At 38.0% G+C, this 144,179-nt stretch overlaps 1 protein-coding gene across 1 annotated transcript; it reads right to left on the bottom strand.

The window, feature by feature from the left end:
- Nucleotides 1-24,813: 24,813 nt before the first annotated feature.
- Nucleotides 24,814-111,822, bottom strand: SPINK5 (serine peptidase inhibitor Kazal type 5). Its single transcript, XM_049868745.1, has 33 exons — nucleotides 111,768-111,822; nucleotides 110,525-110,550; nucleotides 107,113-107,240; nucleotides 105,281-105,353; nucleotides 90,161-90,288; nucleotides 88,882-88,945; nucleotides 87,864-87,991; nucleotides 86,089-86,155; nucleotides 82,782-82,909; nucleotides 79,635-79,716; nucleotides 77,724-77,851; nucleotides 76,814-76,895; nucleotides 74,768-74,895; nucleotides 73,753-73,831; nucleotides 73,069-73,196; nucleotides 67,991-68,039; nucleotides 66,536-66,663; nucleotides 64,757-64,844; nucleotides 59,988-60,115; nucleotides 59,006-59,069; nucleotides 55,938-56,065; nucleotides 54,348-54,450; nucleotides 52,165-52,292; nucleotides 47,069-47,138; nucleotides 45,611-45,738; nucleotides 44,663-44,741; nucleotides 42,417-42,544; nucleotides 41,180-41,252; nucleotides 40,295-40,422; nucleotides 39,402-39,498; nucleotides 34,606-34,736; nucleotides 32,089-32,182; nucleotides 24,814-25,107 (listed from the first exon to the last, which is right to left on the bottom strand). Exons 1-33 carry the CDS (start codon nucleotides 111,820-111,822, stop codon nucleotides 24,814-24,816), a joined length of 3,462 nt encoding a protein of 1,153 aa, XP_049724702.1.
- Between the last annotated feature and the right edge of the window lie 32,357 nt (nucleotides 111,823-144,179).

The following is a 144,179-nucleotide window of genomic DNA, read 5'->3' as shown; positions in this document are numbered from 1 at the left end:
ATGAAAAAAAAGAAAGGATAAAATTCTGAAAACCTAACTCATTATGTAATAAACATCTCATTTCTTCCTTTCCGCTTTTACTAAACCTTCAACACCCATTGCCGTCCAGTCGCCTCATATGACCCTATAGGACAGAGTAGAACTGCTCTGTAGGGTTTCCAAAGCTGAAAGCCTTTACGGAAGCAGACTGCCGCATCTTTCTCTTGCAGAGCAGCTGGTTGATTGCAACTGCCGACCTTCTGGTTAGTGGCTGAGTGTTTTACCACGGTGCCGCCGGAGCTCCTTGAACTTTTAATAGTTCTGAATTATTCAACTCTTTAAAAGCCTTCCTCTCTGACTTGTCTGCAATTTTCTTCATGGCATGGACTCATTTTTCTTTTTCTTTTTTCTTTTCTGCCTCCTTTTATCACCTTTTTCCACATCTTACAGTGCCTGACACCTAGTGACAATTCTATATGTATTTCTAGGAAAAAACACACAAATCCTTTCTACAGCATTAGCTGGCAAGCAGTCAACCAACTTGTGTTAAACAATCCTTGTGCTCTGAACAGATGAACTTATAGAGCATAATTTTTCTCCTGTTTGCAGACTGTTAAGAAATAGTTTTCTTACTAAGGTAAAAATATCTATCTCTGCAGGGTATATTAATGATCATTTTCCTTCCTGTGGAGTCACAGACCTGAGAAAATTCTAGTTTCTCTATTGCATAACAGTCCTGCATATACCCCCATCTTTTCCAGCTCCCTTGTGTTTTACTCAGTCTTTCTTAGTACCTTCGACATTAACCAGATCATATTTATTTTTAAATCTGTTCCCCTACCTTGATGCCTTCTTTTACATGTGTCCATATAAATATGACTGATTCCACTTTAAATGCTGATACCTAAATTATATATGTTACTCTTGGTCTATTCTGATTAGTCATAGTATTGTGGATTCTCACTTTATCTTACTCCAAATTTTAATTTTCCACTTTTCATCTATGTAGCTAAAGGTAATGTGAGACAAGTGGTCAGATCCACTCCTTGAGCCATGGCTCCTTGAAAAGGTTGAGTCGTTTTTTTTTTTTTTGACGGTATGCTTGTTAATAGATTCTCCTCCCACCAGTGTGTGCACAATCACCAGCTCCCAAACTGAATAGAGAAAGATAAAATATTTCCATGTGACTACAGAAGGTCACCATGAGTCAGAATCGGCTTGAACGCAATGGGTTTGGCTTTTTTTTTTTTTTTCATCGTTTGAGAAGATGAACGTAGTTTCCTTTAGAAGAAGAATTGCATCTCCAGAGACAAGTCTGACAGTCTGTTTCTTTCTGAGAATCTTTTATTGAAGAATCAGACTCATATGTTTGTACTAAACCACCCCTTGCTTCCACAGGCGTCCTACAGAAATCAGTTCTCTAAGGTGGAATTTGTCGGAGGAGGCTTGGTCCTTGAGCATCTGGGAGACTCAGCACAACCCGTATTTTACCAAAGAGAGTTTGCCACTGCTCGTCCTACAAGAAGAAACATTTTTTTTTACAAATGAAAGCTTTGAAGATTTTAAGTGAAAAGCTTCATATTCTTAGGTCAAGAAACCAGATAAGTAAACTGGGATGAGGAGTGAGTAATCAATCACTTAGTTTTAACATGGTGGAAAAACCCCTGTTAGGAGCTAAAGAATCTGAAAATTTCCCTTTGATCTGCCACTTAGTGTTGTTATAATATTAATCAAGTTTCTCATCTTCCCAGCTTCAGTTTGCTTCTTTCTTTCTATTTCTTTCTCTCTTCTTTCCTTTTTCTGTCTTTCTGTAAAACAGTCTGATTATCAGGGGTGATCTCATGCTTCCGCTTCACGGTACCATCTAGCTTGTTAGTTAGCTAAGATGGTTTCTGGCTTTGCAGGAGAGGACATTTCTGCAGATAAGGTATTAAACTTAGTACTTACACTGGGCAGACGGGGCAAGGGAGGAACCTGGACGGAGTGCCCAGATTGGAGGGTGGGCTGCTTTGGGTCTGTCTGGGGTGTCTGTGGGACAGCCAAAGGCATGTACCCAGGGTCACGGGAGCTCAGGGAAGAAGTCAGAACTGGTGGTGGTATTTGGGGAATCACCAGCGAATCAGTGGTAGCTGGCCCCAGGAAGGGAGACACAGGGTAGGTCCTTGGGAACAGGCTACCATGCTTAAAGGGTGATGTGAGATGACCCCGTGAGGTCAGTCTGGCCACCTCCATTTCTCAGATGAGGACACTGAAACTCAGACAGATTCAGTTGCTTAGCCAACGTCACAAAGCTACTGAGGCTTTGAGCTTAACCACTGAGCTCTGTGGCTCTCCCACACCAGGGCTCACAGAGGTACCCACTCAGCCAGTCAGGGGTAGGGGGCCACATGAGCTCTCACAGCTGCACACACCTGGGGTAGGGGACTTCTGTGCCAGCTGTGGGCAGCAGGAGGAGCACTGGACATGGGGTCACCTGAGCTTTGCTACTTACTAGCTGTGTGACCTTGGGCAAGTTACTTAACTTCTCTGTGCCTTGGTAGCCTCCTCTGCAGAATGGGGTAACATTAGTGCCAATCTCATAGGGTCACTTCCAGGAGTGAGCTGTAAATGTGAAGAGCTGAAGGCCGGTCCTGTGAGGTGTACATGCCCTGTAGACACACGTGTGCATCGCAGGGCCGTGGGCCCAGGTGGATACAGATGCTGCCCAAGCACAGAGTCAGGGACATGTGCCTCCCAGGCCCTCACATCACTTCTCAGTGTCTAGTTTCTTCTTATTCATTCATCCCTTTAACAAATATCTGTTGAGTGCCGACTATGTGCCAGGCTCTGTTGTAGGCACTGGGGGTGTAGCAGTGAACAAGACAAGGGTTCCCACATTCAGGGGGCAACATTCTGGTTGCAGGAGACAGGCAAGATAAACATAATACAGCAGGAGGAAATGGGACAGGGCAGGAGAAGCGGCAGGCCCTCCCCACCACCCTGGCCCCGCACAGGGCTGCAGGTCATATGGGCAACTTCTTGTAAAAGACCCAGGTTGATCCTTGACTTGCTGTGTGGCCCTGGGCAAGTCCTTTCCCCCTCTGTGGGTCTGTTTCCTCTGTGTAGGATGAGGACAGTCATTTTTTACACAACAGCGTTGCAAAGTGAACATTTGTTGCCATACAGTTTTCCATCAGATCCACAGAAAGGTGTGAACTCCATAGTACATATTTTAGAATATCCAGTGCATTGAACCTACTCCCCACTGAAAAAAAAAAAAAAGCAAAAACGTCTTAACCACTGTGCCACCAGGACCCCTTACCTACAGTAGTAATAGATAATTTCCAAAAATATATCTTTTTAAACAGTTATTCTCTATGAAAGTGAGGGATTACTGTGACATTTTAAACTAAGAATAAAGAGAATTTCTGCCTCTACTTACACATTCATTATCATGAAGTTTTCTGAGTTGATTTCCTTTTTCTCTGGAAGACAAGATTTTATTAAATGTGTAATGAAGTTATTTGAGATTTCTTAATCTACAGAGTAAAATACAGATATGCATCACTCTCTGTTTTCTGACTGGGGCTAATATTGGCCACAAATATCTTTGATAGATGATGGCTTTTCAAGATTTTAAGAAAATAAGATCAACATTAAGAGAAGATTGGGCATTTAAAAAAATAGTCCACCAATATTTAGATGAAAATGAAAGCCATAATATAGTCAGAAAAGAATTTTGTGTTTAAAAAAATAATATGTCCAAATCCATTTTGGGTAGTCATTCTCTGCATGATTTCCTTATAGCTACTTCTTATTCCTGAATATTATACTCTTGCCTTCTAAAAAGAGGATGTTGTCGCTGTTGCTAGCTGCCATTGAGTCAGTCCTTAAGTCATGGCAACCCCATGCACAACAGGATCAGACTGTTGTGATCAATAGGGTTTTCACCGACTGATTTTCCAAAGCAAGTTACTGGACCTTTCTTCAAAAAGAAGACAGGAGATAATATTATCAACAAGAGCTCATCAATCTTTAATCTTTTACATTTTTATTAGTTTGTGAGCATGTATGGTCTGAGAGAACTCATTCTGAACAATGTTTGCTATCGTTGTTGTTGTTAGGTGCTGTCGAGTTGGTTCCGACATTATGCACAACAGAACACTATCATACTTGACTGTAAATACTCAGAAAAGCTGGAAAATATTAGAAAACGAAGAAAGGGATAAGAATAAAGAAGGGCTTATTTTTATGCATATTCACTCTGCTCAGATGCTTCACTAACATATTACATGTGTTCTCACAGGTAATGTTAAATGCTAGTATAATTTATTTATTTGTTTATTTTTATTAACTTTTATTGAGCTTCAAGTGAACGTTTACAAATCCAATCAGTCTGTCACATATAAGTTTACATACATCTTACTCCGTACTCCCACTTGCTCTCCCCCTAATGAGTCAGCCCTTTCAGTCTCTCCTTTTGAGACAATTTTGTCAGCTTCCCTCTCTCTCTATCCTCCCATCCCCCCTCCAGACAAGAGTTGCCAACACAATCTCAAGTGTCCACCTGATATAATTAGCTCACTCTTCATCAGCATCTCTCTACCCCCCCGCTGACCAGTCCCTTTCATGTCTGATGAGTTGTCTTCGGGGATGGTTCCTGTCCTGTGCCAACAGAAGGTCTGGGGACCATGGCCGCCGGGATTCCTCTAGTCTCAGTCACACCATTAAGTATGGTCTTTTTATGAGAATTTGGGGTCTGCATCCCACTGATCTGCTCCCTCAGGAGTTCTCTGTTGTGCTCCCTGTCAGGGCAGTCATCGATTGTGGCCGGGCACCAACTAGTTCTTCTGGTCTCAGGATGATGTAGGTCTCTGGTTCACGTGGCCCTTTCTGTCTCTTGGGCTCTAAGTTGTCATGTGACCTTGGTGTTCTGGGTTGAGACCAATTGATGCATCTTAGATGGCCGCTTGCTAGCATTTAAGACCCCAGATGCCACATTTCAAAGTGGGATGCAGAATGTTTTCATAATAGAATTATTTTGCCAATTGACTTAGAAGTCCCTTCAAACCATGGTCCCCAGACCCCCGCCCTTTCTCCGCTGACCTTTGAAGCACTCATTTTATCCTGGAAACTTCTTTGCTTTTGGTCCAGTCCAATTGAGCTGACCTTCCATGTATTGAGTGTTCTCCTTCCCTTCACCTAAAGCAGTTCTTATCTACTAATTAATCAATAAAAAACCCTCTCCCTCCCTCCCTCCCCCCTCGTAACCACAAAAGTATGTGTTCTTCTCAGTTTTTACTATTTCTCAAGATCTTATAATAGTGGTCTTATATAATATTTGTCCTTTTGCCTCTGACTAATTTCGCTCAGCATAATGCCTTCCAGGTTCCTCCATGCTATGAAATGTTTCACAGATTCCTCACTGTTCTTTATTGATGCGTAGTATTCCATTGTGTGAATATACCACAATTTATTTACCCATTCATCCGTTGATGGACACCTTGGTTGCTTCCAGCTTTTTGCCATTATAAACAGAGCTGCAATAAACATGGATGTGCATATATCTGTTTGTGTGAAGGCTCTTGTTTCTCTAGGGTACATTCCGAGGAGTGGGATTTCTGGGTTGTATGGTAGTTCTATTTCTAACTGTTTAAGATAACGCCAGATGGATTTCCAAAGTGGTTGTACCATTTCACATTCCCACCAGCAGTGTTTAAGAGTTCCAGTCTCTCCGCAGCCTCTCCAACATTTATTATTTTGTGTTTTTTGGATTAATGCCAGCCTTGTTGGTGTGAGATGGAATCTCATCATAGTTTTAATTTGCATTTCTCTAATGGCTAATGATCGAGAGCATTTTCTCATGTATCTGTTAGCTGCCTGAATATCTTCTTTAGTGAAATGTGTGTTCATATCCTTTGCCCACTTCTTGATTGGGTTGTTTGTCTTTTTGTGGTTGAGTTTTGACAGAATCATGTAGATTTTAGAGATCAGGCGCTGGTCGGAGATGTCATAGCTGAAAATTCTTTCCCAGTCTGTAGGTGGTCTTTTTACTCTTTTGGTGAAGTCTTTAGATGAGCATAGGTGTTTGATTTTTAGGAGCTCCCAGTTATCGGGTTTCTCTTCATCATTTTTGGTAATGTTTTGTATTCTGTTTATGCCTTGTATTAGGGCTCCTAGGGTTGTCCCTATTTTTTCTTCCATGATCTTTATCGTTTTAGTCTTTATGTTTAGGTCTTTGATCCACTTGGAGTTAGTTTTTGTGCATGGTGTGAGGTATGGGTCCTGTTTCATTTTTTTGCAAATGGATATCCAGTTATGCCAGCACCATTTGTTAAAAAGACTATCTTTTCCCCAATTAACTGACACTGGTCCTTTGTCAAATATCAGCTGCTCATACATGGATGGATTTATATCTGGGTTCTCAATTCTGCTCCACTGGTCTATGTGTCTGTTGTTGTACCAGTACCAGGCTGTTTTGACTACTGTGGCTGTATAATAGGTTCTGAAATCAGGTAAAGTGAGGCCTCCCACTTTCTTCTTCTTTTTCAGTAGTGCATTACTTATCCGGGCTTCTTTCCCTTCCATATGAAATTGGTGATTTGTTTCTCTATCACCTTAAAATATGACATTGGAATTTGGATCGGAAGTGCGTTATATGCATAGATGGCTTTTGGTAGAATAGACATTTTTACTATGTTAAGTCTTCCTATCCATGAGCAAGGTATGTTTTTCCACTTAAGTATGTCTTTTTGAATTTCTTGTAGTAGAGCTTTGTAGTTTTCTTTGTATAGGTCTTTTACATCCTTGGTAAGATTTATTCCTAAGTATTTTATCTTCTTGGGGGCTACTGTGAATGGTATTGATTTGGTTATTTCCTCTTCGATGTTCTTTTTGTTGATGTAGAGGAATCCAAGTGATTTTTGTATGTTTATTTTATAACCTGAGACTCTGCCAAACTCTTCTATTAGTTTCAGTAGTTTTCTGGAGGATTCCTTAGGGTTTTCTGTGTATAAGATCATGTCATCTGCAAATAGAGATAATTCTACTTCGTCCTTGCCAATCCGGATACCCTTTTATTTCTTTGTCTAGCCTAATTGCCCTGGCTAGGACTTCTAGCACGATGTTGAATAAGAGCGGTGATAAAGGGCATCCTTGTCTGGTTCCCGTTCTCAAGGGAAATGCTTTCAGGTTCTCTCCATTTAGAGTGATATTGACTGTTGGCTTTGCATAGATGCCCTTTATTATGTTGAGGAATTTTCCTTCAATTCCTATTTTGGTAAGAGTTTTTATCATAAATGGGTGTTGGACTTTGTCAAATGCCTTTTCTGCATCAATTGATAAGATCATGTGGTTTTTGTCTTTTGTTTTATTTATGTGATGGATTACATTAATGGTTTTTCTGATATTAAACCAGCCTTGCATACCTGGTATAAATCCCACTTGATCCTGGTGAATTATTTTTTTGATGTGTTGTTGGATTCTATTGGCTAGAATTTTGTTGAGGATTTTTGCATCTATGTTCATGAGGGATATAGGTCTGTAATTTTCTTTTTTTGTAATGTCTTTACCCAGTTTTGGTATCAGGGAGATGGTGGCTTCATAGAGTGAGTTGGGTAGTATTCCATCATTTTCTATGCTTTGGAATACCTTCAGTAGTAGTGGTGTTAACTCTTCTCTGAAAGTTTGGTAGAACTCTGCAGTGAAGCCTTCCGGGCCAGGGCTTTTTTTTGTTGGGAGTTTTTTGAATTCCATTTCTGAAATCTCTTTTTTTTTTTTTATGGGTCTATTTAGTTGTTCTACTTCTGAATGTGTTAGTTTAGGTAGGTGGTGTTTTTCCAGGAATTCATCCATTTCTTCTAGGTTTTCAAATTTGTTAGAGTACAATTTTTCATAATGATCTGAAATGATTCTTTTAATTTCATTTGGTTCTGTTGTGATGTGGCCCTTCTCGTTTCTTATTCGGGTTATTTGTTTCCTGTATTTCTTTAGTCAGTCTAGCCAATGGTTTATCAATTTTGTTAATTTTTTCAAAGAACCAGCTTTTGGCTTTGTTAATTCTTTCAATTGTTCTTCCGTTCTCTAATTCATTTAGTTCAGCTCTAATTTTTATTATTTGTTTTCTTCTGGTGCCTGATGGATTCTTTTGTTGCTCAGTTTCTATTTGTTCAAGTTGTCGGGAGAGTTCTCTGCTTTTGGCTCTTTCTTCTTTTTGTATGTGTGCATTTATTGATATAAATTGGCCTTTTAGCACTGCTTTTGCTGTGTCCCAGAGGTTTTGATAGGAAGTATTTTCATTCTCGTTGCATTCTATGAATTTCCTTATTCCCTCCTTGATGTCTTCTATAACCCAGTCTTTTTTCAGGAGGGTATTGTTCAGTTTCAAAGTATTTGATTTCTTTTCCCTAGTTTTTCTGTTATTGAATTCTAGTTTTACTGCCTTGTGGTCTGAGAAGATGCTTTGTAATATTTCGATGTTTTGGATTCTGCAAAGGTTTGTTTTATGACCTAATATGTGGTCTATTCTAGAGAATGTTCCATGTGCGCTAGAAAAAAAAGTATACTTTGCAGCAGTTGGGTGGTGAGTTCTGTATAAGTCAATGAGGTCAAGTTGGTTGATTGTTGTAATTAGGTCTTCCGTGTCTCTATTGAGCTTCTTACTGGATGTTCTGTCCTTTTCCGAAAGTGGTGTGTTGAAGTCTCCTACTATAATTGTGGAGGTGTCTATCTCACTTTTCAATTCTGTTAAAATTTGATTTATGTATCTTGCAGCCCTGTCATTGGGTGCATAAATATTTAATATGGTTATGTCTTCCTGATCAATTGTCCCTTTTATCATTATATAGTGTCCTTCTTTATCCTTTGTGGTGGATTTAAGTCTAAAGTCTATTTTGTCAGAAATTAATATTGCTACTCCTCTTCTTTTTTGCTTATTGTTTGCTTGATATATTTTTTTCCATCCTTTGAGTTTTAGTTTGTTTGTGTCTCTAAGTCTAAGGTGTGTCTCTTGTAGGCAGCATATAGATGGATCGTGTTTCTTTATCCAGTCCGTGACTCTCTGTCTCTTTATTGGTGCATTTAGTCCATTTACATTCAGCGTAATTATAGATAAATAAGTGTTTAGTGCTGTCATTTTGATGCCTTTTTATGTGTGTTGTTGACAATTTCATTTTTCCACATACTTTTTTGTGCTGAGACGTTTTTCTTAGTAAATTGTGAGATCCTCATTTTCGTAATGTTTGACTTCATGTTTGTTGAGTCGTTATGTTTTTCTTGGCTTTTATCTTGAGTTATGGAGTTGTTATACCTTTTTGTGGTTACCTTATTATTTACCCCTATTTTTCTAAGTAAAAACCTAACTTGTATCGTTCTATATCGCCTTGTATCACTCTCCATATGGCAGTTCAATGCCTCCTGTATTTAGTCCCTCTTTTTGATTATTGTGATCTTTTACCTATTGACTTCCATGATTCCCTGTTATGTGTATTTTTTTTTTAATTAATCTTAATTTGTTTTTGTGATTTCCCTATTTGAGTTGATATCAGGACGTTCTGTTTTGTGACCTTGTGTTGTGCTGATATCTGATATTATTGGTTCTCTGACCAAACAATATCCTTTAGTATTTCTTGTAGCTTTGGTTTGGTTTTTGCAAATTCTCTAAACTTGTGTTTGTCTGTAAATATCTTAATTTCGCCTTCATATTTCAGAGAGAGTTTTGCTGGATACATGATCCTTGGCTGGCAGTTTTTCTCCTTCAGTGCTCTGTATATGTCATCCCATTCCCTTCTTGCCTGCATGGTTTCTGCTGAGTAGTCTGAACTTATTCTTATTGATTCTCCCTTGAAGGAAACCTTTCTTTTCTCCCTGGCTGCTTTTAAAATTTTCTCTTTATCTTTGGTTTTGGTGAGTTTGATGATAATATGTCTTGGTGTTTTTCTTTTTGGATCAATCTTAAATGGGGTTCGATGAACATCTTGGATAGATATCCTTTCATCTTTCATGATGTCAGGGAAGTGTTGTGTCAGAAGTTCTTCAACTATTTTCTCTGTGTTTTCTGTCCCCCCTCCCTGTTCTGGGACTCCAATCACCCGCAAGTTATCCTTCTTGATAGAGTCCCACATGATTCTTAGGGTTTCTTCATTTTTTTTAATTCTTTTATCTGATTTTTTTTCAGCTATGTTGGTGTTGATTCCCTGGTCTGCATTCTAATTGCTCGAGTCTGCTCCTCCGACTTCCTATTGCGTTGTCTAATTCTGTAATTTTATTGTTAATCTTTTGGATTTCTACATGCTGTCTCTCTATGGATTCTTGCAACTTATTAATTTTCCACTATGTTCTTGAATAATCTTTTTGAGTTCTTCAACAGTTTTATCTGGGTGTTCCTTGGCTTTTTCTGCAGTTTGCCTTATTTCGTTTCTGATGTCTTGAAGCATTCTGTAAATTAGTTTTTTATATTCTGTATCTGATAATTCCAGGATTGTATCTTCATTTGGGAAAGATTTTGATTCTTTTGTTTGGGGGGGTTGTAGAAGCTGTCATGGTCTGCTTCTTTATGTGGTTTGATATGGATTGCTGTCTCCGAGTCATCACTGGGAAACTAGTTTTTCCAGAAAATCCGCTAAAAAAAATGCAGTCAGATCCCTATCAGAATTGCCTTTGGATTATACTTGCCACCTTGTTCCCTGTAAGGATGAAAGTCTGAGGTTTGGATTGTATATGCATGGCTGTAGCTGGTTCTGTGTTTTTAGTCCAATTAGGGGTGGATTTTTGGTCCCTGGGTTTTTTTTTTTTTTTATTATTGTTGTTGTTGTTCCTTCTCTCAGGCCGAAAGAGTGGATCAGGAAAAGACCAAAAGAAAAAAAAAAAAAAAGGGAGAAAAGCAAAGCCTCGGCGGAGCCAGAGGAGCCGTTCTCCCTCTGGCTCAGGCAATTCGGATGTTAATGAAGCCGCCTGGGGAGGGTGGGGGAGGGATCAGAGAGATAGGAGAGTAGCACCTCAGAATATAGCCAGAGTTGCTTGTCTTGCTTGGAATGACTATTATATCTGAGATTCCCCCGGGCGCGTCGCCTATGTGTGCTGGCTGTGTGGAAATTGCCCCCGGGGGGTCTTGCCCGCTGAAGTCATGGTCAGATCCTCCGCTGCCAGCCCCACGCCCAACGGCAAGGTTCCCCTGCTGGGACGGTGCCCTCTCGACTCCAAAATCAGTCGCTGCCTTCTGGGGACTTCTCGTCCCACCAGCCACGTCTCCGTGCCGCCTCTGCGAACCAGCTGGGCCCCCTCCCGGGGTTAGTTCATGTGAGTGGAGCAGCTCCCCGTGCTTGTTCCGTGACCGCATGTCCTGGCTGGGACGCTGCTCTCCCCACTCCAAGACCAGTCACTGCCTCCCAGGGACTTCTCCTGCCGGCTGCGTCGCCACGCCGCCCGCGCGAACCGGCTGGGCCCCCTCCCAGGGTGAGTTCAGGGGGTAGGGCTGGGCCCCTTGTTAGGGCTGGGCCCCTTGTTTGCGCCGTCTGCTCCCCTGGGCTCTGCCCTAAATCGGGTGCCAAAGGTTACCTGACTGGTACGCTGGCTCCAGGCTCTGAAAACAATCACTGCTTGCCCATATTTGTTCTTTTTCCGTCTCTAAATCTGTGTTTGTTGTTCAGGGTTCGTAGATTGTTATGTACGTGATCGATTCACTTGTTTTTCTGATTCTTTGTTGCAAGGGGGATCCGAGGTAGCGTCTACCTAGTCCGCCATCTTCCCCAGTCTCCTCCATAATTTATTTTTTGCAGATGAAAAAACTTAAGCTTATAGTGGCTTGAGTAATTGCCTAATGGCAGGATCTAATAAATGCTTCCTGGATTCTAATCCAGATATCTGATGTCGAAGCTTCAAAGCCCATGATTTTAACCATTAATCACAAAATCATGTTTTCACCTTGGTAGAATGACTGGTTGTATCTGCTCTTTCATTTTTCCAGAGTCTCAGATCTTGTGAAAAGTGAAGGTTTAATATTAAACGGTGGTGGGGAGATGATGATTCCAACTATCTATTTGTAACATCACTTTCTTCCCTGGACTTTTTCAGGTGACCATGAGAAGCAACATTTATTTTCTCTGCCGTGTGAGGGATAGAGTCTTACAAGAGTGTCTATGGCTAACAACTTAACTGTTAGAGAGCAGAAATCTAATACTTAGAAAAGAAAGAATAGCTGTGTTTTCTGAGTTCCGTTAAGCAAGGAAGAAGAATGTAACACAGGAGATTCTAAGAACCCTGGCCAAGATACGTTTCTTTCCTAAGTCCCAGTTCCCTCCAATGTAATGTGGGCATCCATTTATATATGTTCCAACTAATTCCCCAGGCACAGTGTGTAATATGAATGAGCATTGGATAGATAGCAAACAAATATATATCCTTAGACATAAGACTAAACACTTTTTTCAACAAAGAAATGTTCAAGAGGTCTTGAAGGAGCCTGCCAAAATGGTAACATTTTTCAGAGCATGTTTTAAAAAACCAAGTTGATTTTGACGAAGATGTGTTTTATGATTTATAGGAAGAGCTCCAAATTGATTATTATCCTTACCAGTTTCTCAGGCAGACCATGTATTCATTACTGTAAGTTATCTGATCTGTGCCACATACTGGTTTCCGCAGTTTGGAGCAAGCAATTCCTGTGCTTTTTGGGTAGTATTGGGAACAATTCACCTGCAATTGTAACAAAAAATTGCGTCCTGTGTTCCCTTCCTTCAATTCCACAATCATTCTCATAGCAAGATGTTAGAAGAGGGAGAAGGGTGGAAAGAGTACTGGCCTCTTCAGCTTTTCAGCAAACACGTCCAGAACATCTGCTGTGCACCAAGTGCTGTGCTATGGCAGTGAACCAGACCTAAAGCGTGCCATAAATAAGATGAAAATTTGCTTTTTAAGAAAGGAATAGTAATCTTGTAGTGAAAGTTCGCTGGCACAATGAATGTAAGAAATACTCAGAAAAGTTTTAAATGTTGCTAAAAGTTAAAGGTTTACTTTAGCTGCTGTTTTCCTTTTGCAAGGAGATTCCTTTTAAATTCTTTAAAGAAGGAAACATCACAAGACAATGCAGAGCAGGATATTTTTATCCCTTGAGGGACTATTTTAGTTCCCAGTGAGCTGGTTCAGCTCTATTCACACCTCAGCTCTGATTTAATTTTTAGAAAGACCACACAGAAAAGATTGGACTTACCTCTGTCCCTACAGCTTGATCACCACAGAAGAGTGGGGCGAGACAATTAGAGAGGAGAAATCGAAAAAAAAAGAGAAAATTCCACATTTAGAGGTGCAAAGCTTAATCCGTTGGAACCAAATCCCATGTCCCAATATTCCAAGTCAAGTCCAACCCTAAGAGAAGCCACTTCTTCATTCAGGGACAAACTCAGAATGAAAACAACCTGTATGTGACCCCAGTAAAAATTGGGAGAAAAGCCCCGGCCATATGAGAAATGGTGGTGATCTCATAGGATGTCCACAGGTTCCTGTGAGCATGCACATGGTTAGGGTTGGTTATTGGTTCCAAAGCTGCATGGATTGTCTCTGAAAGGGGAATTCAGAAACCTGAGGGGTCGTGATCAGGAACGGAGAAGAGAACCCACAATCCTTATCATTCTGTCATCCTCTCACCCTCTCCCTGAAGGTCTGACTCACTTCCCCTGGACAATTCAAATACATACCTTCTAAAATTTCTTCAGATTTCAACATTTGAAGGATGAATATATTGCAATCAATATAAAGGCATGGGTATTAAGAAGGATGCTGACTCACCAGGTGGAGAGGTAGCCCATGCAGTGGCTGCCACAGCAAGAATGGCAAAAGCAGTGATGCCCTTCATAGTGATGGTGAATGAGGTTGGCGGAGCTATGCTGCTCTGTGGCAGGAAGTCCCAAGACAGAACAATTTGCCAAATATATAATATACCAAGCCAGGGTCCCGCTCTCATTAGGAGTTAACCTTTTTAGCAATGACTGCTTACTAACCCAAGATAAGGGGATTCCCTCTGTCAAAGAAGGCTTCCTTGTTATGTTGGTGTATAGATTCTTGGAACATGTACACCCTGAAATTGTCTAACAAAAGATGCTTTATGTAATGATCCTCAGGTGTTCTCAGCAAATACAATGGCATTGCTGTATTTGAGAACAAATAAAGTCCTAAGTAAGAGAAATTAAAGACTAAAATAGCGTTTATAAAGAATATTGCATGCAGGTGAGTTGAAATGGAAACTAGAGACAAGGACATTCCTCTAATTTGAATAGTAGTGGATAACATTAACAGCCTTGATAATGCCTAGCTTTATAGAGTATGAAGATACGTTACAATGTTTTATTAAGGCGCATGGTATGCATTTGCTTGTAAATATTTAAAATATGCTTCTAAAATATGTAGATCAGTATTAACGCTGTTTAATAGATGAGGCAACAAACGCAAGATTAAGTGTACTCTAGTCACAAAGTCAACAGTTGGGAAAAAAAGTTCTCCAAAATTCCAGGTTTATATCTTCACTCTAAAATCTTTTTTTTCCCCCTTTACTAAGCTACACCTCTTCAATAACTGAAATTGATATTTCTAACAAAAACTCTGATATTAGAATACTGCCATATTTCTCTTAAGATTATAACCATGATATTCTGTTTAACACTTTCACTTGCACCCATACCTACATATTTCGGTATGGTCACTTAACCACTATTTGCAACTTACTTTAATATTTTTCAGTCATGCAACCCCAATGATTTCCAGTCACATAACACTTCCACCTTATTATCTTACAGAATCTTCACATTAATTCTCCGGAAGATATGTTAGTATCTCTACTCCACAAATGGCAACCTCACAGGTTACAGGAGCTAAACAAAATCCTAAAGGAGGGAGTTACTGGGAGATAGAATCCTGACCAAAAGCAGATCTTCCCATTTTAATTCTCTGACCTCAAAATAACTGATTGATTCTGTTTCTAATTTTCTTGTGATGTGCCTCACTCATTTGCACTTCCTATCCTCCAAAAATACCTCTTTTTCTCAGGTATATACTGTATAAATTCAGGCTATACCATATTGAAATTTGAAAAAATACACTTTACCTGTATTTCAATGATTCATTTACTTTTCAAATATGCATAATAAAGTGAAGTGCTCTCCAGAAACTTTTCTGAATGGAATAAATTTTCTTCCCAATCATAATGAGGCATCTGATTTGACTAAACATGTTCCAAGTAGGTAATAGAAGCCAGAACAGTGACTCACAAGATGTTAGAGCTGGAAAGCTCCAGACACATATCTGGACATGTGTTTTTCAAGCTCTTAATTTTTTCGTTTGTTTGTTTATTTAAGAAAGAAATTTTTTTTCTCCTAAATTTTATTTTATGAGGAAAACATAAATGAAATGGGTTTTTTTTTTTTAAAGGAATTCACTTAAATTGAAGCAAGAGACTTTCAGAGTGCCTGCACTTCAACCACACACCCCAAGGATGGATGGAAGTCAATTTGCAAACTTCTGATTGAGACCACACACAAAAGAAAGTCTCTAAGATAGAAATATCACTAAAAGACACTGAGTTAAATCAGATTCCCTTATTGCTCATACAGGTAGTCCCTGGCATATTTGAGTTACAATGAACTGCATTTATAACTGTCCTTTTTTTTTTTTTTTTTGTACATCTTATCATTAGTAATATGGATTACATACCATGATGCAGCTCATTATTTGCTGATGTTTTCATTCCCAGATGTTCACTCACCAACAAAGATTGGTTTTATAAAGGTATTGATAATAAAAGGCAATAATAATGCAAACTAAAAAAAAAAAGAGGTATTCAACTTACATCAGAGCCGTCATAAGTCAGGGGACTCCCCGTACAGAATTCCTTCTGCTGTGCCACACCTTCTCACACCATCACACAGTTCTCTGATGGCCTGGGACTTCAGCCTCTGCTTACTTTCTGAAAGAGGGTAATGCTCATTGGACATCACCTTCTGGATACAGGTTCTCCCGTCTTGACATGTTCTCAAAACATTTTACTGATAAATCTCATTTTATGTGGCTTCTCTCCAGTTTCAGTTTGTTGATAATCTGTCAGTAAGTAACCCTCCAGGACAACCTAGAAATTGTCTTCATTTCCTCTCTGATTATCACATTCACATCTAACCACTCACCAGCTAGCTTTTGATTTGTGTGTGTGCTTTCCCCTCCAGGAAAAATATGTTTTTATTTCGTATGTTATGTTTATGTTTTAAAACTCTGAATCCAAGAATAATAGCTACTATATTTGTCTACCATGTTCCTCACCCTTCTAGGAATTCTCCTACAATTGACAGAGCAATGAATCCTATCAGCAAACTCTTAACAAGACTGCATTTTTCTCCTTTTCTTCCTGATGCCACTCACCCAGTAAACATTTAAGAATTTAAAATCATTGTAAATATTTTAAACTCAATATTATCACAGTACAGACCCAAATCAAAATTTATTTCAGAGTCCACACCTATCTCAACTTACTAGTTCCCCAGTAGGTATATGGTTTCTGTTTCAAAATGACTTGGCTGTGATTCTCAAACAGCTATTCCTTGATGTAGATATGCACTGAACCAGAATTTCTCCCAATCCCAGGTGTGGTCCCACACATAGTTGGTGTGACTTTTGTCAACAAATTTAGGTATACGAAATTATGTGCAGCCCATGAACCAGCAACCTGCCCTGTGACCTGCAAGTCTTGGGTTCATCAGCCCTTGCAGCTATGTGAGTCAAGAGAAGCCTTCAGCCTGACCCATGGGCTTGGGCCTTTCTAGCCTGTACAACCTCATGAGCCATTGCTTTGATATAACTCACTCTTCTTCTATATACATATATATAAAATATATTTATACATATATATGTATATGTGTATACACACACACACACACACAAACACTTCAGTGGTTCTGTTTCTCTAGAGAACACAGCCTAAGACATTTGGTACCAAGAATGGTTCTAGAGAAATAAAATTGTTAGGATGAGGTTTCTAAATTCATTCTCAAATCTGGTTAGTCTTAAAGATGTTAATGACTCTGCTTCTAGTAATAAAGAAGGTTCTAAAAAAAAAAAAAATTTTTTTTTTTTACTAATCCATGACATGAGGTGGCAGTAGAATATGTAAACTATCACCACCAATAGATCAAGTATTGGTGCAAGGCAAGGCCTTGGTGATTGCATGTTTGATATTTTCTACAACTTGGTCAGTATGAGAAATATAAGGAAGTTTGTTGGTTGGTTGGTCCTAATTTCACTAGACAAAGTGGTGAAAGAAAGAGATGAACTCAGGGCTCCAGAGTCACAGCTCAAGCACCTAATAAATGACCTGAAAATTTCCACTTGTGCCTTGAAAGAAAGCCTTATTTCTTGTAACAAAAGAAAAACTAAACCCAGAGTCTTATTGTAAGAGTGGCTGAATTACAACCCCAATTGAATTCCTAACCTTGAATCGTATCTGAAGTTAAAGTGAGAGCATTGATTGTGAAGAAATGGGATGCTGAAACTTGGGATGGGGACATATGCCCAGGTAATCAGGAAGCTGGGGAAACTGAGCCCCTAAATTCTGCAAAATTGCTCTTGCCAACAAAACCATTAGCCCATCTATCCATATCTGATGAGATAGGCACAGCTGTGTCTGAAGACCCTTTGTTTGAAATATTGCCTGGAGTGGCATCCGAGTCATCGTCTGCGGTGTTGCCTAAGGCAAAGGCCTTACAAGACTTTGCTGAATGTTCTCAAAACACATCCCCACTGCCCATTTTTGCTTATATACCTATCACTAGACTTAAGTTTCATCAAGTCCCAAAAGGTGAAATACAAAGTGTGACCCAGGATGAAGTATACTACACTCCAAAATAACTGCTTGATTTTTCTAAATGTAGAAACAGAAACCTGGGGGATATGTGTGGGCAAGGCTATCAAGGGTGTGTGTGATGATGCAAGTAACATAAAGTTGGATCAGTTTGGGTTTATTGATATGGATCCATTAAGCACAGGTTCTTCATTCAGTGTTATAGCTCAAGAAGTTAGGAAAGGATCTAATAGTTTATTTGGTTGGTTTGCTCAAGCATGGATTATACTGTGGTCTACACTAAATTAAGTTGATGTGTCACATCTGCCTTGGTACACTGTAGATGAAGATATCCAAAGACTTCGGGAAATTGGCATATGAAATTCCCAGAGGACACACCTTTTACCACAATGATGAGGAATAAATTTGTGAAGGGAACCCCAGCATCCTTGAAGACTGAATTGATTGCTATTTTATGTAAGTCAGAGTTGATAAATGGGAGCTGCCCTAACTGAATTAAGACAGCTGACTACAGTGGGGCTGGCTGGACCCAGTGGTGGTAGAAGCCATGTGGCGACACTCAATTGACAAAGACAAGGTGGACATGGTTGCCATATTGGACAGAAGAGTCAAAGCAGTAACCAGAGTAGTCTGACTCATATGGATTTATGACATTGGCTACTTAATCATGGTGTCCCTAGGGGTGAAATAGATGGGAAACCTACTAAATATTTATTTGATCTATACAAGCAGAAGACTCACCAGAAAATACAGTCATGGCCCTTCTATCAATTGCCAGACTTGAGTCAGTTTACAGATTCACAACCCCTTGAATAAAGGGGAATCTGGGTCCGCTTGAGGAAGTGCCTCACTACACTGAAAAAAATTTATACTGTTAATCTTTCTCCAAAGGGATCTACGGCCTTTAATGCGAGTGACTGTTCTTTGGGGAAAAGAAAATAATCAGGCATTTTGGGGATTACTGAATACTGGCTCTGAAATGACACTAATTTCAGGAAACTGAAAACGTCACTGTGGCCCAACACTCAGAGTAGAGTCTTATGGAGGTCAGGTTATTAATGGAGTGTTAGCTCATGTCTGTGTTACAGTGGGTCCGGTGGGTCCCCAAACCCATGATGTAGTTATTTCCCCAGCTCCAGAATGCATAATTGGAATAGACATACTCAGCAGCTGGAAGAAACTACACAGTGGATCCCTGACATGTGGAGTAAGGGCTATTATGGCAGAAAAGGCTAAATGGAAGCCATTAGAACTGCCCCTACCTAGGAAAATAGTAAACCCATAGCAATACTGCATTCCTGGAGGGACTGCAGAGATGACTGTCACCATCAAGGGCTTGAAGGATACAGGGGTGGTGATTCCCATCACATCCCCATCCAACTCATCAATTTGGCTCTTGCCAAAAAAAAAAAAAAAAAAGATGGATCTTGGAGAATTACAATGGATTATCGAAAACTTAACCAGATAGTGACTCCAATTGAAACTGCTGTTCCAGATATGGTTTCATTGTTTGAGCAAATTAATATATCTCCTTGTAAAATCTTTTTTTTTTTTCCACCAGGTATGCAGCTATTGATCTGGTTAGTGACTTTTTCTCCATACCTGTTTCCAAGGACCACCAGTAGAAGTTTGCCTTCTGCCGGCAAGGTGAGGAATACACTTTCACTATCCTACCACAAGGGTAAAATCAACTCTCCTGTCATAATTTAGTCTCAGGGATCTTGATCACCTTTTCCTTCCACAAGGTGTCACTCTAGTCCATTACATTGATGGCATTATGTTGATTGGACCTAGTAAGGAAGAAGTGTTAATGACTCTGGACTTATTGGTAAAACATTTGAGTGCCACCAAAAAAAAAAAAAAAAAAAAAAACCTGTTACCTTTGAGTCAACTTTGATTCAGTGACAGAATGGAACTGCCCCATAGAGTTTCCAAGGAGCACCTGACTGATCTGAACTGCCGACCTTTCGGTTAGCACCTGTAGCTCTCAACCATTATGCCACCAAGGTGCTAGACTATGGGAAATTAATCCAACAAAATTCAGACGCCTTCCACCTCAGTGAAATTTCTAGGGATCCAGTGGTGTGGGGCATGTCCAGCTATTCCCTCTAAAGCGAAGGATAAATTACTGCATCTGGCCCCTCCCATAACTGAAAAGGGGGCACAACACCTGGTAGACCTCTTTGGATTTTGGAGGCTGCATATCCTTCATTTGGGTGTGTTCCTTCTGTCTATTTATCAAGTGATTCATAAAGCACTAGTTTTGAGTGGGGCCCAGAACAAGAGAAGGCTCTGCAACAGATTCAGGCTGCCATGCAAACCGCTCTGCCACTGAGGCCATACGATCTGGCTGACCCAATGGAGCCTGAAGTGTTAGTGGCAGATAGAAATGCTGTTTGGAGCCTTTGGCAGGACCTTATTGCTGAATCTCAGAGCAGACACTTAGGATTTTGGAGCAAAGCGCTGCCATTCTCTGCAGATAACTACTCTCCTTTTGAGAAACACAGCTTTTGGATTGTTACTGGGCCTTTAGAGAGACTGAACTTTTAATCACAGGCCACCAAGTCACCACGTGGCCTGAGCTGTCCATCATGAACTGGGTGTTGTCTGACGCACAGATTCATAAAGTTGAATGTGCGCGGCAGCACTCCATCCTTAAATGGAAGTGGTATATAAGCGATCAGGCCCGAGCAGGACCTGAAGGCACAAGTAAGTTGTAGGAGGAAGTGGCTTAAGTGCCCAGTCCCATCACATTACCTTCCACCTCCTAGTCTGCACCTATGAACTCATGGGGAGTTCCTTATGATCAGTTGAGTGAGTTACAGAAAGCTCATGCCTGGTTTATAGATGGTGCTGCACGGTATGCAGGCACCACTGGAAAGTGAACAGCAGCAGCACTACAGCCTCTTTCTGGGAACTCCCTGAAGGACAGTGGTGAAGGAAAATTCCTCCCAATGGGCAGAACTTTGAGCATTGTACCTATTTGTTCACTTTGCTTGGAAGGAGAAATAGTCAGATATGTGATTGCATAATTACTCATGAGATGTGGCCAATGGTTTGGCTGAATAGCCAGGGACTTGGAAGGAACATGATTAGAAAATTGGAGACAAGGAGGTGTGAAGAGGTACGTGGACAGGCCTTTCTGAACAGGCCAAAAAAAGGAAGATTTTTGTGTCTCATGAAATTGCTTACCAAAAGGTGACCTCAGCAGAAGAGGATATTAACAATCAAGTGGACAGGATGGTGTGTTCTGTGGAAATAAATCATCCTCTTTTCTCAGCCATTCCCATCTTTGCCCAATGGGTTCACAAACAAAGTGGCCGTGGTGGCCGGGATGGAGGTTATGCATGGGTTCAGCAACATAGACTTCCACTCACAAGGCCAACTTGGCTAAAGCCTCTGCTGAGGGCCCAATCTGCCAGCATCAGACACCAACAATGAGTCCCCATTATGGCACCATTCCTTGAGGTGATTGGCCAGCAACCTGGTGGCAGGTTCCTTACATTGGACAGCTTCCATCATGGAAAGGGCAGCGTTTTGTTCTTACTGGAATGGACATTTACTCTAGGTATGGATTTGGCTTCCCTGCACACAATGCTTCTGCCACAACTACCACCCGTGGACTTATAGAATGCCTTATGCACCATCATGGTATCCCACAAAGCGTCACCTCAGATCAAGGAACTCACTTCACAGAAAAAGAAGTGCAGCAATGGCCCCATGTTCATGAATTCACTGGTCTTACCATGTTCCCCATCATCCTGAAGCAGCTGACTTGATAGAATGATGGGATGGCCTTGTAAAGAGATAATTATGGCCCCACCTAGGTAGCAACACCTCGTAGGGTTGGCACAATGTTCTCCAGGAAGCTTATATGCTCTAAACCAGTGTCCAATACATGGTGCTGTTTCTCCCAAAGCCAGGATTCATGGGTCCAGGAATCAAGGGTTGGAAATGAGAGTGGCACCACTCACTATGACCCCTAGTGCCACTTGCAAAATTTTGCTTCCTGTCCACGATGTTATCCTTATGGATCTAGAGGTCTTAGTTCATAGTTTATAAGTCTATATTTCCATGTAACCACTTTTTCTAAAGTATCAAGGCCAAACCCAAAACCAAACCCAGTGCCGTTGAGTCGATTCCGACTCATAGCGACCCTATAGGAAAGAGTAGAACTGCCCTATAGAGTTTCCAAGGAGTGCCTGGCGGATTCGAACTGCTGACCCTTTGGTTAGCAGCCATAACACTTAACCACTACGCCACCAGGGTTGCCAGCAATTATTAATTTGTGTCAGGAAGGGAATGTAGAATCTCCAAGTTCTCTGAAAAGTAATATCCCTGCCTGCCCTTTCAGGCTCTGTGTCAGACCAGCACTGAGAATCCCAGTCATAGTATTACCATTTTCCATTGTCAAGCCCTTGTCTTAAGGGTCTGAGTTTACGCAACATTTTTTAATGAGTAAGTACTCCATACCAAGCACTCTACTAGGGACACAAACATGAACATTAAACTCTTCCTTCTCATAAGGAATAACAGTCTACAGCAAGAGAGACAGACTTGTAAATAAGCAACTACTGAACAGTGACAGGTGGTAACATAAGGACAGCAAGTGTAAGGACAGGGTGCTATGGGAGCATAATAAAAGAGTAATTAATTTACATTTGTAAAGGAAAGAGGTCATGGTAGGCTTCCAGAAAAAAAAAAAAAAAAAAAAACTGCACCTTTATTGAGTAAAGAAATAATTAACCTAGAGTTTGGAAAGTTAGCATTTTAAGAGGGAAGAAAAAAAATGAAAGAAGGATGAGGGATGCTAAATAGAATATTTCAGGTGGAGTGGGTATTTAGGAACAAGTTTAAGAAAGTTACTCAAGTGTAGAAGGGAAGAAGGACAGTGCAAGAATTGAGGCTGAAGAGATGAGCACAGGCTTTGCACATCAGGAGGAGTTTGGAGTTCATTTTTGGGGACTAGGTGCTGCAGTGGTTACTGTAAGCGGCGTGTTGCTAACCAAAAGATAGGAGGTTCGAACCCACCAGCCACTCTGTAAGAGAAATATGTGACAGTCTGTTTCTGTAAAGATTACAGCCTTGGAAACCCTATGGGGTAGTTCTACCCTATCGTAAAGGGTTGCTATGAATCAGAACTGATTCAGTGGCAACAGGTTTTAGATAAGCTATTTAAGGGTTTTAAGCATAATTTCAATCAAATTTGAATGTCAAATTATTACTTGGCCTAAAGTGGAGAATGAATTGGAAGGGACAAGACTGAAGCAGAATAATAAGTTATAAAGCTATTGTAGTCATCCAGAGAAGATTTGGTGGTACAGTGGTTAAGAGCTCAACTGCTAACCGAAAGGTTGGCAGTTCAAATTCACCAGCCACCACCTGGAAACACTAGCTGCTGTGAGTTGACATCAACTCAGCAGCAGTGGGTTTGGATTTTTTTTTTTTTAAGTTATCCAGGAGACGATGATGATGGCTTGAACCAAAGAGTTTATCAGATTTGGTGATTAACTCAAGGAGGGTAAAGGGAAAGATGAAGACAAAAAGAATGCTTAGATTTCAGACTTGCTTAGGTTTGCTTTGTTCTAGTGCAATGTGGCTACTTGGCAAGCATTTTCAAAAATATTAAACTGGGAATTGAACAGCTCTCTGTTTTGTGGAGATAATCCTAGGAGATGGAGAAAGAGCAGTAAAGGATGCAGACAAGTTAGCCTGTTAGAAGATGTCATGGATTGAATTATGTCCCCCAGAAAGGTGTGTGAACTTGGCTAGGCCATGATTCCTAGTATTGTGTGATCGTCCACCATTTTGTCATCTGAGGTGATTTTCCAATGTGTTGTAAATTGTACCTCTATGATGTTAATGAGGTCTGATTAGAGGCAGTTATGTTAATGAGGCAAGACTCAATCTACAAAATTAGATTGTATATCTAGAGTCAATCTCTTTTGAGATATAAAAGAGAGCCAGGAGAATAGCGCTTTCTTTGGACCCAGAGTACCCTTTGCTGAGAAGCTCCTTGACCAGGGAAAATTGATTACAAGGACCTTTCCCAAAAGCCAACACAGAAAAAGCCTTCTGATGGAGCTGGCATCTTGAATTCAGACTTCTAGCCTCTTAGACTGCGAGAGAATAAATTTCTCTTTGTTAAAACCATCTACTTGTGGTATTTCTGTTATAGTAACAGTAGATGACTGAGACAGAAGGCTATCGCAAAATTTCACTAAAGAGAAATGGAGGTTCTGAATTATTAAAAGAATAAAATAAGTTGGAATGCAAGGTGCTTACAGGTTTGAGAAATATTTCCAATTATTATAACAGATTAGAACGAAGTGCATAGAATGTCCTGGAAGAAGACAGCATATCATCCCTGAAAGTAATTCCTAAGGAGCTAGATAGTCAAATAAAAATTACATCAAGAATGAAAAAGATTCTATTTGATTTCTCCCCTCCCCTTGGCTCCTATCTACAATTGATAAAATCTTTCTTTCTGTTCTCTTTTCATGCTTTAAGAATGATTTATAGTCATATATTATGTAGACAGAACTTTAAATTCAATGCCAGGCAGACAAAGGAATCCATGTGCCAGGATAGTGTCAGGGAAAGAACACTTGGTCCTGTTTTGCTTCTCTCTATGACAGGAACGGAGCCCTGGCGGCGAAGTGGGTAAGATCTCAGGCTGCTAACCAAAAGTCTGCAGTTTGAATCCACCAGCTGCTCCTTGGAAACCCTGTAGGCCAGTTCTAGTCTGTCCTGTAGGATTGCTGTGAGTCAGAATCAACTTGATGGCACACAACAACATGACAGAAATATTTTGAGATAGTACCCATTATCGGTAAAGGTCATGGGAATTGTTGTAACCTGACACTTCAAGGTCTGCTCAGCGTGGGTAGGAAGACACACAGAGCAGATGAAAGCCCAAAGAAGAATCTTTATTTAGTTGGACCAGTAAAGGAGTACACCAGGACTGGGGTCACCAAGGTGTCTCTCAGAACAACCGCCTGGGGGGTTTATACGGGTAAAGTAAGTCAGGCCTGGAGTTCCCAGGAACACCCCAGGGTGGGGCCAGCTTGCTGATTGGTTTGACATGAGAGGGAGTCCTCGGCGTGGTATGTCTTCTGCACCTGTTCAGTCTGAAGGGGGGGCACAAAGATGGCATTTTGCCCATGTCCCAGAGGTAGACAGGGGTGTGTTTTTCTGCCTTTGATGTCAATAAGTCGTCTGAGGGGCAAAGTTGTCAGTACTGTGCAGTTCAGGCAGGCCTGAGCTGGTCTGAGACTGGTTTTAGCCAGACTGAAGCCCCAGTCTTTTGTTTTCTTTAACTGAATTGGAATTGGAAGTATACGTAAATAAGGAAATACTAAGCAGTGGTTAGTTCCTGTTTTGCCTAATAAGGGGATAGCTTCCACCCTGGGAGTTAGCTCTGTACGTTATTGAAGATGTCAGGCTCAGCCCCTTGTTTATTCAACGTGGCCAGTCTCATTGTTATTTGAAGAATGATTCCCTTTATTTCCTATAATCTAACTGCATAAAATATAAGACTGATCTTTTCCACGTAGCTTTGACCAAAGTCAACCAAGATGGCCAATAAGAGTAGCAGAAAACATGGGATTGGGGTACACATATGAGCCTTATCAGGTGTTTTGTGTTTTTCAGTTTTCAAGTACATAAGTGGTAAGAAATGTCAAGTTGTGTTATTTTCTATTACCATTTTCAGCATCATGTTCAGAGAATGAGAAGCATAGTTGGTAATTTAAGAGGATAAATGGGAGAGATGAGAAAGTAGCTAAGTTACAAAGGATGAGAAGACAGATGCTTGTCCATTACTGAGTTGTTTTATACCAGGGAAACTAGAGCCCAAAGGCCAAGTCCAGCCTACCACCTGTTTTTGTAAATAAAATTTTATAAGAATACAGCCAAGTCCATATACTTACATGATGTAACATCCATTTATTTACTCAACCCGAACAGCGAGTAGTTCTGACAGAGACTATATGTCCCGCAAAGCTAAAAATATTTACTATCTGACTCTTAAAAATTTTTTTGCCAACACCTAAAATCCATTGCTGTTGAGTTGATTCCAATTCATAACGACCCTGTAGAACAGAGTAGAACTGCCCCATAGGGTTTCCAAGACTGTAAATCTTTAAGGAAGTAGACTGCTGGAGCAGCTGGTGGGCCACAGCTGCCCTTTCAGTTAGCACCTGAGTGTTTAACCACTGTACCACCAGGACTCTTTGCCAACCCCTAGACTAGACAGATGCTCTCCTTGCATCTTTTGGAAGTCTTAAGAGAGATGGAAAGACTTCAGGTGGGTTCCTCACATGAGCACCTCAACGGAGACCAATCTCTGAAAACCCATATTCTGAAAATAGAATCTAAAGCATCAGTTTTAAAGAAATGCACAAGTCTGTGGTAGCGGCCAGGAAGAGGTGACAGAACACTTTTGCTTTCTTTAGTTCCCTCTCTGGATCATTTATTCTTTACTGCTGGTGTTGAAGCATCAGTGAGATAGGTCTGATTTTCATTTGCCTTCCATCTACCAGGATATAACTCAGGAAGCAACTCACACATTAGTTTATATGATATTTCATGCAGTTATTTTGTTACATTATAAATATATAAATATTTTGGCATATTTATATCCACCTGCAGTTTGTGCCTCTAAGAAGATATCAGATTTTTTACATCTCAAGTATATGTTCCACATATTCATACTCTTAGCCTCCATTCCTGAACCTCAAAACCATTCTCAACTTCATCTTCCTTGGACCCCATCACATTCCTGACCTCTGTTCCCCTCACCTCATACCTGACCCTCACTGAGTTCCTAGGTTCTCCCCAACCCCAAGTCTCATTCCATCCCAGACCACCGTACCCTCCACCATCCCCCCATCCCTAAGCCACACTCTTTCTCTGATGTTCAGAATGATTATCAAAGATTAGTTAAGTCTTAAATGTTTGATGACAAAGTCTTTTGTGCATATTAATAATAACATAATAAAGAAATGTAAAGAGCTTGTTATTTAGACTTTAATGAAATGTTCATAATGACATATTAAAACACTTGCTTCTCAAACAGCATACATTTTGGTCATGAAAATAGAGTTTCTGGATTACCTAGAAATGACCAAGTAGGAGATACAATTTCACATGTCATAGACTCTCTAAACCCGTATTGTACACCGAGGAATTACCAAATAAAATAACTCATTGGGATTTTCTAATTTTTTTTCTGAAATGACTCTATATCTTTCATACTTGAAAAATGATTTGCAAGTCTTCTTTTCTTAACAATAACATAGAAAACAGCATAGATGTTGATTTATTTTCACTCAACCGCAAAGAGCAAAGATCATGAAAATCCTACTATAATTGGCATAGTGAGTACTCATTTAAAAAGAGCAAATGGAAAAATAAAAAATTAACTTCCCAGATCCAAGGAGGCTTGTCACCCCAGGCACAGTCCTTCTACAACTAAGAACAACTTGAACCATGAAGGATTCTTCATAAGTATTCTCCCTTGGGAGTGTGTTCAGCACTAGCCAAGAGTCTTCAAGTGAATATGCTAACTAGCTACTGGGACAAAGCTCCAGTAGCAAGTCTGAGAAGGACAGAGTTTCGGTACAGAGGCAGGAGCTTACAAATTGTTTCATCCCACCCTTTCTAATGCTTGGATCCCTTGTTAGATTTTCTACCTCCGTTAGCTCCCACTAGAACTGTACTGTCTACTGTGGTAGAGTCTCACCACATGTAGCCCACAGGTGGTGCAAATGGTTTGCACTGAACTACTCATCTAAAAGTTGGGGGTTTAAACCCACCCAACAGCACCACAGAAGAAAGACCTGGAAATCTGCTTACATAGAGATTATAGCCTCTGGAGCAGTTCTACTCTGTAACACGTGGGGGTGCCACGTGTTAGAATTGATAGGAAGGTAAAAGGTTTTTTGTTTTTCTTTAGTGCAAATGTAGCTATTGAGCACTCAAAATGTGGCTGATCTAAATTAAAATGCACTGTAAGTATAAAATGCTCATCAATTTAAAAAACTTAATAAATATGTTTGTATATATATTATTTTGAAATGATAATAGTTTGGATATATTAAACCCAAAACTCATTGCCATTGAGTCAATTCTGACTCATAGCTCTCCTGTAGGACAGAGTAGAACTGCCCCATAGGGTTTCCAAGTAGCACCTGGTAGACTCAAACTGCCAGCCTTTTGGTTAGTAGCCAAACGTTTAACTACTATGTCACCAGGGTTTCCTTGGATATATTAGGCTAAGTAACATGAATTATTAATATTAACTTTCCCCATTTCCTTTTACTTTATTTTAATGTAGTTACTAGAAAATTTAAAATTGTATATGTGGCTCTCATTTTATGTCTACTGGACAGCACTGCTCTAGAGACTTGTACACACTGGTAACTCTCATTTCCTTAGTCTGTGGGTAAAAAGCCCTGATATAGGAAATTATGAAGAGGTAACATGATTGGATATGAGAAGTTACTGGCTTGAAGGTTTGGATGGGGTCTGTGTAACCGAGAGACAGTTATGCCATTCATGGAGATACAGAAGCTAGATGGGGTAGCTGGTATGCGATGGGTTCTGATGGTGAGTTTGATTCATAACTCATTTGGCTTTATATAGCTCTTGGCTGCCCAGGAGCTCACATCTTGCCACCTGTCTTCTAAATACTTCTTCCTAACCTATGACACCAATTTTAATTTGAACAAAAGTAGACATTTTCTACCAGTGGGCTTTCAAGACAAAAGGGTAGGGTTTATCATCCAGCATCTGTTAAAACAAGTTCCTATTAGTCAGGCAGTGACAAAGAAATTCCAGAAATGGTGTTGTGCTGAGTTTACTTTTATTGAACAGGCAGCTGGACAGACAGCATTGTGATCAGGAGGTTTCTAGAAGGCCAGTGGGATGGAGACATGCCCTCATATCACAGAGTCTAAGAGGTAAGAGATGGAAAAGACTGAAAATCAGTGAGTCCATTCCCCCAACAGCTCAATATTGTTTTCTGTAGTAAATAAGATGAGCTCAGAAGAGTTCTTTGTATATACAGACTGTGAAGGTAAGCGATTCAGAATTGGGGTATACTTTTTCTCTTATCATTTTCACCAACTCTCACATCATTTGTCCTAGAAGAAAAGATAGGTAGGTTAAATGCTAGAAACTCAGGCATACTGCAGAGACGTGGGCTGTGCAATTACATACTTACCATGAACAAAAGAATCCACGGGTTCCTGCATTCATCCAAGCACTCACAGCTTTAAATTACCTTCATATTTTATCCAACAAGTATTTATTTTCACCTAGTATGTACTAGTTGTTGAATAGAAAGTACTGCTAAAAAGTGAATACATAAATGAACATGGCTCAACCCTGCCCTTGATTACATGTGACTCTTCCAGTAGCCAAATGAGGTAGGAGTCATTATACCATTTCAGAGATGAGGAAATGGAGTATCAGGGAAGTTCAGTGACTTGCCACAATCTCATACTAGGTCTTGATTTGAATGCTTCTTCTATTATAGTTTTACGCCATGAGAATATAATCAGCTGTCTTCCTTGCCTGACTTGTCCATGTAGTCACACACTATTGAAATCAATATTAATTTTTTTTTTTTAAAGTGGGGGAGAGGACCTCAGGAAGCATGTACTACCATCTGGGGAATGAGCAGTGTTGTCATCTTAAGCTCAAACATCCTTTTTAGTTCTTACATCAAGCCTTTGAGGTTTCCTTTGGTGGGAAAGTGGCAAGCTATGATCATGCTGAATCCTTGACAATCTTTGTCATGAAATAGAGAAGTCATTTATTTGCCTTACAGAATAACATCGGTATTTTCCTTAATGTGACAATTTCCTTCCAATATAGCAAATCTTCTTTTAATTTATATAATACCTTCTCTAGAGCACTTGGTTTTCAGAAACTCCTGGCAACTAGGGGCTAATGGAAGAACATAAGAAATAAACTCAGAAGACCTACACTGGACCCCAGCTCTAATACTAAACAACTTTATTAAACCACACAGTTGCCTCCAGGCTTGTTGCCTTTAAAATGGGGAAGATAATGATCCCTTCCCTACTCCTCACTCACACAACTGTTGTGAAGATCCAATAAGAAAATGCACATAAAACTCTAAAGAGCTACATAAATCTTAGTAGTTATTATATAATAGTTGCTATATAATAGAAAGCACAGCTAAACAGTAAGCTAAAGAATGGGTTCCAGAATTTTTAACCTACTTTTCCAGGAAAGTTTTGACTGCATTGCCTTTTATTCCATTCTTGGAATTATGGACTCTTAGAATCTTCTACCCAGTAAGAAAGGTCAGGCAATAGGTTCTAACCCTCAGGCTATCACCTGAGAACAATTATCAGAGCCAAGCTGGGCCTAGTAGACAGAGCTAGGCTGGGGACTAGAACACAAGTTTAAACTCTCCCATGATCCACCTGTACCACCTACCCAAGATTACATTACTGAATCCTACTGAGAGAACCGAATCCTCTCCATTCCGAGGACACCTTTTGTTCTATTGATGTATTTCACAAGTTTCCCTCGTAAATAATTCCTGCCATTAGTAGTGTCTGTTATGCACTCTAGTTAAGGAAAACACCTACAAATTTTCATGCTAAACCCTGAAAAGATTCCTCATTATTTGAATAAATACATCTTATCTGTATGGATGTCTGGTAAGTTCCTTATAAAGTAATTTTTTGTCAAGTTGCCTAACGGCAGGAAGATTACAGCCAATGAGTAGTCCAAGGTGTGTTCTATAGGATTTGCATAAGGATTGTTTTGGCCTTAGTTCTGTGTTCCCTGTTCTGAGATGTATGTAAGTAGGTGTGTTTGTGGCAAGGCTAGACAGTATATTCTGCCAATAAAATGTGGAACAAGCTACTCAGAATTTATATTCAATAGGATAGCAAACACAATGTAGGGATTAGAACACAAATGTAAGCTCTCTCATTTTATGAATGTGTAAAGATCCAGAGTAGGTAGATAATTTGTTAAACCCATACAAGAAAAAGATGGAGGTCTCCAGATTTCATCCCAGTATTCTACCTACTTTACCCTGCTTTCCAGCTGCTAATGTGAAACCAGAAACATCCTAGTTAATAGCTTGTGTTTTCCCAATTTCTCATATAAAGGCTTCCTAAATAGTTCTATCAATTATGGTCTAATCCAGTGTGCTTGACCAAGATCACCAAATCTGGTAGAATGGTCTCTGATTCCATTATTGCCAAAGTTTTTTGTGGCCATGGAATGGAGTAAAGACACTTGTGAAACTAACCAAAGATAGCATGTCAAGGAGTTCCTGGAAGGAAACTTAAGACATTCAGTTCACGGTCTTCATTTTGGGAATCTGCTAACTCAGTGAGTAACAGTGATCAATCCCCTAATATCAACTTCATTGTAATCCTACTATACTTAGCTAAGATGATTTTCAAGGTTTTTCACAAAAAATGAGTATACTGTGCCAGATCTGTTTCTGTAAGTTCATACTTGGGTCTCCTGTTTTTATAAGCTCATACTTCAGCCTCTTAGGCATAATAATGATACTGACAACAGTAATAAAGATGACATTAATTTGTCAGACACTGCTAAATCTTTAAAATTCAGTGTTTATTGAATATTTTCAATAACTCACTGAAGCCTTTGACCTACAATATTTGAGTGACTTGCCAAAGATCTCATATCTGAAAAACATCAAAAGCTGGAATTTGAACCCAGATACATCTGATCACACACACATACACATACAAAGCTCTTATTCAAAAATTTCTCTTTTTTTCCAAATTACATACCACCTGACCTGAGGAAGAAACTCCTCAAACACAACTACCAAGGACAATGCCAAATTCAGTACCGAGTGTTGAAACATCCTTCTAGAGGTTTTCATGTTGGGAGACAGTTTAATGCAACTTTAATCTAGCTCTGTCACTTGCTATCTAACCGCTCTTAATCTCTGTCTCATCTTTTTATTGTAGATCAGAGGTACTGAAGTCTACCCCGCAAAAGTATTAGAAGATTAGAGACATTGCCCATAAAAAATCTATTAATGAACCCAGCAAATGAGAAACATTTTTAAAAATGTTAACAGCTATATTAGTATTCCCACATATTTTAATAATTACATAATTATCTTCAACATGAAAATACAACCAATTCTGGGATGACCTGACCTGTATCACTTCCATGACCAGAGAAATGTTCATCACTCAGTGCAAAATAACAGAAGCAGGACCAACGTGTTCTAACATCATAATCAGGAATGTCATTGTACTTACAGGTGTATTAGACATGCTGAGCGGTGTTGTTCCTGGTCTGCTATTCTCCTCACACCTTCCTGCACTACGTATGTGTATATTAGTTTGGTGTATCCTAAAACAAAACAAAGAAAGCTTCAAAGATGAGAACACACACACTTATAATGAGAAAACACCAAGGACCGATGTGGGTAGCGTTTGTGTGTCAGGCCAGAACTGAAATTAGGAGTATGGTCTCTGATCTGCATTTAGCCATTGTCCAGTAGACATTAGCCAAGTTCAGTCTCTCTGTTTTGATTTAGCTCCAGGTTTTTTCCTTAGTCTGAGGTTATTGTGTCACATTTTATTCACTTATAATATAGAATTATTGAACATAAGAAATTAAATGTGAGGCTCCTCAAGTCTAAAAGCCATTGTTTTATAGAAGGGAAAATTGGATCTCAAGAGAGAAATTTCACTTTATTAACTATAATATGTCTTGAAGAATATAAAATATAACAAGACACAATCACATAGTCTGAATATTAAAGTTGGAAAGGATATTAACAGGTATGAATTTTAATGCCTCTATCTTAAAAAATGTTATGAATCAAGCCTTTACTGGTTTTCCTCTGGAGACAGACCAGTCCATTTTGTCTTTGGACACTGCTGAAATTGAAATTATTTCCCCATAGCTTCCTCTAAGGTCGCATGAATCAATACTATTCCTTCTTGCCTGGGATACCATAAATATTCTATTCTCCGTATCATATACTTTCAGTTCCTTTAGCAACACAACCCATCCTGAGGCATTCTTTTATTAATATCTTTATAATTTGAATTTCTAATTCTAAAGTTCCTTTGAGTAGAGAATCACATCTGATGGATTTATATAGTTAAAGGAAAGCTTTAAAAAATTAGATAATTTAGGCCTTCACATTTACAACAAAGAGGAATGGAAGGATTTGGGTGTTGAAGATAAGGCATATATAGTGACTAAATTTCTGGAGGGCTGTAATCATTTCTTAAACAAAGATTTCTTAATCCCTCAAACTGTATAAGATACATGGATGGATTTCAAGTGTTCCATGAACCTACAGATATTACACACATAAGTTGTTAGTGGTACTTTATTTATTTATTAATTTCTGGAAAGAGATAGTTTTCTTTGTACTATCAAAAGAAACTTTGGGACTCAAATGTTTAAGGAATTACTGCCTTGGATATAATGCTAGTGTAGTAAGGAGAGAATAAAACTATATTTAGACCCAATTGAACAATGTTAAAATTCTTGTTGATATATGCCCTGGTTTTGAAAAAAAATTTCCTGGACTCTGTGAGCCTCAGTTTCATCCTCTATACAAAGAAGATAATACTTACGCCATAGCAGTTATAAGGATTTAGTGAGAGAGTGAATATGCCTTCTCTACAGATATGAGAATATATAAAGCACTCATATTTATATTTTATTACTTTAAGTATATAAACTGAGGAATAGCTTGTTCTTCAAAAAACTTCATTCTAAAGGAAATAAATGTGAACATAAATATTTTTTCAGGATTGTGGAGCAGAATATCAGAGAGTTCCATCCTCTTTGTTTACTATGCCCTAAGAAGGATAGACCCTGACTTCAATTTAAGTCAGGTTGGGATAGCATAGGGTGGAAAAATCAAGATTTGCCACAGTTCTCATTGAAACCTGGACAAATAAAGACTGGAAAGAGTGAGGCATGTGTGCAGAGGTGAGAAAAATATATTACCAGAACCAGATATCATTTGAGCAGACAATCAATAACAAAACTATAAGCAAAAATGAAAGCATTGAACTGAACCGTTTTTACTTAATCTAAAGTAGAAATAAAATACTTTCATATCTAGCAATCCTTCTCAATAACCCTATGAAGTCACCCAGCTCACAGAACCCTATCTACTTTCCAGATGAAGAAAATGAATCTCAGAATGATAAGCTAGTATGCCCGCAGATGCACAGATAGTAATAAATTTCAGACCAGGCGCCAGATCTGCCATTTGTTCCAGTCTGCTCTGTCTTTGGAATGATACCACTTTTTCCTCCAAACGAAAGTCTTAGACAGAGTGGGCAATCAGTGACTATCATGTAGCCATAGGGTACTCTAGTGATTATAGGCTGGGCAGTGCTTCTCAACTATTTTTTCTCTGTTACAAACAGGACGGATGAAATTCATACTCCCTTGAGTGTATACAGGCTTATGGAGATTTTACATAATTTGTTGCAGCCTTACCATTTTTCTCTTTCTTTACCACTCAGTAAAGTATATAACAATGTAGGTAAGCAATTTATTAAAGGGATAACCTTAAATTCTCTCTATTTTATACGGAATTACTTTTATTAAAGGGATAACTTTAGATCCTCTCTTTTTTATATATAAACAAGACCATTCACAAATTGGAATTTCAACTACTGAGATTAATGAATTACTTGCAACACATGTCAAATTGATATCAGTGCACTGCTGTGGGTCAAGACTATAATTGAGAACCTCCACGCTGGAAGATATGCTGGTGTGAATTGTGTACTCACAAGTTTTCATGACAGAGCATGCAGGGATTGTTGTATGTCCGGTCATTGTCACCACAGACAGGCTGTAAATTCTTTGGGCAAAGGTAACCCATCCTGGGCAATACTCGGTAATGTTTGCACATATCAGATTCCTGAATAAGCAAAAAATAAAGAAGACTTATTCAATAGCTCCCAAGGCTGAGGCTTGGCTTAGGAAAAACTATTGATTTCCACAATCACAGTTGAATGAATGTTCATAGCAGCACTATACCTAAAAGCCAAAAGATGGAAACAACCCAAATGTCCATCAGTTGATGAATGGACTTACAAATTGTGGTACGTACATATAACAGAATATTATTCAGCCTTAAAAAAGAATGAAGTACTAATACATGCTACCACATGGATAACAGTCAAAAACATTATGCTAAGCGAAAACAAGAAGTCACAAAGGGTCACATATTACATGATCCCATGATTCCATTTATATGAAATATCCAAAAACTAAACCAAACCTGTTGCTGTCAAGTCGATTCCGACTCTCAGCAACCCTATGGGACTGCCCCATGGGGTTTTCCAAGGCCATAATCATTATGGAAGCAGACTGTCCCATCTTTCTACCGAAGAGCAGCTGGTAGGCTCAAACTTCGAACTTTCAGTTAGCAGCCCAGCACTTAACCATTACACCACCAGGGCTCCTCATGAAATATCCAGTAGAGTTAATTCCATAGAAATGAAGTGTAGATTGGTGGTTGTCCGGGGATGAGAGAGGTGGAAATTTGGGGTAACTACTTAATACGAGGCTTTACTTTGGGGTAATGAAATGTTTAAGAACTAAATAGAGGCAGTGGTTGCATGACATTGTGAATGTACTAAAGACACTGAATTGTTCACTTTAAAATGGCTAATTAAATGTTATGTGAATTTCATCTCAATAAAAATTTAAAAATACATAAAGAAAATTTGATTGAAAAAATATGCGAATTCACAAATATAATTGGAAAATTTAACATAGCACTTTCAGTAACTAATAGAATAGACCAAAAAAAATCAAGATACAGAATACTTGAGCAGCAATATTAACCAGCTTCTCTTACATAATATTTATAGAACTCTATATCCAACAACTGCAGACTATACATTCTTTTCAAGTGTATATGAAAATAATTATCAAAATAGGCCATTAAATGAGTGTCAATAAATTTTAAAGTATGGCAGACATAATGATTAAGTCCTCGGATCACAGTGAAATTAACACTAGTTTTCATTGTTAGCTGCCATCAAGTCAATTCCGATTCATAGCGACCCTACGCGTGCAGATTAGAACCACTCCATTGGGTTTTGAAGGTTGTGACCTTTTGGAAGAAGATTGCCAGGCCTCTGGGTAGGTTTGAACCACTAATCTTTCAGTGAGTGGTCATGTGCTTATCCATTAATAGGTAACCTATTAATTAGTATTCTAATTATATTATTTTACTAGTATTATTCTAATATAATATTAGTAATCAATATGATAATTAGAAAATATCTATGTATTCATAAATTAAGCAACACATTTCTAAATAGCTCATGGTTCAAAGATGCAATCATAATAAAATTTAGAAATGTTTTGAACTGAATTAAAATGAAAATATAAACTATCAAAACCCAGCAGCTAAAACAGTGATTCGAGGGAAAGTTATTACATCAAGTACACATACTAGAAATAAAGAAAGATTTAAAATCAAAATCTAAATGTCCATCTGAAGACACTAGAAAATTCTGAGCAAATCAAGCCCAAAGAAAATAGAAAAGAAATAGAAATCAATGAAATAGAAAATGAAAAATTGATTCAAAAAATTAATAAATTGATAAACATTTGCAAACTTGGCTTAAAAAGGCAAAAAAAACACAAGGAGTAACTACACTGTTGAGAGACTGGATTACATATAGATAGTAACATATTCCTGTCACAGGAAACCACATGGGGTGTGGTCAGGAGGAGCAAGTAGTAACCGTTACTCTCGAGAGAGTGGATAACAAGGTGAGAATGGCCATGCCAGAAACTAGGCGAAGGGACAACTAAGAGGAATTGATGGATGCCAGTGCAGCAAACACAGAGGCCACAAACTGATCTTATGACAGCAGGTGGAGAAAGTCATTCATCCATTTGACCTCCTAGATCAATCTCAACCTTAGAGGCTGTCCAGAACTCTGGTATTATTATTAAATTTTATCATATCTTTGGACTTCTGATATCCAAAACTGTAAGAAAATAAATCTCTGTTGTTTTAAGCAAAGAAAGAAAAGAAATAAAAAGGGACATCCCTACATATACTATCTATCTTAAAAGAATAATGTAGAAATGTTATAACTATATTCCAATAAATTTGGCAGCCAAGATGAAATTAACAAATCCATTGAAAACCACTTTCTGAAACAGATACTTGAAAGGACTAAAACATTTAATAGTATTATATCCGTTGATATTCATTCCAGAAGAGGAAAGAAGTATTTGCTTGTTTGTTTTGCTAAATATAAATATCTACTTTAGATTGTGGTGAGTTAGATTATAGTGAGTTCCAATTCAATATAGATATTCTGGGAGAATTTAAATAAGCAACTTCTAAGAAACCCTGGAAAAAACAGAACAGAACCAAGAATACCCTCAGTATTATTCAGGTACCTGCTGCTACAGAGTTTGAAACTACCAAGAAAAAAGCAACACAAAGAAGCAGCAGAGGCAACAAGGACAGAACACTTCTCTGTCTCTTTTTTTTTTTTTTTCTCTTACATATTACGTTAATTCTGTGGAAAGAATTCTGTTGATTCTACTTTTAAAAATACCCTGTATGTAACCATACCCCATGTCCTCCACCACTATCACCATGGTATAAGCTATCATTATCTCTTATGTTGATTAATGCAATGGCCAGATTCTCCCCTTGCCACTCTGCAGAGTATTTACAATATAGCAGCCATTGTTATTCTTTTAAAACATAAACCAGATCAAGTCACTGCTCTTCTCAAAAGTCTCACTCAGAATAAGAGTCAAAATCTTTAATATTGTCTGCAAAATCCAATACAACATGGCCTCCGTTTACCTTTCTGACGTAGCCTACATCTCTCTTCAAGGTCACCCCATTTCAACTACACTGGACTCTGCTGTTCTGTGACATTTTCCTCAAGGCTTTGCTGTTCCTCTTTTTGGAATGTTCTCCGCTCAGATATGCATATGAAATCAATCCCTTTAGGCCTTGGTACGTATATCACCTTCTGGAGAGCTCTTTCCTATACATGATATTTAAAATTGTATCTCCCCCTCCCTTAATCCCGACATTTACTATACTCTTTTACTGCTTTATGTTCTCTTTGGCATATTTTACTTTTTCACGTTATCTATTGTCTCTGTTCTTCCAAAATAATATAAACTCCACGAGGGTAAAGAGTTCTGTATGGCTTATTTAGGGCTATTGATCCAGTATATAGAAATAATGCCTGGAACATAGTAGGTGCTCAATAAATATTTGGTGGATGAGTAAGTGGACTGCTGGATGGATAAAACAATGAATAAGAAATATGACTGTCTTATCCAAGAGAAAGCTCAGCTTAGAACAGTGTTGTGGATAACAAGGAAGCATGAGGGGGCTTCTGCTGTGAAAGTGATGTGCTTTTTCTTGACCTGGGTGCTGATAATATAGATGTGATCCCTTTGTGGTACTTAATTTAGCTATAAACTTCTGATATCTTCATTTTTTCTCTCTGAGTATTATACTTTAGGAATCCCTCAGTGAAGCAAATGGCTAAGTACTGGATTATTAACTGAAAAGTTGATGGTTCAAACCCACTCAGAGGTGCTTCAAAAGACAGGCCTGGCAATCTGCTTTTGAAAGGTCAAAGCCTTGAAAACCTATGGAGTGGGTCTACTCTGCACACATGGGTCACCATGAGTCAGAATCAACTCAACAAAAACTAATGACAATGATTATACTTTAATAAAAAAATTGTTTTAAAAAAAGGATAGATTTTGTGAATAGCTCTTCCCCAAACTTAGGGATCCCTGTTGCAGTACCTAATTAACTAGAAATATGCAATTAATGTTTATTCCACTTGTGCTGCTTATCTATTGTTCTAGCCAAATTGGGCAAATACTTAGATATAATTCATTTTTGATATCTTTCTTTTTCCTTTCTTGGGTCATCAGCCCAGGTGATAAAGTTACCTTCTTAAGGCCCTACGTTAGATTCCATTTCATGAGTCTACTTCATACTCTCATATCCCCATTGCTTTTCCACGCCTCATATTGCCAAAATAAAAAATAAATCTGATTAGGCCAATTTACACTGAGGAATACATACATCACTGATGTCCATCGGTCTGTATTTTAAATAAAAAGTTTTCACTACTGTGAATTGCTGATTGGTGGAATTTCCTAAGAGTGAGCATGCCAAGCATCGCCTTCCAGGCCTTTGGGAAAATGAATTGATTGGGGGAAGGAAGCTAAGGGGAGGTGTGATGAACCTTTGTGGTCTCCTGAAATTACAGAACCGAGGCACCTAACTATCTTAACTACTTGTTTGCCCACATGTGGGACCAATTACACTCATTACACATTACTATTTTAAATTTCAAAATGTACTAAACTGGCTTGGAAAAGAGCTCCAAGAACACAGAATAATGCACTAATGAGTTATCCCGGAGCTCTTATCATGCATGAACTGCATTTAGTCCTCAAAGGACTATGGAATTGGGGTTTATGGAGAACGAGGGACAACACGATTAAAAAAATCAAGAATGCTAAGTTGAAGGTAGTTTTGTTTAAAGATTGTCATACTTACCAGAGAAGAATTGGGGGAATCTGGGCTGACTTTTTCAGAAGCTGTAATATGAGTTGGCTCTTCTAGAATTCTTGCCTTTTCCAAAGCCTCTTTTTGACTAGAAAAGGAGACAAAAAATAATTTTAAATGCTATTCACAAGAACCAGCTCCTTATGCCTGTAGAAAGTTAAGTAGTACTAATAAAATATAATAGAACCATAAAGCATTCCATCAGAGAGTGACCAGGGCCATAACATTACGAAAAGTACACACACAACGAGGAGTTGATTTAGAGATCTCATCACTTAAGAGTGTTAGACAACATCCCTAAACTCCCTGAGCTCTGATTTCCTAGAACATAAAGAGGACAAGTATTAACTCTTGTCTCAAAGAATATACTGTGAAACGCTATATAAACACTGATTATTATTGTTTCGTTCACAGTGTTTATGACAACCATCACCAGCATAATCATTACCATCATCAACCATTATCTGTCATGTCTGTTTGTCCCCAAATCTGGTTGCTTGTCCAAATAACCTAGAGACTCCTTCTAAAAAATAAATTCTTTAACCCTGGAGATTCCGATTTAATGTATTTTGAGGTGTAAAAATCTGCATTTAAAAAAAGATTTCTTTGTCTGATGACCAGTCTGGTTGCAGAACAAAGATATGAGAAAATTTTTTATAACTGTGATCCTAAGAGTTGAAGAGTGTTGTTGTTTTAAGGGACACAACTAAAAAGTGGCATGGTTAGAACTTACATTCAGATTTCCTGTCTCCAAGTGTTTGTTGTCCTATATTAGGGTTCTCAACTTAAGGACCTTGAATCTAAAGACGTAATTATTAAATTAGCATTTTCTAGAAATGCAGTCCCCCAGCTAACTGAAGGGGGAGAAGAAACCTCTTACTCACAAGACAGCTCTGCACATGAAGCACTTGTTTTTATATAACTTCCCATCAGCACCACGCACAGGGTCATTTTCTCGAGTGCAGATGAGCTGCTCATTCCTAACACGCTGCCGAAAGTTACTGCACTCGTCCTAAAAAATGGGAAAGGGAAAGTTAACATGGCTTTTGCCCTTCTTGACTTGGTGGTTTTCTCAAACTTGGTTATGAGAAGTCTCTTCTTGGCCTGAGACTCAGACTCACTCACTGCACTTATCCTGGCAATGGAGGCCAAGGGACGCCCAGACTGTCTAAGCTTTCCATTCTCAGCTTCATTCAGAATCTCTCTTTACTGGTCCTAGAAGTGTAGGGGAAACATAAAGCAACACTTGATACACCTTCTTGTCTCCCTCTCCTCTTCCATTCTTCTTTTCCCCTATTTGCCACATGACGTGTACTCTTAACCAAAGGACCATCTCACAGGAGTCTAACGGCAACTGTGATTGATTATCATCATTAAAAGATGGAAAAGGACATCAAGGGAAGAAGCTAAAGGGAAGGCTTGAGATCAGTTGATACTGTGTGAATTCTTAAAATCTATGTCCACAAATTACCTGAAGCCTCATTTCACATTTAAAGTATCAGAGGTAAGCATGCATTAGAGGTGGTGCAAATTTCACCACATATTTTTCTATCTAGGTTTTTCCCAAAGAGGAGAGTGTAAAGCAATAATTGACACACACTTCTGTAGAATCTCTACACAATCAAGAAGAGCATCAAACTCCAGAACCAAAAAGAAATCAATTCTCTTTGAAGTAAAAGGTTAGCAACTTTATTATTCAAAAACTGGAGGAGAATACAAGATTCTGAGGGTGAAAAGTAGAATTATTTTGATGTCTTTTAAGAAATAACCTTTGAGTAATTTGAGGGTTTGGCTCTTGATTTTTCTTCTTCATTCTTTTTTCTTTCATTAGCTTCTCGCTCACTGCAGAATGAAAAAGGATAGGAGTATTTTTCTCTGGTTATTTCTGAATTTTATTTTACCAAGTATTGCTCTAATTCTAAACATCAGGAAATGCAACATTATTTTTTCAAAAATCTAAAAATTTTTTTTTTTAGTAATCAATTTTCATTGTTGAAATTTTCATGTATATAGCAATGCTATCAACTTTTATAAATTCAGTTAATAAACAATAATTCAGAATGGTATAACCCTAAAAGGCTATTTATCCTTTCCTTAATTAAATATATTAACAGCTTTCATATAGAAGGTTGCTTTATTTCTTTTTTTCTTTTTAAATTAAATTATAAATAAACACTACAGTTTGATTGTTTCTTATTTAGTTATAGTGTTCTGAAGTTTATAAAGACTTGTGCAAATATTATCTCCTCAAATCTCCACAAAAACTATATGCTGTTGGTTTTATTATATACCTATCTATAATGTCCACCACCAGTCTGTCAGTTTGCCATACTGTGGTGGCTTGCATGTTGCTATGATAGCACAGTATTTCAAATACCAGCAGGATCACCCATGCTGGATAGATTTCAGTAGAGCTTTTTTTTTTTTTTCCAGACTAAGATAGACTAGGAAGGAAAACATGGCAATATATTCCAAAAATGAAAACCCTGTGTATCAGAAGAGAATAATGTCTAACTGGACTCAAACATGACAATGATCCTGAAGATGACACAGAATTGGGCAATATTTCGTCCTCCCGTATATGGGTTCGCCAGGAGTTGGAGCCAAATCAACAGCAGCTAACAGCAACCACATATATAAAAAAAAAAAAAAATTTTTTTAATATATATAAAGTAGGTATTATATACAGGGAACCGAGGCTCAGCAAAGGGAACTGACTTTTACTCAGGTAAGCTAATAAATCAATGACTTGAAAGTTAATGATCTTGCCATTATACAACAGCTTCCTTTCCTATCTCAGTGGCTCAAGGTGACTATGCCTTTGATTATCAAAATTAAAATTTCTGTGAAATTGTTTTGGAAACTTACTGACTTCTGCAAAATTGAGGCATTATTATTACATTTTTAATGTGTGATGCCAAGTATCTTAGGTCTTAAAGTAAGAGGAATTATTTTCTGACAAACTAGCATACTATATCAAATCGATCAATAAACCTCTTCACGTACAAGATGCTCTGACACATAGCACACTTGTTGACATGCATCTTGCCATACGGGCCTCGAACAGGGTCATTTTCTCTGGTACAGATAAGCTTTCCGTCTCTCAGCTGGCTCCGGAATTCATGACACTGATCCTGCCAATATGAGCAAAAAGATGTTATTACCATAGTCTGATTTTTAAAACTTAAAAACATGATTGATTGGTTAGGTATGAACCCATGACATTTGAAGGAGAAAAAAATAGAGCAAAAAAAAAAAAGGGTTGAAATGTGTTTTATAAGCGCTTCATTCAAACCCTGACTAAGAAGTTTGAATTCTCTCCGTAGCATCTGTCTCAATGTCTGTGCTGTTCCAATGGAATTTCACTATCACTTAAAGCAACCCATTTTATTTTCAGACAGTTTTATATTAGGCTGAGTCTGAAATCTGTTCTCTTTGCAACTGTGTTCATTACTCCATCTTATAGGGTCAAATTCAGAAACCCTGGAATGAATGAAAAGACACTCCTCTGACAAGACCTACCAACATGTAAAATTTTAGCTTTGTTCCTCAATAATATTTTTTTTTAATTATCAATTATATATTACATGCCAAAGACTTTGCTGTGTGCTGTAATGGATGTCCTTTAAGTTTTATAAAAGATCCCATAAGATTGACATGCATTATCCCCATTTTACAGATGAGAAAAATAAGGCTCAGAGAGATTGAGTAATTAAAGAAGTTGATGTGGTATTCATGATTTAGCCTTGCCAACAACTAGACTGTGTTGCTTTTTTTGTTTTGTTTTTTTTTTCTTTGTTTTCATACGACAGAGAAGAAAGCTCTCATCCATTTGTAAGAATCTAGAATTGACTTTTTTGTTCACTTAAAGACCTTAAAAAATAAGCCAATGGAACTGAGCTCGCTGAATCTAACCTCTGTTGGACTCTTTGGAGATCTACAGAAATCAATCTTCAGCTTCTTTTAAGCCCAAGAGCCAAAGTAGAAATATGGAAAAACAACCTTAGAAAATATTGCTAGTAATCCTGATTGTAGTTATCCTTTCTATAAATTGCGATACTGATAAACAATTCCAGGTCTACTTTTATCTGCTGCATTTTAAATGTTCTTTAGAACTGAATACCTGATCAATTCATCAAGTGTCTCACAACCGTCATTTTTGGAAGTTTCTAGAATTATTTTCTTTTCGAGGTGTCCAAAATACCACATACATATATGTACATAGTAGCATAGTTCTGCCTGTATTGCAATCCTTAGTTTGAGTGTTCAGTCTCTAGCTCTTCTATTTAATATTTGTGTGTGGTTAATGTCTCCGAGTTTTTCTCAACTGCAAAACTGGAACACTATCACCTACTTCATAGATTGTGGGGAAGATTTAATTTGATAATGCATGTGCTTAGTAAGGCTTATTTTAATTTGCATGTGTAGATATGATCCTACATTTCTTTTTGCCAAAAAAAAAGAATTTTTAAAATATACTTATATAATAAAACTTTCTGTTTGAAATTTCTAAAATAGATATCATGAAACTGAAAATTAACCAAAAGTTTAAATAGATGGCCAACAGAGATAATTTGTAGTAGTAAAACAATGCCTTTTCTGAAAGCTATTCATTTACCAAAATGCCAACAGAAAATCCCAAGATATGTTTTAAATAATGATGTTTATCACTGGTGTTTCTTTATGCTGAGCGAGTATAAAACCCTCATTGCAGTCAAGGTGATTCCAACTAGTGAAAAGTTGCCTCACTAGCGGGGAAATTTGCTATTTTGCTTTTTTAACTGGAGTCCATAGATGGGGTAGAAGAGGTTGTATTGTGTAATATTCTTTGCATTGGTGTTATAAAGCTTTGAACATTATTTATAAAGCCCAAATTGAACCTTTAATATCAGTGGAGAGCTAGATCAAGATTTTATCATCTAGAACTCCAATAATACTTGCTTTCTTGTTTGTTATTTTTGGCATTTGCTTGATTTTTTTGTTTGTTTTAAAATATCAGATAATAAATTCACTAGAAGCAACAATAATTTGACAATTATCACTAATCCTATATATGTGTAGCAACTGTGTATGAGTTTCTCTTAGGGTGTCAAATAACATGTTATTTGCTTTGCAAAATCTGGCCATGCCTCTTTTGTTTACCATTATACCCCCAGTGACTGGGACAGAGTTGACATTCAATAAATATTCATTTAACGGACCAACCAAATAGCTAACAAAATTTAGGTATTAATATACCTAATATACATTACCTTTTTTTCATTGCTCCTTTCACCATTTTCTCTCTTGTTTTCCTCCTCTTTCTTCTTTTTTTCAGCTGCTTCCCTTTCCCTGGAAGAAATGATGGAAAGAATATTTTTAACCAGAGTGAACAAACAGCTTGCTAATTACTACAATATCTGTTCTAAAAAATATTGTCATTTTTTTCAAACTGATGAGTTATGGTTAGTATACTTTAAGACTCACAATTTAAAGCCCATTAAAGTTTAAGATTTGAAGATTATCTCAGGGCAATTGTTTCAGGGGTTCATCTAGCCTCCATGGTTCCAGAAAGTCTGGAGTCTATAAGAATTTTAAATTCTGTTTTGCATTTTCCCCGCTTTTGATCAGGATTCTGCCATAGATTCTCGTCTCATGGCAAAAGAACCAGTTGTTCCTGGAGGCAATTAGTCACACATTCTATTTCTTCCTTCTATTCTTGACTCTCCTTCTTTCTTTGTTGCTTCAGGTGGATAGAGACCAATTGTCATACTGTGGATGGCTGCTTCCTAGCTTTTAAGACCTAAGCACAACACAACAAACTAGGAGGTAGAACAGAAGCACTAAACATGTTATTAGGCCGATTAACTGGAATGTCCCACGAAACCAAAAAAAAAAAAAAATGCCTCCCTTGAGCATTGTGCTCTTTTAAGATATATTTACATGAGATCAAATTGACAACAGCTATTTTTTTTTTTTTTTACTCGAAAGATTAGATAGGAAACTTGGGGAGCAGCGAGTTTATGTTAATGGGAGAGGAACAATTCAGAAAAGGAGGGTGAGAATGATTACACAACTCAAAGAATGTGATCAATGTCACTGAACTGTACATGTAGAAATTGTTGAATTGGTATATGTTCTGCTGTGTATCTTCTCAAAAACAACAAAGATAAACAAATTATATATATACATATAAAACAATCCAGTAAAAAAATACTTACAGTCTTTCTTTACACATAGTACACTTATTGCTGTGTGTCTTGCCGCCTGGACCCCGGACAGGGTCACTCTCCCGAGTACAGATAAGTTGTCCATTTTTCATTTGACTTCTAAACTCATCACACATATCCTAAAAAGAAGGGAAGGATATATTGGAAATGCTATTTCCACGTAGTATTTTATTGGAGTTGACTATTAGAAGATTTCAGTTTGAGAATTAGAAAAGTTGGCAGTCACTTAAGCTTGCTGTGGTAAGCAGAATAATGGCCCCCTGAAGATGTCCACATTCCATCTCTGTACCTTGTGAATATGTTACCTCCATGGCAAGGAGGAATTAAAGCTGAAGATGAAATTAAGGTTGCTAATCAGTTTTAATCAGTTGACCTCGAGGTATAATTATCCTGGATTATATGGGTAGAACCAATGTAATTACAAGTCTTTATAAGTGAAAGAGGGAGGCAGAAAAGTCAGTATCAGTGATATAAAATAAGAAATACTTGATGGGTCATTATTGGCTTTGAAGATGGAAGGGGCCACGAGCCAAGGACTGCAGACAACTTCTGGAAGCTAGAAAAGGCGAGAAAATGGATTCTCCCCTAACGTCTCCACAAAGAAATGAAGCCCTACTGACAGGTTGATTTTAGCTCAGTGAGACCCACGTAGGGCTTCTGAAGTCAAGAAATGTAAGATAATAAATGTGTGTTGTTTTAGGCCACTATATTTGCTGCAATTTCTTACAGTAGTGATAGGAAGCTAATATACTGGCTGAACCTTATTTTCATCAACTATCAAGTAAGGTTGAAAAGCCTTATTTCATCAGGCTGTTGAGAGAATTAAATAAGCTACCATTTATAAAAGTGCTCTGTGTTAAAAACAGACTGAATCATTTCCGTATGCCATTATATTTCTACACTGAAGGATCTACTAAAACCCACTGACATCAAGTCAATTCCTACTCATGATGACCCCGTGTGTGTCAGAGTAGAACTGCTCCATAGAGTTTTCCATGGTTATAATCTTACAGAGGAGCTCTGGTGGTGCAGTGGTTAAGAGCTATGGCAAGCTACTGCTGCTAACCAAAAGGCTGGCAGTTCGAATCCACCAGCCACTTCTCGGAAACCCTATGGGGCAGTTCTACTCTGTACTATAGGGTCGCAATGAGTTGGAATTGACTCGATGGCAACGGATTTGGTTTGGTTTCTTTGGTTAATCTTACAGAAGTAGATCGCAAGGTCTTTCTTCTGTGGCAGTTCTGGGTGGGTTCAAACCACCAATCATTCACTTATTAGCCAAACACAAACTGTTCAAGCCACCCAGTGATATTCATATTAATTGTGGCTTTTGATCATCTAAGTGTAAGATCTTGACTGGCCACACTGACAGCTTCTTTCCATATCTTTGATGGCCAACCATTGTCTTACAGAAATACCATTCTTGTCAAAACCTAGTAAGTAACTCACCTTTCCTGATGCTGCTTCAGCACTATTTGATCTGAAGCCAGAGTTATTCTTTTCAGTTGCTTCTCTTTGACTGGAAAAGAAAAGAGTCAACACCCATCTTGTTAATACATACTCAAGGTTGGAAAGGGTATTAGAGTTTATGTACCCTAAACCACTGCCTTCATAAAGATTCTTTCTGCACCTCCTAGAGATGAGTAGTCAGCTTGGTTACTGAGACCCCAGTGCAAGAATCTCACTCATCACAATGGAGACATTCTAGGTAGATCAACTCCAGAAATTACAAAGTCTCCTCTATTTGTGCCAAATTTATCTCCCTAATACTCCCATCCTTTGGTCTTATTTTAAATTCTGAGGAAAACACAGCCTGCGAAATCTGTGATCTCTTCATTATCAGTCTTCCAGATGTTTAAAGGCAAGTCTCCAAGTCCAACTTCCTCAGTTCCTTCACCTTTTTATCATAGCTCAAGGATTTTAATCCTCCACCCCACTACCCATTCTGGTTCTTTCATTTATGAGTTAACCCATTATAACATTACTTCTTAAAGTGTAGAACCCAAGATAGAAAGTAGACAAGTAATCTAAAAAGTACCTTAGGATCATGCTGATTTATAAGTTAGTTTTCTCATAATATATTCACGCCAGTGGCTTCTAAATTTTAATGTCCATTACAAATCACCTGAGACCTTGTGGAAAATTCAGATTCACTGACCACTCCAACAGCTTGACTCACAAGATCTGGATTAGGTCTCAGTAACCTGATTTTTAATAAGTAAGCCAGGCGATTCTGATGCAGTTGTTCCAAGATACAGACACTGAAAAACTCTAATACATATTGCTCTTTCAAAGTTTCACTTGGTTTTGCACACAAAGCAAAGACATGTACATGTATGTATGTAACTATATATGTATACACACAGACACACACACACATATATATATACTTCTTTTCAAGGAGTTCTATATGAGAGCTGCACGAAATAGGGAAGTGGTAGTAAAATATAGTCTAAAGGTTCTACCAAATATAAAGCTACTAAATCTTAATTAAGTGAACTATTAGAAAAAGAGGGTACGTACAATGATTCAGTTTGGTAGAATTCTGATTATTCATGATTCTCCTCAAAAACATCCAGTGGCCTCCCATCACACATGGAATAAAATCCAGTGTCCTTCTTAAGGCCTAAAAAGCCACATATAATCTGGTCCCACTTCCTTTATAAACTAATTTCCTACAATTCTCCTCCTTACTCGATAATCTGGGGCACAGTGTACACTCCAGTGTGTTTCTTGAGCTTACTAATTTCATACATATCTTCATGACTTTGCATTGGCTCTTGTTCACCCTGGACCATTCTTTCTTCAGATATTCAAATAGTTCATTTCACTCACTTTATACAGGTCCTCCTCAAATGTCCAGCCTTCCTTGAACACCTTAACTAAAATAGCAGCTCTCATCTCTTTCTATTGTATTATCTTGTTTTATTTTTCTTATTACTGCCTCGACTTCCATTACATATCTATTTGCTTATCTATTATCAGTGTTCTATATTATGTTATAGTTCCATAATGGCAGCAACATTGTCTTGTTTGCTTTGGCATTTTAGGCCTTAAAGAGCCACATAGCAGGCAATAAATAACCACTTATTGTAGGATTGATATTTTTCAAAGATTGTTTAAAAAATCATTTATATTGTTTTCTAAATACTCCAAGTATCTCATTACGTAGATGAAATTGTTTACTTAAGAAAAAGTTTTATCTTAATAATTTTCTGTATCTGAGAATCATCAGTTGTTCTTTCACAAAATTATCCACTATTAATATGTGGTGCAGAATGAAATGACTCAATTCTTTTCATCATATCTGCATAGGTTTAGTTGTGCAAAGTTGGTATGGCATAAAAAAATCATATAACATTTGTCATTAATTATTGCTATTAATGTCAATATTTAATTTTACTGAGCACTAATGACAACATTAATAGTGACAACTTACATTTTCTATGTGCTTATACCACACCAGACACTGTACTAAGAGTTTTATATACAGTTCATCTCATTCAACTCTCAAAAGAAACACTACATGGCTGCTTTGGTTATTGTAGTCCCCCGTTTAAATATGAACATGTTGAAATCTAAGCAAGTGAAAGAACCTGTCCAAGGACATGTGTTTTATTGACTATGCAAAGACATTTGATCGTGTGGATCATAACAAATTATGGATAACATCGCAAAGAACAGAAATTCCAGAACACTTAATTGATCAAGTGGCAGTCATTTGAAGGGAACACTGCATGGTTTAAAGTCAGGAAAGGTTATGTGTCAGTATTGTATCCTTTCACCATACTTATTCAATCTGTATGCTGAGCAAGTAATTCGAGAAGCTAGACTATATGAAGAAGAATGGGGCATCAGGATTGGAGAAAGACTCCAATTAACAACGTGCATTGTGCAGATGACACAACCTTGCTTGCTGAAAGTGAAGAGAACTTGAAGCACTTACTGATAAAGATCAAAGACCACAGCCTTCAGTATGAATTGCACCTCAACATAAAGAAAACAAAAATTCTCACAACTGTACCAGTAAGCAATGTTATGATAAACAGAGAAAAGATTGAAGTTGTCAAGGACTTCATTGTACTTGGATCCATAATCAACACCCATGGAAGCAGCAGTCAAGAAATCAAACAATGCATTACATCGGGCAAATCTGCTGCAAAAGACATCTTTAAAGTGTTAAAATGCAAAGATGTCACCTTGAAGACTAAAGTGCACCTTACCCAAGGTGTGCCATGATGTTTTCAATTGCCTCATATGCATGTGAAGCTGAACAATAAATAAGGAAGATTGAAGAAGAATTGATGCCTTCGAATTACTGGCAAAGAATACTGAATACATTCAATACTGAATACCGAATATACCATGGACTGCCAAAAGAATCAATAATCTGTTTTGGAAGAAGTACAGCCAGAATGTTCCTAAGAAGCAAAGATGGCAAGACTATTTCTAACATACTTTGGACATGTTATCAGAAGGGATCAGTCCCTGCATTGTAAAGTAGAGGGTCGGTGAAAAAGAGGAAGTCCCTCAGCAAGATAGATTGACATAGTGGCTGCAACAATGGGCTCAAGCATAACAATGATCATGAGTATGGTGCAGGACCAGGCAGTGTTTGGTTCTGTTGTACCTAGGGTTGCTATGAGTCAGAACCTACTCAATGGCACCTAGCAACGTTAATAAAGACATGGAACTGAAATAGCCCATCTGATGCCAAAACCCTGGCATTGCCCCATTCTGCCATCTTGCTTCTATTAAAGAATTTTAATAATGTAGAATAAATACTATACTGATAACTAATATTGGCTCTGAAGCTTACTCCCTATGAGACCTTTAATAAACCAACTACTCCACTGGTCCTCCATTTTTCTCATCTGTAAAACGCAGCGTTTGTATCAGATTTTTTCACAAGCCCTTTACTACCATAATCTTGAATTCTTTTTTTTTCTTTCTCTTTTCTTTCTTCTTTCGTGGTAGGAGGGGGGATGGTGAAGAATGTATGTAAGTGGCAGGGAGAAGAATATCACGTACGTTTCTATTAAATGTCATTGTAATAGAGGCATTGAGTTTTAGAACTACAAGGACATTTCAAGGTCACCTAGAAAACTCCCTCAATTTACAAATGGGACTAAGACATTATGTTATTTGATGCAATAAAACAAAAGTCGCTGACAATCAGTAGATAAGAACTGCTTTGGGTGAAGGGAAAGACAACACACAATACAAGGAAGGTCAGCCTAATTGGACTGGACTAAAAGCAAAGAGGTTTCCAGGATAAAATGAAAGTTTCAAAGGTCAGCGGAGCAGGGGCTGGGGTCTGGGGAACATGGTTTGAGGAGACTTCTAAGTCAACGGGCAAAATAATTCTATTATGAAAACATTCTGCATCCCACTTTGAATTGTGGCACCTGGGGTCCTAAATGCCAACAAGCGGCCATCTAAGATACATCAATTGGTCTCAACCCACCTGGAGCAAAGGCAAAGGAAGAACACCAAGGTCACACGACAACTAAGAACCCAAGAGACAGAAAGGGCCACATGAACCAGAGACCTACATTACCCTGAGACCAGAAGAACTAGTTGGTGCCCGGCCACAATCGATGTCTGCCCTGCTAGGGAGCACAACAGACAACTCCTGAGGGAGCAGGAGACCAATGGGATACAGACCCCAAATTCTCATAAAAAGACCATACCTAATGATATGAATGCGACTAGAGGAATCCCAGAGACAATGCTCCCCAGAACTTCTGATGGCACAGGACAGGAACCATCCCCGAAGACAACTCATCAGGCATGAAAAGGACTGGTCAGCGGGGGGGAGAGAGATGCTGATGAAGAGTGAGCCAATTAAATTAGGTGGACACTGGAGAGTGTGTTGGCAACTCTTGACTGGAGGGGGGATGGGAAGATAGAGAGAGTGGGAAGATGGCAAAATTGGCACGAAACGAGAGACTGAAAGGGCTGACTCAATAGGGGGAGAGCAAGTGGGAGAAGGGAGTAAGATGTATGTAAACCTACATGTGACAGACTGATTGGAATGGTAAACGTTCACTTGAAGCTTAATAAAAATTAATTAAAAAAAAAAAAGTGGCTGAGCTGGATCATAAACCACTCCAATTCATTGCCATTCATCAAGGGAAAATAAATAGAAGAAACAGGCCATGGAATACACAGTAAGTGTGTCCCATACAAAAGACAAAAAAAAAAAAAAAACTGCTGTTTTAAGATGTGCTGGCCAACTATTCAAAATGACCATAGCAAAGTCTTCCTAGGATCCAGGCATAATGTGTTCTAAAGAACAATTATCTACTACGGTGATACTTAGAGGTCACAGACTTATGTTGGAAAATAGAGTGGGAATCAGCCACTTGAAGCTACCTTTGCTAGGGTTCGTTGCCCCTTAGGTGTTTCAAGCAAAAGAGATCGTAGTTGAGAATTAATCAAAAGATTATTTTTTTTATAGAGGGAGTCATAAGCAAATGACACATAGCCATTAATAAGTGTGTGATTATCTCTTAGACATGCCTGTTGACAGCAGTACTTACAGTATTTCTTTACACATGATACACTTATTATTGTATGATTTTCCATCAGCACCACGTACAGGATCATTCTCCCGAGTACAGCTGAGTTTTCCGTTTTTTATTTTTTCCCGATATTCAGCACATTGGTCCTGAAAGGCGAGAAGAGAGCAGGCCTCCTAGATTACATGGTCTGTTGATTTTTATTAAATTTTTTAATAATTTGAGTGAAAATCATATCTACCTCCCCTTATAAAGAATATAACATCCAGGCTAGAATCATCCATATTCTTTCTAATTATAGGAGGTCAGTTGTCATGGCTACTAATGTTGCTTTTAAGGTTTTACACAGGGAAATTATAAAGTTGGCTGAGACGTAATGCAGAGAGCAAGGGTCAGCAAACTATAGCCCACAGGCCAGATTTGGCCTGCTGCTTCTTTTTAAATATAAAGTTTTGTTGAAACACAACCTCACCCATTCATTTAGGTAGTCTTTATGGATGCTTTCTTGCAACCCTGGCAGAGTTGGATAGGGGCAACAGAGACCATATGGCACACAAAACCTAAAATATTTACTCCCTAGCCCTTTACAAAAAAAAAAATTTTCCTGGCCTACAGTGTACTTTAGGACTAGAGAGAAATGGTGGCTGGAAGTACAAAATTCTACAAAGGACATGTCAAGGAAGACAGGCTTGAACAAATTATGGAGAAGATAGACAAACATCTTAACAGATATAGCCCTTGAGATTGCAAACTCATCCTCCTAAAGCAAAAAAGGTGGAAATACAGGAAGGTCAGAGTTTTCAAGGGCAGATATAGGGCATGGGTCAGATCTGGAAGCAAAGACTCAATGTTGATATCCCAAGATCATAAGAAGAGAAACAAGCTGGCTATAAACCTATCAAATTGTGTTCAAGGAATGAGCTTGTAGACAACATGGTCAACCTGACACTTAAAAGTGTCTCAGGAAATATTCTAAGCACTTGCCTAAATTATTTTATTTTATCCCTATAAAAGTCCTGATAGATAAAACAAAATAGTGTTTAGGGAGATGAAGTAATTTACTCAAGGCTTCACAACTCATAAGTGGTAGAGGAAGGATCGTCCCCTAAACTATCTGACTCCAAAGCCTATGCTCTTTTGCCATGCTATGCTGCTTTGGATCAATGGAAAAAATAACTCACAAAGTTGTCTGCACTCCGGACAAAAGAGAATAACGAAAGAAAATGAAGAGTATGTGATGCTGATGAGAACAATTACCGTGTGAGGGCTAGATTACTATAAAGAGGGGTTAGGAGATTGGGATTAAGTCATTGTGTTATTAATTATCTTTAGGTTTAAAGAAGACAAAATGAGCCTTACCAAAACCAAACCCATTGTCATCAAGTTGATTCTGACTCACAGTGACCCTACAGGACAGAGGAGAACGGCCCCATAGAGTTTCCAAGGAGTGCCTGGTGGATTTGAACTGCTGGCCTTTTGGTTAGCAGCCATAGCGCTTAACTGCTACACCACCAGGGTTTCCAAATGGGCCCTAGAGAGCTTAAAAATTACAGGTAGCCCCTGACTTACAACATTCAACTTATGAGGAACTGCATCTACCACGGTCAGTTGTTTTTGTTTTTTTTTGTTTTTTTTGGTACGTTTTATCATTAGTAATAGATACTACATACAACGTTGCACCATGTAATTTGCTGATGTTATCGTTGTCAGCTGTAATGTTTCCAACCCCCAAAGACAAAGATTGGATTATAAATATACTGATAACAAAAGGCAATAACAATAAAAACTAAAAAAATGGGGTTTTTGATTTATGTCAGAACTGATTTAGGACAGAGTTGTCCTAATAACATAATCCTGTCGTAAAATGGGGACTACCTGTGGATTTTATATACAACATTAATGGGGGAGTTTCTCTGTTCTTCCAAGGATGCTTTTAACCCGAACACTAAATACATTATGGAGCCCTGGTGGCTCAGTGGATAAGAGCTCAGCTGCTAGCCAAAAGGTCGGCAGTTCAAAGCCACCAGCTGCTCCTTGGAAGCTCTATGGGGCAGTTCTACTCTGTCCTCTAGGATCTCTATGAGTCAGAATGGACTTGATGGCAACAAGTTCCTAAATGCATTCACCTTTACCATAGGCCATGTCATAGTCCATGGCTAATGCTCTGAGCCCACTCTGGTTAAGAAATTAGAGGTTGTTTTTACCTGAGCTTTTCCATCTCCACCACCACCACCATTGGGACCATGTTCTGAAGTCATTCTCTGATCTTCCTCTTCTTTCCTCTTTCTTTCCTCATCTTCTTTCTGGCTGGAAATTAGAAAGTGGGGAGTAGGGAATAATAGATTAGAGGCAGTGGGTTGCATTTCTATGAGTTTCTTGTCATGTGACCACATTAGATTTGTCCAGAATTCATCAGCCTCTATTGAACATCTATTATGCTGCAGGCCCTCTTCTCTTAAAATTATGTGAAGTTCCTTGCATGGAAGAGCTCTCATTGCAGAAGGTGACAATTAGCCTATACATAACCACATGTAATACAACGTGAGCAATTAATTAGCATTTCAACAATGTTCACTGGACATCATTAGCTGAATTTCTCACAAGTACTTCATATTCAAGAGGTCCAAAAATAATTCTTGTCTATTTCAAAATATATTTTTCCTCCTGGATTCTCTATCTTTCAAAGAACAAAGCTTTGGAGTCATATATCTAACTGGTTCTGCTCCTTCAGTTCACACAGTTGTTGCCACAAAACATTAATTTCACCTCCACGATATCTCCCATCTTTATCCACCTACCTTCTATCCTACTTCCCTACTTCCCTTGCTCCAGCTGTTTCTCACTGGATTACTTCAAACCCCCACAACAGCAGTTCCATCCTGAATTTTAGTCCCTTTCTCCTTTAGGAAGACATTCATGCTACTTGTTCTCCAACCTGTAAAAATGTTAGCAGCTTTCCAGTACATATAGAATTTACTGGAATTCAAGGCTGGTAAAGATGGAGAGTTTTAACTATACTTAAATGGCTTGCTCTTTACTGTATATGGCTACAGTTTTCTTAAATTTAGATCTTCATTTATACTATTCCTTCTCCACTCATACTTCTGTGTCATGTTACATTCTATCCCAATTAAAAGGTCCAGTTCTATCCTCCCATAAAACTTTCTCTTGACTGTCGCTTCCTTGAAGTACCATAAACTCTTTATATACATCATATCACATTTAGCAATTCTTCCTTTGCATTATATTAGCTTATGTGCATGTCTAATCTCTGATAGACTATATGATCTCTGAGAAGAGTGTCTGTTTCATTCATCATTGTGTAATTATTATACAGGTGGTATATTTTAGATGTTCAGCAAAAAGGCTATTGAATACCTTAAATATTTGATTTGTCCTTTCAAACTTTCATTTCCCTGAAAGGATGACAGTCTCAAAAATGTAGGTAGACAAGTTAGATTGGCAATAAAATTGGTTTTTCTTCCCAATGGGAATTCCAAAATAACCCAGAGAAGTAATCCATTTGATAGCAAAGGGCTTAGAATTTTATCCAGGAAAATGTTGGGATCTATTGTTTGTCTCCACCCCAGAACAAATAAAGAATGTAATGATCTACTAATACATTATCTTTCTAGAACTGTGAACGTTGGCCTTTTAAAAGAAGGATTTGTCTTAAAAAAGCTTTACAGATTATCATTTGTTTTCTTTTCCATGTAAGGAAATATGCATTATCTGCCCAGCTGTTTGCCTCCCCAACTCTGCCAACCACAGCAGGGCTTCATTTGTGTACTCACAAGACTGCCTTACACATGGCACATCTGTTGCCATGGGTCTTGCCATCTGGGCCACGCACAGGATCATTTTCTCGTGTGCAGAAAAGACTTCCATTTTGCAAAAGACTCCGAAATTCACTGCATGTATCCTAAAAGAAGAAAAAATTCAAGTGTTTGGGTATTTCCCTGGAAATTGAGTTTGTTTGGTTTCTACTAAGCACTGAAAGGAAGAGAAAACAAACAAACAAAAGAAAACTGAGAATATTTTTTCTGGCATCGTCTAATTCCTACTAAACACACAGAACTTGAGAAGAGTTTTGTGTTTCTTTTTTCTTGAGATTTAGCCCCAAAATACAGACTGAACCTGGATTCACACACAAGTAAGACTCTTAATAAACTGGACTGTCTGGGGACTGGTCCACAGCCCTTACTTGGGGTTTTATTGTCTATCTCTATTTCATTATAATATCAAAATAAAACAAACAAATAAACACCTCACAAGTCAGGGAATCAAAGAGCTTCAGGTTTGGATAGAACCCCTAAGTTCATTTGGTCCAACTACCTATACTACATCTCAATCTCCTTTACATCGTGCTTGCCAAGAAGTCATCTGCTGTGAAGGAATACATTACCTTCCCAGACAGTTTATTCCAAAAATATATTTCCACAAACCAGTTGTAGTGCTGGAGTCCTTAGGTGGTGCAAACAATTAACGCACTTAGCTGCTAACCAAAAGGTTGGAGATTAGAGGCACCCAGAGGCTCCTCAGAAAAAAAGCCTGGTGATACACTTGCGAAAAATAGTTGCTGAAAACTCTATGGAACACAATCCTACTCTGCCACCCATGGGCTTGCCACGGGTCACAACTGACTTGACAGCAACTGTGCAGTCATAGTGCTACTTTTGGGAAACCCTGGAAAATAACTGTAATCCCTAAAGGATCCCTACTCTTAGAGTTTACTTTTATAAATTGTCAGTGAAATACAGGAGATTGCATTCCTTCACACCAGCAAGCAAAGTTGAAGTATTTTACTTCCCTCAGAGAAACAGAGGATATTTTTCATCTTTCCCATGGAAGTCCTTCTTTTATTTGGGGAAATTTTTCTTGTCTTTCTTCCATACCTCCCTATGTTCTCTCCCAAGATCTAAACACCTCTAGATGCTTCAGTCATTCTGTATATGGCATGATTCCAACACTCTTTCTCATTATGTATTCTCCTCTTTTCTAAAAAAAAAAAAATTAGAATCTATTTCACATGGCTAAAATAATAATGGCCAATACTGAATTTTTACACAAATAACATGAGTCTTCTACGTTTGTTTGCCAACCACTCCCTCCTCCCACCAGGTATTTTCAGAAACACCTCTCAAGGGGGAGGGAGTGGTTAGCAAACAAACTTAGAAGCCTTGCATTATTTGCATAAAATACAGTATACAATTATTCAATATATGTCCTGGATTTTTGTGAGAATAAGGTGAGATAACATAGGCATATAATTTAGCACCATGACTAGCTTCTACAAAGCACTCAGTAAATTTTTAAGAAGAATTGAACAAGATTAAGCAAATCACTTAGGATCATAAGGTTTATTATTGGTGAAAATGAGGATTGAATTCGATTTTTTTTTTTCCTGAATCTGTTCAAGTTGAAACTCGATGTGGACTATGGAGTGAGTTTTCTCCTAGCTCTGTTTCAAGATCTGTCAGAACCCCTAACTCTAATCATAGTAGCAAAAGAAATATTAAAAACCCATTGCCATCCAGTCGATTCCAACTCATAGCAACCCTATAGGACAGAGTAGAACTAACTGCCTTATACGGTTTCCAAGGAGCGCCTGGTGGATTCGAACTGCCGACCTCTTGGTAAGCAGACGTAGCTCTTAACCACTCTGTCGCCAGGGTTTCCTTGTCTATATTAGCTAATGTGAAATTAGAAATTGTCCCTTACCAAAACATTTTTTTCTTGATATATTTAAAAATAAATTTTTTCATATGAACCACTCTATTATTTTTAATTCAGATGTACAATTGTGTGAAATACAACCGTACAGAATGTGATACTTCTTTACAGATCATTTTAAATATCATTAGTCTTTGAATAAATAAATTAAAAGTCTAGAATAATCTACCAGGAGTCATTATTTTTGAACTCAAGAAAATATTCTTTGGAGATATTTATTTTCTTTACTTTTCCCCCAAATACTGGCACCAAAAGAAAATTAAATATAAAACAAAGAACATGCACATGGTTTGAGTAAATGTGGTAATACAAAACCACATTGTTTGTTAGGAAGGGTGCTGGGTTTGGTGTCAGGAAGCATGGGTTTGGATTCTGCTTTTTCCACTTTTCAGTTGTGAGAACTTTGAATTGTGAGGGTATGGGTTCTGTTATCAATGTTCCCAATGTTCTCTGGACTTTATGTCTTCTCAGTCTTAAAATATGGGAAGGGTTAAATCAGTAGTCTGCAAACTACAACCTGTGGAAAAAATCCAGCCACCACCTGTTTTTGTAAGTAAACTTTTATTGGAACGCACCCACACCCATTCATTTGCATATTATCTATGGTTACTTTAGAATTACAGCAGTAGGGCTGTAATAGTTACACAAGAGACAGTATGGCCTCAAAGCCTAAAATATTTTACTATCTGGACAGCCCTCGTGGCATGGTGTTTAGGAGTTCAGCTGCTAACCAAAAGATGGCCAGTTCAAATCCTCCAGCTGCTCCTTAGAAATGCTATGGGGCAGTTCTATCCTATGGGGTTACTCTGTCCTGTAGTGTTACTGTGAGTTGGAAACAACTCTATGGCAACAGGTAAGGGATCTCTAAGAAAAGTTTGTCAACTCCTGAACTAAATAAGCCCTGCTATCGAGTTGACTTTTAACTCAAAGTAACTCCATGTGGCAGAACAGGACTGCTCCATAGGAATTTTCTTGGTTGTATTCTTTACAGAAGCAGATTGCCAGGTCTTTCTCCTGTGGGGCCGCTGGGTAGGTTCAAAAGGACCATCAATAATTCCATGAATTATATTTACAGGGAAACTGCAAACCTCATCCTTTCATTGATGTGTCAATATTCCAGGACACCTACCTTTTCAGCTGCCCTTTTAGCTCTTGCTCTGGATTCAACTTCTTTTTCTTTTTCTTCTTGCCGGCTGTGAGAGAGGGAAAAAAGATAACTATTCCTAGTGGCTGATATGTATTATTATAAAGGGGAAATCTCTGTAGATAGAAATATTCCATTATTTCTATACCTCTACCAACTTAGCTTTGGAGTAGAAAGGTAAACACACAGCCCTTCATACTGTTCTTGTTTTTAATGTTGCTTTAAAAATAAGGCAAATATGTACTAGCAGATCAGTAAATAAATTTTCCCTATTATATTTATCTTAGAAAATACAAAGTATTGTCCTTCTCCCCAGGTCTCTGAGTGGCATGAACGGTTTGCTCTTGGCTACTAAACTGAAAAATTGGCAGTTAGAACCAACCAGAGGCATTGCAAATGAAAGGCCTGGCAATCTGCCTCCATAACCATTACAGCCAAGAAAGCCCTATGGAACCCAGTTCTACGTGTAACACATGGGGTCACCATGAGTCAGAATTGACTAGACAGAACCGAGTTGTTGTTTTTGTTTTTAAGTTTTGGTCCTTCTCCCCAGAAAAACAACTGGGATATTTAAAAATATTGACAGCCATGTCTGGTTTTTAAGAGATTTCCAGTTGTTAGCATCCAATGACTACATTTTTGGATTACCCATGACAGTAACCTACATAAACAGAGGACAGAATTGCCAGCCTTTTTATGCCATTAACTCTGGGAGAATTTTCTCTTAGCAAAAGGTCCTCCCTTGAGGGTGATCCAAGTACCTTTCTGAACACTAAAAAGACTAAGAGGAATGCTCTAAGTATGTGGCTTAGAATAGCAACTCCTCTGAAATCAGTATAAGGACAGCCTTCATGTCCTATCTCCTTGAGAAAACCTCCTTAATAAAACCTTCAATATCACTCCCTCACCCATCCCAGGCCTGCCTTCTCCTATTCTCAGCAGTAGCAGCGACTGCAGCACTACTCACAAGAAGGCCTCACACATGGAGCAAGTATTGCCGTGAATTTTCCCATCCAGGCCCTCGATGGGATCATTCTCTCTAGTACATGCCAGCTGTCCATTCCTTACATAGTTACGGTATTCACTGCACAGCTCCTGCCAAATGAAGAGAGGATTCAAAATTTAAAAAAAAAAAAAAACATGTATAACTATGAAATAATGCCCCAAAACACAATGGATACATTGAGTACATATTGAGTACTTAAGATTTATGAGTCTCTGTGCTGTGATGTTACATATGGATGAGTTCCTTTGGCCTTCATACAAATAATGAACATAATATTTATAATTATTTTATAAATAATGAAACTTCAACACAAAAAAGTTAACTGTCTAACCTGACTGGTAGGAAATGGAGCCAAGATTTGTACCCTAATAGTCTGAGTCCAGATTCCTGGTTTTTAAGATCATGGGTAGCCATGAACAGCATGCTTGGCATGTTTAGGAAGTAACAAGGTGGCCATTAAGGCAGGCACAGGGGAGTAATGGGTAGAATAGTAGAAAATGTGTTCGGAATGTTGACAAAGTATAGATCCTATGAGGCACTGTAAGCCACTGAAGGACACTGGTTCTCACTCTGAGTAAGATGAAAAGCTACTGGGTAACATAATCTGCCTTATGTTTTTAAATAATTATTTGGGCTACACAGTTGAGAAAAGACTGTAGGGAGTAAAGGTGAGAGCAGAGACAGTAGTAAGAAATGAGGTTTTCCAAATTAGAAAACAATAAAGAAAAAGATTAATGAAGACCTGAGACATAGCCTGCAGAAATATTCCAAGGGGCACTAGGGGCAAAAGGAAAGTTTGTTATGGGCTTTGAAGCCAGAACTTGTGGTTCAATTGCTAGCTAACGAATTTCTAAGTACATATGTTTCAAAACTTGTTGTCTGAGCCTCTGAGTCATCATCAATAGAATATGCATAATAATGTTTACCTTGCGTGGTTACTACAAAGATTAGCTAGAAAATGTTTATAATATCTGGCATACAATAGCAACTAAATAATCAATAGCTTTCACAATTACCACCACTACTGTCATCATCATTCTATGAAATTTTACAGAATGGGAACCCAGGATGCAAAAGTGTTCTTAAGTCACTTTCCCATAAATCTCACAGAGTTGGGGCTAAACCTAGATTTCTTTCTTTTTTTTTTTTTTTTACTAAGCATACTCCTACATGTCTGTCAGTTTGTCATAATGTGGGGTCTTGCATGTTGCTGTGTTGCTGGAAACTATGCCACTGGTATTCAGATACCAGCAGGGTCACCCATGGAGGACAGGTTTCAGCTGAGCCTCCAGAGTAAGACAGACTGGGAAGAAGGACCCAGCAGGCTACTTCTGAAAAGAATTAGCCAGGGAAAACCTTATGAATAACAGCAGAACACTGTCTGATACTGTGCCAGAAAATGAGCCCCTTGAGTTGGAAGGCACTCAAAAGACGACTGAGGAAGAGCTGACTCCTCAAAGTAGAGTCTCAACCTTAATGACGTGGATGGAGTCAAGCTTTTGGGACCTTAATTTGCTGATGTGGCAAGACTCAAAGTGATAAAAAAAACAACTGCAAACATCCATTAATAATCAGAACCGAAAATGTACAAAGTATAACTCTAGGAAAACTAGAAATCGTCAAAAATGAAATGGAATGCATAAGCATCAATATCCTAGGTATTAGTGAGCTAAAATAGACTCTTATTAGCTATTTTGAATCAGACAATCATATACTTTACTATGCCAGGAATGACAATTTAAAGAAGAATGGTGTTGCATTCACCATCAAAAAGAACATTTCAACATCTATCCTGAAGTACGATGCTGTCAGTGATAGGGTAATATCCATACCCCTACAAGGAATACCAGTTAATATGACTGTTATTCAAATTTACGTACCAACCACTAAGGCCACAGATGAAGACATTGAAGATTTTTACTGGCTTCTGCAGTCTGAAATTGATCTAACATGCAACCAGGATGCATTGATAATTATTGGTGATTGGAATCCAAAAGTCGGAAACAAAGAAGAAGGATCAATTGGTAGTTGGAAAATACGGCCTTGGTGATAGAAATAATGCCAGAGATCGAGTGACAGAATTTTGCAAGACCAACGACTTCTCCATTGCAAATACCTCTTTTCACCAACATAAACAGCGACTATACACATGGACCTCACCAGATGAAATACACAGTAATCAAATCGACTACATCTGTGGGAAGAGACAATGCAAAAGCTCAATATCATCAGTCAGAACAAGGCCAGGGCCAACTGTGGAATAGACCCTCAATTGCTCATAATGCAAGTTCAAGTTGAAACTGAAGAAAATCAGAGCAAGTCCACGAAAGCCAAAATACGACCCTGAGTACATCCCACCTGAATTTAGAGAACATCTCAAGAATAGATTTGACTGTTGAACACTAATGACCGAAGACCAGACAAGTTGTGGAATGACATCAAGGATATCATCCATGAAGAAACCAAGAGGTCATTGAAAAGAAAGAAAAAACCAAGATGGATGTCAGAGGAGACTCTGAAACTTGCTCTCACACGTCGAGCAGCTAAAGCAAAAGAAAAAAATGATGAAGTAAAAGAACTGAACAGAATATTTCAAATGATGGCTCAAGAAAACAAAGTAATTATAATGACATGTGCAAAAAGCTAGAGATAGAAAACCAAAAGAGAAGAACACACTTGGTGTTTCTCAAGCCGAAAGAACTGAAGAAAAAGTCAAGCCTCGAGCTGCAATAGTGAAGGATTCTATGGGAAAAAAAAAAAAAAAAACATTAAACAATGCAGGAAGCATCAAAAGAAGATGGGAGGAAAACACAGAGTCATTATACCAAAAAGAATTAGTCAACATTCAGCCATTTCAAGAGCTAGCATATGATCAGGAACCAATGGTGATGAGAGAGGAAGTCCAAGCTGCACTGAAGGCGTTGGTGAAGAATAAGGCTCCAGAAATTGACAGAACATCAATTCAGATATTTCAACAAACAAATGCAGGGCTGAAAGTGCTCCCTCATCTATGCCAAGAAATTTGGAAGACAGCTACCTGGCCATCCAACTGGAAGAGATCCATATTTATGCCTATTCCCAAAAAAGGTGATCCAGCCGAATGTGGAAATTATCAACCAATATCATTAATATCACACGTAAACAAAATTTTGCTGAAGATCATTCAAAAGTGGCTGCAGCAGTATGTCAACAGGGAACTGCCAGAAATTCAGGCCAGATTCAGAAGAGGATGTGGAACCAGGGATATTATTGCTGATGTTAGCTGGATCCTGGCTGAAAGCAGAGAACACCAGAGGGATGTTTACCTGTGTTTTATTAACTATGCAAAGGCATTTGACTATGTGGATCATAACAAATTATGTATAACATTGGAAATAATGGGAATTCCAGAACACTTAATTGTGTTCATGTGGAACCTGTACATAGATCAAGAGGCAGTTGTTTGGAAAGAACAAGGAGATGCTGAGTGGTTTAAAGTCAGGAAAGGTGTCCATCAGGGTTGTGTCCTTTCACCATACCTATTCAACCTGTATGCTGAGCAAATAATCTGAGAAGCTGGACTATATGAAGAAGAACGGGGCATCAGGATTGGAGGAAGACTCATTAACAACCTGCGTTATGCAGGAGACACAACTTTGATTGCTGAAAGTGAAAAAGACTTGGAGCACTTATTAATGAAGATCAAAGACCATAGCCTTCAGTATGGATTGCACCCCAACATAAAGAAAACAAAAATCCTCACAATTGAACCAGTAAGCAACATCATGATAAATGGGGAAAAGATTGAAGTTGTCAAGGATTTCATTTTACTTGAATCCACAATCAACACCCATGGAAGCAGCAGTCAAAAATCAAAAGACGCATTGCATTGAGCAAATCTGCTGCAAACGACCTCTTTAAAGTGTTGAAGAGCAAAGATGTCACCCTGAAGACTAAGGTGCTCCTGACCCAAGCCATGGTCTTTTCAATAGCATCATATGCATGTGAAAGCTGGACAATGAATATGGAAGACTGAAGAAAAATTGACACCTTTGAATTATGGTGTTGGCAAAGAATGCTGAATACACCAGGGACTACAAAAAGAAAGCACACATCTGTCTTGGAAGAAGTACAACCACAATGTTCCTTGGAAGCAAGGATGGCAAGGCTGCATCTTAAATACTTTCTTTGGACATGTTACAGGAGGGGTCAGTCCCTGGAGAAGGACATCATGCTTAGTAAAGTAGAGTCAGCAGAAAAGAGAAAGACCCTTAACAAGATGGATTGACGCAGTGGCTGCAACAATGGGCTCAAGCATAACAATGATTGTGAGGATGGAGCAGGACTGGTTGCTACGAGTCAGAACTGACTCAAGGGCACCTAACAACAAGCACCTAACACCTAACAACTACAAAAAAATGTGGAGCAAAATTTGAAAATCTCCCTCTATTGGTTTACATTCAGGCAACGAGATGACAATCCGTATACACTTACTTCTTGGGATAGTGTAATTCACATAGTCAGTGGGAGAAAAGTGTAATTGAGCTCCTGTCAAATTCCAAAGCAGCTATATCTGATTTGGAGTTAATAAATTGAATATGGAAGAGGAGTTATATTATCCTTGACAATGCAAATACATGTTCTCAGTTTGCAAAGTTACTGAGGATGCTGGGATGAGGAGGAGGGAGTAGGAGTCTTATGTAGAAAGGTCTTTGAACATTTACTAGGTTGTGCTGATGTGAAACAACTACCTGTACTGCTTGTCTCTTAACTTTTTCAGGCTCAAGTTTTTCTTTTTCTTCCTTGCCATTATTTTTCTTCTCATCTTCTTCAATTTTGCTGCAATAGAAAAAGAAGATACAAGCTGAATACAAGTCCCCATTCTCTTTCCTAGTGTGCTTTAAGAAGGATTGAGAATCTTCTTTCCATACATTCCACATATACATAGTTCATACATATCCAAATTCAGACTTCAGTACAAATTAACCAGCCCAAGAGCTGCTATCACTTTGGCCAATAATGTAGATAAATTCAGTAAAAAAATAAATAAAACCAGTATGATTTCTTTTTTCTTTTTTTTTTTGGTATGTGTTCCTCAGGTGATATTTTTTCTGTAGGTCAGTAATTTTTAGATCAGTGATCTAAAAGATGCCACAATTGCCTTGATTTCTTTAATTATAGAACTTCTCCCATTTAAACAACTACCATATCAATGATGAAAGCAAAGGACGGTATTAAATGATACTATGGGTCCGTACTCACAAAAAATCATGTGTAGTTAAATCATGGGTAATGATATTATTAAATATTCGTTTAACGGATTTAAAATTCAAGTAGAAATTTCTGTTTTGGAGTGCAACAATGATTCAAGTCCAGGATAGTCCAATAGCTAATTTTTTTAGGTTGATCATGAACCTAAGATTCTGGCATCCTTGCCATGTAGAATATCAGAGTGGGAAAAATCCTTGGCATGTATCATATCTTGTCATTTCCATTGCATCAGCCAATCAATTAGGTGAGGAAGAATCCTGATTTCTTGAATCTCAGGCCATAGTATATTCTACTGTCCTATTCTTTTTTTATTCTGTCAAGCTCTTCTTTCGAGAAACTATGGGCATACTTAAGTTTGGACCAAGGCATGTGAAAAGTAATAGGCAACATAACTTTGCACTCCTTTATCCAGATATTATTTAAGTATATTTTCAACATTTATTTTAGATGAGGCTTGGAAGGGGGTTAGGCAGAGACTAAAATGGAGGAGAACCAGAAGTAGTAATAATCAACTTCTGCTATACTGTCCCATGCAACTGAGCTTTGGCCCCAGGCTTACCCACACTACTCGGTAAAACAAAACCATAAAAGACTCAGGACCTGCTTTAAAAAGAAGGCATCTCAGTAAACAACTATTACATGAGGCTGCTTCTTAGGGGTTTCATTCTCTACACCAAGCAACTTATCAAGTGTTTGTTTCACTTACATACAGTGATAAATCTGAAAGGGTAAAAACAATCCTCTCCATTCCATTCTTCAGGTTATTTCAACACTCTTTATATTTGGCACCACGGACTTCTGTCCAGTTGGCTTTTCCTTAACCTAGATGATGGCTAATTTTGTGTGTCAACTTGACTAGGCTATGGTGTCCAGCTGTTTGGTCAAACACTATATGTTTCTATGAAGGTATTTTGATGTGATTAACATTTACAATCAATTGATTTTAAGAAAAAAAGATTACCCTCCATAAGGTGGGTGGGACTTATCCAATCAGCTGAAGGCTTAAAGAGCAAAAGGTGAGGTTTCTGGAGAAAGAAGGAATTCTGCCTCAAGAGTGCAACATAGACATCCTGCTGAGTTTCCTCAGGCCGTTCTACTCTGTCCTATAGGGTTGCTATGAGTTGAAATCGACTCGACAGCAGTGGGTAGTGGGTAGCATATACTCATGATATGTATTCTCCACATTTAGGAAGAATCTGAGACCCAAGAATGATATATAATAAAGAAATTCAGTGGGAGAGAAGAGGACAGATACTCACAACACACTTGCACACATGGCACACTTATTTCCATGCATTTTTCCATCTGGGCCAAGGACAGGATCATTCTCCCTGGTACATATGAGCATTCCATTTCTCACTTGATTCCGAAATTCACTGCACAGATCCTAGAAAATAAAGGAAATATTTGCTCAGGATAGGTTTCTATCTTTCCCTCTGTATAGGAGCCCAAGAAATCTAGGCGCTCGGTACAAGGAGAAGCTTCTGCTCAGATAGGCTGGACTCCGTTTTTGTTTTTCCTTCTGAGCTGACTTTCGAAAGTCAGCTAGGCAGTATGCTAGCCTGTGGGCTCTCCTCTCCTCCCCTCTCTTCCTCTCACAGCATGCTCCCAGGAAAAGTACTTACTCAGGCTGGCCTCAAAATATCCATAGATTAGCAAGATGATTGACTTAAACTTTATGACTAACAAAATAATGCTTAAGGGATCTGGCAGTGTGTTGATAAAATCCAGGGATGGGGGATGATGGCTTTCAATCAATCACCAAGTAACAATAGGAGGGGAGCAGAGGAATGTGTTAGGACCATTTAGAAAACCTAAAAGGACTTGGCAACTGACCAGACATGATGGATGACACAACTTTTCAGTTCTAAATTACCAGTTGAAAAAATGGTGCCGGCTAACAGGGGAAGTCATTGAAAAATTGAATAAGTTTAAAGGCAAACTTTTTAATTGTGTCAACTTTTCCAAATAATGATAGGTTTGTACTTTTTGCAGCTGTTGTTAGGAAATAAAGATAAATCTTGTAACCTTCACTGAAAACACAATAAAATTTTATTAAAAAAAAAAAGATGGAACTTGTATGTGACAATTTCATAAGAATAACTCAGCATTTATACCCAAATAGATTTTACAGAGCAACCTGTAAAATTATAAATTATAAGATCATGGAGGGTTTAAAAAAAAGAACAATCGGAGGGTTTTCTTAACTATGTTAATCGGGGATGAGAAAACTAGTGCTAGTGCTTCTTCCGTAGTTGGGTGATAACAGAGATCAAATATGATAATATATGTGAATTTGTTTTTGTTTTTTTCTTAAATTGGGCTACTGTGAATGATAGCAATCTTGTGCTCTCTAGTTGAAATACCAGAAGTGTGAATGGCATAAATTGAAATTAGAAAATTGGAAAAAATTAATATTAATAATCTGTGAATGAAAACAAATCTAAGAAAAACTACTAAATATGGGAAATATACTTACAAAGAGTTAACACTCCATTTTTAATTAAATTAACCTCAAAATTTGACTAATCAAACATAAAGTTGGTACTCTGGAAACTTCTAATCAAAATTATTTTTTCAGATTAAAAGTTTCCTTTATTCATTTCAGGCATGAAAAAATGAGCAGGAAAACTGTTATGATAATGAGATATCGAGAATGCTTTTGTAGAGAAAAATATGCCAGGGCATAGCATCAGCATCGCTGGGGAACTTACCTTTGCAGCTTCTCTTTTAGCCTTTGCTTTTGCTCTTTCTTGTTGTTTACTATAGGAGTGGGGGGTGGGGGGGAGAAGAAGAAATGGATCTTAATGGACTAAATCCTTAACATTCACAGGCTGATCATTCTCAAGCAGCCTCAAAGATCTACCCAGAGTTGTTTGTAATTCTATTGGGTAATAAACTAGACTGGTACACCCACCTCAAGAGAATGGTATACAAAAGTAAGTTCCTTAGTTAGTCAGTAAGCCTATTTAAGTGATTGATATCATCACCACTGTCATCATCATTGAAAGTAAACCCTCCCAAAATAGGTGTATGATAGAACCGAGTGATAGAGTGGTAGCTCCTAGACATTTTAGATAACTAACAGGCTTGCAAACAGAGCTTAGAGGACTGGATCTATAGTATAATTGGATCTGCAACACACACAAAAATCAATCACATTTCATAAAAAAGCATTAAATAATTTATAAAAAATATTTTAGCATATTCTAATCTACTTGCTCATCAATCAAATGAAATCTTCAAAAAAAGTGAAAAGACTTTCTTGTTATTTCTTCTTGTCGACTATGAGGAACAGAGAGAAGAGGAAGAAGAAAAAGAAAGAGGAAGAATGGATCTTGATAAAGTAAGTAGAGCATATCCTTAGTATTCATAGGTTGATCGTTCATTGATTTCACTGTTCTCAAGTAACTCCATATGAAAGTGTACAAGAAACACCTCTGGAAGGAAGAATGGCTCTCATGATAGTCAGTATCCTTTGCTAACATCTGCATAAAATATGAAGCAATAAAACATTTATTTATTTTGGTAAAGAATTTCTATATCGATAAGAGAAACTTACTGAAATATTGAGACAGGGAAGAGATCAGGCTGGCTGAATTAAATAAGGGTTACATTTCAAGGCCCTGAGTGCTTGAACAGCTATAATTAAATAACTTCTGACTCAATATTCTTGGAATTTAGATCGAAGTGCAGACCTGAGAACTACTTGTGATTAACAAACTAGGCACTTAAACAAGATAGGGGGCTGCATTCCAATGCCCTGCTTGCTTGACCAGCTATAAATTACGGATAATCCTCCTGCGTTGTTTTTCAAGGCCTCACCAGGTGCAGAGCATGTACAGTAAAGATCATCATGGACTGTGAATGACCTTCCACATGAGACAAACATGAGCAGGGACCCCTTGCCGGGGCTTGAAACAAGATCCAGAGGCATTACGCATGCACAGCATCCCAGAATAAGTCCTGTTTGACATCCCAGCAGCCTCTGTGACAGACTCCATCTTAGTTCCAGTAATCTCTATGAGGTAGTCCATCTTGAATTCTAACTGTGCATGCATTTGATTTTCATAATCCCTCCCCTTCTCCTGGAAATCTCCACCCATCTAATGAAAAAAGCTAATGCCTTTTTCCCACCTAAAAACTTTTATAAGCCCTAAGAAATCCTTTGTTCAGTGAGAGACTGGAGGGTAGCGTAGGTGGAAACCCCACTCCCTCTCTCCCTCACGAGCCTTCTTTCTTTCTGTCCCTAATAAACCTTGTTCATGTGGAACCTCTGAGTGTCTCCTGGTCATTCTTGGTCAGAAGAAGGTAAGAACCTGTTGTTGTTGTTGTTAGTTGCCATTGAGTCAGTTCTGACTCATAGCGACCCTATGCACAACAGAACAAAACACTGCCCGGTCCTGAGCCATCCTTACAATCCTTGTTATGCTTGAGCTCATTGTTGTAGCCACTGTGTCAATCCACCTCATTGAGGGTCTTCCTCTTTTCCGCTGACCCTGTACTACTGTACTCTGCCAAGCATGATGTCCTTCTCCAGGGACTGATCCCTCCTGACAACATGTCCAAAGTATGTAAGACGCAGTCTCGCCATCCTTGCTTCTAAGGAACATTCTGGTTGTACTTCTTCCAAGACAGATTTGTTCTTTCTTTTGGCAGTCCATGGTATAGTCAATATTCTTTGCCAACACCGCAATTCAAAGGCGTCATTTCTTCTTCGGTCTTCCTTATTCATTGTCCAGCTTTCACATGCATATGATGTGATTGAAAATACCATGGCTTGGGTCAGGCACACCTTGGTCTTCAAGGTGACATCTTTGATCTCCAACGCTTTAAAGAGGTCCTTTGCGGTAGATTTACCCAATGCAATGCATCTTTTGATTTTTGACTGCTGCTTCCATGGCTGTTGATTGTGGATCCAAGTAAAATGAAATTCTTGACAACTTCAATCTTTTCTCTGTTTATCATGATGTTGCTCATTGGTCCAGTTGTGAGGATTTTTGTTTTCTTTACGTTGACATGCAGTCCATACTGAAGGCTAAGGTCTTTGATATTCATTAGTAAGTGCTTCAAGTCCTCTTCACTTTCAGCAAGCAAGGTTGTGTCATTGGCATTCCAATCGCCAGTAATTATCAATGCATCTTGATTGAATGTTCGATCAATTTCAGACTGCAGCAGCTGATAAAAATCTTCTATTTCTTCATCTTTGGCCGTAGTGGTTGGTGCGTAAATTTGAATAATAGTCGTATTAACAGGTCTTCCTTGTAGGTCTATGGATATTATCCTATCACTGACAGCGTTGTACTTCAGGATAGATCTTGAAACGTTCTTTTTGACAACGAATGCAACACCTTTCGTCTTCAAGTTGTCATTCCCAGCTTAGTAGACTATATGATTGTCTGATTCAAAATGGCCAATACCAGTCCCTTTCAGCTCACTGATGCCTAGGATATCAATGTTTATGCATTCCATTTCATTTTTGACGATTTCCAATTTTCCTAGATTCATACTTCATATATTCCAGGTTCCAGTTATTAGTGGATGTTTGTAGCTGTTTCTTCTTATTTTGAGTTGTGCCACATCAGCAAACGAAGGTCCCGAAAGCTTTATTCCATCCACGTCATTAAAGTCGACTCTACTTTGAGGAGACAGCTCTTCCCCAGTCATCTTCTGAGTGCCTTCCAAGCTGGGGGGCTCATCTTCCAGCACTATATCAGACAATGTTCTGCTGCTATTCATGAGGTTTTCCCTGGCTAATGTTTTTCAGAAGTAGACTGACAGATCCTTCTTCCCAGTCTGTCTTAGTCTGAAAGCTCAGCTGAGACCTGTCCTCCATGGGAGACCCTGCTGGTATCTGAATACCAGTGGCATAGCTTCCAGCATCACAGCAACACACAAGCCCCCACAGTACGACAAACTGACAGACATGTGGGGGGATAAGAATCTAGGCAGGGCTTAGTCCAGAGCTGGGAAGCCTTGCCCTGTAACAATAACTCCAAAAATCATGAGTTTTTCTTCTTTTAAAAAAACAAACAAACAAACATGGAAACTGATTTAAACTTTACCACAAGTCTAAGTAAGTAGACTAAAAAAATCCAAGAAGCATTTTCTTTCCAAAATGGGGAATTATCAGAGGAGGAACAGAGCTGACCACTAGGTGGCAGAACTATTTTTCGTGACTGAAAGATTCATGCAGAGGTAAAGAAAAACAGCCAGAAATAGTCTTAAACACAGGCAGAAAGAACTACAAGAAGTTCATAAAGGCCTTCATACATGATTGTATCCTGCCTAGAACTACAATAAGAAATATATTATTTTCTTCATTCATATGACATATACACTGTGCTGACTTTCCATCATTCTCAACATCTCTGGGCCTTAGTCTGTGAAGACTGAAAGAGATGAGTAAAGCTCTTAACAAGTACAGGCAATTATATGCACTTAATTAATTTTTTTTTTAATTAATGCTTTGGTTATAATGATTACATTGTCATCATCTTGACTTCTATCAAATAGATTATTATTATTTCCATGGCTCAAATTTTATGAGAGAAATCTGCTGGATTATATTGCTTTCTGTTAGGAAATAGTCTCAAAGGCAATGGGTTTAGTTTTTCTTTTTTTTTTGTTTTTGGTTAGGAAAGACTGAATAACTGAAATCTTTCATATATTCTGGACACAGAAAATAAACGGGGGTATTTCTTGGGTTACGTTTCTTGGGTCACAGATCAGAAAAATCATGGACTGTCATTTGAGAGGACATATCATATCATCTGCAGCCCTGGTGGCACAGTGGTTAAGAGCTCGGCTACTAACCAAAATGTCAGCAGTTCAAATTCACCAGCTGCTCCTTGGAAGCCCTATGAGGGCAGTTCTACTCTGTACTATAGAGTCACTATGAGCCAAAATCAACTTGATGGCAACAGGTTTGGTTTGCTTTGGATCACATCATCTATTCTAACATCATACTTTGAGGCCCCTATAAATGGGCATCCAGTTCATATGGATATCCTTCTTGGTAAAGTAGAGGGTCATTGAAAAAGGGGAAGACCCTCGACAAGATGGATTGACACAGCAGCTGCAACGACGGGCTCAAACACAGCAATGATTGTGAGGATGGCACAGGACAGGGCAGTGTTTCCTTCTGTTGTATACAGGGTTGATGTAAGTCGGAACTGACTCGATGGCACCTAACAACAACCACGACTCCTATGGAATATATTATTCCTGAAGTAGCTTTTCCCTACACTATTACAAAGTTCATCTTCATGTTGAGCCCAAATCTGTCTTCCTATATCTCCCATTCACTTTAATTCTATTTCTTGAGGTCACAAAGACTAGTAGGAAAAAAGATAGTGAACTGGAAAAAAAAAAAAAATCCCATAAATTATGCCATGCACCATACTGATATTTTATATATAAATCTTATCTATTCCGTAATCCAGTTGATAATCCTTCAGAAAACTAAAAGCATTTGGGTGATTGTCCTGAAGTATTCTCTTCTCTAACTAAAAGGCTCAGAGTTCCTTCTGGAACGTCCTATAAGAATTACTCTGAAAGTTTTTGTTTTTGTTTTTGCCATCTCAGTAGTTACTATCTGAAAGCTCGTCATTCACTTTTTTGTTATTGTTTTCTGTTTTGTTTGTTTGTTTTTAATTCCTTTAAAAGTGACAACCAGAACTGAATGTTACACTCATGAGGAAACTGTATTATTTATCATTGTTTGAAAACTTCCCATAGCAGTTCCCTCTCCTCACTTCCTCAGAAGCACTGTGGCTGTAGCTCTACTTACAAGAGGTCTGCGCACATGGAACAAGTATTCCCATGCATTTTCCCATCTGGGCCCTGGATGGGGTCATTCTCTCTAGTGCAGAGAAGCTGTCCATTCTTCATTAATTTGCGATATTCACTGCACAACGCCTGTGAAATTGAAGAAGGAAGTCAGGTGTTAAACATAGATTGGATCAGATTGCAAAAAGTAGTTGAAGACTTTAGAAGGTTTTTTTCTTAAGTGGGGGTCTGCAATTGGCTTATTTTAGAATGAGTCTTAACTTTGGAGATATGGATATTTATAAGTATGAGCCTTCAACCTAGAAATGGTTGCATATGTACTGTGAACATATACACAAAAAAAAACACACAAATACAACCTGTAGAAATGCTTCATATGCGTCAGGGAGTTTATCAGTTCCCTAAATGCTATCTACATATCCCCAGGTACATATGCCCCTGCCTTGTTCAATAATGTCCAAAAAAAAACCAAATCTATTGCAGTCTAGTTGATTCCAACTCACAGCAACCCTATAGAGTAGGACTGCCCTATAGGGTTTTCAAGGTTGTAAATATTTACAAAAGCAGATTGCCACAATCGTTCTCCTGTGGAGCACCTGGTGGGTTCAAACAGACAACCTTTAGGTTAGCAGCCAATCACTTAACCCCTGTATGACTAGAGCTCCTTTCAATAAGTTCCACTCGCCTCAAATGAAGTTGGCTTCTCAGATTGTCTTTTATTTCTTGATTCACCTTCCTTCTTTTTCTTTTCTTCTTCTGCTTTGCTAAAAGAGAGTGATTTGAAAAGGGATGAGTGAGAATCATATCTCCAGATTGAAAGTGATATCAAATATCATTCAATAATTATAGTTAATATTGATTAAATTCTTACTATGTGCCTAGCCCTGTGCTTGTACTATTAACTCCTCACAACTGCATGTAGCAGAAACTTTTGTTATATCCCCACTTTAAAACCAAAACCAAACCCAGTGCCGTCGAGTCGATTCTGACTCATAGCAACCCTATAGGACAGAGTAGAACTGCCCCATAGAGTTTCCAAGGAGCACCTGGCGGATTTGAACTGCTGACCCTTTGGTTAGCAGCCGCAGCACTTAACCACTACGCCACCAGGGTTTCCATCCCCACTTTACAGATAAGAAAACTGATTCTAAAAAGAACATATAACTTGCCCAAGGACACACTACTAATAAGTATAAACCAAGGATTTAAAGCCTAGACCAGAGGTGTTTTTCTAAACATCCAAAGCCGCTACAGTGTCTCTGATACTATCTAGTCTTTGCTGTAATCGACCTGGTGAATTCTCTACTCAAATCATCCTTGACACCCATGGTAGGTGACTCCATTTCTGAAATTCCCAACTTGCACAAAGTTCTTCTCAATATTGAACTAGAATCTGTTTTCCATGGCTTTCACCCATTGGCCTCACTTCCGTCCTTGGAAATAGTCTAGAACTGTTCTTTTTCCAAATTTGAAAACAAAAACTACTTGGATACTTAGATTGACTTTTCCCTTGCCTAGATGTGTCCAGGTCTTAGCAATCTTCAAGGGACATGGTTTTGTATATTTGTACAAACCATGAGCTTCCTGTAAATATTTTCATTATTTTATTTTCCTACTGGAGTGGTTCTCTCATAACTGAACACAGAAATGACATTGAAAGACCAAACCATTCCCATTTTCCTAGCTGCAGCACAACTCACAAGAAGGCCTCACACATGGAGCAGGTGTTGCCATGCATTTTCCCATCAGGGCCCTGGATGGGGTCGTTCTCTCTGGTGCAAAAGAGTTTTCCATTCCTCAAAAATTTGCGATATTCACTGCATAGCTCCTGCCAGAACAGAGAAAGGAAGCTGGATATATATTTTATTCTTATTCAAAGTAGAAGTTTGAAATGTCTACATTGGCAAGACCAAAGCTATGCCTCCTTGAGCCCAAGATTTCAGTTGAGTTTATCTCACATGTAAATTTCAGTGAAACAAAGGAAACTTATCATTTGCTAAGAGATGAGAATATATAAGACTAAGATGTCACAATACAGAAAAGTAGACAAGCAAATTTCTACTATAATCTAGACAAAATAGAGTAAGTGCAAACATGTAGCTACAAGAAAATCTGAAAACTCGAAGATCAGGACCCTCGATATCTGACTGCAGAAACTAGGGAAGATTTGGGGGAAAAAGAATTACTTGGGTGAGACTGTAGAGAGTAAAAAGAATTTTCCTGGGTGAAACATAAATTGGTAAATAAGCATAGTAGATTGTCAAAATAAAATAAGCTGAGAAACAGAGGTAGGAAACTACAGGACAAATTTCATAGCAAAACATGAAATTCTGAATGGAAGTAATAAGTCAAATAAGAAGAGAGGGAGATAAAAGATTGACACTCATCCTGTAGTTGATGATGACCTATTTGTTGGTTTTAAGCAGAGCAGTATTGTGATCTCGTTTATATTTTAAAACCTTATTATAGCTATATTCAGAAGGATGGTTGGAAACAGTGCAGGATAAAATCCATAGGGAAATTTAGGAAACTTTCAATCCAAACCATACCAAAAAATCAAACCAAGCCCATTGCCATTGAGTCAATTCCAACTCCTAGTGACCCTATAGGACAGAGTAGAACTGCCCCATAGGGTTTCCAAAGGGTGCCTGGCAGATTCAAACTACCAACATTTTGGTTAGTAGCTGTAGCACTTAACCACTGCAGCGGCAGAGTTTCCATAGGTGGTAATGAATTGATCTAAGGCTATGGAGATAAACATAATATTTAAAAGGTAAAATCATGCTTTTATTGTGGACTCAAAGTATTTTTATCCCAATTCATATGTGAAATTTCAAAAATACTCATATGTTGAAACACACATGTAGAATTTCTCTGGAAAGCGGCTAGCAAAATCTAATAGCTCCTCCTTCTTGATGCCAGTATTTGTGGTGTTCTTTCCTAAAGTGAACACATCACCAATCTGTTTGAGGTGACCGGGCAGTGTTGAGGCGGTCATTCTGGAATGGGGGATATTCTGCATGTCGGTGCTGTCATGTCCTTCCTGGACATGGGGGCTCTGTATAGATCATTCTGTTTCAGAGAAGTCAAGGGCCCAGTCTGGGCTGCCCCTGAGTCCAGGCCTCCCAGGATGCTGACGTGATACTGGCACTTCTTTAAGATGTAATTGTAGACTAAAGACTTCCTGAATTCTTTTCTTAACTGGTATGAATCTTTCAGAGTCCTGAAATTTACCTCATTATCTAGGTAGGCTTTCAGAATTGTAACAAGAGTCCACGTTTGCCATATTTTGGGGATTTGGGGAATTTTTCCCCTTCTGGGTAGTGATAAAACTTTCTATTCCCACCATGTTTTACAGTTGACAAAGTGCATTCTCATTATTTATTTCTTATTTCTTCCCAATAATCCTTGGAATAGGAAAGACAAGGATTATCAGCCCAATTCATTAGAAACTAAGGATGAGAAGAGTTTAATGACTAGCTCAGAGAAATGGTCTGTAAGTGATGGAATTGGAACTAAAGCTTAATTTTTCAGATTCCAAATGAGTGTTCTTTTATTATATAGTGTTAGTTCTGAAGTAGCAAAAGCTAGTCAGCCTCCCATGGCATTCATCTCAACATCATCCCTAGATTGAAGAATTAAGATTTTCTTGGGATTTTTGCAGGACAATGTTCCAGTCATTAGGCTCTCTGAGATGTGTTCAAATTTTAGTGCCAAGTAGGACTAAATGGATGGATTCCACGCACTGCATATGAGGGTGTCTTTTCAGATTCTCTTTTATTCCTTGCTTCTGCTTCACCCTCTTCCATTTCTTTAGCTTCTTCTAGGCTAAATGAGAGAGAAAACAAGAGAGGTCCATGGGAACTGAACACTTGCACTGCCACTCAACCCTCCCTCCTCAGGGAGAGCAACTTTGCCCCTTTATCACAACACCATCAATGAAAAGCAACAAGACACCCAACTCTTGTTTTTATTTATTCAACTTAAATGTACTGCTTTTTCGTGACTGTTTTATCTAAAGGAAAAAATGTGAGGGGAGCTGATAAAGTCCACAGATTGCAAAAACAATTCAACCACTTAAACAACCAAATAAACTGAGAAGTATTCCAAATTGTGAGAACAAATGGCCAGTTCTAACTCGATGAGAAATATCACATTATCTTAATTTCTTTTCCTGTAATTTTATAGGGATTTATGAGTGTTTCATGGAAAATTTTGACTCTAAGCAATTTCTGTGTTAAGTACTAACTTTAGGTCCTAAACTCCATGGAAGATGAGATGTCTATAAATTCCTCAAACAGGTATGAAGTTTAAGTAGTGAGGAAGCATCTGATATTTTCACAAGCTCATGTTTGTTCCAGTGCTAAGAATGCTCCAGTCCTAAGAGAGGGAGTGCTAGATAAAAATCAAACCCAAAACACCCACTGCCCTCGAGTAGATTCCAACTCATAGCAACCCTATCGGGCATCTTGAAACAAATAACTCTTGGCATTTTGTTCAACTCCTTGACTAATATGCTCTGTGTAGCTTATTCAACTTTTTCCCTTATTTTGAGCCATAGTTTTCCTCATCTATAAAACACACTGGCTTGATTAGATTATCTTAAAGGGCCTTACCCCATTAAAGTTCTAGGAGTCTGTGACAAGCTATACTCACTAGAAGGCTTGGCATCTGGAACATAAGTTGCTGTGCATTTTCCCATCTGAGCTGCGAAAATGGTCATTTTCTCTGTCACAGGAAAGTATTCCATTCTTTGCATAATCGTGATATTCACGGCAGAGTTTCTAAATAATGAAAGTGAGACAATTTAGCTATAGTCCTCTACTTTCTATTCATAAATTTTAAATGCTATTTATTAAAGAAATTGAAAAAAGAGGAATTAAGAATTAAAAAAAAAACCTTTCGAATTTATGATCATGCCAAAAATTTGTGATATTTCTCACCTTGTAATATTGATCTGCTTAAGTATTCAACAAATGTATTAAATTAAGGGACCATAAATATAAATCTGATGTGGCTCCTTTACCAGTCAAGTAGAGAGGACAAGTAATTGAAATATAAAAAGTTAAGGGATGTGCCACAGGTCTGAATTAAGCATCCACAACCACAAAGATAGGATTGACTCATGGGAGGTTCAAAGAAGAGCCATATCTGAATCGTATCTTTGGAAATGTGTCCAGGTACACACAATGTGGAAAAAAGTCCTTTGAGACAAATTAGGATATGCGTAGGCATAGAGACATGAAAGAACAGGTTATTTTGAGATGTTTTGGTCTATCCATGAGTATAGTAGCTCCAGGATTAGCTGGACAAAGAGAGGAAGATTTGGGAAGTGGACAAAAAGAGACATTGAAGACTGGTCAAATCCAGTCCACTAAAGATTTTCATTATTTTTGAAAGGAATTTGCATTGTATTCTTAGGCAGTGGGAAATTGGTAAATATTTACAGCAGAGAAGGACATAGCAAATCTTTGTTTTAGAGAGACTGCTCAGTCAGGCATGGAATATTTGAGTGAACTGGAAACTAAAGTTAGAGAAGCTACTTACACTGTTATATATAATAAATAAATCATTAAATTAAAAAAATGAAAAATAAAAGAATTAAGTGAGAGGCATTTGAGAGGTAAAATTAAAAGGACTTGGTAATTTAGAATTGAGGGAGGAAAAATAATTGAAAATAAGGCCCAGGCAATAAGGCAAAATTACATGAAGGCGGGAGACTTAATGAAGTGCATTAATTTATACAGCTGAGAACTATACATCAGAGGAGGCTGGATAATCATCCGGATGAAAGAGTTTTCATGGAGGAAAATGGTCCAAATATACTCTAAGATACTTTCAAACACTGAAATTTCTTAATGTAATGGGTTCATACAAACATCTCCTACTTTATGAAAGCAACAGGGAGGACGAACTGAGTCTTAAGAATCGAGATAGATGGAAACCAAAAGTATAGAGACCAGGTAGGATGCTAATGCAGAAACACAACAGACAACTATTAGGTGGCTGAGCTAAGACAGCCGCAGTGGAAAAAAGATAGATGTTTGGAAAGCAGAATGTAGCATGATTTTCAAGGCAATAAACTTTCACTTTGATAGTGCTGTTAAAATTAAAACCTCCAACACAACTACTACACATTTCATAGTGAGTACATATCACACTTTGAATTCAGATAAGGTTTTGAGCTATCACTGTCATTTAGGAGTGTGGAACTCCTAATATGCAGTTTGATTAAAAAAAAAAAAAAAAAAAAAAAACCCAGTGCCACCCAGTCGATTCCAACTTATAGCGACCACATAGGACAGAGTAGAACTCATAGCGACCTTGTAGGACAGAGTAGAACTGCAGTTTGATTAATTACCTCCAAATAGATCTAGGAATTGTGATGCTATCATCATCATTCTTTGGAGTCTCATAAAGCAATACATGTCAGTCTCTGGAAAACCCATTAAATAGTGGCAAACATTTAACCAATATTGAGAACGCATTCTAGAGTTATATGTGCACACATACACAGACAAAACACACACAAAAGTCATAACAAAGACGGATCAAACTAATCCTCACCTCAATGTCTCTTTTAACTTTTTCTTTAGGCTTTCTCAGGTTCTCATCTGCTTTATTTTTTTCTTCTGAAAAAAGTTGTTTGCTGGAGAGAAAAAAATTAATGAGTAGAGATGCTTCAAAACTTCATGTTACAAATTAATCATTTAGGAGCAGAGGGAAACAACCCAGTTTTCCTGTTCTACTAAAACATTGTCAAATCACCTTCAACTTCCTTTCATGCAACTCTTACTAAGTTAAACTCTTTACTATTTCTTTAAAGACCCTCCCCCTTAGGCAGCCCATTTCCTTCCACTGTAATGATCCTTCGTATCATCTCTCCTTTCTCTAAATCTCCCCAACCCAGTCCCCAAATGGAAATAAGCTCTACATCTCCTATTGTATTTTCATACTTGAACATCCTTTTCTTATAAAATAGTTTTCATTCTGTCTTGCAATATATTTTTGTATGTCCATGCCTTATTTCTTCTATTAGTGTTAGGTTTCCTGAGAGCAGGGATTTTTGTTCATACGTTCATTCACTGACACATTCATTCAACAATTAGTGACTATTTTTTTTTTTTTTGCCAAGCATTAGCCTGGGCCCTGGGCATGTACTGGTACACAATGTAAACACATACCATGAACTCTTGGACGTTATAACCTAGTAAAGGAGACTGATAGTCAACTAAAGTCACATAAATAATTACATAATTGCCAAATATGATGATTGTTGTGAAAGAAAATTAAAGGTCATGAGAATTGGGTTTAAATTGGGAACTTCAGAAGATTTTATCCAACCAAGGAATTTGCTGCAAAAGATCTCTTAAAGTGTTAAAATTTAGACATGTCACCTTGAGGACTAAGGTTTGCCTGACCCAAGTCATGGTATTTTCAGTCCCCTCATATGCAAGTAAAAGATGGACAATGAATAAGAACGACCTAAAAATAATCGATGCATTTGCATTACGGCGTTGGCTAAGATGATTGAATATACTGTCAGAAGAACAGGTAAGTATCTTTCTGGTATTTTTTGCTTTCAGCGAAGATTCATTTGACATCAGCAATGATATCCTTCATTTCATATCCTCTTCTGAATCCAGTTTGAATTTCTGGCAGTTCCTATCATTGTTCTGCTGCAACTGCTTTTGAATTATCTTCAGCAAACTTTTAATTGTGTATGGTATAGAGTTGCTATGAATCAGAATCGACTTGATGGCAGAGGGTTTTTTAAGTATCTTGTTCAACGATTCCACATTCTGTTGAGTCACTTTCCTTTGGAATGGGAAAAAATATATTTTTTTTTTCTGCCAGCCAGCTGGCCAGGTAGCTGTCTTCCAAATTTCTTGGACTAGATGAGTGAGCACCTCCATGGCTGCATCAGTTTAAGTTTGTTCAAACATTTCAGTAGGTATTCTGTCAACTCCTGGAGCCTTGTTTCTCACCAATGCCTTCAGTGCATCTTGGACATCTTCCTTCAGTACCATTGGTTCTTGATCATATGCCACCTCCTGAAATGGGTGAATGTCAACCAATTCTTTCCGGTACAGTGACTCTTTGTATTCCTTCCACCTTCTTTTGGTGCTTCTTGCATCATTCAATATTTTGCCCATAGAATCCTTCAGTATTGCAACTAGAGGCTTGAATTATTTCTTCAATTCATTCAGCTTGAGAAATTCTTAGCATGTTTTTTCTCTTTTGGTTTTCTAACTCCAGATCTTTACATATTTTATTATAATATTTTACTTTGTCTTCTAAAGCCACCCTTTGAAATCTTCTGTTCAATTCTTTTACTTCATCATTTCTTCCATTTGTTTTAGCTACTCTATATTCAAGTGCAAGTTTCAGAGTCTCTTCTGACAACCATTTTGGTCTTTTCTTTCTTTCCTGTCTTTTAATGACCCTTTGCTTTATTCAGAAACCCTGGTGGTGTAGTGGTTAAGTGCTACGGCTGCTAACCAAAGGGTCAGCAGTTCGAATCCAGCAGGTGCTCCTTGGAAATTCTATGGGGCAGTTCTACCCTGTCCTCTAGGGTCGCTATGAGTTGGAATCAACTCGACAGCACTGGGTTTGGTTGGTTTTTGGTTTGCTTTATTCAAGTATGATATCCGTGATGTCATCCCACAACTCATCTGGTCTTTGGTCACTAATGGTCAATGGGTCATATCTATTCTTTGTATGGTCTCCAAATTCAGGTGGATATACTCAAAGTTGTATTTTGGCTCTTGTGGACTTGTTTTAATTTTCTTCAGCTTCAACTTGAACTTGCATATGAGCAATTGATGGTCTGTTCCATAGTCAGTCACTGGCCTTGTTCTAACTGATGACATTAAGTTTCTCCATGGTCTCTTTCCACAAATGTAGTCAATTTATTTCCCATGTATTCCATCTGGTAAGATCCATGACACAGTGGCTGTGACACTGGGCTCAAGCATAACAACGATTGTGAGGATGGCACAGGACTGGGCAGTGTTTCATTCTGTTGTACATAGAGTCACCTGAAACAGAACTGGCTCTTCAGCACCTAACAACATCTAAGAAGGAAGATCATAAAATGCAATCTACAAGAGGAAGAAGCATTTGCTGACCAGCAATGAAAAGAACTGGCATGGGGAACAGCATGTAGAAAAGTTTATAGAGTTCAAAGATCTGAAAGAGAATGTGTGTGATAAGACCTTGTCTGAACCATCTTCATAAATGCCATAATGCATATTTGGTGGTATTTGCACTTCTTCCAATGTCAAGTGCCCCAGGTGAAAAGAGTTATGCAACTAACATATAAATGGGAATTTCTTGAGCAAGTTTCATCAACTCTATCACAATGGAATAACTACCGAAGGAAAAAAAAAAATCAGTCTTGGTAACTTTTTCTCCCCATCCTATATCCTGACTAGCTCATAAGGAGATTTTCAAAGGCCATGTGGTAAAATGCTAAGAAGTGTTTTTTAAGCAAGTGTTCTAACTGGAATGTGAAGTCTATTCATACTCAGAAATGGACACACAGCATTAGAGTCTCCTTATTAGGAGGTGTTATGATTTGTTGAGGGCATAAAACTGCTTAAACACCCCTCAACAAGAAAAACTTCACCCAACATTATTTTTACTCATAATTCCAATCAGTGTCTATCTACACCATGTAAATCACTCTGAAGAAATTGCATTTATACTCACAAAAATTCTGCACACAGGGCACATTTGTTGCCATGCATCCTGCCATCAGGGCCACGGACTGGGTCACTCTCACGTGTACAATAAAGTCTCCCATTCCTCACTTGGTTCTCATATTCCTCACAAAAATCCTTTAAAAAGACAAGTAATTCCATTTAGTATTTTTCTCTTTCTTAATCTTGAAACTTCACATGATAGATTTATAGTCATAGAAGGTCTAGAAGGTGTTGGCAAAGACATACAACATATTAGTGAGAACTAATAAGCAATAGTAATTATATTATCAAATTACTTGGTATCTGTATCTGCTATGCGATATATTTATTAAAAGGTAAAAAGATCCTAGAAAAGAATAAGGCTGAGCAAATATTTCCTAAAACTAGATAATTCTTGTTGACTTCAAATTCAGAAAAAAATAAGTAAATAGAAGATATTTCATGGGTTCCAACAAGCACATAACAAAATGCAGTGAACGATATAAAACAAACAAATGTTGCCTGTGAGCAGAAGACAATCTGTGAGATAAGGTGTTCAAAAGCTACTTAATATGGATCGAGTCAAGAACAATCCAAACTAGTTTACAAGGGAAAAAGGAATAAGAAGGTATCCAACTACATTACGCTTAATTTTGTCTTTTTTTTTTTTTTGATGGATCGTTTTTGTTTATACTGTCTTTTTTTTTTTTTTTTATCAATGTTGATTTCTGGCATAACAGTTGAAAACTTCAGAAAAAGTGAATGTAATATTCCTTCAGACCCCACTCAAGAGAGACCACCTATACCATGAGGTAACAGGAATAGATGCTCTTTAGGACCTTTTCTGTATCTAGTGTTCTCAGATTTTTTTTTTCATAAATCATATTTCATTAGGACATTTTAAAAGAGAATCCTAATTCCCTCCTAATAAGAAGTTATTTGTTTTTGGAGGAGCAATGAGTGTACTCCAAACTTCCTGGTTGTAACAATCTAGGGATACAGAAGCAGAAGACATTCACATGGTAATCATAGCACATTAATAAAATTAATGCTCAATGATTCTCACACAGAAACAATGATAATTCCCATTTATAAGTTGTGATTCATCCAAGGATATCCTGAGAAAACACTTTTGTAAGCAACTCGCTGACAGGTTAATTATGGGGCAGGTATTGAGCAATCATTATAAAGCTGTTCTATTCAACTTGTTGTTGTTAGGTGCCTTACAGTTGATTCTGGCTCATGACAATCCCATGTGATGGAGTAGAACTGCCTTGTAGGTCTTTCTTGGCTGTAATCTTTGTGGAAGCAGATTACCAGGTCTCTCTCCCAGGGAGACACTGGGTGGGTTCAGATTGCCAACCTTTCAGTTAGCAGCTCAGAGTTTAACAGGTCACGGTGCGAGGACTCCTTCCTATTCATAACCATGTCCGCGACCCCACCAACACAATGATGCCAGCCACAGAAGGAAAAAGGAAATACAGTCAAGACTTGATGAAAGACAAGGGCAAAGAACTCCCTATGACTATGAAATAATAAATTGCTGATTAACACTGGCTGAACCAAAATTTAAGGCTGAAATTTAACACCATCACAAAAGACTTGCCTTTCAAATCCTTGGTGAATATTGAACAAATTATAGACAGTTTTGAATGCTTTGTTTTTCTTATTTCAAACTCTGAACACACTATTTAGGGCAGAAACTTTGCTTCATTGAATGGCATTACAGAGGGGCTATCAAAAACTGGACCATTCTGTTTCCTTAGGAAATGAAGGCTTAAAAGGAAATAAATGAATGCTTACTGGCCACAAAAATTATCCTAAAAGGGTGTAAGACATGGAGTCACAATCCAACAAGGAGGTAAAATTGAGATCATCTATCAACCTCTTTATTTTGCTGACAACAAAATTGAGCCCAGGGAGAGGAGATGATGTATTCCTTTTCACCCACCAAAAGCATGACAGAACAACAGCTAAAAGCTCAGGTATTCTGACTTCCAAGCAAAAAGCTAGTCATTTAGCAAAGTAGCTGCTATCATTTTCATTGAAAGTAGGGTTTAATAGCCTTGATGATTTAAGAAGTCCTTGTTACATTACCTACAGTGTTTCTTCAATTAACAAAAGGAAACAAATAATACCATATTGAAAATATCAAATCATAAACTGATTTTTTTAATTAATTTTAACAATATTTTTAAAGCCATAATCTCAACATGTGTTTGAGGTTCTCAATTAAGCAGAAGCAAGACCTTTATAAATGCAAATCTCACTGAATGCTAGAACAATAATGAACCAAAAAAAAAGTGAATAACTCCAACATTTCAATGGAATTACAATGCGCCAATGAATACATTGTTTAAAAGAGTCTGGGATTCTTTTTTAAGTCATCCTGTTTAATTTATATTATGTCATGATTTTTAAAAAATTTATTCAAAGCAAAATGAATTTACTGTAAGTCAGAGAGTAGGCTGGTAGAAATTAAGCAGAATTTAGTTTGCATAAATGTCCTCTCATACATCTTCTATTTGTTTTGCAAACAAAGAAGGAAGTTTCATGTTTTGAACCTTATGGTGGAAATGCTGTTTTAACTCTGAATCTAATGATTAGTATAGTAATAATAGTCAATTTGGATCCACAAGCAATACCCACCCACGGAAGCAGCAGTCAAGAAATTAAACCATGTACTGCACTGGGCAAATCTGCTGCAAAAGACCTCTTTAAAGTGTTGGAAAGCAAAGATGTTACTTTGAGGACTGAGGTGTGCCTGACCCAAGCCATGATCTTTTCAATCATCTCATATGCATGTGAAAGCTGGACAATGAATAAGGAAGACTGAAGAATTGATGCCTTTGAATTATGATGTTGGCAGAGGATACTGAATACACTATGGCCTGTCAGAAGAACAAACAAGTCTGTCTTGGAAGAAGTACAGACAGAGTGCCCTCTGGAAGACAGGATGGCAAGACTTCATCTCATGTACTTTGGACATGTTATCAGGAAAGACCAGTCCCTGGAGAAAATCATCAGGCTTCATAAAGCACAGGGTCAATGAAAAAGAGGAAGAACCTTGACTAGATGGATTGACACAGTGACTGCAACAATGGAGTCATTGTGAGGATGGCACAGGACCTGGCAGTGTTTCATTCTGTTATATATGGGGTTGCTATGAGTCGGAACCAACTTGATGACACCTAACAAAAACAGTCAATTTGGAGAATTTTGAAATTAAGAAAAAATGAACATAATAATAAAGGACCATGACATTATTGCATTACTTCAAAGCTGTGTTAATATTTATGGCCACGAGAACCAAATTGTATTGGTAAGTCATTTACCTTTACAGCATCTCGTCGAATTCTGGTTGTACCTTCTCGCTTGGCATTTTCTTCAGATTCTTTTAAACTGTTAAGAGAAGTTAACATTTGATCAGTTTATGGTTCAATCATATGTTTAGAGTTTGAGCCTTGGCTAAGTAATTGCGTATCTTTTGCCATAACTTGCTGAAACTGTTCCACTTACATGAGACAAGCATTTCCCTGTGTTGAATGTCTGAGACAGGGAAATTGCCAAAGATAATGAAGGGTGTGAAAGTGACTCACTGACAGTCAATTAGAAGCTTTGTTTTGTAAAACTGAACGAGCGTGACGCCTTAATTGACAAACAGAAGATTGTCAAGAAAATTCCCTTTAACAGGCAGAACCAAGAGCTTCACAACAATGCTTTGGCAAGGGTAATGCCAAACTGAGCGTTTGAGGTACTGCTATCCACACCCTTACGGATAGCTTTTTATACCTTGTATTTGTTTGCCTTTGTGTAAAAGCATAGTTGTTAATAAAAGCTACACCTGAATTCAGCTTTCAAGCCCTTTCATATCCATCATCTAAGTTCAGTCTCATCCTGGAGGTAAAAGTTACTATTTCAGTTCAACCCAGGAAAGAAACAGGAGTTACAGAGGCGAGAATTCTCCTGTTCAGGTAGAGCGTAAACTGAAACAGGAAACCGCAGAATTAGGGCAGGTTTAAGCACTGAAAGTACATGCTTCCTAGATAAGAAGGAGGATTTCCTGTCTGGAAACCAGTTATAATCTCTGTTTGGTGAACCTGAAAGGACTTGCCCTTGAATTCTAAAATAGTTAACTGTAGATGAAGTTTTTAATTGTTCAGGCAAGTGTGAGGTTTATTAACCTGCTAAATCTTTCTCTTTCCTGCTTTTTAAGAGCCAGTGGGTTAAATAGAATATTTTAAGACATTCTGACATGTGGACTAGAGGGTCTGTACCTTCTTTAACTGCCAGAATATTAAAGACTCATTGGATCTTATTCATATCTGGGTCTCCAGTGCCCAAAACCGTATCAGACACTCAGGGAAAGATTCTTGAGTGAAAGATTAACCCAGAAAGATGAATCTGCCTTTTTCACTAATAATAAATTCAGCCTTATGACACCTTCATTATTTGTTAAATTAGACTGTGATTATTCAGCAATGGTCTCTACATATGCCCATATTAAGCAATACATGTCACATGACCGACTGTCCTCCATTACTCCATAGGAAAGTGGTGCTTTCTAAATTTTAAAATTCTGTGCCTTAAAAATACTGTGTATTTTCAAATCATTATAATTAGAATAATTTAAAAGTCACAGACTTAATAACTAGCAACACCAACTCAAGGTCCCTGAATGGCACAAGCAGTTTATGCTCGACTATGAACCTAAAGGTTGACGGTCAAACCCACTCAGCCATGCCATGGAAGAAAGGCGTGGCAATCTGCTGTCATAAAGATTACAGCCACGAAAACCCTGAGGAGCAGTTCTACTCCACACATACGAGGTCGCCGTAATTCAGAATCTACTCAGCAGTAACAGAGTTTTGTTTTTTTTAAATATACCTACCTTAGTTTTTTTTTTTTTTTAGCCACTCCTTTTCAGACACTTCAGTAGACTATAGGAAGAGAAACAAAAGAAACTACTCTGGGAGTAAGGTCTGTTTCACAGTATGAAGGCAAAGGCTTGCACGTTTCATGAAGCTGACTTTATTTGTGGAATGGTTCTTAGGGCAGGAACCAAGGGCATCGTCATCGGGTTAACCTATCTGGGGATGATGTTACTTACAACAGCTCAGCACACATTGCACACTTATTGCCATGTGTCCTCCCATCAGGACCAAGAACAGGATCATGTTCCCTTGTGCATCCAAGTCTTCCATCCTTCACATAGGGCCGAAAAGCACTACACAGGTCCTAAGGAACAGGGAAAGGAAGCTGACACATAGCACCCTGACTGTAATGCTTACAACTCTGTTTTCAGAAATGTAGAACTTGGTGCCTCTCTGCCTGATGAACTCTAGCCCCTTAGAGCAGTGCCAGCCATGTAGTCCAACGCAACAAGTAGTATATAATGAATAAGATAAAGTGTGAAAATCACTCACTTATTCATTCTATAAACATTGATAACGTACCACGTGCCAGAACTAGGAGCGGACAGTTCTTGCCCTCAACTTGCTCACAGTCTACTACATGATACAAGCAAAGAGACGGTTAAAATAGCGTGTGCTCAATGCTCTGATGGAGGCGACAGCAGGCGCTAGAGGAGCAGATAGAAAGGGCACCAAACCTTAACTCAGGGAAAGCATACAGCTAGAAAAAGGCAAGAGTGACATGGAAGAAACACTCACTTCCTACGCCCACCATCATAGGTTCAAAGAATTTTAACGGAGAAAGAAGATATTTAATCCAAATCTCATACTTGGATGTGTAAACACTGGTTAAGAGTTTCCCAAGATCTCCCGACGGCAAGTGACAGTGCTGGCGCTTCGATTCAGGTTAAGTGACTGGAGTTTAGGGCCCTTTCTACCACACATCAAGTCTCATTTTGATTTCTTCTTCTTTTTTTTTTTTTTTTTAATAGAAAGTAGAAATTGAGAGGAAAGGTTTAACTACCAAAGTATCCTGCTCTGGCTACAAAAAAGGAACGCTCAATTGCTGTTTCTCATAAGCAAGCAGCATCCCATTTCAAGGGCAGCAAGAATTACTTTCTTCCAAGCAGTCCACCCACCAAGAAAGAAGGGCACTTCTACTTTCTTATTGAAGTCATGAAGCCAGCCCACCCTGTTTCTCACCACACTCCTCACGTGCTCAGGGTTATGGTTCTCACATTCCCCTTCACTCTTTATGCCAACTTGGGATCGGGTTTTCCTAGAATCAAATGTTAGTAGACACAGCAGTTTAATATCACAGAACTTCCCACCATTCAAACCTAACTTCCCTTTGTTTGAGTATGATCCTACTTTGCTTCTGAAAACGGCTAAGAGGAAACCCAATGGACAGTTTGACACTCGTTGTCTAATAAAAACAATTATATCAAAATTTAGGGGAGATAAACTTTCTCCTGGTCCAGAGATTTGGAGAATTCATCAAGAAATTCAACACATAAGAGAATGTACAGTGTGCCCACCGCATTTTAGAAAGTAAAATAAATAAAAACCTGTATGTCCTCTGTATGTCTATTTTTGTTTTCTGTACTTTGTGGTGACTCTTGGTGAGGGCTGAGGGTATAATTTTAGAGTGTGTTTCTGAAAATGCAGTCCTGTGAGAGATCAGAGTGGCTTAATTCAGTTTTATTTTGGTGAAGATGCTTATTACAAGGAGGGAAAAAGCTTGCAGAAACTTGAAGAATGAATATTTATCATACTCTTTACTAGACTTTCCAAAGTCTAGTAAAGTGGTTGTTACATTTGCAAAAACTGAAGAGCAGACAATTCAAGACAGAGATCACAAGTCAGAACCTGCAGAGCAGGTATGCCATGTTGTCGGCTGAAGACAATCGATAACCAAGCCTAGCATTGAAGGTGGAGAAGGAACAAAATGGGGTCAAAATATAGGACAGTAAGATACTTTAGCTATTTGGCAAAGCTTGGATAGATTGGAAGAAGGTCAAGATTAAAAGTCACAATGGCCTATTCTAATATTATAAATTACTGAGCACTTAATAAATATCAATTGATTATTAAACCATTCTCTGTGAAAAAGGATATGTTGGTAGACGGATAAATAGAGAGATAGACAGACAGACACAAACACACATACACACACAGAGAGAGGTAGATAGGTAGATGTGTACGCATATATGCATGTGTGCTTGTATCCTTATCCTGTCCACTTCATGGAAATAGTGCCAAGTGTTTGATAAATTGTACACGAAAGGGCTTTGTAAAATGAAGTGTTGTACAAAGTGTGTGTGTGTATATATATATTTTATTATCAGTAGTAAAAGAAGTAGTAGTAATAGTTTAGGGATAGATAACTCCCACACAATGAGTTGTTATTATCTTAAGGATTGTAGGAGGAAAAAATGTGTCATTATACAGAGAACATGCTTTAGGGAGGAAGTCTGCTTCAGAGAGTACTCACGCATTCTCAGCACACAGGGCACATCTGCTGCTGTATGTTTTCCCATCTGTGCCACAAACAGCTGCATTCTCAAAAGTACAGATAAAATCCCCATCTCTTTCTCCTCTCCTAAAATCATCGCAGTTCAGCTACAAGAGACATGATCAAGAAATATCAGAATATAAGAGATAAGATATTCCTCAGATACATAAATAAGTTAAAATTTTAAGCTCATGACACTATAACTTACTGAAGAAAAAGATGTTATAAGGGTAAGATAGCAGGCTAACAAAATCAAAAATAATGAAACATGGTACAGAGAAAAGAAGATATAATTAGATTTCAGAAGAAAGGATCTCGGTATGATTTCAGTTACCTGCTGCCTAGAGATCTAAGCCAAACTACCTCTCTGCAACTTAGTATGGTGTTTGTCTGTCAAATCCTGCCTGCCTTTTCCACAGAGGGATAGTGAGGTCCAGTAGATAATGGATATGAATGTTCTCTGTAAACTATATATAAGCCATAGTAAAATTACTAAAATTTACAGGCTAGGATAGTGGTTAAGAGGCAGATTTTTGAGTTCCTAATTCTAACTCTGCCACTAGCTGTGTGATTTGAGCAAATTACTTAACTTCTACTGTGCTTTAGTGTGAATGAAAAACAGGCACAATATTATCTACCTTCCAGGATTATAAAGGTATTTAAATATGTTCATATATATACAGCATTTAGAACAGCCTCTGGCACATCATGGGTATTCATTGTTATTGTTGCTGTTAGTTAGTTTTCATTTTAAATGTTTCCTTACTGGCAATCAAGCCAAGAAAAGTAAATCTCTTTTAGGGATGATGGAAAAAATCCCCAAATGTCTGCTATAAGAATATGGCATATAAGTGGGGACAAACCTGTATGGTGAGAAAAACAACTGCACCAGGAAATAAGTGAAGGCTAATGTTTGAATCTCAGATCTGCCACCCACTCACTTCACCTCTTTGAACCTCACTTTCCTCATCTGCAAAATGGGAGTTCACACCCTGCTTCCATTAGAGACTAGTGGTGAAGAGCAAATAGATACTTATGAAATATATTTGATCCTTCAAATACAGCATTTTGTTTTTAATTTGGCAATTCATTGTGACATGAACTAGCTAAAGAAGATACACAATTAACTTGATATTAACTTCTGTCTAAAACAAAAGAATAAAACTGAGTGTATTTTTCTTTATCGTATAATACTACAAAATAAATTTTTATGACATTATCATAATGAAAATATTTTAATAACAGACATATAATACATGTTAGGCATTATACCTCACTATTCATGCTGTATGATTAGGAAGATTTTAAAAATAAAGTGAAAATGGAATAAAGGATGACCATATATGCTGTTTTATTTGCTCATTTCTTCATTCCTCAAAATTCATTGCACATCCACTAGGCTCCAGGCATTCTACTAAATTCTGGGACTTCCTCAGTAAAGAAGAGAAACAGAACACATGCTCTAAGATGCTTATATTCTAATGGGAAGAGACACTACAAATACGATAATTGTAGAACAATGAGTGCTATAAAGAAGTCCTTGTGAAAGATGTGGCAGTCTGCTTCTGTAAAGATTTACAACCTTGGAGACCCTATGGGGCAGTTCCTATGAGTTGGGATCCACTCAACGGCAGTGGGCTTAGTTTGGTAGGTAAGTGCTATAAAAAAATAAACTGAGTATTAAAATAATGCCTAGAATAGTAGCCATCTTAAATATGGTGGCAAGAAAGGTCACTCTGAAAAGATGATATCTGAGGTGAGATGAAAATGAGGAGACAATCATTAAAGATCTGAGAAAAAAGTATTCTAGGCATCCACGACCACTACTAGTTGTCATCAAGTTAACTCCGACTTATGGCAACCCCATGTGTGTCAGAGTAGAACTATGGTCCATAGGGTTTTCAATGGCTGATTTTTCAGAAGTAGGTCCCTAGGCCTTTCTTTCAAGGCACCTCTGAGTGGGCTCAAAACTCCAACCTTTCTGTGAAGGATTTGTGGTAGGAACTAGATTTTCCAGTTTAAGGAGTAAAAAGAAGTGTGGCCTGGTGGATAAGAAGCAACCAGGAGAACTACTGGCTTTCTCTCCAAAATCATTTCTGGAGAAACTACAGAGGAATGGGGATATTGTGGATGGAACTTGGGATAATCTTATTTAACTTGGTACAATCACCACCATGTCCCTTCACCAGAAAAATCAACAACAACATACCAGGTCACAGGTGTTGGCAGGGTAATGACAGCACAGATAAAAAGTCCAGCTGCTAGGTGATGACAATGGGTGGAAATATTTACTGCTCCACCTCCTCACTCTCCAATCCCCAAGGGCTGGTGGATCACAACTTACAGAGGATACTTCCTCCTAATGTTGACAATTTCTGAGGCCTGAAAGATTAATTACTGACCTGATAGGGTAGCAGCAGAAAACTGGAGTGGCAACACTGGTTCTGGAACCTTCAGCTCTGGGCCTTATCCTTTTCCCTATACCTACATTTACTAAGAGGAATAGAGCATCAAGCTTGACCTAGAACATTATCCAATACACTTTACCAGAAAAAATTACTAAAATCATTAGGAAAATTTGCAGACAAAATCTCTGGATGTCTGAGGAGGAAAACAGCATAAATAAAGACCAAACAAACAAACAAAAAAACCAAACCCAATGCCATCAAGTCGATTCCGACTCATAGCAACCCTATAGGACAGAGTAGAACTGCCACATAGAGTTTCCAAGGAGCGCCTGGTGGATTCGAACTGCTGACCCCTTGGTTAGCACTCATAGCACTACACTATGCCATAAATAAAGACAGCAAACTGGAAAACATGTATCAACTGAAGCAGAATTATTGGAATAAAAAGAAAACTGTAATTTATCAGAGTATAACTATGCTCTAAAGAGATGAGAAGAAACTTACAACATAAAACAGGAAAAAATAAAGTTATAAAGGAAGAACAAGGTGAAAGATTTTGACATGTGAAATATCAAAATGGAAATAAGGCAATATAAAGAATAGAACTAAGAGGGATGCAAATGTGTAATGAATATGTGAACCATCAGATCAAAAACTCTCGTAGGGACAATGAAAAGGGAAAAAAATCTAAAATTGAAAAGAAAAGCTAAAGAACGCAAAGGATAGGAGAAAAAGGAAGGAAAATATGTGGGAAGAAATAATTGACAAAATAGGGGGAAGAAAATCCTAGAATGAATGAAAGTGAAAGAGCAAGAGAAAAGGAAAAACATCTATAACAACTCAAAGCTAAAATTCTAGTCAATAGTAATCAATTGTGGAAGTTTGGGGGCTTTAAAAAAATGAACTGAAAGTAGGCTAAAGGGGAGGGGGTGCAGATATTAGCAATAGATAAACATATTAGCAAGGTGATAACTAAATAGAAATATGGATATTTGATTATGGATAACCATAATAAGAGCAAAAATAGGTATGTAACTTTTTTTTTTTTTAAAAGTAGGGGATTAATGTTGTTGTTGGGTACAACTGAGTCAATTCCAACTCATAACCGCCCCACAGGACAGAGTAGAACTGCCTCACAGGGTTTTCTTTTAATCTTAAGGGGAGCGGATTACCAAGTCTTTCCCCTGCAGAGTGTCTGGGTAGGTTAGAACCACCAGCAATTCAGTTAGCAGCTGAGTGCCTAACTGTTCGGCCACTAGAACTCTTTGATATATAACTTATAAATCATTATCAGAGAAAAGTTAGAAGTAAAGTAATTTTTTAATGTTTTTTAAAAAAGCAGGTTCATTAAATGAAAAATAAAAACCAGAAAATTGAATCCTAAGATAAGTAAAACAACTTTTGTTGTTGTTGTTAACAGCAAATGTAAATGATTTAAAACCTACAAATTAAAAGACAATATCTGACTGGAATTTTTTAAAGCAATAATGTACTGATCACAAAAGAAAAATTTAAAGTAAAGTTATGCAAGTATTAAAACGATAGGATGGGAAAAGATAAACCAGTCAAATATTAATAATAAGAGAGCAGGAGTAGCAACATTAACAACTGAAAAAAATAGAATTTGACAAACTATATCATAAGTGACAAAGAAAGACATTATGTAACATGAAAGGAAGAGAGAAAGGAGATAGAAAAATCGTGAGCCCACATTCACCTAATAATAGAGGCTTTACACATGTCCAAAAATAAAAAGCAGAATGTAATAGAATTAGATAAATCAATAACTATGGTTAGAAATTTTAACACACATCTCTCATATCTGAAAATCAAATAATGTATTATTAAACAACTGTGGGAGAAAGAAAATTAAGAAATACTTGGTACTGAATGGCAAATGCAACTACTTCAAGTACAAATCATGGGGTAGATGATTACCAATATTTTCAAATACACTTGTCAGAAAAATAAAAAAAGTTAAAAACTAAAGGACTAAGTATTGCTCGACCCATTTTAAAATGAGCCACAGAACAAGCATAAAGAAATAAGATCAAATGCTGTGGAGAATAAAAACCATAGAAAAGATTAACAAAAAACCTGGTTCTTTAAAAAAAAAAAAAAAAGTATGGTAGATCGATATTTAGGAGGACTGATAAAAGAGAAAGCAAAGATGAAAATAGTATATATGTGGATTATAATGGAGAATAACTGTATAAGCATTAAAATAAAAAAAATGAAAGAAAGATATAAAGACAACAGAAGCGTATTATGCATGTCTTTAAGCTAATAGAGACATGCTAAGCTAATGGAGCCCTGGTGCACAGTGGTTAAGAGCTATGGCTGCTAACCAAAAGGTTGGCAGTTTGAATCTACCAGCCGCTCCTTGGAAACCCTATGGGGCAGTTCTACTCTGCTCTATAGGGTTGCTATGACTTGGAATCAACTCAATGGCAACAGGTTTTTTTCCAAGCTAATAAATTTGAAAATCTATCCAAAATGGAGCTGTGGCTACAAAAACCAGAGTACAAAATGCTAAAATTGGTATAATACATAAAAGAAAATTGCATAGACCAATAAATATTAATCCAATTGATGTGCTGGCCAGAGAAACTTCCTCCTTCAAACGTCCTAGCAGAAAGAATTTTAAAACCAATTTTTCTAAAGTTTTAAGAAAATAGGAAAACTTGTATTAAATAACAGCAACTTGCAAATTACTCCCCAAAATAAAGAATGTACATTGAGCACTTTTTTAAAAACAAGTTTGTTGTTGTTACATGCCCTCTAGTTGGTTCTGATGCATAGCGACCCGATGTACAACAGAACAAAATACTGCCCAGCCCTTCAACATTCTCACAATCATTGTTATGCCTGAGACCATTTTTGCAGCCACGATGTCAATTCATCTCATCAAGAGTCTTCCTCTTTTTCACTGATCCTCTACTTTACCAAGTATGATGTTCTCCAGGGACTGATCTCACCTGCTAACACATGCAAAGTATATGAGACATAGTCTCGCCATCCTTGTTTCTAAGGAGCATTCTGGCTGTACTTCTTTCAAGACAGATTTGTTCCTTCTTCTGGCAGTCCATGGCATATTCAATATTCTTTGCCAAAACCATGATTCAAAGGCATCAATTCTTCGGTCCTGCTTATTCATAGTCCAGCTTTTGCATGCATATGAAGCCATTGAAAATATCATGGCTTGACTCAGGCACACCTTATTTCTCAAAGTGACATCTTTGCTTTTCAACACTTTAAAGAGGATTTTTTTTTTTTTAAATTTACCCAATGTAATAAGTTGTTTGATTTTTTGACTATTGCTTCATGGGCATTGATTGTGGATCCAAATAAAATGAAATCCTTGACAGCTTCAACCTTTTCTCCTTTTATCATGATGTTGCTTCTTGGTCCAGCCGTGAGGATTTTTGTTTTCTTTATGTTGAGGTGTAATCTATACTGAAGGCTGTAGTCTTTGATCTTCATCAGTAAGTGCTTCAAGTCCTCTTCACTTATTGATATGCAGATGACACAAATTGGCTTATAGCAAGCCATTTTGTGTCATCTGCATATCACAGGTTGTTGAAGAGCCTTCCTCCAATCCTGATACTGCATTCTCCTTCATATGCAAAAAAAAAAAAAAAAAACCCGCTGCCGTGGAGTCACTTCTGACTCACAGAGACCATCTAGGACAGAGTAGAACTGCCCCAAAGAGTTTCCACAGAGCACCTGGTGGATTTGAACTGCCGACCTTTTGGTTAGCAGCTGTGGCATTTAACCACTACGCCACCAGGGTTTCCTCTTCTTCATAGAGTCCAGTGTAAAAATGGCGTGGGGATGATGTCTGACCTCCTGCAACTTCACAAGGGGGAAAGAGAATCAAGATCAACAGCCCAAGGCTGATTCCTACGAGGAGTTCAGAAACGCCTCCTCTCTCTGCCATCTTTACCAATTCTGACACCAAAAGCCCCTCCCATAGTCAATAAAACACAGGTAAACATCTTTCTGGTATTCTCTGCTTTCAGCCAAGATCCATCTGATATCAGCAGTGATATCCTCTTTCCAAATCCTCTTCTGATTTCAGCTTGAACTTCCCTGTACATTGGCAGGTGCTGTCTTCCAAATTTCTTGACATAGGCGAGTAAGCATTTGTTTAATGAAACATCTCAGTTGGTATTCCGTTAATTCCTGGAGCCTTGTTTTTTGCCAATGCCTTCAGTGTAGCTTGGACTTCTTCCTTCAGTGCCATCGGTTCTTGATCATATGCCACCTCCTGAAATGGGTCAAAGTCAACCAACTGTTTTTGGTACAGTGACTGTGTATTCCTCTCATCTTCTTTTGATGCTTCCTGTGTCGTTCAATGCTTTCCCTGTAGAATCCTTCAGTATTGCAACTCAAAGCTTGGATTTTTGATACAGTTCTTCCAGCTTGAGAAATGCTAAGGGTATTATTCTCTTTTGGTTTTCTAACTCCAGGTGGTTGCACATGTCATTGTAATACTTTACTTTGTCTTCTCGACTTTCTGTTCAGTTCTTTTACTTCATCATTTCTTCCATTCATTTTAGCTACTCTACATTCAAGAGCAAGTTTCAGAGTCTCTTCTGACATCCATTTTGATCTTTTTTTTTTTTTCCTTTCCTGTCTTTTTAATGACATTTTGCTTTCTTCATGTATGATGTTCTTGACGTGATTGCACAACTCATCTGGTCTCCCGTCATTAGGGTTCCATGTGTCAAACCTATTCGTGAGATGGTCTCTAAATTCATGTGCCATACACTCAAGGTCATATTTTGGCTCTCATGAATTTATTCTAATTTTCTTTAGCTTCAATTGTAACTTGCATATAAGCAAGTGACGGTATATTCCCCAGTCAGCTCCTGGTCTTGTTCAGACTGATGATATTGAGCTTTTCCATCATCATTTTCCACAGATGTAGTTGATTTGATTCCTGTGTATTCCATCTGGTGAGGTCCATGTGTAGAGTCACCAATTACGTTAGCGAAAAAAAAAAAGTATTTGTAGTGAAGAAGTCATTGGTCTTACAAAATTCTATCATGCAATCTCCAGCAGTCCCCTGTGGATGTACTGTTACAAGCGTTTTTGGATTGTCTTCAGTAAAATTTTACTTGTATGTGAGGTTAATGATAATGTTCAATAATTTATGCATTCCTTTTTTTTAGATCACTTTTCTTTGGAATGGGCAAGTATATGGATCTCTTTAGTTGGTTGGCCCGGTAGCTCTCTTTGAAATTTCTTGGCATACACGAGTGAATGCTTCCATTTATTGAGGTATAATTTGCATACCATAAATGCACCCATTTTAAGTATAAATTTATGGAGTTATGCTACTATCACCACAACCTAGCCTTAAAATATTTCCATCAACCCAAGAGTTCCACTCCACTCCTTCACAATTAATCTCAGCTCCACATTCAGCCTTAGCCAATCACTATTCTCTCTGACTATAAAAAATGTACTGTCTTGATATTTCATAGAAAAGGAATCATACAATTTTTTGCAATTACTTCGTAAATATTTCGCGTATTTTTCTTGCAAAAAATTTGTTTTTGGTTTCTTTCATTCCGCATAATGTTTTTGAGGTTCATCTGTGCAGTAATATGTATCAGTATGTATATTACTTTTTATTGCTGAATAATATTCCATGTTATAAATATACCTCATTTCACTTATTAATTCAACAGTTGATAAACATTTGGATTATTTCAATTTTGACCTATTAAGAAAATTCTGTTATGAATATCCATGTGACTATTTGCATATTTTGTGAACATACATTTTTATTTCACTGGGGTAGTGTCATTCCTAGGGCTGAAATTTGTTGGGTTCCATGTTAAATTTATTTTTAACTTATTAAAATTCTGCTAACCAGTGTTCAAAACTTGCTGCACCCTTTTATTCTTCCACTAGAAATGTATGAGAGTTCCAGTTTCTCCATAGCCTTGACAACACTTGGTGTTTTCTGTCTTAATGATTATATTCATTTTAGTGTGTGTAGTGTTATCTCACTATGGCTTTAATTTGAATTTCCCTAAAGAATAAAAAAGGTTGAGCATTTTTTCAGTGCTTATTAACTATCCATACATCCATAGTGAAATGCCTATTTTTAATTGAGTTGTAAGAGATCCTTATATATTCTGGTTACAAGTTCTTTATCAAACTTGTAAATTTTTTTTCCAATCTATGGCTCATCTTTTCATTCTCTTAATGATGTCATCTGAAGCACTAAAATTTGTAACTGTGACAAAGTCATATTTAGAAATTTTTTCTTGTGAGTCATGCTTTTGGTTTCATATCTAAAACTTCTATGTCTAACTCAAATTCATGAAGACTTTCTCCTTTAGCTCTTATATTTAGCATTCTAATCCTTTTTGAGTTAATTTTTGTTTATGGTTTAAGGAACAGTTTTATGTTCATTTCTTTTGCTTGTGGATATTCTATTATCTCAGAACTTAATTATGTTGACACCTTGGTCAAATACTAATTGACCATAAATATAATAAGTCTCAATTCTGTTGCACTGATCTATATACATATCCTTGCATCAGTAACACATTGTCTTTATCACTGTTACATTATAGTAAGTTTGAAATCAGGTCCTGTTAAGTGCCCTAACATTTCTATATAAATATTAAGATCAACTTGTCAATTTCTACCACAAAAAAAAAAAACCTACCAGGATTTGGATAGAAAATATGCTGAGTGTAAAGATTAATTTTGGGAGAATCACCATCTCAACAATATTGACTCTTCCAGTCTAGTAACATGGACTATCTCTCCATTTACATTTAAAACTTTCATTTCTCTCAGCAATGCTTTGTAGGTTCCATTATACAAGTCTTGTGTTTTGTTAAATTTACTTTTTGTGTATATATATTTTTTTATGCTACTGTGAATAGAATTATAAATGGAATTACAAATTCAACATCTGGATTTTTCATCACCAGTATATGGAAATACAAGGAACCCTGGTGGTGCAGTATTAAAGTGCTTGGCTGTTAACCAAAAGGCTGCTAACCCACCAGCCACTCTGCAGGAGAAAGATGGGACAGCCTGCTTCCATAAAGACTTACAACCTTGGAATCCCTATGGGCCCGTTCTACTCTGTCCTATAGGATCTCTGTGTCAGAATCAATTTGATAACAGTGGATTATATAGAAAAACAATTGAGTTTGTATATCGATCTTGTATACTACAAACTTGCTAAACACATTTATTAGCTCTAGTAATTTTTTGTAGATTTTTTAGGAATTTTCTAGATACAGTATCATGTTTCCTTTCTAGTTTAGATGCCATTAAGTATTCAGTTAATTGGTATTAATTAGATTATTAATTAATTGTGGTTTACTACACTGACTAGAATCTCCGGCTCAATGTCAAATAGAAGTGGTGAAAACAAGGGTCTGTTTTCTTCTTAATCTTAAGGACAAAGCATTCACTCTTTCACCATTAAGTATGATGTTAGCTGTGGATTTTTTTGCAGCTACCTTTTATCAAATTGAGAAAGTTTCCTTCTATTCCTAATTTGTTGAAAGTTTTTATCATGAATGAGTGCTGGATTTTGCTAATTGCTTTTCCTGCATTTATTGAGATGATAACATGGTTTTGCCTTTTATTCTAGTAATATGGTTTATTATACTGATAGATTTTCTGTTATTAAATTAATGTATTCCTGGGAAAATTCCCACTTGGTCATACTTTATCCTTTTTATATGTGTGAATTTGGTTTAGAAAGGATATTTGTAAGTAGTTTTCTGTTATTATGATATCTCTGTCTGGATTTTGTATTAAAATAATACTGGCCTCAGAGAATGAGCAGAAAAGTGTTGTCTCCTCATGTATTGCCCGAATGAGTCTGTAAGGTATTGGTGTTACTTCTTCTTTCAATAGTTGATGGAAATCACCAGTGAGGTCATCTGAGCCTGAGAATTCCTTTGATTTAGTGACCGATCCAATTTTTTTACTTGTTAAATGTCTGCTTGGATTTTTTCCTTAGGCCTGTTTCTATTTGTTTTGTATATTCTCTTGTCTTCTTTGCTTCTCTATTCCTCCCTTAATGCCTTCTTTTTGGTTCAGTATTTTTAGTGTACACTTTGAATTCCTGTTGATTTTTTACTATATGTTTTTGTGTAATTTTTAGAGGTTATTCTAGTAATTACAATATGCATCTTAACTTATTACAATCTACTTCAGATTAATACTTAATTCTGGTAAATATAGAAACATTGCTTCAATATAACTCCATTCCCTTCATCTCTCCTATTTGCTGTTGTTGTCGTACATACATCTAGAAACTAAATAAACCAGCCTTACATGGATTTCTGATTTTCCCCTAAAAGTTATTGTTGTTTTCATTTGTTTTGTTTTTGTTTGTTTCTCTGTTTAGTAACTTTCCTTAGCTAAATCCGTGAGATATCTCTCTCCCATGATGTGTGTCTGCTGAAGATTTTTTTTTTCTTACAGTTTCTTTAAATTCTAGCCTCCTAGGTTTTTTCTCCTGTGTCTATGTACCTTAGTGGTCAACCAGTAACAACAGTGATTAGATACATTTTGTGCTCATACACATCAAGCCAGAAAGGCTTCCATCTTCAATAGATGGATGAGTTTGTATAGAAAAATGCATGAAAAGTTCATACCATTTTTATATCTCTCCCAGCATTTGCTTTCAAATAGGATTTTGTGTGTGTGTGTGTGTGTGTGTGTGTATGAGTGTGCCTTCTAAGTACATGTGTAAAGCCTTACAGTTGGCTGGAAGTTTGTGAATTTCTTTAGCTCTTTATGTTCTCTGCTGACTATACGTGAAGTCTCAGCCAAAAATATGCTTGCCCAAACTGTGAATGTAACCTCATAGTTAAGAATCCTCCTGATTCTTAGAGAAGATTATCACTTCCACTAAAAGCACCTTTGGGCACTATTTCAAATCAGGTGACCATTTTCAGCTGTGGCAATTCAGCTACTGATTCTCACAGCCTGCTCTACTTTGATAGAACCTCAAAAAAAAAAAAAAAAAAAAAAGATGAAAAACCTCATGGGGGCCTGGGGATTGACACCGGAGTAGCCCTAGGCAAGAATACCGCAAGCTCTCATTATTCTTCAGAGCTCAGTAGTTTTGAAGCACAAAGGCTTTTCAGTTTGACTTAGGCTTTTGTTGATTTTCATAGTGCTAAAATGCTTATTTTTATCAATCTCTAGCTTTATAGTTGCTTTTTGGAGGAAAGATTTGCTGACCTCTTCACTCTGCTATATCTTAAATTTCTACCCCCAGGGTAATTTTATATTGATTTCCAAAACAGATAAGAACAATTAAACAAAGTATAGATTCATTTTTCCTATAAGCATAGTCACTAAATTTCTAAATAAAATATTAAAATCCAAATCCAAGAGTGTTTTAAAAATGCATTGTGATCAAGTATGATTTACCCTAAGAAAACAAAAATTGTTCAGTATAAGAAAATCTATCAAAAAACGTATCTATCACATTAATAGACTAAAAGATGAAAATCAAAGGATGAATTCAATAGTTACAGAACATACAGGGAAGTAATTTGATAATGGTCAACACAAATTTAACAAACTAAGGATAGAAAAGAGCTTTCTAAACCTGCTAACGTTTATAGACAAAACATCTAAAGTAAACAGTGTACTTAATGGAGAAACTTTAGATCCATTCCTTTTAATATGGGGTAGGGAAGAAGGAGGTGTTCGTTATTATTACCTACTGTTTAACCACTGAACTTTAGATACTTTTCAATTATATAAGGAAAGGAAAAGAAATAAAGATTTATGAATATTGGAAGGAAAGTTACAAAACCATTATATGCAGATAATTTGATCAGCTAAGTAGAAAACAATAGACTCAATAGATCAACTATCAGAATTAAAAGAAGAGTTCAGCAAAGTTGTTCAATATAAGATTAACTTGTAGAAATCAACAGAATTTATCTACACCAACAACAACCAAATAGAAATACCCTAAAGATACCCTTGAAAATAGCAATAACATTATAAATTTTCTAAGTATTAACAAAAATTATAAAAATCTCTGTGAAGAATATTTGTGAACTTCTAAAAAGCACATAGAAATTATGTGATGTAATAACAAGAAATTCTATGCTCTTGGACAAGTTAATATGTTAAAAAGTGAATTCTACCTAAATTAATTTACAAATTCTTGGTATCCACAATCCAATTGGGTTCCCAAATTCAAGTTAGATTTTTATAAACTTAATAAACTTTTTATTCTAATATGTATATAGAAAAACATACACCTATGCACAGTCAATTCTACTTTGAAAAATATTAATGAGGAAGAAGGACTTGCCTTACTATTAATTACAGTGATAAACCAATTTAAACAGAATAAAAAACTCAGGTGACACACATACACATTGATACACAAATATCAATATTAATATCCTTCAAAGTCAGCTACTTAAGTCAATGAGAAACACTGAATGAACAAATCAGTGAGAAAACAAAAGTCTCCGGCACGGACCAAAGATGCTAAAGGACAGAATTTATGAAGGATTGTACTGGGGTGGTAGAAATGGGAATGGTGAAGAGGGCTCAAATTTGGGATGTGTTTTATTGGCAGTACCACCAAGGCTAAGAAGCCCTGGTGGTACAATGGTTAAGCTAATCGAAAGGTTAATGCTAATCGAAATGTTGACAGTTCAAACCCACCCAGTCGCTCCACAGAAAAAAGACCTGGTGATCTGCTTTTGTAAAGATTACAGTCTAGAAAATCCTATGGGGCAGTTTTACTCTGTCATATGGGGTCTCCCTGAGTTGAAATTGACTCAATACCACCTGATAACACAACGCAGTCACCACCAAGACTCCTTAATGGAGTGGACATTAGAAAGAGTAACATATTAATGAAGATGAAATTGATGAGGCAAGAGAGAAAGTTTCTGTAGGAGGTAATTGTTTGAACAGGTAGAGCGCCTTATTCTGAGGGTGAGTTGGAGGCTTGATTTTTGATAGGAGCCTAAGCAGAGAGAGTGGATAGATTGTTCTCTTTTGTAATGGAGAGACCAATAACAACAGAAACATAGTTTAATTGTACACATCCACTGAAACAAAGAAAATTAAAAATCTAGATAGAAATCACTTGTAATGCACACATCAAATATTAACTGCCTTAATTTATAAGTAAGTAGCTTCCTTGGTAGCAGCCAATGTAGCATCTAAGAATTTCATGTAGGGATGAAAATTATAAATCAAGCATGTAACATCAACAGGGAGATATATTGTCTTAAAATTCTGTGAATTTATTCTTAAAAATCCTGTTTTGAGTAAAAACCAGAAAATTTATGTCTAGATATGGAAACATCTGAATAGCTATATTGAAAAAAAATAGCAGGTTGTCCAAGATTGGTTTGTATGCTTATATATTTGATTGGCTGGTTGGTTGGTTGGCTTGTATTTTATATTTTTGAAAACTATTGACACATAAGTTTTAATGAAGGCCATAAAGAGTGAGCCTTTTTCCAAATGTGACAAATAAAGGCAGATTTGAAAGTTACCAGTAAAGCTTTCTGAGCCCCAGGAATTTTATAGAACACAGAAGCATCTCCCTGTTGCTAGAAACCAAGGATTTTCAGTTATTAACCAGTTAAATGGTGTCTGTGTTTATAAGATGTATTGTTTTAAAAATGAGACTGATTCAGCCTAGGCAAAGAATTTGGTTGACTAGGTTTACTGTGGAGGCTGAGGTTCACAGGCATTCCAGCGTAATACTGCCAAGGAAGATGGTAGCTTGGTTAGACTGCGGATTCTCTAAGGAATTTGGGCGTGCCCTTCCATGACTGATCATTCTAATTACGTGTCAGAGCCAGGAGAGGAAGAAGAGAAAGAAGGTATTGGGGAAGAAACCACGTAGGAAACCTGTAGGGATGGGAGTGGTAGTCAGGACACCTGCTTATAGCCCCAGCTTTGTTAATAACCTGTTGTGAGACACTGTAAGGCAAATATTTCCCCCGACCTGTTTTCTTATTTATAAGGTGAAATGGTTGTGTGGTAGACTAAATCTGTGTCATTTTATTCTTTCCTTTTAAAAGATGCTTTTATTTTGCCACAAAATACTTCTCTCAGCTATTAGCCTGCATCACCATCTGCAAAATAAATATAAGAAGCAACCCTATTTGAAATAGGCAATGAAAGGGGAGAAAAAACAGGAATGAGGCAAGAGCCTGCTAACCTACGTCAAACATTATGACCAACTTTTTAAACTTAGTTTCTCATTTGGCCCACAAAACAAGTCTTCCATTTGAGACCCAGAGGTAGGTAAATTGCCCAAGTGACACAGACAATAAAAAAGGACTCTAAGATTTGAACTCAGATTTAGAGTCCCAGGAAAGCTCTTGTTGGAAGTAAAACAGGGCAGTAGGAATGAGAAGTGGTCCTGGAAGGCAGACATTAAACTAGCTTAGGCCTCCTCTCAGCATCTGTCAGGACCCAAATCTTTTCGGAGAGTTGGGTCATGGGTTGGGCAAATGGACAAGCTGTACCAGATATTTAGCCCACCCATGGACGAAGCCATGTTCCCTCCCTTCTAAGTAGTCGGCTTCACAACAGGTATGACCTAGTAATTAGGAAATAAACAGGTAGTCCTAAATAGAGTCAAGCATAATCTCTAAAGCAAACACAACAGGTTGATTCCAAACTGTCTCACCTTTGCTGGGTCGGTGGCTCTGGTGGCCCTTGCCAAATGCCTGGCCCTTTTCTGGTATCTTGCTTCTTTTTCCCTGAAAGAGGACAAAGAATAACATAGCTTAGACATGCTTGCTCAATTTTTATAACAACTTACATGGTAAACTTAACTTTGCCCTGTTTAGGAGCCACAGGCTGCTGTCCTCAGCCCAGACTGGCATGTCACAATAAGGAGGTCCAAAATTGGACACAGAGCCCCAAGTCTCTCTGCAGTGCTGAATGATATCTCAAACTTGGATCTACAGGAGGAAAATTTCATCAAGGCATGAATCTCTACCTTTACCTTCATAACAAACTACCTGGCCTTGAATACTTCCAACAGCCTGTTGGTCAAAAACCCTAAAAAGACACCTGTTTCATTTTTTGAGCTACTCTGTTTCAAAGACCATATTCACACAGAACCAGAATCTGCCTGTCTGTATTGATTCCTACCTCCCGGGACCCACAGAACAAGTCAGTATCCTCTTCCAAACATGCTCCTTCAACAATTTGAGGACCATTTTTATGCCTTGCACAGTCTCCACCTTTTCAGTTTAAAAAAACTTAGTTGATTCCACCATAATTTACATAGGTAATAAAATAGTAATTGATTGAATGACCTTCAAAGTAATGAACTGTCTTGTGTGTCTTAAGGCATTTTTTTTTTTTTTTTGGTTTGTCTTAAATTACATTTAAATGTAATGTTTTTCCAGTAAATGTATTATATTCATAGTATGAGTCTCCTGTCCAAAGCAACCTCCAACGGAACAAGGAGAAAACTTTATAGTAAATAATACAACTTTCTGTCAGCTTTCAAGAGAATAAGGATTGTTCACACATCCCTGGGCATTTCCACCCTTAGTTTTGCCCTGCCTTCTTTTACTTTCCCACAGCCTTTTCACCAGAAGCAGTGCATTTGATCAGAGTGTCATTATCCCAGTATTATTGAATATGTCAAATGAAATCCCCTGACACATACCACGTGGCATCAAAAAAGCCAATTATCACATAATTATCTTAAATGTGGGTGAGCTTAGTATCGGCTTGCCACCAGTGTTGAAATTTCATCCACGGTGAGAGACTAAGGATGATGTCCCTGTTCAAAAATCAACTAGGACACTCTAGAGATTTTTAATTGATAATTCAAGCCCATTTCCTCCCTAGAGGTGTCACTGAAGAGAAGGAAACCAAGTCAAGAAGCTTTGGGTAGATGTGCTTAAACTAGCCGTGTCAGGATCTTAATTCTTTCTGAGCTGCAGAGAGTTGGAATCTTCCAGCTAGCCTTTAGTCCAGCTCATCCTCACATTTATCCCAGATATCAAAGGCACTGGCAGCTTACAGAGACAGTGTGCATCCTGCTTCCCTCTGGTGGTTTTCTGCTATAAGGAGTATCTGGTGTCATTCCCAAGGGGCCCTTCTCAGCCTCTAGGGTACAACAGAGGCAGGAAGTAACAGGCCCAAGGAAGCTGACTTTCTCAAGTTCTTTTTCCCCACAACCAGGAAGCTGAAAAGTAGAACTACATTTTCAAAACACTGGAATATTGCATAAGGCACTAATACCGGACCCTCCAGAATGCTTTTGGAATACCACTTGAGTAGTCATTAAAATCTTTCCAGGTGGGTGGCAATTATCCATCTTTATCAGATGGAAGGTGTCAGAGTGAACTGCTAAGCATTTTTTTTAACCTTATAGATTTAGAAAAATACATTTGAAAGGAAATATATATGTGTGTGTGTATGTATATATATATATAAATGGTAGCCGGAAAACAACTGGTAACTTAAATTCTTGAAAGGAAGAGGGTCTTTACTCACAATATTACTTTGCACATGGCACATTTCTGGATGAGATTTAATCCATCGGGGCTTTGAAAAAGATTTTTATCCTGGGGACAAAATAATTTTCCAGTTTTTAACAATGCTCGGAATTCACTGCAGGTTTCCTGAGGGGAAGATAAAGTTTTGTTTACTTAAATTTCATCAAAGCAAGACTTTACCTTCTAAGAATTTCCTCAAGCAGTACCACTTAATGACCACCACCCGCCTTGATATGGAAAACGTTCACTCAGTTGATACAAACACACAAACAAAAATAATGACTGGCTTTTCTGTTGAAGATTGCCCATATACCTACTGAGCATTCATCTGAAACCATTAGTGAAATGGAAAGTACAAGGGATGTAGAGTCAAAAGACCTGAGCTTGTATCCCAGAGTTCTCATTTATAAGCCCTAGAGCCTTAGCAAGGTAACCTCTCAAAGGCTCAGTTACCCTATCTGTAGCAATAGGGCATAGACATACATACATTTTACAGGTGTTATGAAGATTAAATATTGTAAGTATGTAAATCCCTCAGAGAGCGCCTGCTACGTAGCAGATTTTCCTCCTGTCTTATTCCTTCTTCTTTATTACTATTGTTTTCTTTGCTGTTGTCATTATTACTACCATTGAAATATGCTAAAATGACACATATAAAGGTACCTAGAACAGTAGGCCAATAATAAATGCTTTAAAAAGAAACATGAAAGGGTTACTGTAGGACCAAGACAAAGTATGTGAACATGGAAAACCCTGCCTCTGTCAACGTTGCCCAAAGGGTGTACTGCAAGACAACAAGTCCTAGAAATGTTCATAGTTGCTAAATAAAAGTGGGTTCCTTGATCAGACATATTTAGAAAACATTTTTCTACCAGGCCTACCATAAATGACTGCTGGGTGCCAGGCACTGGGGAGACAATGATCAACATAACACATAGGGTTTCTTAAAACTGGGTACCTTTCCTGGAAGGAACCACAGATCTTTGATATATCATATGCCTTGTGGACAAAGGCATTTTACTGTGAAGATAATGAAGCTTACATTTCAGAGCCCCTTCATCATCATATCCAACTATTTCTTTTCACACATTTGTATTTTTTTCTTTAAAAGCCACCACCCGCTGTCTGGGGTCTTAAACACTAGCAAGTGGCCATCTAAGATGCATCAATTGGTCCCAACCCACCTGGAGCGAGGAAGAATCAACAAAACCAAAGACACAAGGTAATTCTGAGCTTAAGAGACAGAAAGGGTCACATAAGCCAGAGACTACATCAGCCTGAGACCAGAAGAACTAGTCGGTGCCTGGCTACAACCAAAGACTGCCCTGACAGGGAACTCAACAGAGAAACCCTGAGGGAGCAGGAGAGCAGTGGGATGCAAACCCCAAATTCTCGTAAAAAGACCAGACTTAATGGTCAGACTGGGACTGGAGGGACCCCAGGGCCCATGGTCCCCAGACCTTCTGTTAGCCCAGGACAGGGACTATTCCCAAAGCCAACTCTTCCGACAGGGATTGGACTGGAATAGGGGATAGGAAATGATACTGATGAAGAACGAGCTTCTTGGATCAAGTGGACACATGAGACTATGTTGGCATCTCCTGTCTGGAGGGGGGATGAGAGGGCAGAGGGGGCCAGAAGCTACCATTGTTTCTCTCTAACACCGTAATAAAAGCCTCTGGCAGCTAGCATCACCTGGTACCAATGTTAGAGCACTGACAAGTTTGCTTTTGGCTTCATAATAACCTTGCTGTGATGGAATCCTTACGGATTATTACAATACTTTTCCATGCTACCCTGGCTCATGTTTATAACATTCAACATGGCTTTGATGGTGCCAGAAAGAACCCAAGCTACTGAACTTGGAAAATAACAAAAATTCCAGCACCATTAAAAAAAAAATCTATAGTTTTCATTTATGCCAAAATATTCATAAGACTATTATCACAAATGTTTCCAGAGAAATACTTTTCTTTGTGTTCTTGTTTATGCCAACATAAAAGGTAGCTAAACTTATGTTTTAGGACATTTTTAAGCTAAATAGACTTTAATGGTAAGAATAGCGTTTTTGTTTTTGTTTTTTTACCAAAAGCCATCACCCATTATTTTTGACTCTGAAAAAGAAAATGATGGGAGAGTCACACAATACCCTTCATTTTGCTAATATAAAGCATCCGAGTGAGTGTGCTCTCTGGTTCCCAAAAATCCAGTCTTCTTTGTACTCTACCATACTTTCTGTACCTCTCCTTAATTAGTAAACTTTGAAGAAATAATAGAGATTATGATAAAATTCTCTAGAACATTCCTATAAGTTTTTTTTTTAATGCTACACGAAAATACAACAAGTGATTATTTTAACCATGGTTCTAAGAGTTTCCATGTAAAGAAGAGTCATTTCACTCTTTTATTATTTCATGTTCATGGCCTTTGAGAGAAGTAACACATGAGCCATATTAATGGCATAAAAATGTATGTCTGTGTGTGTGTGCGTATGTACCTATGTATGTAATTGGCCCTCTTAAATAGAGGGCCACATAGATAGAAAAATTTAAGTTCTATAGAAAATGAAGCTGTTATTTCTCAGAGAAAAGACCTCTGAGAGTTGGTAAAGCACCCTCCTACCTTAGGACTTCTGCTGCTGCTGGTACTTCTGCCCGGTCTGCTCTAAGTTGCAAGGATCTGCACAGCTCACTCCCTCATCACCTCCAGATTGTTGTTCTCATGCCACCTTGTTAGTGAGAACTTCCCTGACCATCCCAATGAGAACTGATACTGTCTCCATACCCAGCAATTCCTACCCTTCATCCTGTCGTTTTTCTCCTAGCACCAATCATTATTTAATCCAGTAGGCATGTCATAAACACACTTATTAATTTGCCTGTTTCCACCGCTAGAATATAAGTCCCATGAAGATAGAGCTTTTTCTCTATATTATTTCCATAGACTATTCCCAACATTTCAAAGAGTGTCTGACACATAATAGATGTTCAGTAAAAATTTATCGAATGAAATATGTACATTGACCTGAAGCTACAGACAATCTCATTTTGCACTACAGTTACCAGGAGACTTATTCAGCTTCCTATGTGTGTCCTGGCTTGTTTAGATGTTAAGCTGAATAATAGTAATTCATCAGTTGATTTTATTTCTTATTTGCACATAGAATATAAAATACTCCTTTAGGATGGTGGATTGCCTCTTGCAGACATCCATCATCATTAATCCCTTGGTTTTTCTGTGTGTGTAATTCATGTCTTGATTCATAAAGACCTGTTTCTGTGTTTTTAACAAAAGCTATCGGGATCTATCAGTATACTATGTGTACATTATCAACTGTAGGTGTTGGCCACAAACCATTTTTCTTCAGGGATCTTGGAATGGAATCAATGAACAGAAGAGGCAGAACTAACCTGATTTTCATCCTCGCTGGCAGCATCTGGGACAAAAACACAGAAACCAAAGTTAAGGGAATGTAAAATACATAATAAATAAAATAAACATTCACTCAGTGCAGCATCTTGATTGCTTTAACACCAATATGTTGTAAAACTACAAATTCCTTTCGAACACCTTAACATTTAACACGGCAAATAAAATGAGGGCTCTGCTCCAAGAGATCAGTGTATTCACTCCTGAAGGTCCAATAGCTCATAAAGATCCAGATATGTAGAAAATAATATTCATCTCCTTTCTGATCCCTCACAGTGTATAATTTCTAAAAGGTCCTTTCAGAGTAACGTATGGCAGATCTTCTTTTACAATTATAATGTAATGTACATACCTATTGACAAAAATTTATGCAATACATAATGTCAGTTATAATATACTTGAAAATTGTAATATATGATGAAGACTATGTACACATAAAATTTCATTTTCTGGACTCTAGCGACTCTCCTGCCTCTTTACAGCTACAAAAACTAGAAATCTGGCAAAAATTAAGATTACTTAAAATTGCTAGACTCCTAAATTCTCTGATTAACAGACTCTTTTCTCTATCTACATACTTATATTAGGAAAATGGGCAATATTTGTGTATGATGATCCCACCAACTCTCCATCTCTGAGGTTCCCTTTATAAAATGTAAATACTTCAGAGAGAGATGAATATAGGGAATCTGTTTCCCTCAAAATCAAATAGCAAATATAAAACTTATCTCCCAGTGTCCGCAAAAGTCCTTCACCTTATAGGAGAAATGCTTTCAATTTATTTAGGATGAATGAATATCCTATAAGGCACAACCGCTTAACAACAAGAAGAAATGATTGAATTTTTTAAAATGTATACATATAGTAACTTATATGCTACTTATATATAATATTAAAAATATATATCATATGTATATATGCAATATGAATTGATATGCTTGAAAAGGGGACAATGAAAAGAATAATCTATTAATTTTTTAGAACTAATGCAGAAGTGATGGAAGAATTTCTCATGGATAAATTTCAGATTATCTCAAGCTATTTGCCATTTCTAAAAATAACAGCATAGTTATATAGCCACATACATAAGTATTCAAAGCTCTGTGTCTAGCAGGAATATTCAGGATTTCAGGAATATCATTATCATTATTATTTAAGTACAAGTCCCTTCCCTAAAGCTTGAGATGTGTGACTAGAGGCTTAGATTGTATGCAAATTGCTCACCTTGTATGAGGCAAAGAGCCAGAGTCAGAAGCATTGGCACTGTAACTATCTTCATGATGAAGATGATGTAAGTCAGTTACAAGTCAGCTCCGTGGATTGCTCAGCTGGTGCTCTAAGACTGAACCCGTGGAAATGCAGCTCACTTTTATATGAGGAAACTTGGTTAACACCCACATCACAAGCCAAAATTATAAAACCAGTTGTACAAGGTCATGCTATGCCACACTTGTCTATGTACATCCTATAAGGAACCTGTCAAGGTAGCAGATTTGAACAGATAATATCTATTTCTACAGCAGTAATGTGTTCTCATGATATTTCCCCCAAAAGGCAATAGGTTGGCTGCAAGGACCCTTCTCAAAGTTGAAAATTCCATAATCCTGTATAAGGACTGGATTCTTCAGCAATGCCAGACACACTACCTCATAGCCAAACATGTTTCTAACTGGGCTCTTCCATAATTGGAAGGGGAGGGGAAAAGAGGACAGATTGGTTGTCCTATATCAATCAGGTAAAGATTTAAAGATTTCCACATCTGGGGGAAGCTTCTTACAGTGAGAGAACCTACGGTTCCTGCTGCTTCCATTTACTGTTTTGAAGGGTCTGAAGTGTCAAACTCATACATAAGCTACAGTTGGACAACCTTAGGGATAGCCTAGCAAAATTTTCATATTGAATATATGGAAGAAATAGAAACTCAGAGAAGGAGTAGTGACTTTCCCAGGAGCACAGACGTTAGATGGAAAGGACAGACCTGGCATTTGAAAGTATATCACAAGTTCAGCTTCTTTCTCCTCCATACATTGCTTCACCGTCACTCATTAGTAAAAGCATAAACATTGTGGAATCAAAGCTTGTAGGTAATAAATTCTTTTTTAATTCTCAATCTGAATATTTTATATTCTAAAGCCTAATGTTGTAGTCTAACCAAAACATTGTAATGCTAAAAAAATTACAGATTCAGGGGATAACTTTCCACAGTCCATCGCTCCCCAAATTACTGTCTGAAAAATTTCACTCAGTTTTCCCCTAAGTTTACTCTTGTATGCCTCCTTATTTAGTCCCCCAAGAAGAAAACAATAAATAAAATATTTAACAAACTATAAATTTAATTTTTTTTCTAGAGAAAGCATCTTCTACTTAATCAGTCCTTCCATTTTTCTGCTAAGGCCCTTTCTCCCGGCTTATTTTACTCTATCAGCTTAAGAAACCAGCTGAAGAATCACGTAAAGGTGACTGAAGCCACAGCATGAAGATTTGGTTCCAATACATCTCAGGATCTAAACACCCACAGAAGCAAAATTTGGGACTGTATGGCATCAAAGCCCTTTGAAGTTTGTGCCAGAAAACTGAGCAAGGCTGGCCAACTTTGGGATTTTCAATATTCTGAAAAGCATCAAAGCCAGGGTATTTCCTTTCCTTTTTTTTTCTCCATGAAATAATTTGTTTCTTATAAAAAGATAATCACTGGTTTCAAGATCCGCCTTATATAACAAGGTGATTAGCTGTGGTACTTCCCCGTGGTTCTGTAAAATTAGTGACCACGAAGAGTAGATTCAAATTTCATTACTATTACAGGTTAGAAAATTGAAGCCCACCATGGCTTACCAGAAAGAGAATATGACTGGGAGTCAGGAAATCTGGCTCTATTCCTGTCTTTGTAACTACTCCACGTAATGGAAATGAAATTGCTTTGGAGGTAGGTAGAGCTGGGTCCAAATCTTGACTCATCAATTACTAGCTGCATTGCGGGGGGAAGGTCACATATTTTCTCTGTGCGACATAGCTATTGACGTAAGTTCCAAAGACGAGTTCCTTATGCAAAATCCGTGTTATGTGAGAGTCGGAACGAGCCCCGCCTTTGGCGCCAGTGTCCTCCCCCCAACCGTCCTCCTCCATCGCTTTCTGCTTTAGGGCAGTCTGGGCTCGCATCTCCTTCTTGGGATGTGTGTAGCCAGGCGGCCCCTTCCCCCATCACGCCTTCCCTACCTGCATAGAACTCTCGGGGTTGAGGTTGGGGGTGGGGGAGCAGGTGGTCAGATGTTGTCCATAGCCCACCACCACGACTCCATTCTACCTCCCGCTGCCTACCCTGGGCGGGGACCCTGTTCATGCTCTGTCCCCCCTGGCCCTGCAGTCCTGGCCTCCTTCCCTTTCCCCCCATTCCTGCCTCCCTCCAGTGACCTCCCTGGCCGCTTCGTGCCCTGGCCTGGCCTTCCCCTGCCTGCCCTCAGTCTTGTGTTGTCCCACTATTGCCCTGCACCCTCTGCGGCTGGACTGAGATGTCGCAGACAAACAGGAGATGCTGTCCAGTCCTGTCCTGTGGCCGCCAGCTGCTTTCCCTTGAGTAGCACAATCATCACCAGGGCTTCCTGTATATGCTTGGGCTGGCCCTCAGAGGCACCCTGGGCCCAGTCTTGGCCAGCATGGATAAGGAGATAATCCTTAAGTGAGGAGTATACAAACCCAGTGCCCTCGAGTCGATTCTGACTCATAGCGACCCTATAGGACAGAGTAGAACTGGTCCATAGAGTTCCCAAGGAGCGCCTGGCAGATTCAAACTGCCAACCCTTTGGTTAGCAGCCATAGCACTTAACCACTATGCCACCAGGGTTTCCAAGATAGGTATATATATACACACATACATATATATATATATATCCCATTTCTGTCCATTGGATTCTGAATCACAGTCACCCTAAAGAACAGAGTAGAACTGCCCCACAGGGTTTCCAAGGAGCAGCTGGTGGATTCTAACTGCTGACCTTTCGGTTAATAGCCTGAGCTCTTAACCACTGAGCACCAGGGCTCTCTCTCTCTCTCTCTCTATATATATATATATATAGAAGAAAAAAATATATAAATAGCCTAGAATAATTCAAGATATATGTGATAAGCTTTATAGTTAATGATATATTGTCTCCACCTTTATATCATTAGAATGATGTTGTTCTACTAATTTTTTTAAGATTCTGGGAAGTCAACGGCTCTTGAACTTGGACCTCAACCACAGATTTTTCTCATGATAGAATAACTGCCACAACACATTCTGAAATGAAATGAAAGAGTAAAAATATATGTTCTTTTTTTTTAGTTTGTAATTGTATCTAAACCACAATGTCTAAATAAATCAAAGCATTAGCTCTTTGAAACTTGACAAAAGCATTGCTAAGGTTCAATCATCATTAATTACTTGCCTGTATCTGTTAAAGCCTCTTCTAAATATTAACACCTCAGTATTAATTTTTTAAATTTTTCATCTGCCCTGTCAGACCATATGAATGTATCTCAACTGTACACTCTGTTACTGGTGGTAGGAAAGCTTGATGTCTTACAACAGAATAGGTGACTGTGTAATATGATCTGATGACCCCAAATCTAGCCCAAACGGATAATATTCCTAGAATAAGAAGTAGTGCTAGGGCGGAACAAAAGAAGCAAAAGATTATGCCTCTTTAAAGAATCTCTGTTATGAGGAAAGATCGAAGGAGTTGATTTCCTTCTGACTGGAAAAGATCTCACCATGGACACCCAGAGCCTTCTGAAGAGATGAACAAGAGGTTTGGAACTGATAACTTCTTCCAAGAGGAGAAGACAATCAAAAGATTTGGTGAGCATGCTTAATATTGGAAACGTTCATCGACTTGTTCATATCATCAGGACTTTTCCTCCATTTCATTTCAGGAATGTTGTAAATCCAAAGGTGATTCATTACTGTTAATCATTCCTTGTTTCTAAAAACCATATAATTTAAATTGAAATGAATAGGATTGAGGTTTTGGAGAACTGGGTTTTGGGTCAGAATTAGGTTAGACGATTACTTTTCTCAAATCCCAAATTCCATCTGTGTTTCGGCTCTTTCAATGACTCATCAACCATGTAGAAACCTCTTTCCTCTCATTAAAATGGGGTAGAGCTTGGAAATAAACAGTATAAACCTTACACTGCTACATATAAATGGCCAAGAATCTGAGCTCATGGGAAGGACATTGACAGTGAAGGAAGAGATGAGAAATTTTTCAAGTAAATAAGATTTTTGTAGACCAATAATAGTACTTAAAAAGTGCCCTGGTGGCACAAGCAGTTAAGCACTTGGCTGCTAACCAAAAGGTTGAACCTACCCATCAGCTTCATGGGAAAAAGACCTGGCAGTCTTCTGTAAATATTACAGCCAAGGAAACCTTATGGGGCCATTCTACTCTGTCACATGGGGTGGCTATGCATCAAGAACCACTCCACAGCACCTAACAACAACATTACTGAAGAGTAAGATTATTTCCAAAGTTTAAAGTTATCAGATCATTGCTCAAATTGTCTCTTTTTCTGTGCAAAGAGATCCTTGGATATGGTAATAACTTAATAAATAACTATAAAACCAATAAAACCAAACCCATTGCCAACGAGTCTATTCTGACTCGTGGAGATCCTATACCAAAAATCAAACCCAAAACCCGTTGCCGCTGAGTTGATTCTGACTATCGGACAGAGTAAAACTGCCCCATAGGGTTTCCAAAGAACAGCTGGTAGATGAACTGCTGGCTTTTTAGTTAGCAGCCCAGTTCTTAACCAGTGTGCCACCAGGGCTCTAGCAACCCTATACCAAAAAACCAAACCCACCACCCTGGAGTTGATTCTGACTCAGAGCAACCCTATAGTTCCTTACAATTCTACAGCTTTCAAAACACTCTGCCATTCGTTAACTGTCTTGATTTGTTTGTGCAATGCTGTGTTAAGATCTCAGCTGCTAACTAAAAGGTGGGCAGTCAGAATCCACCAGTCACTCCTTGAAAACCCTATGGGGCAGTTCTACTCTGTGCTAGAGGGTCACTATGAGTCAGAATCCACTCCACAGCAGTGAGTTTTTTGGCTTTTGTGGTGAGATGGCAAAGACAAATCTACTATTGGAAGGAATTATAGTTTTTCTTATACTGCATATGTGGAAACTGAGGTTATCAGAGGAACAGCCGCTTGCCTAAAATCACATGACTGATAAAGGGATGAACCGTTCTCAGAATTCATATTTACCTTAATTATTGTGGAATCAGGTCTCTCCTCACGCTGATATGGTTCTTTCCCCAGTCCTCTGCTCACTCTCACTTTCTCCCTTTCTTGCTCTCTCTCTCTCTCACTCACACACACACTCACATGCACATGCACGCACACACACAAATATACATCATATACCCAAAATCACTTGGGCAAAAAGAGGTGTGATGTGATCATGACTGAAAAGCATATGTGCTAATATATTTTAGAATATGAAATACTTTATTTCTTACATTCTCTATTGATTTTTTTATTCCCTTTATTATAATTCTTTTTTGTTTTTTGATTTTGTTTTGCCCCATCAGTTCAGCCTATCCGTATTCTCCTTTTACAAAGACGCTAATTGGAAAACAGCCTTTATCCATTCACCTTCTCATCTTGAAATGTTCCATTAACTAGCTTCACTCCCTCCATGAGAAGTCTTCTGTGTTTGTGCTGGAAGGGCTCAGAATCTATAGAGATAAATATCTCATTGTATGTAAGAATAGAATGGAATGGACCTTGACTTGATCATTGAGTATACGGACCCTGCTATTAATAGATATAGTTGTTGCTGTCTTTAGATTAAGATTAAGAAGACAGGAAAGTTGTCAATCACATAAACAGCCTTAGAAAAGGTGGTAACTAGCTTTAGTCTACAATATAAAAAAAAAGCTAAGGATTATTTTTTCTTTTTCTCCTAGATAGAAAATACTAGTTATGCTCCTGGAAAAAGTATTAGAGAATTATACAGGAAATTATTTAATTATTTTAGGTTTTATGTATTATTTAGTATGATTTGGTGGGTTATTGTTTGGGTCTGGAAACACTCTAAAAATTTTCCAGTATAAATTAGTGGTAATTCCTTCTTCACTTTATGCCATTCCAGCTCACGAAAGGTTTCATAAGAAGACTCTACTTTTGGATAGTAGGGGGAATCCCGTAGTGAGTGGTAACAGTTGGAATCAAACGAAGGTTTCTTAAATCAAGATTCTATTGTTTTTTCCGAATGCCCTGTTGGCTTTCCTAACAATGTAAAAGATGCTTAACAATATAGCTTTCATAATTAATTAGGAAACAAATGATGAGAAGGCATTAAGAAGACAGAAGAGAAGACTAAAACATCTGCTTTATTCTGAAAAGAGAAACAAATTAGCATGTAAACTACAGCATATTCCAGTTTGTTTTTAAATAATAAGTACAATTTCTACTTCTGACCAAGATGGAGGGACAGGGAAATAAAATGATTTATCACCCTGCCCGAAAGAATGGGAAAAAAATAAAACAACAGAAAATTATATGAAATTATGGCTTTCTGATATTGGACATGAGACAGTGCAGGGCAGTGACCCCTGAGAAAGGGGAAACTAACCAAGTGAGCCCTACATTTCCATAGCATACTACTACCTGGAGAGAATTTCCAGGAGACAGATAGGGAGAGGAAACACAGGTAGAACCCAGCAGTATTCTGAGTTGAGGAGAAAGAGCTGAGAGTCCTGAGAGACAAAGGGGGCTAAAATTCACATGGCATGATATGAAAAGAACTACAGAGAGCTCCAGAGATCTGCAACAAATAGTCCTCATGGAGTCTTCAACTGAGTACCAATCAGTAAATGAACATAAGTATGGGGAGATAATCACTCTAAGGATCGACCCCCCTAAAAAAACGAACAAAAAAACATTGCCCTCAAGTCCGTTCTGACTCATAGCGACCCTGTAGGACAGAGTAGAACTGCCCCCATAGGGTTTCCAAGGCTGTAATCTTTATGGAAGCAGACTGCTACATCTTTCTCCTGCAGAGTGGCTGGTGAGTTTGAACTGCCGGCTATTGCAAACAGACAAGTATTGTATGAGATCACTATTATAAGATCTCAAGAAAAGGTTTAAACACAGAAGAATGCATTCTTTGATGGTTATGAGGGTGGGGAGGGAGGGGGAGGAGAATTCACTAACTAGATAGCAGGCAAGAATCATCTTAGGTGAAGGGGAATTCACTAACTAGATAGTGGAAAAGAATCATCTTAGGTGAAGGGAAAGACAACACACAATGTAGGGGAAGTCAGCACAACTGGACCAAAGCTAAAGCTAAGAAGTTTCCTGAACACAATCAAAGACTTCAAGGGACAGAGTAGCTGGGGCAGGTGCCTGGGGACCATAGTTTCAGTGAACATCTAGGTCAATTGGTGTAATAAAGTTTATTAAGAAAATGTTCTGTATCCTGCTTTGGTGAGTGGCGCCTGGGGTCTTAGAAGGTTTAAGAAGCCATCTAAGGTCCCAATCCACTTGGAGCAAAGGAGAATGAAGAACACCAAAGACACAAGGAAAATATTAGCACAAGAGACAAAAGGTCCACATAAACCGGAGACTCCATCATCCTGAGACCAGAAGAACTAGATGGTGCCCAAACCCAAAATCAAACCCATTGCCATCGAGTCGATTCCAACTCATAGCGACCCTATAGGACAGAGTAGAACTGCCCCCATAGAGTTTCCAAGGAGTACCTGAGATGGTGCCCAGCTACCACCAATGACCACCCTGACAGGAAACACAACAGAAAGTCCCACACCAGGGCAGAAGAAAAGTGTGGAGCAGAACTGAAATTCGTGTAAAAAGACCAGACTTAATGGTCTGACAGAGACTGTAGGAACCCTCAAAACTATGGCCCCCAGACGTTCTGTTAACCCAGAACTAAAACCATTCCCTAAGCCCACTCTTCAGACAAAGATCAGACAGGACTATAAAATAAAAAATTATACTTGTGAGGAGTACACTTCTTAATTCAATCAGATACACAAAACCAAATGGGCAGCTCCTGTCTGGAGGCAGGATGAGAAGGCAGGAAAGGACAGGAACTGGTTGAAAGGAGGAGTGTGCTGTCACGTTATAGGGATTGCAACTAATGTCACATAACAATATGTATATAAATTTTTGTATGAGAAATTGAGCTATAAACTTTCACCTAAAGCACATTTAAAAAAAAAAAAAAAAAAAGCATAGATGTGACTTTGAGGACTAAGGTACACCTGACCTGAACCATGATATATTCAATTGCCTCATATGCATGCAAAAAAAAATGAACCACTGACCTTTCAGTTAGTAGTCGCGTGCTTAACCACTGCACCACCAGGACTCCTTCTCTATGGATTAGAGGGAACAATATACAAAGGTCACACAGGGCAGGAAATAGATTGTGTTTCCACCAGCAGAGGGAAATACCTCAGTATTTAGTTAGAGACCTGAGAAGGGTATTGTTTCAGTAGTTAATCCTAGACCAAAGGCTGCTCTGCTCAAGGCTTAAAAGCAAGCCTAGAAAGGATCAGACTGTTTCCAAGTAGCTTTCCCAGGATGGACTTTGAAATAATAATTTAAAAGTCCCAAAAAAGAAATCTTCAGGCCCATATGGTTTCAGCCACAGGATGATACCAAAACTTTAACACCGGTTTTACACAGTCTTTTCTAGAAAAAGGAAGAGGAAAAATCATTTCCCAACTTACTTTATAAAGCTGATACTCGAACGCCAAAACCAGAAAAAGACAGTACCAAAAAATGAAAACAACAGATCATTGTGCAAATGCGAAAATTCTTAAAATATTAGCAAATGGAATACAGCGTATATAAAAATAATTATTCACCATGACCAAGTGGGGTTTATTCGAGGGATGCATGACTTGCAGCTTCAGTATTCAAAAATAAATCAGTGCAATCCTCCTCCATATTTAATAAACTAAGGAGGAAAAATTATGTGGACATATCAATCAATGCAGAAAATTTATTCGAAGAAACTCAATACCAGCTCATAATAAAAATTCTTATAAAAATATGAATAGTGAAGAACTTCCTCAACTTGACAAGGGACATTTTTAATAAAAAGCATATATTTAACGGTGTCAAAAAGTAAAGCAGTGCTGAACATATACAAGCACACACATGCACACACACTGGAGGGAGTATGTCAAAGAAGCACAGAAAGCAATCGAAAAAGTTCCCAATATCCAAAGCTGGAACAATTAGAGCAACAAAATAAGTAAAATAGTATTGGATTATAACCCAAAGTAAAAATAAATATCCATACTGATATAAATAAATAATTGATTACATCAATAAAGGGAGGAGAAGAGACAAATATCCCATGCAGGAGAATTCCAGATAATTTATGTAGATGCTCCGCTCTCAAGGAAGGAGAGCGTAACTCCCAACTCCCTAGGTGTGGGCTACATATACGGACTTCCCTTCAAAGTGTAGAATGGAAAGGGGGAAAAAAGGTAATTTTTCAGTGGAAAAACCTGGCAAACACTACATCAGCCAGGCGATCAAGATCAACATCAACAGTTATGAATCATGTTGATAGTATGTATCCTTGATACAAGGAGCCCTGTTGGTGCAGTGGTTAAGGGCCTGGCTGCTAACCAAAGGGTTGATGGTTTGAGCCTGCAAGCCACTCTGCAGAAGAAAGATATGGCACTCTGCTTCTATAAAGATTACATTCTTGAAAACCCTATGGGGCAGTTCTATGTTGTCCTATAAAGTTGCTTTCAGTCAGGTCACTTTTAGTCAGAGTTGACTTGACTGCAACGGGTTTGGTTTTTATTCTGGTTTTGTTTTTGGTATCCTTGATGTGATGTAATTAAAATGACACCCTACCTCTGTGTCTTCCTCCCAAAAACCTATAGCCTCATTTTTATCATAAGAAAAACATCAGACAGATTCCAATAGTTGGGCATCCTACAAAATAATTAACCAGTACTCTTCAAAATTGTCAAGTTCTTCAAAAACAAGAAAAGTGTGAGAAACTGCCACAGACAAGTGGAGCCATGACAACTAAATGGAGTGTCATATCCTGGATGGAATCCTGGAACAGAAAAGGGACATGAGATGAAAACTAAGGAATTCTGAATCAACTATATGAATTATAATATTCATATAATATATTATTAATTAATTGTATATGAATATTAGTCCCTTAATTATAACAAATATGTCACACTAATGCAAGTTAATAATAGGGAAATTCAACATTTACTGAATTCTTCAGCAACAGAATAATACACTTTCTTCTCATTTAGAACATACACGTTTTTTATTTGAAAATTAAAACACTCTACAAAGTAACAGATGGGTCAAAGAAGAAACCTCCAGAGAAATTAAAAACCTACATTTACACAAAAACCTTCACACATATGTTTTAGCAGCTTTTTTCATAATCACCCAAACTGGAAGCAACAAGATATCCTTCAATAGGTGAACTGACAAACTAACTGTGGGATAACAGTTATTGTTCACAGATAAAAAGAAATGAGCTCTCAAGCCAAGTCATGAAAAGACATAGAGGAACTTTAAATGCATATTGCTAAGTAAATTTTTTTTTATAAGTGAAAGAAGTCAATATGAAAAGGCTATACATATTGCATGATTCCAATTTTGTAACATTCTAGGAAATGCAAAACTATAGAGACAGTAAAAGGATCAGTGATTGCTGGGGGCTGGTGGGGCCAGGAGAATTTTAGGGCAGTTCAATTATTCTATATGATACTGTAATAGAGGACAGAAGATATTGAACCTTAATGCATGTAATTTTTTTTTTTTAATTTTTAGATGGTTGTGAGATCCTGAACAGGATGCAGATATGACAAGAGAATCTAATTTTATTACAAATGTATGAAATAAGCTCAATGAAGAGGATGGGGGTAAAATGTGCTGACGTAAGTATCTTTGGAAATAAGTGGAGTCTTTAAGATTAAAGACCAAAAGGATTGCACATAAAGCACCATACTTTAATTGATAAAGCTCTTTCCCATGTGGGTACAGGTTAACAATTCCCATATTGCTATACAAGTATATTGGAATGAAACCAATAATCAAATGGATGACAAATGGCAGGAACCAGATTTCTCAGTTGGAATGAGAGTTTGCAGATTTGCAAGTGTGAGGGGGAGCTAGAATGGCTCATGTTATAACAGATTAGAATTGGAGACATCAGTATGAACTCATGTTTAGCTTAGTATAGATACCAAAACCCGCTGCCATCGAGTCGATTCCAACTCATAGGGTTTCCAGAGCTGTAAATCTCTACGGAAGCAGACTACCCCATCTTTCTCCCGAGGGGTCACTGGTGGTTTTGAACCACAAATCTTTCGGTTAGCAGCCGAGTGGCTTAACCACTATGCCACCAAACCAAACCCGTTGGCTTTGAGTCGATTCTGACTCATAACAACCCTGCAGGACAGGGTAGAACTTCCCCATAGGCTTTCCATGGAGCTGCTGGTGGATTCCAACTGCTGACCTTTTGGTCAGCAGCTTGAGCTCTTAACCACTGTGCCACCTGGGCTCCACTGTGTCGCCAGAGCTCATTAATATAGATACTGGTTGTTGCATGTAGAAATATTTATAAATAAGTTATATGATGAACATATATTTTTTTGCTCTGTCCATTGAGAGGGCCTACATGCAGCAACATCCCAGTCACGATGAGCACCTCTAGCACCTAGATCATGGTTTCTAAAACTATTTTCCAAGAAAAGAAACCAGGACACCTTAGAGAAATGGCTGATTCTAGGACTGGGGCAGGAAATACACAAGTTGAGCCTGGAGTGATATAATTCCATTTATATAACATTCTCAAAATGTCAAATTGTATAAATGTAAAACAAGTCAGTGGTTGCCAGGGGTTCCGGGTGGTGGGATCAGGGGGATGGGTGTGATTATACGGGGGCAGTGTAAGAGATTTTGTGGTGATGGAAAATTCTGTACCATGATTGCAGTAGTGGTTACACAAATATATACACGCAATAAATGACATTGAACTACACACATATACTATAAAAAAAAAAAATTTTTTATACCAACTTAAAATTCACGGTTTTGATATTGGTCTATAATTATGTAAGATTTAACCATTGGGGGAAACTGGGTGAAGAGTAATCTCTCTGTACTATCTTTGCAAATTCCTGTGAATCTATAATTTTTTTGAAGTAGATTACAAAATCCTAGATTCTTTCTGTAAACATACAGTTACCATAGGACCCAGTAAACTCATGCCTCAGTATTTGAGAAATGAAAACATATGTACCTGCACACCCGTAAGAGAATATTTATAGAGACTTCTTTCAGAATCACCAATAACTGGAAACAACCTAAAGGAACATCAGTGGTGAATGGATAAACAAACTGCAGTACATCCATGCAACAGTATTCTATTCAAGAATAAAAAGAGATGAGCTACTATATGTACTACAATACACATAAACAACGAAAGTTATTATTCTAAGTGAAAGAAAGCAAACATACAATGTTGCCTAATTTATGATTCCATTTATACCACATTTTTAAAAATGACAAAACTACAGGAACTGAAATCAGATCGATAGTTGTCAGGGGCTGGAGGGCAGGGCAGGGGATTGACTAAAATGTACACAAGGGAATTTTCAAGGTCAGGAGCTAGTCTATACATCGATTGTGCTGGTAGTTGTTGCCAGTAGCTGTTGAGTCAGTCAGACTCACAGTGGCCTCCTGTGTAACAGAACGAGGCGTGGCCCAGCCCTGCGCCATCCTCCTCACTGTTGGTATGTTTGAGTCTATTGCAGCTATTGTGTCGATCCATCGTATGTCAAAACTCATGTAACTGCACACCTAAAACTGTGAGTTTTACTTTTTTTTTTTTTTTTTTTGGTTTAAATTTACCTCGATAAACCTGACTTTAGGAAAGATTCATATTCAGTATCACACACCATTTTAAAAACATCTCCTTATTGCTGTATTAAGGGGAAGCAAAGAAGATTTACAAAAACTCCTAAGGTTTGTTATCTTTCACTGGTGGAATGACTTATGATTTTCAATTTTATTCTTTCTACTTGTCTGGTAAGTATTCTAAACTGAGTAGGTATTATTTTAAGAACAAAAAATATTAATTTTAACAAAGTAATCAGATTTTTTTAGGCATAGATAGGACATTAAAGAAGGAGTATTGGTAGCACAAAAAGTTAAACACTCAGCTGCTAACTGAAATAAATGTCAGCAGTTCAAACCCAGCCAGCAGCTCCACAGGAGAAAGGACTGGTGATCTGCTTCCATGAAGATTAAAAAAAACACATTGCCGTCAAATCAATTCCAACTCATAGCAATCCTATAGGACAGAGTAGAGCTTCCCCATGAGGTTTCCAAGGCACCACTGGTGGATTCAAACTGCTGACCTTTTGGTTAGCAATGGAGCTCTTAACCAGAGTGCCACCAGGGCTCCATAAAGATTATAGCCAAGAAAACTCTATGGGGCAATTCTACTCTGTCACGTGGGGTTGTTATGAGTCAGAATCAACTCAACAGCGCCCAACAACAGAACATTAAAAGTCATACCAAAAACCCATTGCCGTCCAGTCAATTCTGACTCATAAAGACCCTATGTGACAGAGCAGGACTGTTTCATAGGGTTTCCAAGGAGCAGCTGGTGGATTCAAACTCCCAACCTTTTGGTTATACAGGTCACCCCTTTAGTTTACAGATGAAGATATGAGGGATATTTAATTAAAATGACTTTTCCTAATAGTATTCCATTTAAAAATGAGCACCAAAACCAGCTGCCTTTGAGGTGATTCTGACTCATGGTGATCCCATGCATGTCAGGGTAGAACTGTGCTCCATAAGATTTTCAATGACTAGTCTTTCCAGGCATTTCTTCCAAGGCACATTCGATGGGCTTGAATCTCTAACCTTTTGGTTAGCAGCCAGCCGCATTAACCATTTGCAGCAGACACCTCAACAGCACCAGTCCCTGGCTATATGATTCCACTGTAAATGTCATGATGTATTTTGGTCAAGGGGAAAGAGCATTTTCTCATCCTTTCAAAACTCCCCCTCCTCAGCATGCTACACAGTAGAGTGCTTCAGGATTTTCCTAGACCATCTCTTGCCTGTGGTTCCAGAAAGTGACTGGAGAGAGATCAGTTCTCCAAACTATACCATAAAATATCAACTAATTTTTTTTTTTTTAATTATGTGACTTTCTAGCATTCTGGCCTCAAAAACATCATGACAAGAGTATCATACACCTGATAGAACTGCTGGGCAGACTGAGGTATTTGTGTGAAAAAGCAGAAACAACTAATATTAGTAAATTTCCAAATTATACATAGTGAAGTCTACTTGAGAGCCAGTTAAGTGTTGGGGTTTGGAGCTAGAGGTTAGGTGCTGGGCTTTGGAGCAATGATACCTGGGTTCAATTTGGGGCTTAATTTAACCATGTGACCATGGACAATTTACCTAAACTCTCTGCCAAATTTCTTCACCACTAAATTGAGAATAGTAATGGTTGTTTCCATGAGAATTAAATGAATTAATAAGTGTAAGGCATTTAGATGGCTCCTGCTCCTGAGGAGTGCTGGATGTTGGGTGTTACTAGAAGTGATTTATGGTCAGCCTATTGATTACATTAAATGAAGAGGTCCCAATGGGAAGCTCCTACCTCTGGGTTTAGAAAGTAGTGAATAATTTTGTTGAAAGTGCCAAAACCCAGAGCCAAATTTTAGGGGTACAAACTATAGCCTCCAGAACTGAAGGGGTCATTTCCTCACTAGTGTCCCTTCCTTTGGACAGCTTATTGTACTTCAGGTGCTAAGGCCTTTACAGGAATTGGGTCACCTTCACTAACGAGCAGTAACTACCGATGGCCAGATAGACTGACAGATGATCAGAACCGTGAAAAAAATGACACCTCAATTAGGTCAGAAAAGCAAACAGCTCATACTAAACTCTTCCATTTTTAAACATCCTCCCTTCCTTAAAAATGGAGAGAAAATGTCTTATCCATCTGGGGGGAAAAATGTCTTTTCATGTAATTATCAGTTTTTTTATGCCTCTAATTAAATAACCTGGAAACCCTGGTGGCATAGTGGTTAAGTGCTAGGGCCGCTAACCAAAGGTCGGCAGTTCAAATCCACCAGGCGCTACTTGGAAACTCTATGGGGCAGTTCTACTCTGTCCTATACGGTCACTATAAGTCGGAATCGACTCAACAGCACTGGGTAATTAAATAACAAGATCATAAATGTACTCAAAAGAGTATTTCATGTGGAATCAGGAAGTGTATATCTTCATGTCAGCCTTCACCTTTAGCTGAAGTGAGACTATGAACACAGACTGAATTTCTAAATTATTCGTGAGGTGAGGCACAAGCAGAGGTTAAGCCTTCCGCTGCTAACCAAAAGATTGGCAGTTCGAATCCACCAGCTGCACATTGAAAACCCTATGGGGCAGTTCTACTCTGTCCTATAGGGTTGCTGTGTGTTGGAATCAACTTGAAGGCAACTGGTTTGGGTTTTTTGGGTTTTAATCAAGTATATTGCCCAAGGAAATCAAAACATTTCATTTGGAGGCAGCAATACCTTGAACATATATATATATATTGAATTAATTGATGGCCCCTTTGACCAGGGGCCATTAAGTCACTTAGGAGACAGTTGTGAAAAAGAGTAAAAAAAAAAAAAAATGCATGAGATTTATAGTCAAAAGATTGGGCCCCTCACCTTCTCTGTGTAGTTTTAAATATGTTTATTTATCTATCTGAGCCCATTTCGTCATTTATAAAATATAAATTATAATCTCCATTACATATTAATTTTGTCATGATTATATAATTAAATAATATAGGTAGATGTGCTCTATGAGCTATAAAGTGCTAAGCAAAAGCTAGTCACTTTTTCTGTTATTCCAAACCCTGGCTTGGTCTAGATTGGTATTTTGTTCCTCAAGCTGCCTTAGCTCCCATCTTTATCACGTATATTTACAAGGCTAGCTCATCATGTTTCTAAATCTTACTTAAAAAGAGGAGGTGTCAAGAAGGGCAAAGAGCTGAGACTTTTAGATTGATTAGCATTTGTAATTTTTAATTCAAGTGAGTTCTTAAGAAATACAAGGTATTGCCACCTGGGAGTGGTTGTAGTGTAAGATGCCATTGGTGTGAGGGTGGCTCATGGCACCAGGCCAAAGCACTATGGGTGTGGAGACACCTAGAACCCAAGTATCGCTCCACCCTGTTGTCATGTTGCCTAATTAGCTGGTGTGCTATGAAGTCAAACTGGAAAACAACTCTAGGAGTCAAAAGAGTAATCTCTCATCTTAGAGTTGTGATGCAATGGGAAAATGGCAGCCCACTTACGGAGGAAATGCTGAATGTCCTCTGACGTCTGCTTCCTGGGAAGAGAGACAAATGGAGAGATTGGGGCTCTTATGACTTCTATGTGATTTCACACTTGATTCCTCACCCACTTGGCTTATGTTTCTGGGCTCAGCAAAAAAGTGCTTGCTTAGCCAAAACTGACTAGCCCCGGGGTCGGGGGTGGGGTGGGGAAGGGATGAATATCATCATTTTAGGACAAAAAAAGCTACCTTTGACAGATTACACTTTCTTCCTTCATTTCTCATAGAGTTAAGCAATGATGGTGGATATAGGGATGATCTTGGTGAGAAAAGGAGAAAAGAAGAATAGTCTGTCACAGTAAGCCCTAACAAGAGAACACACTCAGCTCTCTTGAGTACAGAGTCTTCAAAAAATTTCAATACACAATGTTCCAGGTGTGGATTTGTGAATAGTCACTTACTATAGTCTTTAAGCTGGGCCTTAGTATGTTCTACTGTATTCAAATCCCTTTGTTTTATCAACAAGGCCCAATGGGGGAAGTCATTTATTTAGAGACACATAGGTAGAATGTGACAGAGCTACACTGATCCCAGTTCTCCTGACACCCAGCCCAGTGTGCTTCTCTCAAACCACAGCTTTTTAAACCACCCTCTCATGCCTGATTTTGGGGTTGACTTTTGTTTCAGCCCCCTGTATTCCAGCAAACAAATCTGGACTAAGCTCATATACATCATTTTATGTAATGGATTTGATTTCTAGTTTGTATTTTTGTAGTGGTTCTCAACCAGGGACTATCCCCCCCTTCCTACTTGGGAATCCCTGGAGACATTTTTGGTTGTCATAATTGAGGAGAACTACTGGCATCTAGAGAGTAGAAACCAGCAATGCTGCTAAACATCCTACCACACTCAGGATAGCTCCTCACAACAAAGACTTACCAGCCTGAAATGTCAGGTGAGAAGTTCAGAAACCCTGATCAGTGCTTATTGACTAGAACTACCTTCAAAGCTTCAGTAATGCTCTTGGTGGTTAGACAGTTGACTCTAGGGGGAAAAAAAAAAGAAGAAAAGAAATTTGCTATGATCCTTGGAAGGGCTACAGGTGCTGATGAGAAAAACCATGTCGCACTCATTTACCAATGATCCGCTGGATTTTCCTTGTCTGATTTTAAAATCAAATATTTACTGTACCGAGTGAAAAATACATGAACAAATCTCGAATCTATTGCCCATTTTGGTCATGTTCAAAACAAGATAGAGGAATACTGATTATTTCACCTTGGCCTTCCTTCTACGCATTTCTTCAATATTTACCAATTATTATTCTGTCATCCAGCATCTCTAAGGCTAAACTCTTCTGAGATCTAATTATCAAACCTCTTCTTTTTCCAAGAGTCTCCTTTGAGTGGCTTTTCACCTTTGTCTAGCTACCTAGGCACTCATGGTTGGTCACATTCTGAAACTTTATTTGTCCTTCTGACCCTCTTCACTCTTACAACCCTGGTCTGTTTCTCCTAACTTGCCCTCTGCTTATTCCTTTAAAACTTTTCTAAGTGTCTTCTTCCTATTTCCTGGGACTTGCTATGTTTGTCCTTGTTATATCTCATTTAATGCTTAAACAATAAAATTTGGTCAGGTAAGATCTTGAACATAATCCTAATATATGTAACAAATAAAATGTGCTTTGTTTTCAGGTAAAGATGGTAGGACCAGAGTGCCTCAGCCAGCCTCCATTTCATCAAAAGTGCAGGGACCATAACTTTTTAATCACCAGTGTATATCCAGCATCTAGCACATGGGTGTTGCACAGAAAAAAAAAAAAAAAAAGCATATACAGATTTGTTGATTAAAATGAAAGAAGTAGAGACATAAACAGTTTGAAAATCATGACACCAAGGTGTGAAATTCTTCCTGCTACATTTCCCCATATCTCAATTGTTAATAAGTATGTTGTATCAGCTGAATAATTATATTGAGCCCATTATTCAGACTTGCCCTTTCTTTCTTGTTTATTTTTCTTTATTGTAGTGAAAATACACACAACAAAACATTTGCCAATTCAACAATTTCTACATATATGATTCAGTGACATTGATTACTTCCTTTATGTTGTTCAACCATTATTGGTATCCTTTTCTAAATCATTCCTCCACCTTTAGCATAGACTCAATGTCCGCTGAGCAAAAACTCACTTTTTCCCTTCCCTCTCACACCTTTTAAATGCTAATAACCTTTGGTGTCTAATATTCATTTATTTCATATAAGTGGGATCCTTTCTTCCTTTTTCAAATCCATTTCTCATTTTCCATCAACCCAACCAAAATTATTTATTTGTTCATTGACTTACTGAGTCATTACTGAGCATCAGCTTAAACATCCCGTGGACATTAACTGGAGGTGAATCAGATAAAAGCCTCGTCTTCAATAACCTTATAATCTAACAGGGTAGCTAAGTCATATCTCCAATATAGCTCTACTTTGAAATAAAAAGTGATACTTGTCAAAAGACAAAGTGCCATGGGTGTTTGGGTTATGAAAATTTATTACCAGCTAAAAGATTAAGAATGAATTTATAGGAGAGATGAAACTTAAGAAAATCCTTGAGAGATAAATGCTTTGGACATACAAACATAAAGCTGAGGCCCAGCAGGAGAATATTTGGAGGAAAAGTGATATTGCAGAGTTTAATTTGACTATAACAAAAAGTGAATGAAAATAATATACCTGGATTCTGGGTTTCATATTGCTTTATTTCACATGGCTTTTTCTACCTGACATTTTCTAATACCGTATCTTTTCTTTACAGGAAGTTTAGGAGGCTGAGCTAATACTCTATTAAAATAAACATCTTGGTTAACTATTCTGCTTTGAGTACTACTGGGTATGGCCAAATGCTGGTGTGCCAAATTGGAAAGTAACCTGATGTACCTTCATAAGTCAGAGAACATAGCTGGCAGAAACAGTTATCAATTATAAGTAATCAAGAATGATTTTTTTTTTTAAAGCGTGGTCAAAGTTAACATAAATGACATTTTAACATGTAACAGCATATGAAATTTTGCTGGAAATGAGTCAAAAAAATACGAATAATATGTTGAAAAGTGTAAAAGAAAAACTTAAATTGGTTTAAAAAGAATATTACAAGGTTATGGTTTTTAAGCTTCTGTGGTGTCGACAAAGAATATTGAATATACCATGGACTGCCAGAAGAACAAACAAATCAATCTTAGAAGAAATATATCCAGAATGCTCCTTACAAGCAAGGATGGCAAAGCTTCAGCTCTCTTTCTTTGGACTGGTCATCAGGAAAGCCCAACCACTAGAAAAAGACATCATGATTGGTAATGTACCGGGTTAATGAAAACGAGGAAAACCCTTAATGAGACTGATTGACATGACTGAAACATACCAATGAACACGAAGATGGCACAGAAAAAGGTAATATTTTGTTCCATAATATATAAGGTTGCCATGAGTCTGCACTGACTTGAATGTAACCAACAACATCGCAATATGGTGCTTAAATTTACCTATATATCTATATATCTCCACCTATTTTTTTATCTATCTATAAACAGTCAATGCTCATAAAGATTACTAATAGCACTGTTCTTGAGGAACACATAATACATTGGTACTATTCAGGAAAAAAAAATGTTTTAACATGCTTTTCCTTAAGAAGCCAGCTGATCTACTTTTGAAAAATCAGCCATTGAAAATCTACGGAGCACAATGCTACAGTGACACACATGAGGTCACCATGAGTTGGAATCGACTTGATGGCAACGGGTTTGTTTGTTTGCTTTTCCTTAACGATGCTGGTGAACACGTAATAATACCTAATGTAGGAAAACATTCAAACTGGAAATCCAGAGACACAGACTATAAACTTGGCTCCCAATTATAAGTCATCTGGCCTTGGGCAAGCTGTATTTCTCTCCAGAACCCGAGAATCTTTCTTTATGCCAGGTAGGGAATAGGCCAGCAGGCCCCGGGTGGCAGAAATGGTTAAGCATTCAGTTTGAGTCCACACAAAGACACCTCTGAAGAAAGGCCTAGTGGCCTACTAATGAAAAATCAGCCACTGAAAACCCTATGCAGCACAGTTCTACTCTGACACATGTGGTGTGAGTCGGAATTGACTTGATGGCAACTGGTTATGGGTAAGAAATAGATCGAAAGACTTGTAATTTCAAATAATGACAATAATAGTAATTTTGTCTTCTACAATGCCTGAGATGCCTATGGGAAACTACCCCCCACCTAACTTATTTGAAGCGAAAAGCAGCTCTAGTCTGTCTTTTGTGCTTGGGAAGGGATGGCCACTAATTAGCCTAGGATGGACATGTAAGCCAAGGGCAGTCAATTCATAGGTTGACATGACTTTGAGGAAGCCTTGCACAAAGACCTGCATAATAGGGGCAGTGGGTATTATTTTAGTCAAACAATGTCCTCTGAATAGTATAATATGGAGAGAATCACCAAACTGTCAAAAGGAAAAGAAATAAGACACAAAATACAGCAGAGATTTCAAATAATTTTTGTAGATATTCTAACCAAAGAGGGAGAGCACAACTCTCATCTCCTTAAGTGTGGGATGTGTATAGTGACTTCCTTCCAAAAAGTACAGTGTAGAAAGGAGGAAAAAAAGAGTAACTTTACAGTGGAGAAACCTGGCAAATTACTTCAAATTACTACAAATTACTTCAGCCAGGTGATCAAGGTAAACATCAATAGTTATAAATCATGTTGTTACTAGGTACTCTTGATATGATATGACAAAAATGGCACTTTATCTTTGTAGTCCTCCTCCAAAAAAAAAACATTTTTGTTGTTGTAGTGGTCGAGTCGATTCCACCTCATAGTGACCCTATAGGACAGAGTAGAGCTTCTTCATAGGGTTTCTAAGGAGCAGCTGGTGGATTTGAACTGCCAACCTTTTGGTTAGCAGCCTGAGCTCTTAACCACTGTGCTACAGACTTCAAAACTATCTGGGTCAGCAAAACTAAGAAACGTCTGAGAAACTGTCACAGGCAAGAGATGCTTAAAAAACACAACTAAACATAATGTAGTATCCTAGATGAAATCCCAGAACAGAAAAAGACATTATGTAACCCGAAAAATATCTGAATAAACTGATTTTAGTTAATAATGATGCATCAATATTGGTCCATTAATTATAACAAGGTAAAATGAAATTTTATGTAAATGTACCATAACTAATATGAATAATAGGGGAAACCGGATGTGAGGTATCTGGGAACTCTCTGTATTATCTTCTCAATGTTTCTGTAAATCTAAAATTGTTCTTTTAAAATTAAGTCTATTATCAAAAAAAAAAAAAAAAAAAAGGCAGCAGAGACCAGGAGAACTAAAGAGTTGGCAAGAAAATTTGTTGCTCATAGAGATGAGGGAAGAGGTTCTCAGTACTGTGATTATATTGACTTGCCCCTCTACCATACATGGAATTCAAAATTGTAAAATCGGTAAACACTAAAACATGTGTACAGTAGCCCAACACACTTCCATTCTCCCCTGATGACTACACAATGAATTTAATGAAATGTCAAGATCTTAAAAAGAAAAAAAATTAATACCTCTGCCTGTCTGGCCCCTTAAGCACATTTGACTGAGAATGTTGGACATTTTTTTGAGCTGTTTTTGATCATGAACCAAAGTCTTTTTAGTTTCTCTTATGATCCTGCTTTCTTGTTGGCAAATGTTACCCTCACATTAAATTCCACTTACTAGAGGTAACTTGAGTAAGACCTCTTCTCGGAACCCAGAATGCTAACTAATATGTTTTCAACCTGTCATCTGATTTAATGTTCATAACAAACTTGTGAGGTACTACTACCCCTATTTTAAAATAAGAATTTGAGGCTCTGAGAGGTGAAATTCCTTACCCGTAACCGCAAAACTAGAGAGTGGTGTACACAGGCTTCAAACCCAGGAATGTGTAACCACAAAGGCCATGCTTTAACATAAGATAAAATGTTATGTAAATATACCATACTAATATGAACAACAGGGGAAATTTTAAAATTCCCAAAAGGTGTGATCCCATGCCTCTAACTAAAAACAATATTGTCATATTTTTCAAAATCCTTTCATATCTTTAGCCCATTAGATGCTAAGACTGCTTCACTTGTTATGCGGGAGATAGATGAGCATGGTAATGTTCCCATTTTATTAGATAAGAAAATCTGAGATTTCCGCACGCCCCCCCCCCCCCAATCTGGAGACTGTTCAAAGCAAACCAGGAAAGGGCATAAGCTTTAGAGTCTACCTTTTTCACTTCAGCACATCGCTGACAGGAAGGAAGAAATAATGACACTGTTCCCATAGAATTTATGAGGCTTAAAGTTGAATGAAATTTAACCCAATCATTGACAAATAAGATGTGTTCAGTAAGTGTTTGTTCTCTTCCTCTTCCAACCCAGATCCCATTACATCTCATTTTTAGGAAATACGTTACACTGTCCTTAAGATCCTTCAAACTTCCCAAGGTCAAATTATAACATGCATTTCATTAGGTATGATTCATCCCAAAGGATTTCCTTAGATTTACAGAATGACATTTAATCCGGAACTACTCATGTCTATTTATGCTCACTTACCAACTTATATCCACTCCACCTCGTACTAAAAAGCATTTGAGACAGGCGACCCAACTCTTAAATAAAATTGCCTGGATATAAACTGTGACGTAAAGATGATGGAGCTCAGCCTTTCAGCAGTATCCCAAGGAAACAATTACATACGGTAAAGGAAAGAAGCACAATGGTCTGGAAGCCAGATGTATTTAGAATTGACAACTGATTTTCTCATCAAAAAAAAAAACTAACTTCTAGGAAAATTGCCCTTGCTGAGCTTTAGCCTTTACATCTGTGAAATGAAAGGGCTGATCCCTAATTTTCTTTGCAATTTAATGATGCAATGTTATCATGGGAGCAGAGTATCAATCAAGAAGTCTTCTCATTACCTTAAAATTGAGGTGGAGCAAAATTCCATCTCCTACAAGAAAACTTCCCTATCCATCATGCTTCAAAGACCACTCCCTCCTCTGATTCCTGTAGCACATATATCAGCCGTATCACCCAGAGGCCACCAATTATTTTAATGATTAAATCATGTGTTTCTTTTTTTTAAATAGTTGTATATCTAACAAGATGGAGTCGATGCCTCATACATTCCAGTAACCACAATACCTGATGGAATATCTGAAGACAATAAATACTTGTTGATAAGGGAAATCTTTCATTTTTTTGGTCCTCCTAAAACAAACAAAAAAACCATTGCTGTCTAGTCAATTCCAACTCATAGCAACCCTATAACCCATTGCTGTCGAGTCGATTCTGACTCATATACAGGCCATAGCAATTTCAACTCATAGCAACCCTATAGGCTAACCCTATAAGTTAGCAGCCAAACACTTAAGCCACCGTGCCACCAGGGCTCCTTTGTGGTGGATGTGCCATGAGCCAGGTAGAACAGTTTTGATCCTAAATTCTTATCCCAAACATTACCAAAATTTTCACGGTAATTATTCCAATAGCTCTATGAACAAATGTTTTTATTCTCATTTCATTTTCTCATTTCACAGCTGAGGAAAAGTAGGTCCAAAGAGGTCCTCCAAGTAAATTTCTAGGAAGTACCACTGTCAAGGCTAAGGGACACAGCTTCCTGCCCAATTCCTATATTTCTTTTCCCTCTTAAGTATCCACATGACCAGTTTAATTTATCTTAATATGATATCTTCTTTCTCATCATAACCAATTTAAATCTCCTTTAGTTCTGATGACCCAACTGGAAATGTAATACTTTTCAGTTTTGAGAAAAACATTTCTTGATTATATACCAAATACAAAACATGACAGGTTTAAGCACTCCAACATACCATCAGAAATTTCTCAGAACTTTGGTGTATTCCACCTGTGGCTTATTCAAGGAAAAAACAAAAGGCTAACCAAGAGATTTTTAACTTTCTGAGTGTCCCCTAAGATGAAACAGGATCAACCCTGGCTATTTCTGCTACCTGCTGTTCCATTCCCCAGTCTCCACAGCTCTCAAATTTGGCACAATGTTGTCTGATCTAAAATCCTAAGCCATTTTACAAGCAGGGTAGCATGGCAAGGGAAGAGCACAGGCTTTAAAATTAGACAAACCAGTGTCTGAATCCTGGATCCACCATCTACTAGCCCTGAAAACAACAGCAAATTACTTAAAATTTCTAACTCTTAGCTGAAATTCAACTGTTTCATAGCTGTCATGAGAATTAATTAGATAATATTTGAAAATTCATAACATTTAGTTGGTTCTCAATAAATGGTAACTATATTAGTTTCTTTTTTCAAAAAAATCATCTTACTTTGGGATTTACATCTACAAAATCCTCCAGTGATTCTTCCCTATATCAATATCAAGACCTACCACCCCATCTTTGCTTTTCAAAGTCCACACAATTTGGCTACTTCTTACCAACCTGAATATATGTGAACTTATGTGGGTATTTTGTCCCGAAAATTTTGACACCATCCTGGCTTATAAATATGTCTTTTTATTTCCCCATTTGCTACTATAGAAAGAGCATGTATTCTGAAGTTAGACACCAGCAAACTAGGTGTGAATCCAGGCTTTGCCATCTAATGCATATGGGATCTTAAATGGATTTCACTTGACCTATCTCCATCCACTACTCATATGTCAGTTTGTCATACTGTGGTGGCTTGCAAGTTGCTGTGATGCTGAAAGATATGCCATCAGTACTTTAAATACTAGCAGGGTCACCCATGGTGGACAGGTTTTAGCGGAGTTTCCAGACTAAGACAGCCTAGAAGGAAGGACCTGGCAATCTACTTGTGAAAAATTGGCCAGTGAAAACCTCATGAACAGCAGCGGAACATTGCCTGATATAGTGCCAAAAGACGAGCCCCTCAGGCTGGAAGGCACTCAAAAGACGACTGGGGGACAGCTGCCTCCTCAAAATAGAGTTGACTTTAACGATGTAGATAAAGCCAAGCTTTCAAGACCTTGATTTGCTGATGTGGCATGACTCAAAATGAGAAGAAACAGCCACAAACATCTGTTAATAATTGAAACATGGACTGTACAAGATCCACAATCAACACTAATGGAAGCAACAGTGAAGAAATTGAACAGCATATCTCACTGGGCAAATCTGAAGCAAAAGCCCTCTTTTAAGTGTTAAAAAGCAAAGATGTCACTTTGAGAACTAAGTTAAACCTGATCCAAGCTATAATACTTTCAATCACCTCATATGAATGTGAAAGCTGGACAAATGAATGCCATGGATTGAATTATGTCTCCCTCCCAAAGTGTGTATCACTTTGGCTGGGCCATGATTTCTACCATTGTGTGGTTGTCCTCCATTTTGTGATAGTAATTTTATGTTAAAAGGATTAGGGTGGGATTGTAACACCACCCTTACCCAGGTCACATCCCTAATTCAATGTGAAGGGAGTTTCCCTGGGGTGTGGCCTGTACCACCTTTTATCTCTCAGGAGATAAAAAGGAAAGGGAAGCAAGCAGAGAGTTGGGAACCTCCTACCACCAAGAAAGCAATGCTGGGAGCAGAGTGGGTCCTTTGGACCCAGGGTCCCTGCATGAAAAAAATCCTAGTCCAGGGGAACATTGATGAGAAGGCCAACAGAGAGAGAAAGCCTTCCCCTGGAGGTAACACCTTGAATTTGGACTTTTAGCCTACTTTATTGTGAGAAAATAAACTTCTCTTTGTTAAAGGCATCCACTTGTGGTATTTCTTTTATAGCAGCACTAGATGACTAAGACAATGAATAAGGAAGACCAAAGAAGAATTGACACCTTTGAATTATGGTGTGGGCAAAGAATATTGAATATACCACTGACTGGCAGAAGAATGAATAAATCTATCTTGGAAGAGGTACAGCCAGAATGCTTCTTAAAATCAAGGATGGGAAGACTTCAACTCATGTACTTTGGGTATGTTATCAGGAGGGACCATTCCCTGGAGAAAAACATCATGCCTTAAAGTAGAGGGTCACCGAAAAAGAGGAAGACCCTCAATGAGATGGATTGACACAGTGGCTGCAACAATGGACTTAAGCATAACAAGGATTGTGAGGATGGCACAGGTCCAGGCAGTGTTTTGTTCTGTTGTACATAGGGTTGCTATGAGTTGGAGCCAACTCAATGGCATCTAACAACACCTCCATCTGTGAAAAGATGATGAGACGAGTATAGCTGAAATCTCTGCAGAGATTATAACTCAGAGCCTGGCACATAATAGGCACCCAATAATTGGTAGTGATGATGACAATGAGAATGATGTTTTCAGGCCACCTGAGCAAAGAAGCAGAAAGTAGAGAAAGTTTCTCTCTTTCAATACTTCAACCAAGTCCTAACCAAATCAACACTAACTTATTTAGCTCACCTGTATTTTTCCCTAACTACTAGAGTATCTGATATCTGAGCCACATATACTATGTTATGCTTGTATTTTATCTTTACATAAATAAAACATGCACCATCTGTCTTATGGATTTTAAGTAGCATATAGTGATTAGAAGCACAGATTCTGGAAGTATATTGCCTAGTTTTATATCTACCACTAACAGACTATGTAAATTTGGGCAAGTTACTTTACCTCTCCTTGCCTCAGTTTACTCACCTATAAATTTTAGATAATAATAAGATTGATCTCATAATTATATAAATAAAATTAAATAAGTTATTACATGTATAAAGTATTTACTATTCCTGACAATGACAAGCATTCAATTAGTATTAGCCATGAGTTGGAATCAACTTGACAGCAAGGGGTTTTATTATTATTTTATTCTCCATTTTCTATGATAATCTCCTCCCAGCTCCCTCTCAAAGCATTTAGAGTTAACTGGCCAAAGAGAGGACCCTCGGTACTTATTGACTGGAAATGGGATTCAATTCAGATTCACAAGGCTTAGAAAAGAAAAGATCCTAACAGTGCTGAGAAAGTTTGTGGAAACCAGCATACTTACACTGTGGTAGAAAAGTGAATTGGCACAGCCTTTCCAAAGACCAACTAGAAAGTCTGTAAGTATTTTAAACCAGCATATCTTTAATCTAGTAATTCAACTTCTTTACGCTAATGGATAAAAGGACAAGTGTGCTAATGTGAACATACAAATTTTATCATTGTGTCATCCTTTATGAAGAAAACATTAACAAGTTAAAATCCACCAAAAGAAAAGTAGTTCAATAAACTATGAAATACCTGCAGTGTAGCTCTTTAAACTTGAGCCTAAGAACCCTCTAATCCCGATCCTGCATTTCTATAAACATTACTATAATCTCAGTAAATGTCTCCAACTTCAATTCAATTTCTCAAGGCAAAACCTAGCATTCTTATGTGATTCCCCTCTAGGTAATCTTTCAGTGTAGATGGTTAGCAAAAAAAAGGGAAACGCTCAGTGAGATGAGTTGACACAGTGGCTGCAAGAATAGGCTCAAGCACAATGATTGTGAGATGGCTCAGGACTGGGCAGTATTTCGTTGTACATAGGGGTCGCTATAAAAAAAAGAGCTGGAGATGGCAAACCAAAAGGGAAGAACACGCTCGGCATTTCTCAAGCTGAAAGAACTAAAGGAAAAATTCAAGCCTCGATTTGCAATAGTGAAGGATTCCATGGGAAAATATTAAACAAAGCAGGAAGCATCAAAAGAAGATGGAAGGAATACACAGAGTCATTATACCAAAAAGAATTAGTCGATATTCAGCCATTTCAAGAGGTGGCATATGATCAGGAACCAATGGTACTGAAGGAAGAAGTCCAAGCTGCTCTGAAGGCATGGCGAAAAACAAGGCTCCAGGAATTGATGGACTATCAATTGAGATGTTTCAACAAATGGATGTAGCCCTTGAGGTGCTCACTCGTCTATGCCAAGAAATATGGAAGACAGCTTCCTGGCCAACTGACTGGAAGAGATCCATATTTATGCCTATTCCCAAGGAAGGTGATCCAACTGAATGTGGAAATTATAGAACAATATCATTAATAACACATGCAAACAAAATTTTGCTGAAGAGCATTCAAAAACAGCTGCAGCAGTATATCAACAGGGAACTGCCAGAAATTCAAGCTGGATTCAGAAGAGGACGTGGAACCAGGGATATCATTGCTGATGTCAGATGGATCCTGGCTGAAAGCAGAGAATGCCAGAAGGATGTTTACCTGAGTTTTATTGACTATGCAAAGGAATTTGACTGTGTGGATCATAACAAACTATGGATAACACTGCGAAGAATGGGAATTCCAGAACACTTAATTGTGCTCAAGAGGCAGTTGTTTGGACAGAGCAAGGGGATACTGATTGGTTGAAAGTCAGGAAAGGTGTGCGTCAGGGTTGTATTCTTTCACCATACCTATTTAATCTGTATGCTGAACAAATAATCCGAGAAGCTGGAGTATATGAAGAAGAACAGGGCATCAGGATTGGAGGAAGACTCATTAACAACCTGTGTTATGCAGGTGACACAACCTTGCTCGCTGAAAGTGAAGAGGACTTGAAGCACTTAATAATGAAGATCAAAGACCACAGCCTTCAGTATGGATTACACCTCAGCATAAAGAAAACCAAAATCCTCACAACTGGACAAATGAGCAACAACATGATCAACGGAGAAAAGATTGAAGTTGTCAAGGATTTCATTTTACTTGGATCCACAATCAACAGCCATGGATGCAGCAGTCAAGAAATCAAAAGACGCATTGCATTGGGCAAATCTGCAAAGGACCTCTTCAAAGTGTCGGAGAGCAAAGGCGTCACCCTGAAGACTAAGGTGCGCCTGACCCAAGCCATGGTATTTTCAATCACATCATATATATGTGAAAGCTGGACAATGAATAAGGAAGACCGAAGAAGAGTTGATCCCTTTGAGTTGTGGTGTTGGTGAAGAATATTGAATATACCATGGACTGCCAAAAGAACAAAGAAATCTGTCTTAGAAGAAGAGCGGCCAGAATGTTCCTTAGAAGCAAGGATGGCGAGACTGTGTCTTACATACTTTGAACATGTTGTCAGGAGGGATCAGTCCCAGGAGAAGGACATCATGCTTGGCAGAGTACAGGGTCAGCGGAAAAGAGGAAGACCCTCAACGAGGTGGTTTGACACAGTGGCTGCAATAATGAGCTCAAGCATAACAATGATTGTAAGGATGGCATAGGACCAGGTAGTGTTTTGTTCCGTTGTGCATAGGGTCGCTATGAGTCGGAACGGACTCAACGGCACCTAACAACAACAGGGGTCGCTATGATTCAGAACTGACTCAATGGCACCTAGCAAGAATCTTTTAGTAAATCCTATCAATCCTTCCTCTAAAGTACCTTGAATCTTTCCACAGCAACCAATTAAAACAAGCTGCTGCCAGCTCTCATATGGACTTCTGCTCTAGCTTCATCATTGGTTTCCCTGCTTTCGTTCTGACCCTGATGCCAATCATTTTTTTTTTTTACACAGTAGCTGGGATATCTTTTAAAAATATAAATGAGATCAATTAAAGTAGCTTTTCAAAGCTTTCTGGTTGTCGTCTATCAAACCTCACATGTAAAATTAGGTCCAAATTCCCAGCTGTGGCCTACAAGGTGCTAATGAAACTTTCCTATGTAAACTTACACTATTGTTTCTTCCCCTCTTATTATATTTCAATACCATGAGCCTTCTTCCTGTTCTTCCAACATGCCAAACTCATTCCACCTTAGTATCTCATACCAGCTGTCCCTTCTGCCTGGAAAGCCTCTCCCTTAGATTTGTGAGTAGCAGGCTCCTTTTCGTTACACAAGGATCAATTCCATTATGTTTTTATTTTTGTTTTTGTTTTTCAGAGAGTTCTTTACAACCAAATCTAAAGCAGACACTCCATCCTCCCTACCTCCAAGCCCAGTCACTTTCTATTAAACAGCTTATTTTATTTTTTCATAAAATAATGATCACCTGGAGTCCTCTTTTTATTAAGCTGTTTAAATCTGTCTTGGAAGTAGTATAGTCAGAATGCTACTTAGAAGCAAGGATGGCGAGACTTCATCTCACTTACTTTGGGCATTATCAAGAGGGCCCAGTCCCTGGAGAAAGATATCATGTTTCGTGAAGCAGAGAGCCAGCATAAAATAGGAATACCCTCAATGAGATGAAACCCTTAACACAGTGGTGGAACAATGGGCTCAAATATAGCAACCATTGTGATGGTGCAATATTGGGCAATGTTTTATTCTGTTATACATGGAGTCTTTATGAGTGAGAACTGACTCAACAGCACCTAACAATAACAACTTCTTTTCTATTTGTCTCTCTCAGTATAATACAAACCAGAAAAAAAAAAAAACAAAAAAAAACCCATTGCCGGCAAATTGATTCCAACCCATGGCAACCCTATAGGACACAGTACAACTGCCCAGTCCTGAGACTGCCGTCTTTATGGAAGCAGACTGCTACATCTTTATTCTGCAGAGTGGCCAGTGGGTTCAAACTGCGAACTTTGGGTTAGCAGCCAAGCAATTAACCACTGTTGGCCACAAGGGCTTCTACTAAAATATAAGCAAGAACAAAATCCTCACCTGAAAAATAACTCTGGATTTTTCCTCACAGTTTCTCCAAGAAAATGCAATTTTTATTATTATTTTACTGTCAGACTTAAGAATTCCCACTTGTTTTTCCTCAACTCAGAGCAAAAATAAAAGCATTCCTTTACATAGACATTATAAACCAAAAAAAATAACTTTTTTTTACTTATTTTTTCTTATACACTCACTAAAAAAAATAGTAAACTCATTAGCTTGCTATTTGTATTTTTTATTCTTCCTCACATCTTCTCATATCACATTCTTCTCCCTCTTTCTATAAATTATAATGTTTATGCGGCAATAGGACTTGAAGTATTATTAGAAGATCAATAACAAAAATAATTGTTAGCGTTATTTACCCTGTGTCAGTAATTTAACCTAATCTTATTTAAATACCATCAGCAACCTGAAGAGGTAGTTATCCTTGCACGCATTTTATAAATAACAGCTAATATTTGTTGTCTGATTACTCTGTGCCAGGTACTGTTAAAGGTGCTCTTCTCATGTTAACCAATCATTATAATAGCCCATGCTACAAATCAGGGGAAGTAAAGAACCAGACTTCCTTAATTAACATGTCCAATATTTTACAGATTGTTGGTGGCAATGTTGGGATTCAAATCCAATTCATCTGACTCCAGCCCCTATTTTCTTAATTTGTATACTATGTTGTATACTATGTTGCTTTCCCAGGTGAGGACATTTCCTTTGGGATAGTTTGAAGAATTTGAGACTAAGTGGCAGAACAGGGATTGAATGAAAAACACATACTCTAAACCACTGAGCAACTTCACGTTATTCCAAGCAGATCTAGTGCCACCATCAAGATCGTGAAATGCTTCGTGACTGGAGAAGTTAATAGAACCCAAGTCTATCACCCACTGGCTGCTGCTCATCCGGCTCATTTAACTGCCCCACACAATTCTGTATAGAAAGTTTCCCTTTTCAAAGATTGATGAAAAATTCTGTGACTGTTAACTGCTCACTACTTACACCCACCTGTGTTCCAACAAATGTGAACAAACAAAACTGAGTTGGTTTGGAAACTTCAGTGAGAAATTGCAGTTCCAAAAGCACAAGAAAACAGGCTTTTCCAAGCAGAAGCAACAATACTAATAGATGTCCTTAACAGAACAATACCCATGTTTCAGGCACTCTGATCACTTTGCATGCATCATTCTTTTCCATCATTCGTAACAACCCTGTGAGGTAGCTATCATTATTTCTATTTCCAAGTAAGGAAACAGACTCAGAGAGGTTGAGTAACTTACCCAAGGTCACAGAGGTAGAAGTGAGGCACCCGGAACTGAATATGTGTCTGCCTGACTCCATGGACTATTCTTAAACACTACACATAGCGATTCCAAAACAAAATTAAAAAAATAAGGGCTTTGATGTAGAACCCTATTTTACGCCTGTTGACCAATGCCTTTTAAAATTGTAATAGTGAGGATTCAATTTAGTAAATCACACAGGAAGTATGCTGCATGTGGGAGGGCTTAGCAGTCAGCGAGGGCTTCCTGAGGTAGAATGCTGTTTCTGTGTTTACCTAACACCAAAAAAAAAAAAAAAAAAAAAAAAAACACAGCTGCAAACAGTGTTCCCTGCCCAGACATGCAACATAAATGCTGTCAGGAGATTACACACTCAGAGCTGCTATTCTCAA

This window comes from Elephas maximus, chromosome 2 (genome assembly GCF_024166365.1).
Source record: "Elephas maximus indicus isolate mEleMax1 chromosome 2, mEleMax1 primary haplotype, whole genome shotgun sequence".
In the NCBI taxonomy this organism is placed as follows: Eukaryota; Metazoa; Chordata; class Mammalia; order Proboscidea; family Elephantidae; genus Elephas; species Elephas maximus.
The sequence above is the reverse complement of the archived record's forward strand: the minus strand, read 5'-3'. Positions and strand labels throughout refer to the sequence as shown.

What these genes read in the sequence shown, in the direction of transcription:
- SPINK5 (XM_049868745.1), bottom strand. Translation starts at nt 111,822, where the DNA reads ATGAAGATAGTTACAGTGCCAATGCTTCTGACTCTGGCTCTTTGCCTC. An exon ending in GCCATGTGCAAAGTAATATT is followed by an intron (nt 105,354 to 107,112) that starts GTGAGTAAAGAC and finishes GTCCTCTTTCAG; the next exon opens with GGAAAAAGAAGCAAGATACC. An exon ending in AAAAGACACCCTCATATGCA is followed by an intron (nt 74,896 to 76,813) that starts GTGCGTGGAATC and finishes CTGTTCTGGCAG; the next exon opens with GAGCTATGCAGTGAATATCG.